The sequence below is a fragment of the Xenopus tropicalis genome, chromosome 3 (genome assembly GCF_000004195.4).
Source record: "Xenopus tropicalis strain Nigerian chromosome 3, UCB_Xtro_10.0, whole genome shotgun sequence".
In the NCBI taxonomy this organism is placed as follows: domain Eukaryota; kingdom Metazoa; phylum Chordata; class Amphibia; order Anura; family Pipidae; genus Xenopus; species Xenopus tropicalis.
The window spans coordinates 132934281-133078459 of record NC_030679.2 but is presented as its reverse complement, the minus strand read 5'-3'; the positions used below and the strand labels follow the sequence as shown (position 1 = coordinate 133078459).

Here is a 144179-nt window from a genome sequence, read left to right as displayed (position 1 = left end):
TTGTTGCTTTGCAGACATCGATGGGACAGGAGTGCAGCAATATGGAAGTTCCCACTATTAAATGAAAGAGGGAATTAAAATGGTTGTTCTACATTAGCCCAGTAACATGAAGGCGTTGTCAGTGACCCTCTATTATTCCCGTAATGTTATAGGGCTGTGAACCTCTGGGCAGGCAGTACATTCAGCATACTGTATATAATGCAGCATTTAGTTCTCCTGTACATAGACTTTACACTGATAGTCAGTCAGTCATTCTGCATTCTCCTGCTGTACTTCCGCTTTCTGCCATCTGCTGAGAGTAGTTTCCTATTACCTTGTGCAATTCACTGCAGGGTTTCACATAATATTATGGATAACATAGGAGGCCTCATTTACAAATTGACTTTATTAAAAAAGACCCAGGCATAAGTTCTAGAGCACTAGGGTTTGGCTGCATTCTCAACTCCCCCGGATAAAGAATCTGTTGTGCGGTGCAGAGCGCAGCATCTGTAGTTGAAATCAAGCCCACTCCTTTCTACCTGGCAGTAAGTAGAGGCAGGGGCGGGCCAAGCCGACCGGGCGCCCTAGGCAACCCGGTTGGCCAACATGCGCGCCAAAGCACAGGAGGCGGTGCAGGGGGGGGGCGGGGCAATTCGATCGGTAATTGCCTCCGCCGCTAATGACAAGCGGCGGAGGCAATGACAAAGTAGCACTAGGGGTAGGCAGGAGAGGTACCTGCCTGGCGCCCCTCAATCTTTGCTTTCTAGGCAGCTGCCTCTTCTGCCTACCCCTAGTTCCGGCCTTGAGTACAGGGCCTGCATTCATTTCTACTCCCCTACTTGTGTATCTGAACATGGATAAAGGGCAAAAAGGTGGACACTTCCATGTCTCCCCCTTCCAGCCATTCATGAATACAGCACTGCTGCTATGGGGGCAGATTGTAGATTTTTACACTTTCCACTGGGATGCCCCAAATCCATTTTTTTTTTTTTTGGATTCTTCCAAACCTCCGAATCCTTCGTAATGAATTCGGCCAAATACCAAACCGAATCTGAAACTGATTTGAAAGGGTTAAATGCTGTGAAAAAAATGTTCAACTTCCATGTTTACGTGACAAAAGGTCACGTGATTTTTTTGGATTCGGATTCAATTCGACCAGGAATCTTGGCTGAATTCCAAACCGAATCCTAGATGAATTCCTCCTTTCCAAAATAGCACCCAAGCTAAGTAGTTCCTACAGGGACAAGATGCAGTGTGGGCCTGCGATGTCTCAGGTATCGGATCAGCATATGAAGGTGCTTAAGGACTCATCATTACCAAATATTAATATATTTCTAATACACATTTTATGAATATTTCCTGTTACTAAATAGATCTGGTTTCTGAAAGTTATGTTGCGAACTACCATAGAATTCTAAGCTCTCTGATACGTTGTGCCGCAGGCTGTTAGGAGGCTCCCATATACAGACCGGCTTGGCCTGGAGGGGCTGAATCAGCAGCTTACATCTTATTTATGCCACCTTGTACCATTCAGTTGATATCTCCCCTCTCTTGTCTCTAACCTAGCAGTCTGTGGGAAATGGAGCAGTTGGCGGTGGCTTATCCCGACCCTCGCTCTTTCCCTTGCCCTCCTGTTCCTGCTGTGGATAATCCTGATGGCCATAAGTGCCTCTTTCTGTAAGTAAGTTTGTTACAAGGGATGTTGAGAATGCGCAGAGCAGTGATGGGGAAGAGATGTTCAGTGAGACTGAGCTGTGATGCAAGACTGGCTGCGGTTACATTATTTTGGGTTTATTTTCTGTTATTTCTGCAAGAATAGTACATCTCAAGCACACTGAACTGGAGGCTGTGTTGTTGGGTGGACAAAAGAGTAAGGTAAATTTGTTCCATGTTTTTCCAGTTTACATCTGTTATTTTCATTTTTAATCAGGCACTTCATAACTTTATGAGTCCCTGATGCAGAAATACATATACAGGTATAGGACCCGTTATCCAGAATGCTTGGGACCTGGGGTATTCCAGCTAAGGGGTCTTTCTGTAATTTGGATCTCTATACCTTATGTCTATTAAAAAATCAATAAAACACTACTTAAACCCAATAGGATTGTTTTGCATCCAATAAGGATTAATTATACCTTAGTTGGGATCAAGTACAGGTACTGTTTTATTATTACAGAGAAAAGGGAATCATTTAACCATGAAATAAACCCAATAGGGCTGTTCTGCCCCCAATAAGGGGTAATTATATCTTAGTTGGGATCAAGTACAGGTACTGTTTTATTATTACAGAGAAAAGGGAATCATTTAACCATTAAATAAACCCAATAGGGCTGTTCTGCCCCAATAAGGGGTAATTATATCTTAGTTGGGATCAAGTACAGGTACTGTTTTATTATTACAGAGAAAAGGGAATCATTTAACCATTAAATAAACCCAATAGGGCTGTTCTGCCCCCAATAAGGGGTAATTATATCTTAGTTGGGATCAAGTACAGGTACTGTTTTATTATTACAGAGAAAAGGGAATCATTTAACCATTAAATAAACCCAATAGGGCTGTTCTGCCCCCAATAAGGGGTAATTATATCTTAGTTGGGATCAAGTACAGGTACTGTTTTATTATTACAGAGAAAAGGGAATCATTTAACCATGAAATAAACCCAATAGGGCTGTTCTGCCCCAATAAGGGGTAATTATATCTTAGTTGGGATCAAGTACAGGTACTGTTTTATTATTACAGAGAAAAGGGAATCATTTAACCATGAAATAAACCCAATAGGGCTGTTCTGCCCCCAATAAGGGGTAATTATATCTTAGTTGGGATCAAGTACAGGTACTGTGTTATTATTACAGAGAAAAGGGAATCATTTAACCATGAAATAAACCCAATAGGGCTGTTCTACCCCCAATAAGGGGTAATTATATCTTAGTTGGGATCAAGTACAGGTACTGTTTTATTATTACAGAGAAAAGGGAAATCGGTTTTAAAATTCTGTATTTTCCGATTAAAATGGAGTCTATGGGAGACGGGCTTTACGTAATTCAGAGCTTTCTGGATAATGGGTTTCCAGATAAGGGATCCGATACCGGTACCAGTCTGTACAAACAGTTGGGGTCCCACACCTACTCCCTGCCTTATGTTCTAGGCACCCTTCTGCCTCTGCTCTCTGATTCTCTTTTGATTTCTCTTTTCATGTTTTCTAAATTGTCTTCTAATTCTCTTAGGTCTTTCTTTACTATTTCATTCCTTTCCTATTTACCATTATTTTTTGTCTTCTTCCACCCTTTTTTCTCTTCACTATTTTTATTCTTCTTTTTGCCTTGTCTTTCACTCCTTTATTTCTGTTCTCTCTCAACTTTTATATTCTTTTTCCTCTCCTCACTGCCTGTCTGCTCCCTGTAAAAGTCATTCCCACGGATGTGATGCACGGGTCACAGTCCGGACACCCCTTCTTTATATTCCATTTATCTATAGTATGGCGTCTGGCACTCTAGAGAAAATACATTGGGACTTGTTGTGTAGCCTCAAAAGCAAAACATCTGGAACTGTCGCCTAACAAATTTTATGGCAAATTCATTGTATTAGTCACAATCACCCCAAAATGCAGATGGTTTAGGAAGATAGCCCTCATTATCATATGCTCATATGTCTTAAATTCAGATTTACTTTAGCCTTTGATTGTCTCCAAGTATGCCACAAAGACAAATTTATCAATAGATAATAAAGTCAGTTGGATCAATGCCCCTAGCAACAGCATAGACGTTTATTTACAGAGAAGAGTATTTAAACAAAAAATCTAACTAGTTCAAGAACCATAAAGGTTTATAACCCACTACTACCAAAGATAACCCACTACTATAGATATAATTACAGTGTCTAGGATACTACTTCTTTGCATGTCCAATAGCAGCTCTTATATTGTATATAGTCACTGACTGGCCATAAAGGATGCCATTGGGATCCTGTGCAAGGCAGTTTTGTGGGATTATGGATAATATTAATGAAGCAACTATTTTGGATCTTTTATACACAGCAGACTACTGGTCAATAGGCTTTGTTATGTTTTAATATTATAATCTGTGTGGTTACAAAAAGCGTTGGGCTTCTTTATAGATTCTGCTATTTATGCTGAGATGCTGGAGCTGAAGCAAAACAAGATGGAGACAAAGAAGGAATGTGAGTACCAGAGTTCACACATTTAATACCAACAATCAAACCTCCCTTGAGATCACTCATTGGGTCTGTTTGCCCTTTGTATTGTTGTTACAGACGTTCATGCCTATGTAAATACTGATTTGATTAGCCTGCCTATATTAACCATGCTGGGGCTCCAAACCTGAAAATAGCTGGAAAGAAAACATTTTATACGAATCATTTCCATGTAACAGATCATTAGCTAATGACGTCTGATAGGTTGTAATGAAATGACCATGTGGTCACACAAAACTTTGGGTTTCATTATAGACTCTGCTCTTTATTCCCAAATGTTGGAGCTTAAACAAAATATCACCGAGGCAAAGAGAGAAGGTGAGTGACAGACACCACAAACATATCGAAGAAGTAGTAGGTAGTCTCCTTGTAATAGTCATACAATATGGTCATTTTCAGCCAACTCTGACAAAATTGCTATTTCTTCCCAATTAATGGAGTTCCATGGATGCATTATGGGTAGAAAGTATGACTTTGGGAAATGAATGTGAATATACTCAAAAATATTCCTAAGAACAATGAATAGCTGACATTTATTAAAGAACAAATCAGTGAAACGTCGCCAGAAAAAAAACTTACTTTTACTTTAAAAGTAAAAGCTAGAGTTTTTCAGCCTCATTGAAAATGAAAGGAACAATGTGATTCCCTTAGCGTATAGCAGGGGTCCCCAACCAGTAGCTCGGGGGCAACATGTTACCAACCCCTTGGATGTTGCTCTCAGTGCCCCCAAACCAGGTAGTTATTTTTGAATTCCTGACTTGGGGGCAAGTTTTGGTTGAATAAAAACAAGATTTCCTACCAAATAAAGCCCCCTGTAAGCTGATAGGGTGCATAGAGGCCCCTAATAGCCAATCACAGCCCTTATTTGGCACCTCCATGAACTTTTATGGTGCTTGTGTTGCTCCCCAAGTCTTTTTACATTTGACTGTGGCTCACGAGTCAGAAAGGTTGGGGATCCCTGGTGTATAGGGATCTTTAACTTTGTACATTACATAATAAGCTTTTTAGAACAGAAACACATTGGGTCTAGTAGTTTTCAAGGCAACTCTCAATAGCCAATCAATTATTAGCAGTACTGATACAATAAAGGTATACGTTTATATTCTGAAAAAACTTCAAAGGGTAATCCCATTTACCTCTTAATAGCTATTCCTACATATCCTTGGCTATAGTAGAAACTTCTTTCTGTCTCAGATTCACTCCTTATGTCCTTATTTGTTTGTATTTGAACACTGCTTCCACTTATCGTACACAGAACCTCAACTGAAGTCAGAAAGATCATAAATATTGGAACTAGCCCAATAAATACCCTATAGGGATACAAAAAAGAGAATGAATCATAACAAAACAGTTTATAATCTAGATAGGTATAGATGTAGAGCAAAAGGATCTACACCCCAGGGTTGGCAAAGTCATATGGATCCCATAGACATAATAACCTTGTTTTAGTTGTACAAATATAGTCAAAACAATAACATTTCATTACTGTATTCTCCAGTAGTATCTCAACTTCTGAATGTCCCAGTAAAGATGGAAGAGCGGCTAATGGCAGAAATGACAAAGCTTAAGGAAGACATGGGTAAGTGCCACAAGTTATTGGCTCATACTCAGCCACTGATACTGTATTTCTCATCCATAGTGAGTGTTTTCTCTTCGTTTTAGGAAAATATTTAAGGAAATGCCCAGAAAACTGGCAGTTCGTAGGGTCCAAGTGTTATTATATTTCAACAACAACTCTGACCTGGGAAGAGTCTAAAAATGACTGCTCCATGCGAAACTCCAACCTCCTCATTCTGAAGGACAAAAAGGAAATGGTAGGATCTGTACATTCGAGATAGTTATAGTTTTAGATTTTATTTATTTAGGAAGTTACATTTTCAATGGCTAATCCATTTATTTATTTATTTTGGTTGTTGAATATTTTTTTTGTCACCGTGTTTTTAAAGTGTTATCAGTAAGAAATGTGGTTTTAAAGTGTAAAACTACATTACATAAAACAGCCCTTATGTAAAATAATGTTTCGTATAAATAAAGCTGTTTCATAAATAATACACTTTCCTAGTAAAATTGGATAATTTCATGTAGAAAAACTGCCATTTTTAAAGGCCGACTTCTGGTTTGCACTGTGCTCACACTAAAATGGCACCCATACATGTAATCTCCATTGAATTTCATTTTCAATGCAGATTTAGGTACCTATCCATGCATATTAATATAATTATCAGCAGAAGAATTATATGACATAAATGTTGGTCTTGTAGCTTTGATTGTTTACCATTTCCTTATATGCTAGAAGGTCCATTTCTCGCTGGCGATAACAATGTTGGCAGCAGCATTGCAAAGTAGCCTGCAAGGATCTTTATTTTGAGGTCTACAGGGCTTCACTGCATTTTTAAGTCTTCTGCTGATTAGCCTTGGTATATAAGAAACCTCACGTTGCATCTCTCTCAATGCAGCAAAAAGTCACACGCATTGTCTATAACACACTATCATTCTTCCCCAGGATGATTTACAACCATCACTGAAGGGTAAGGCTTTCTGGATTGGGATGACTAGAAATTTCAATGCGTGGCTATGGATAGACTCCAGCATTCCAAGCTTCACGTAAGTATGATGTTCATGGAACTTATGCTACCTGGGCAGACTTTTTTTCTGTGCTTGGGTCTAATTTTTTTAAACAAAACAAACCATCTTTGGTATCATCTGAGTGGGTATGTGATACAGAGCAATAAACTAACATCTCTATCATCTTTTGCCTTCCTTCCTTTCTTTCTGGCCCTTCAACGCAACCTCTTTATCCTGCATTCTTGATCTGCTTTAAAAACAATATATGTATCCTGAACTCTATACTTTATTCTTATGTCTGCCATGGTTTTGCCGCATTTTGGTTCCTCGGCCCTTGGCATTATATTTGTTTCCTCAAGGGCTTTTTGTGGTTCTCGCGCCTCATCACCACTGAATTGTTTCTCTAGCAGCAGAGCTACTATTGTATTGTGTGTGTATTTATTTAAATAGCATTGTAAGGGTACACATCACAAACATAAACATGTAAGGGTTCCATTAATACATATTAAGAAAAATGTGTAAGTGCTGGAAATTAGGATAATAATGAAAGTGAATAGAAAACATGGGGGAAATAGGGTAAAAGTAACATATTTTTGGGTGTTGCTCATTGGTCTTTGGGGTCCTTTTGGGACATTTAGGGGCACATTTACTAACCCACGAACGGGCCGAATGTGTCCGATTGCGTTTTTTTCGTAATGATCGGTAATTTTGCGATTTTTTTCGGCGTCTTTACGACTTTTCCGTATTTTTTGCGATTTTTTCGGCGTCTTTACGATTTTTGCGTAAAAACACGAGTTTTTCGGCGTCTTTACGATTTTTGCGTAAAAACGCGAGTTTTTTCGGCGTCTTTACGAAAGTTGCGCAAAGTCGCGATTTTTTCGTAGCGTTAAAACTTGCGCGAAACGTCGCGCCTTTTAAGTTTTAACGCTACGAAAAAGGCGCGACTTTGCGCGCAAGTGTTAACGCTACGAAAAAATCGCGACTTTGCGCAACTTTCGGAAAGACGCAGAAAAACTCGCAAAAAATACGAAAAAGTCACAAAATGTTCGTTTCCAATCGGAATTTTTCCAATTCGGATTCGAAATCGTGTCTTAGTAAATCAGCCCCTTAGACTCCAATACAATGATGTACTGGTCAACCTATAAAACAATGATTGCAATATACACAGAGTGGGAAACTATTAACAGATAGGTCATTCTGGAGGTTCTTCAGATTATAGTGTGATTATATGCAACAGTTTAGGAAGATGTTTTAGGATTAAAGCGATTCTGACATGGTGTAAAAAAAAATTTTTTTTCTGGCCATGTTATATACTTACATGATAGCTTCTGAAACGCTGTAAAAAAAATTCCCACGGTCCAGCTGCTCCTCCGTCGGCACCTTCTGAATGTGAGTCCCACGACGCCGCCATCTTCTTTCTTCCCTTCCTGCTTGCTGGAACGCCGCCCCTGCAATCAAAAAACCGCTCACCTTTTAACCAATCGGCGATGAGTCCAGCGTTGCCCTCTCTAGCTTCAGTGCGCGATGACGTCATCAGTGACGTCATCGCGCACGCCGGCGCTTAGCAACAAGCGCGCCGATGCTTCTAGGCTATTCCTAAGCCTGTTTGACTGCGGGAGGGAGGGAGGGAGAGAGACAGAGCAGCACAGCAGCACACAATCAGGACGCTAGAATAAGATAAGTCAGAGGCAGTATACTCACAGGCAGTCAGCACTCGGCAGTCTCCAGTCTCGAGAGAAGACACCAAAATCACGGAAGGGTCACATGATTGATGACGCTTCTCAAAGTAAGGGGAAAGGAAAGGAGGAGGATCTTTGTGAGACTGACGTCAGCCTTGCTCCTGCTTTGACTGACAGGCTTAACAGAGACAGTCGTGCTTGGCTGACAGTCGGGTCCTGGATCTTAAGAAGCGTTTATTAAGAAAACAAGCGCTTCCCATAGAAAATGGTCAACATGTGTAATAGGTCATTTTGGAGGTAGAATGATATAATCAAATGTTTTATTTTACTGTCAGTATCCCTTTAAGGGTACAGCCTATATCAGGAATCCATAAGTCATGGAAATGCATATACCAGCACCCTTCTACATGCTTCTAGTTCTAGTTAGTCTAGTACCTTAAATATTCCCATGTGTTCTTTTAACAGGTCGTGGGCTCCCAATGAACCCAATAATGCTTATTTCCAAGAAAACTGTGTAGAGATCAAAGAAGGAACATGGAATGACCTCAACTGCATCACGAAGAATTATTATATTTGCAAGGAAACCTCTAACTGACAAGGCAGCTGGTTAATAAAAATGTAAACCAGTCACAGCTGGGACTTGGGAAGTCTATGGAGCCCATTTGTATCGCTTCTCAACAGGGAGAAAACTACAAAAAACTGAATAAGCTACAGTATGTGCAACTTTAACCGTCCTGTGCTCTACTACAACTTGGTTATAGGCAATAACCAATGCAGAAAGCATTAGCAGCCTATGTGTTAATACATATTTTAATTGTACATAGCTTAAAATTGGGGGGAGGGGGGGGGGTGGCTCTGTCCAATGTTTTTCTTTACTAATGATTATAATGCTATGATATGGTGCTCATTAATTGAACAAGATTTAAATTTTAATCAAGAACAAATATATTAGGCCTAAAACAATAGTACAGGTATCGGACTCCTTATCCGGAAACCCATTATCCAGAAAGCTCCGAATTACGGAAAGGCCATCTCCCATAGACTCCATTGTAATCAAATAACTCACATTTTTAAAAATGGTTTCCTTTTTCTCTGTAATAATAAAACAGTACCTGTACTTGATCCCAACTAAGATATAATTACCCCTTATTGGGGGCAGAACAGCCCTATTGGGTTTATTTAATGGTTAAATGATTCCCTTTTCTCTGTAATAATAAAACAGTACCTGTACTTGATCCCAACTAAGATATAATTACCCCTTATTGGGGCAGAACAGCCCTATTGGGTTTATTTAATGGTTAAATGATTCACTTTTCTCTGTAATAATAAAACAGTACCTGTACTTGATCCCAACTAAGATATAATTACCCCTTATTGGGGGCAGAACAGCCCTATTGGGTTTATTTAATGGTTAAATGATTCCCTTTTCTCTGTAATAATAAAACAGTACCTGTACTTGATCCCAACTAAGATATAATTACCCCTTATTGGGGGCAGAACAGCCCTATTGGGTTTATTTAATGGTTAAATGATTCCCTTTTCTCTGTAATAATAAAACAGTACCTGTACTTGATCCCAACTAAGATATAATTACCCCTTATTGGGGGCAGAACAGTCCTATTGGGTTTATTTCATGGTTAAATGATTCCCTTTTCTCTGTAATAATAAAACAGTACCTGCACTTGATCCCGACTAAGATATAATTACCCCTTATTGGGGGCAAAACAAGCCTATTGGGTTTATTCAATATTTAAATGATTTTTAGCAGACTTAAGTTATGGAGATCCAAATTACGGAATGATCCCTTATCCGGAAAACCCCAGGTCCCGAGCATTCTGGATAACAGGTCCCATACCTGTACAAGCTTCCATTTGACACTTTGCACCCTGCCCCACATTTAGCACCCACAGGCACAGATCGTAGCACAAGGACTTATATTCATATTGAGTACAGGGCTACTTCCATTGGGCAGCGCTGTATTCATAAGCTTCTCACCTGCCTCCCAACTTGCACTTCATTCAGACACTTACTGGTCACATGTTGGCTAAATCTGGGCAGACTCTCCATTCTTTATTAGATTGCTCCCACATGATCTGGCATCAGTAATTGGCTATTACCTACAGGGCAAAACTATCTGAGCATATCCAAATCTCCTCCTAATATCAATGTAATGCAGCTTGTGACTGTGCAGATAACTCTCCAAATGTGGCCAATGGTTACTGGTAAAGAGCAGAGAGCACAGGATGTGGCCACCTGCCTGAGAAAATAACTTGCCACACATATATATATATATATATATATAGATTCTGAACTGTCACTGACCAGTGGCATCCACATTGTTACTTCTATATTCCCGACAAGGAGAACTGTTTGCAGTCTGCTGACCCCGGGCAGGTAAGAAGAGAGTAAGATCATGAATTATCTTCCCTTTGTTCTATTGCCTGTGTCCATCAGCTACAGGTTTAGGCAATAGAAATGTATGGGATGGCTTCTCCTATAAGAAAACTACAAATAACCGAATAAGCTACAGTATGTGCAGTATGTGCAGTCTTGTGCTCTACTACAACTTGGTTATAGGTAATAGCTGATGCAGATAACATTGTACATATTTTTATTGTATATAGCTGGAAATTGGGGAGGGGGGGGTCTGTCTAATGTTTTTCTTTACTTATGATTATAATACATGATTATGATATGGTGCGCATTAATTGAACAAGATTTGAAATTTAATCAAGAACAAAAATATTAGGCCTAAAACAGTAGTATATTGAGTAAGTACAACAAATAATGTGGGTCAGGACAAACGATCAAATTAAATGGCAGGTATAGGCGCTGTCGGGGACCTTCAGGGACCCCTGACCCGACGGAGAAATCAAACCTGCCCAATTGAGATCTGCCCGATTTCAGGCCAGAAGTCGAAGGTGAATAATTTGAAAACTATAAAAAAAAAATAATAATAATAGAAAAAGACCAATGAAGACCCTTGAAAAGGGCAATGAAGCCTACATAGGAAGCACACTCTACTGAATAAAGCAAAATAAACTATAAAAACAACTATTTCCTATTATGGTTTTGTTATTATTGCAATGTTCCGCTGGTATGGATATTAATAAGCACTTACCTTTTATAAATAACCTGTATGCGCTGATAGACCAGGCAATGAAAGATGAACAGTCTCCATAATCCATGGCACACAGTAATAGTGCTATATAAAATGTTACTATTCCATTAATGAATCCAGATGGATGAGGCCTGGACCTGGCATGTTGGCCACTAATGGGAATGGTAACCTCAACACTAATATATATGGCAATTATCTATATATCATGGGCACTTGCTGTGCCGCCCGTGCCACTTTTTATTAAAGGTACTTGCAACCAAATGCACTTCTGTATAGTTGCGCTCAGTGCTGATTAGTCCTTCCTGCCTTCCATTCTGAACTGAGCACTAACTCATCTAATGATAGTCCTTGGTAGAATAAAAAATAGTCCCAAAATTACCTGTTGAAAACCAATATAGTCATATTACCAAGGATTGTTATATACACACAGATACTAGAACTTTGTCTTGCATATCGGACTGGACTTATTTGATCAAGCACATTAGGGTAATTAAGGGGGCAGACTGTTGACTGTGTGTTGTAATACTGGTTGTTGTCACTTGAAAAAGGGACCAGCTACCAAAACATGCCGTGATAAGTACCATTAACCTTTTTTCTGCCAATGACGGATGGCATACGTTGTTGCAGAAAAAGGCTCTATCCGCCAACGATGTGTCTCATACGTCTTTGGCAGATAAAGGATACTCTCTTCAGAGGCGGCATGTGCCACCGCTGCAGAGAGTTTCTAGCGATGACAGTCCCCTGGGTAACGAGCCAGGGGGGCTGTCATGTCGGCCCTGCGTTGCGATTGTCGCAGGACCAACCTACAAGCAGCAGACACAATCACATCACTTGTACACACACTTACAGCACACAATTTAGCAGTTTTTATTTATTTTTTTTTTTTCATTTTGCACACTTATATACACTTATATACACTTATATACACTCATATACACACTTACACACTGTCACACAACTTTTACATATGTACACACATGTATACACAAACACTTTTTTTTCTTCTAGTTTTTAGTTTCTTTTCCATAAAAACTGTTTATTTTGACAGTGTGACTATTGGATCAGATATTCTGACCACTAATGTCACTGTGTCGTGTGACTTATTTTGTTGTTTCACTGATTTGCACAATTTTTGTGGTTTTATTGCATTTTATAAGTATTCCTAATCTGTTTTTAGCATAGCTTTGCCATGTGTAACTTTGGTGTACAAAAATAACTTTACCTATTTTGAATTCATCAGAATGTGGACTTTCTAAAACTATATGGTTTTCTGGGTTTTTCTGTATAGTTGGGGGGGGTTATGGCACATAATACGCTGTCAGGGGGCTCTGTGTGCAAAAGTTGAGTTGGCAGGCGAGAAATCCATATGCGCTAGGTAGGTAAGAAGAGAGTAAGCCCATGAATGATCTTCCCTTTGTTCTATTGCCTGTGTCCATCAGATACAGGTTTAGGCAACAGAAATGTATGGGATGGCTTTTCCTATAAGATAAATTTGCCTCATATTAATTGCCTTTTATGAAGAGGTGAGCAGGAACCTCGACACGGGAATGACTTAGACTTTGCTAAAGCGTTTGATACAGTACCTACCAGAAAGTTAATGATAAAATTAAGGAATATTGGCCTAAAACATAATATTTGTAATTGGAAAGAGAACTGGCTGAAGGATAGATTACAGAGAGCGGTGGTAAATGGAACATTTTCTAATTGGGCCAGTGTTGTTAGTGGAGTACAACCCAATTTTGCCTCTTTATTGGTCTCTGGTAAGGCCTCACCTTAAGTATGGGGGGCAGTTTTGGGCTCCAGATTTGCAGTTTAAAGGTGGCCATACACGGGCAGATTTCAGCTACCAAAACGGATCCTTCAGACTGATGTATGGCCACTCATGGGCAGATCTTGATTGGGCAGGTTGGATTTTCCCATCAGATCAGGGACTGGTTGGTTCGGTCCTCAGCCCAACAGCCCATATACCTGCTGGTTTAATTTGATCTTTTGGAACTCGGCTCAAACAATCAAATAAGCCTGATCAGCCACCCTAGGAAGTAGATCCACTCGTTGGCAACCTTGTGGATCTTAACATGCATGGCATCTTAACGTAATGTGACTTAGAAAATGCGTCAATGAAAAAGAGTTGGTTTTTTTTTGTTTTTTTTGAATACTCAGAATTTCAACATCAGAACATATTTCCATTAGCACAGGTTTAACTGTGGATAACTCTGAAAGTGTTGGCATGTCATTTACCCTTTAGTGGTAAAGCAAGAAATAACACTTCTAACCACAGCAGCCTTAAGAGGAAATAGAATGCCTGCCTTGGGCAGCCCCTGTGTGGCCCAGTACTGCTCATCCGTATTATGTCTCAGTTATTATTGTCTTTTTATGTATATCTCTAATTTGTAGTGGAAAAAACACAAAAGATGTGAAATGGAAAGTTCAGCTTTGAATTAAGTTTTAGTTTTTAGCTGTTTAATTGGTCAAAATTAGTTATTGCATATGTTTTTAATCATTAGCCTTTTTATTCTGCCTCTTTCTAGTCTGTACCTAAAAACTGCTAGCAAGGGTACCCTATAGTTTACTATTTTATTGATTATCTTTTGTAGGTACCCATAGGGTTAACAATGGGGTCAATGTAATGATGTAAAACCCCTGCACGTGCTATTTCCCTAGTTGCTAGGCAGAAGCCACTGTATCTAAGTTATCATATTACATATCTTTGGTGTTGGCCCATAGGTAAGTGACCACTAGTAATGAGCAACTCTGCTAATTTGCAAAATGGCAAAAAATTCCCAAAAAGCAGCTACCATGTATCTTTTTACACGCATGATTTGACATGACCACAACTTTTTCCTCACTCTGCAAAAAAATTTGCCAATCGCAGTGAATCATTGGCTGGCAAAAAACTTCGCTTATGACTAATGACCACTTTAATATAGGGATTGGAAAGGTATGGTTCTTACTCTTTGGCTTTCATCCTCTGATCCAGTTGGATGTGTCTGGGGAGCCTGGTGTCAACAAGACCCAGTAAAGAGTTCTGCCAGAGGGACAAAATTGGGGAACTGGCACCTCGTGGATGAGGTTTTGTCAGATACAGGACTTGTTTTGTCAGGACTGTAAGGTAGAGAGACATATTGTAGTTAGAAAGAGCAGCTTTGAGTGCCCCCAAAGGATTGTAGCTGTAGGTATTAGTGATGAGCGAATCTGTTCCGTTTCGCTTCGCCGAAAAATTCGCGAATCTTTGAAAAGATCCGCGAAACGGCGAAAAATTCGCGAAGCGGCGAAAATGTCGTGCGACAAAAAAAATTGTCGCCCGCGGCTATTATTTTGTCGCGCGGCTATTATTTTGTCGCGCACGGCTCTTGTTTTGTCGCACGGCTCTTGTTTCGTCGTGCAGCTCTTGTTTCGTCGCCCGCGGCTCTTGTTTCGTCGCGCGGCTCTTGTTTCGTCGCCCGCGGCTCTTGTTTCGTCGCGCGGCTCTTGTTTCGTCGCCCGCGGCTCTTGTTTCGTCGCGCGGCTCTTGTTTCGTCATGCGCGGCTCTTGTTTCGTCGCGCGGCTCTTGTTTCGTCGTGCGGCTCTTGTTTCGTCGCCCGCGACTATTCTTTTTTTGACACCGCGACAATTTTTGGACGTGCGGCGAATTTTTCCGCGGCGAAATTTTTCATCCGTTTCACGAAACAATCCACCAATGGCGAAACGCGGAAATTCGCCGCGAATCCATGCCTGGCGAAACTTTTCGCCCATCACTAGTAGGTAGCTCTCCCTTAGCCATTACTGACCTAAAGTAACAGAACCACAGTGCTGAATAGGTATTCAACAGGGATTCAGGCTCCCAGAACAGTTTCCACTGGAGGGAATTCAGACCACTAGCCACTAACCTAAAGGTGTATCTTAAAACCATGCAAGCATCTCCATAGTGGTGATCTGTGAGTGTAAACCTGTGGTGTAGTTCAATAACCTTTTGGTTTGCTTGCAAGAACCTTTAATTTCTACCCAACAGCAGAGAGATCCTGCACATAAATATAGATGGAAATGAGAATAAAAAATGTTCTATACCCTTAATAAACCATGCCATAGCTTCCCAACCTATAAAGTTGGTGAAGCATTTAGTACAAGTAGAAGGGTGCACAGTATGGGTACAGTATAATTGTCTGCAGTACAGTAAGTAAGGAACTATAATTGTCAATTACAAAACAAAAGTACTTTATTATTATATTCTCTCTGTTTCAGAGACAGAGCGGGTAAGAGAGTAAAAGCTCCATCACAAGGTTAGAAGATCCTTCCACCAAGAGACACAGAATGGATAAAGATAGAGGCCAAATGCATGTAATGGAGACGGTTTATGGAAATGTGCTGGGGAAAGGTAAGAGTTTAAGCCCAAACGTATACATCTGGATATCATGAATAATGCACTGGTGCCAAAAGTAAAGAAGAGAAGGGGCAGCTTGACTCCTCTTCAACTGACTGTGGGCTCATACCAACAGGGAATGCACATTTACAGAGCACTGCAGACACCGCTTCTGTAGTCTAAAACTTCACTTTTATTGCACAAGGTAAACAGCAGGACACTGTTAGTAAGCCACACACCTTTTGAGGTCTAGAATTGAGGACTGTCTCACCTAAATGGGGACTTTTGGGAGGTGGCGTTCTGCAGCAGGTCAGGTACCCGCAGGTTACCTGCAATAAAAGCGAATATCTTGTGGGTTGTGGGTAGGATTTTCAGATGGGGGTATAGATGCAGGTTGTATCTATATTTCTTATCTTATATATCTATATTTTACTCCTTTAATGGAGAAGGAAAGTTGGCTTAACAGTATGAAATTTGCTGCATTAAAGGAGAAGGAAGGGCATTTTTACATTTTACTGCACATTAGTGCCACCTAGAACACTATATTTATTCAGCAGAAAGCTTTACCATACCTAAGTAAACAGCCCTAGAAGCTCCCTCTGTTTGTTTAAGACAACAACTGCCATTTTAGCTTGGTCTTCGTAGCTTCCTGCTGCAGCTCTTGCTATTGGTAGCTCAGATCACACATTCTTAAGGGAGAGGGGAGTGAATTCTTCTGAATTCTTATGGGAGGGGGGAGCAGGAGAAGGGAGAGAGCTGCGCAGACTCTGGCCCCGAGAATAAAATATTTTTCTGAGAGAGGAAGTCTGATACTGAAGATGTTTACAAAAAAGAAGACAAGAAATCCTGTGTTTCTTTTGATAGAGGACTCAGTGCAGCGTTTCTGTAAGTGCTTATTGCTGTATTTAAATAGACCTTTCTGATAAAGATTACTTAGTTTTACCATTCCTTCTCCTTTAAATATTTTTTAAAGTTTTTTTTCTACCTTGCCCACTTCTGATGATGTCACTTCTGGTTTGCAGCAACATCACTTCCTTTTTAATGGTGGTCAGCGGGTTGCAGATTGGGTTGGGTATAAGGCAGCTGCAGGTTGCGGGCCATGGGTCGTGGGTCCCGGTTGAGTCTGGGTTTCTGTTGGGAAGTATGAACAGTGCTCATATGTGGGATATAAACAGGACATAGTAGGCTTTACATTTAGAGTTGTTTCCTTACTGCCTCTATGTACAGTACATAAAAGGACAAGTATAACATTTAAGGGTTTTTATGGAGACACTTCATCTAGCTTGAGGCTAAATTGCTTGTGCTCTACTGTACCTTCTTTACCAAGATTGTGTCTGAAACCGACATTGTAAACTTCAAATAGCAACATACAAAGTAATTAGGATAAGTAGTGGTTCCCCCCCCAAAAAAACCATCCGTTTGGGTCAACCCCAAGTTGCCAACTTGAAAAGGATTCCATAGCCCTGAAAAGGATTACACATAAGAATGCCAGGCTGCATCATTTGGGGGAAATTCTGTATCAATAATATATACTTGGAGTTGCCTCTGTAAGCCATGCTGTGCTCTGCAGTAAAGGGTAACTCTACCTACCTGTCTCTTAGCTCCTGCACCTTGTAAGAAGAAATGGGCGTCAAGGAGGATGGTATTCATCTTAATGGGTCATATCATTGCTCTGTCCCTGCTCGTAATCATCCTGGCCGCCTTCATGTTCAGCTTGTGTGAGTATAACCCTGTGTCATACAACTGAAACAACAGGTTAAAAGTGCCCTATTTACAGTGAGTTATTATTTTTCAGTTGTCCTAATTCGGTGCTGTCCAACAGAAAGGGAGAGAGAGGGGACTATATTTTGCAAGGCGAATAGTGATGAGCGAATCTGTTCCATTTCGCCTCGGCAAAAACAATTTTTTTTTGATGTGCGTCATTTTCCCCATTTCGCAAATCTTTTGAAAGATTCACAAATCGGATAAAAATTTGCGAAATGGGGAAAATGTTGCTCATCAAAAATTCTTTTGATGAGAGAGACAATTCTTTTGATGAGAGAGACAATTCTTTTGATGAGAGACAATTCTTTTGATGAGAGACAATTCTTTTTGACACAAGAGAAAATTATTTTGATGAGAGAGACAATTCTTTTGATGAGAGAGACAATTCTTTTGATGAGAGACAATTCTTTTGATGAGAGACAATTCTTTTGATGAGAGAGACAATTCTTTTGATGAGAGAGACAATTCTTTTGATGAGAGACAATTCTTTTTGACACAAGAGAAAATTCTTCTGATGAGAGAGACAATTCTTTTTGGTGTAAGGCAATTCTTTTGTCTTTTTTGACAATTCTGTTGTCGTGGGTGACAATTTTTGGACGAACAGCAAATTTTTCCGCTGCAAATTTTGTAAGCCGTTTTGCGGGAAAATCTGCCAATGGCAAAACGCAGAAATTTGCCGCAAATCCATGCGTGCCGAATTTTTCCACCCATCACTATAGGGGAAGTTGCTGCCCTTTAGTCCCCCTCGCTTCCCATGTATTTATGCTGGCAGAGAGTAATATTACAGTTTTAATGTTAATATACTTGATATCCTATTACAGGTATGGGACCTGTTATCCAGAATGCTCAGGACCTGAGGTCCGGATAAGGGATATTTCCATAACTTTAGTATAGAAATAAAACATTCAAACATTAAATAAACCCAACCGTATTGTTTTGCCTCCAATTAAGGATTAATTATATCTCAGTTGGGATCAAGCTTCTAGGATACTGCTCATTTTTTGTCCAGGGACAGCTATTATATTGTAGCTTCTCCAAGTGAATGGCCATAATGGATGTCACTAGGACCCTATTTGAAACCGTATTGCTGAATTCTGGAAACATAACAATATTTGTTCAGTGACTATTTTCATTCTGTTATGTTTTAGTATAATGATCTGTATGCTTACGAAACGTTTGGTGGTGTTTTTATAGACTCTGCTCTTTCTGCTCAAATGCTGGAGCTTCAGCAAAACAACACGGAGACAAAGAATGAATGTGAGTAACTGGTTTCATAAACCTAAACCAAGTCAAGTGATACCCTTTTTTTCAATAATAATAATAAAGGGGAAATAATACAATAAATGCACAAAAGGAATAAGGAACAGTTTATAATCTAGATGGGCGAGAAGAAGACATAACTAGACAACTGGCTGTTTGCTTTTGCTAGTGCAGTTCTAGGCTACAGGTTAAAGTTGAGCTTTTGCTATCAGATACTATTTCAAACAGGCATAACAACTAGGAGAAAGAGCAAGGCACACTTATAAGAGTTCAAGTGTTCCTCAGTTGCATCTTCTGGGGCTTTGTTGCATGTCTTGCCATCAGACATTGATGGGTTAGTATGCGGAATACTATATTCATAGATATAATAAGTCTTTTATTGTGTTCTTCAGTATTATCTGTGCAGCTGAATGCCCCAGTAAAGATGGAAGAGCGACTAATGGCAGAGATCACAAAGCTTAAGAACCCCATTACACGTAGTGAGTGGCACAAGGTTTATTTCTCATGCTCGGTCCTCGATATTTCTCATCACTGATTAGTGTTCTCTCTTTGTTTTAGGACAATTATTAAGTAATTGCCCAGAAAACTGGCAAGGGATAGAGTCTAAGTGTTATTATATTTCAACCACAACTCTGACCTGGGAAGAGTCTAAAAATGTCTGCATTGCACAGGGTTCAAGCCTCCTCATTCTAAAGGACAAAAAGGAAATGGTAGGACCATACACAGCTGAATGTTGCTCACAGGGTAACAACAGTTGGGGATCCCTGATCTATAATATATTATCACTTTTTCACAGGATGATTTAGAACCATTAGTGGAAAATAAACCTTTCTGGATTGGCATGACTAAGAAAGGAAAATCATGGCAATGGCTAGACTCAACCATTCCAACCTTTCTGTAAGTATAACATTCATGGATCTTACATTACATGGGTAGAACTGTTTTTGTTATTCACACTTGGGTAAATTAGCTTGGCACCCTTCTAAGCATATCCAAATAGTGCGTATGTGCTGTACAGTAATAGCTAATGGGGCAAATTCACCCACTTTGTTGCCTGAGCATTTTCTTGCTTGGTTGGCAGATGGCAAAATGCTTGAAATCACTTCCAGTTATTCCCATTAGCCTATGCTGGTTTAGACATTATAAATGTAAAACTCATCAACTCTGACCCGGGGGGACTCCTGTGGGTTCAGGCAGTTCGCAAATGGAATGAATTGGGGTCAGTTCTGTGAATTTGCCCTTGTAGGACTGCTCCAAAGAGCCTACTGAAATCAAAGGTTATGTTAGGATTGTGTTGCACAAGAGGAAGCTATTAACAGATCATTCTTGAGGCCCTTCAGTCATATGCCAGTGTGATCATAAGCAACAGGACAGGTCGTTTCAGGATTACGGGTAGAACCTGTATCAGGAAACCATAGGATACTTTGTAGAAACATAGATGGAAAATCACCCTTCTACTTCCTTCTAGTTCTTAATGTCTTGTTCCCTCATATATTGCAATGTCTTCTTTTTATAGGCCATGGGCTCCCAATGAACCTAATGACATGAACGGCAAAGAGAACTGCGCAGAAAGCAATGGAAGACAATGGAATGATATTGACTGCCTTGTCAAGGGATATTATATTTGCAAGAAAAACCTCTAACTGAGCAGAGCAACATCAGAATGCTTCTCTGTTTTCCTTCTGAAGCTTTATCTCTCTGACTGTACAGTTACAGGAACTGACCAGCAGGTGGTGTTGTTGTTACAAAATTTCTTATATTGGCAGTTAATAAAAGCTTATGGCTCTGAAACAGAAAAAAAATAATTAATGTCAAATGCAAAAATACTGAAAAAAAGCCGCTTAAGCAATTTAGCATAACATTTGTATTTAAGGTTTATTTATCCCTTTTTTCCTATGCAATTACAGAGGCAGTTAACATACGTAATTAATGTGTTAATAAATCCTTTTTTCTGCATTTTTAGCCTGCAACTGATCATTTTTTTTGAGCACATGTAATGTTTTCCGTTATTTGTCATACAGCAGTTCATTGTTAGGGAATTTTATATCATTCAGGATGAGCCCAAAAATAACATTAGTGGGGCATCAGGTCACATGTCCGTCTGCAAGTGCCATTTTGAGTTTAATGTCCATACTTTTGTCCTACAATGCACCATTTTCCCTAGAATTTTGGCATTGCTGTGGTCACAAATGCTTTTGGCACAATTCTGTGTGAACTGCATCCAGTTCCTCAAAACTGACCCACCCACACATGTGATTTGCCGCATTTTATGTGCAGTTGTGCCAAAAACTTTTGCCATCTTCCTGGCACCATTTCCAGTGTTCAGTTGCATAATGTTTGGTGTGTGAGTGACACGTGTGCCCCATTCTTTAGGTGCAACTGAATTGCAGCAATCGACACAGGGTATTGAGAGAACCCTAGCGCTACATTCCTGGTCTGGAGGCGGCGTAACTCCAGGGTCTCTCTACTTCAATAGGCGCAGTGGCACTCAGTTTGGAACGTAAAGCTGGCCACACACGTGGCAATTTTCGATCTTTCGTGAGACCATCGGTCACACAAAAGATCGTTCAACCCTCCACTGACATTCAGGGCTGAACCGTCAAATATGGAGGTAGAAACAATAGGATTTCTACCTCCTTCTGCCGATTCAGCCCTGAAGGCAGATTTTGCTCAGGCGCCTTCTATGGCACCCGATCAAAATCTTTTAAGCCGAGTTGCCATACACGAAGCAGCTCATATACTGTATGCGCACTTGCAGGGGTGGGGGTGTGTACATCGGGGGGGGGCCGGAAGACTGAGCAGGGGCTCTTTAGGTCGTAGCCCCAGTGGGCCACAACTGCCCCAGTCTGACGCTGGCCCTAAGGTGTTATAATTTTATGGCCCTAATAATAGTATATGTGCTGTTACAACATGCAAAGAGAAGTTTAATGTACAGGGATGTCTTGGCACTCTGTGGGCCTTATACCTCATTCCCATAATTATCACCGAAGTCCAGATGTGAGAAAAAACTGATGCGCTACGCAAAAAGTACAGTACATTACGCCCAAAGTTCCCTTCATTGTTGAGCCTGCTGACAGCGGCTTAACTAGGGGACCATGGGCCTGGATGCAAAAACTCAAATAAGCCCCCCCCCCCCACCAATAAACATACATGCGTCACCCTCACCTTTAGATTCCCGCAGTATCTCCGGCGGGCCCTACTGGGGGGCGGGTCATAGTAACCTACTACCTGCTGACAGAAAACAAGAATTTCATATTTTTCTCATGTAATTGTAACCCTCTTGGACCAAAATGTACTTTACCAGCTTGTGATGGTAGAGCATGGGTCACAATGGACTCCTTTTCCCAGAAGGGGAGAGGGTGTTGAGCAACTAAGCCTCTCAGCTGTTATAAAGAACTTGATAGGATACCAAAGGTTCAAAAAGGTTTATTTTAAAAAACACAACAGGGTTTACTCACATATCATTGAGTTACAATTTGTTATTATAAACAATCAAGACAGAAATTAGCGTGTATGTGTGGAGGTGATTGGTAAATTAAAGATTAACCTTTAGGTTTCCAGCTAATGGTCTGGATACCCTACAGTGGAACAGTTCAAAAAGTAGAATAATAAACATGAATCCCTTCAGCACTTTGGTTTATTCACTTGAAGCTATTTATACTTCATGGAGAGATACCTCCTTCTAACAATCCTTAGGTGGAGCACAAGACTGCTCTTTCTAACGATGCCTCACTGTTCAGAGGGTTCCTGTTCACTGACTTTCTCTAAAAGTAGTGTCCCTCAAAGGCAGGAACCTTTACTGGGCCTTACTGAAACCAGGCTTCCCAGGCACCACCACCTGGTCAGAAGATGATGACCAAAGATGAAGAACCACCCTTTTCCAATCACTATATTAAAGTGTGACAAGAAGTGATAACCATCTCTATGGGCCATAACAAAGATATCCCACTTGGCTAACCTAGATACAGATACTTTGACTCAGGAACTAGGGCACTAGCAATTTGTAGGGGAATTCCATCCATAAGTACTGTAAACCCTATGTGTCTCTACATAATTATATGTACGCACCAATGACAAAGCACCAAATATTTGCTTTTTAACAGGCAGCCAATGCATGCTATCTTCTCAGTGGTTGCTGTAGTTACTAGACCAGTACCAAACTTTTATTACATAGACCCTTAAATAATAGCAGTTGCAACCCTTATGCTGTGCTTCCTAAACCCAACCTGGTCTCATTTGTATTCTGCTAATGTAGACTTTAAGCTCTAAGGGATTGTGTTAAACCATAACTAGAAGACATAAACACTCTTAGAAGATCAGTGGGGAAGTTTTTGGATGAAATTATTGTATTCTGAAATGTGTAATAATGATAATACAAAAGCCTTGTACACAGATTGTAGCAAAGAGAATAGGAAGTACAAGTATCAGATACCTTAACCACTGCCTATTTACTAGCACACACTTCATGGTATCAGCAATAAGCCATTGGCTGTAGGGCAGAACTATCTAAGTACATCTAATCGCCTCCTAATGTTGGTATAACACAGCGTGGGAAGGCCCAGATAACTCTTGTTACAGGGGAAGTAGGTTAGTAAATCTCCCCAAATGTCTCAGGCGTAAAGTACTGGGTATAGGGAGGGACCACTTGCCTAGAGATAGAAAGATAGTCGTAATAAATACTTTGCCTTCTGTGCTGAGCTGCAGGGCAGAAGAACTGATGGCAAATATCTAGTTGGCACTGATAATTTAGAGCCAACAAAGAGTCTACATCGAGTGTCTGCTGATGCTGGGCAGGTAAGAAGCCCTGTTTTAACCTAAATGATTATCTTCTCTGTGTTCTATTGCCTGTGTATTATATGTTTCAGATATAACAATCCAGGATGATTCCATGGAACTTCAGTTTTCATTAAAGTGCCCTGGAATCATCATGGGTTGTTTGGATGAGAACAGAGAATGTGCAGAGAGCTCAGAAAATGTGTGGACTATGTGGGGTATGGGTACAGTATTTATACAAATTATATTTAAATACATAAGGTAAAGAAGACCCTTCTCAAAAGAGTTTAGAAGACCCTGTGGGATAGGGTACAAAATGCACAAGAGAGGCACAAGCCGCCATGTTTTTTACACTTTGCTCCCAGCCCTATCGTTAATGTCTTGTGCTGAAGGACTTGTGCTTCCCCCATGAATCATTGCTTGCATTTGGCAGCACTGTATCAATAAGGGTTGGGGGGGGGGAAGACGTAGTCGTACGCCCCCCTTTCCCTAAATGGAGCACCAGATTCACAGGACTTGTTTTTAAAAAAATGAGTCAGTTTATAGCCCTCCTCCAATAGAATCCTGCATTGAAATCCATTATTCAAACCAAGAGCAAACAGTTTTCTTTATATTTAATTTTGAAATTTGAGGGGCCAACTATAGTCTTAGTTTTCCAGGTGCCCTCAGCCATGTGATTTGCGCTCTGATAAACTTCAGTCTCACTTTACTGTTGCACTTCTGGTTCCCCCAAGTAGCCTCTCAACAGAACAATGGAAAGTTTTTGCTAAAAATGCTTCTGGATAATAAAAGGATTGTCGCACCACCCACACCAAACCCCTAACATACCTATCACTGCAATCTGTTCCTTCAAAAAGTATGAATAAATTTCATTTTTATATGCTGAAAACAGTTCTCTTTCTGCATCATTTGAAATCCTGGCAGAGGAGGAGGGACTAAAACACTGAAATTGGAACAATTTCTCTGCAGCTTACAGACAGCATGTATTGAGTTAGCCAGATAAGCAGGGGAACAGGGGGCAGGGCTTAGGGAACCAAACTATATAATTACATTAAAAATCACGAAAAGGCTGCATATTTGTTATATTGCAAATTGTTAATGGACTATTGTTCACTTTCATATTCCTTAATTCAAAATTGAAGTTATGTGCTATTGGCTTTGGGACCTACACTTTCTAAGGCTCTGAGATGGACCCAAGCCTGATGAGGGTGCAAGAGACTAATCTAGAGCAGTGGCTCTCAAACATTCTTTTCTTTCTTTTTCATATGCATGTTATAGGCAAGTACAGGTAAATCATGTGTTTTATGTGGCATTATCTCTATTTCTAGACAGAGTGGATAAAGGGACTTCAATGTGTGACTAAAAGACAAAGCAGACAGAAAGCCCTATCACAGTAAATGTTAGAACAGAGAGAAGAGAATTATTAGTACAAATGCAAGTAATGGAGTCTGCTTATACAAATGCGTTGGGAAAAGGTAAGAGATTTAACACAATCTGATATATCTGGATATCAAGTATAATACAAGGATTTCCATTGTAAAAAGCACAATGTGATACATCAAAAGACCCTTTTTTTTCTCTGTAATAATAAAACAGTACCTGTACTTGATCCCAACTAAGATATAATTACCCCTTATTGGGGCAGAACAGCCCTATTGGGTTTATTTAATGGTTAAATGATTCCCTTTTCTCTGTAATAATAAAACAGTACCTGTACTTGATCCCAACTAAGATATAATTACCCCTTATTGGGGCAGAACAGCCCTATTGGGTTTATTTAATGGTTAAATGATTCCCTTTTCTCTTTAATAATAAAACAGTACCTGTACTTGATCCCAACTAAGATATAATTACCCCTTATTGGGGCAGAACAGCCCTATTGGGTTTATTTCATGGTTAAATGATTCCCTTTTCTCTGTAATAATAAAACAGTACCTGTACTTGATCCCAACTAAGATATAATTACCCCTTATTGGGGGCAGAACAGCCCTATTGGGTTTATTTAATGGTTAAATGATTCCCTTTTCTCTGTAATAATAAAACAGTACCTGTACTTGATCCCAACTAAGATATAATTACCCCTTATTGGGGGCAGAACAGCCCTATTGGGTTTATTTAATGGTTAAATGATTCCCTTTTCTCTGTAATAATAAAACAATACCTTGTAATTAATCCCAACTAAGATATAATTAATACTTATTGGATGCAAAACAATCCTATTGGGTTTAATTACTGTTTTATTGATTTTTTAGTAGACTTAAGGTATGGTGATGCAAATTACGGAAAGACCCCTGGACATCTGGAATACCCTTGGTCCTGAGCATTCTGGATAATGGGTCCTATATCTGTATATTTGCAGCCCATTAACAGAGAGATATTTCCAGCCCAGGACCCCCCTCCAAAAAGCATCCATTTGGCTCAGTCCAAATTTGCCAACTTTTTTTTATTCCTTCTGCCAAGTATTAAATATATGAATATTAGGCTCCATCATTTGGAAACTATGTTGTAAATAACCTTGTACTTATGTAAGATACTGAGGCCGCAGTAAAAGAAAACTCTTTCACTCTTTTAGTTCGTGCACCTTCTCAGAGGAAATGCTCACCAACACGGCTGGTATTCATTGTAATGGGTCAAAACATTGTTCTGTTCCTGCTCTTAACCATCATGGCTGCCTTTCATTTTGTTATATGTGAGTATAATCCTGTTTCATGGTGGAATTAAACCTAAATATACACATTCTTATGAAAATCCGTAGGAACGTGTCATAATTGCTAGGAAAGAATCCTCTTTTGGTACAAAAAGTGCTCCCGACATGAGCTAACCCAGTGGTACCAGCAGATCTTTCAGCCCATAGAAGTTCTTTCAGCCCAGCATATACCGGAAGCAATACCGGCTCCTGTAGCGCCCTCTCCTGGACATGTCAGCTCTACGGGGCAGGGACCTCCATCCTCTTGTCTCTTTGACTCTTAACTTATTGCAACTGTATCTTGTATTTATTTGTATTTATTGTTATACTTTGTATTTATCTATTATTATCTTAATAACCCCCTGTTTGTATTATTCTATTCTACTGTACAGCGCTGCGTACATAAGTAGCGCTTTATAAATAAAGATATACATACATACATACATGTCGGCAGGTACCCCCTGGGCTAGGGGCAGCTTGGGATCAATTTTGGACCAAAAGAAGGTTGTGTCCCGTTTTAGCATTAATGGATCTTCAAAAGGGCTGTGGTACTAAATACTGCCATAACTAGGTTTGCCCTTTGCCCGGTATTTGACTAGCCCAGCCGGTAAATCTTCAGCTAGGACCGGGGACGGAACTACAAATTTACTGGCAATGTAGTTAGTGATATTAAACTTGAGCAGAAAAAGGTCATAAACCTTAGATTAAAGGAGAAGGTAAGGCTAATAAAGAGTTAATCTCAAGCTGCAGGCATACCTTCAGTTGTCTCAATAGTGCCCTTAAGTCTCCCCATATTTCTCCTGTTCAGATGTTCAGAAGCCTCATAGGAAAAAAAACGCTGAGCTCTGTAAAGAAAGTTCCCATAATGCCTCGCTCCCGCACCAAGACCAAGACCCCTGTACATGCTCAGTTAGTAAGACTATGAGGAAGCTTCCTGCTGATTGGCTCAGATCCACATTCCTAAGGGGGGGGGAGGGAGTTCTTAGCATTCTTGAGGGAGGGGGGAGCAGGAGAGGGGAGAGAGGAGAAAGCTGTGTGTCTCTGGCACAGGAAAACAGAGACAACAAATCTTTTGACAGAGAAGTCAGTGCAGCGTTTCTGTAAGTGCTTATGGCTGTATTTACATAGACCTTTCTGATAAAGCTTAGTTTTTACCTTTCCTTCTCTTTTAAAGTGACAAAATTACAGAAATTAATTCTTAGACAAAAGTTGATACAGGGGCAGGTATAACTGGCATACTGGAGTCAGGAAGGAATTTTTGCCCCCTCCAGGGCAAATTACAGAGGTTTCCAATGGGGGGGACCTCACCCGCCGGTTTCAGTTAGACAAAAAGGTGGAAGTTGATAGAAATGTGTCTTTTTCAACCTTATCTACTATGTTTACTTATAGGTTATTCATGACATTTGTATATAATGTAATCATTTTAGGCATTGCTAATTCAGTATTGTTCACCTCTGTAAATAACGGAACAAATCATCTCTGCTTTCAGATTCTCAAATTCGAGTGGAGGGGATGAAAAATACTTCGCTAACTAATAACGGTAACTGATTTTGAGATTGTGCCTATTCTATTGTATGCCAGTAGATAGATGTTGAACAAATAGGTATTCAGCACTCAGCCCTGCCAGACACTATGCATCAACCCCAGAGACAGTGTTGATAAGTGTTGATAAGAGGAGCAGAAAAAAGACAAACTTGCAAATAAGGGCTTTTATTACACCATGTGCTATTTGTTTCAGGCCCTTAAGTGTCTTTTTTTCAAGACTGCATAGCACTCTCTTGTATGATATTACTAATGGCGCAGCTCTACCAACCTTGTATATATGGGTTTGGGGTTCATATCCCCTTTACATATCCCTTTTTGCCATGTCAGTGCACTATGTGCATTCTCCAGGTATATAGGAGGTTTGGGGGCAAAAGAATGGCACCCATATGTCACTCTTGTGGGATGCCAACTGCTCCCATCCAGTCTCCTCTGTGCCAGTAAAGGCTGCCAGTTTGTAGGTGGTCTTGTCTGACAAGTGACATCACTTTTGGCTCATCTGCATGAAGTCTCTTTTCGGGACCCTTTAATTACCTTTCTCAGTGAAGAGTTTTAGTTTTATAAACTAGTTAATAAATTATTGTTGTCCACACATTTACTATATAAATAACTGGATGGTGCACCACCCCAGGGTCGGACTGGGGGGTGCAGGGTCCACTGGGGATTCTGTCTCAGGGGCCTGTTGTCCCCCGCCACCTTCACACACACCACCCCCCAACACCAGTCCGACCCCCTTCCCCAAGTGCGCCTAAATGAAACGTACCTGCAGTATATTGGGATGTGGGAGACCGGCAGATCAGTGGAGTGTCTTGGCCTCTGGGGCCTCGGGGTTTTTTCCCGGTGCCCCAGTGGCCCAGTCTGATGCTGCACCTCCCTCTAGATTAGTCCTTACTACCAATAAATTAAGGGATTTTGTGGACAATCCATGTGTGAATTATTAATCTTATTAAACATATGAGTCTCTGGTAACATTCCATCTAGCATCAATCCTGCCCAACACAACAACATATCATCCAGAAATTAAAAGTAGCAATATATTTATTGGCAATATATAAGTACAGGATAGGTTTTCCAGAAAACTCCAAATTACAGGAAGGCCATCTCCTATAGACTCCATTTCAATCAAACAATCGAAATTTGAAAAAAGTATTTCCTTTTTCTCTGTAATATTAAAATGATTGTTTGTACTTGATCCCAAGATATAATTAATCCTTATAGGAGGCAACATAATCCTATTGGGTTTATTTAATGTTTAAATTATTTTTAGTAGGCTTAAGGTATGGCGATCCAAATTACAGAAAACCCCAGGTCCTGAGCATTCTGAATAACAGGTCCCATACCTGTAGTTTTCTCAAAAAATAATTCTCATTCAATCTTATGTACAAATATACTTGCAAATATGGGGGTGACCATTGCCACCACTGATTCTGACGCAGAGAGGTATAAACACTATGGCCATGATTTTATATAAGTGCTATTATGTTAGAAGCTAAGGGGGAATACTGACCAGATTTTGGACCTAAAAGGTTGACCTGAGCAGAAAAAGTCATAAAACCTCAGATTATATCATTTCATTTAAGGTTCAGTTATGATGTGGTGGGGAGGTCAAGTGATTTCCCTCAGCTGCTGACTAATAGAACACCGTTACAATGCAAACCATTTTTTCAGCTGGACCCTTGCAGGGTAGTGGGGGAAAGGTTTAGGCTAATGTCCCATAGAGAGATAAGTCGCCCTCGATACTTCTCTACTACGGGCGACTAATCTCTCCAAAATGCCTTTTCGCCAGGGAAACGCCGGTGGAAAGGCCTACACATCGCTTTGGCTTTCCAAAGTCACATGAAGTTCCCCCTAAAGGAAGGGGGAGGTGGGACATTAGCCTTAGGTACCAAAAAGAAAGAGCCATGGCTCCCTACAATTATGAAACTTATGGACAAACATTAGTCACAAGATTCTTGGGCCAATTTGGAAATCTCCCTCCCACATGGCATAGGCAATATTATTGGGTTCCTATACAGCAGGGGTGGGCAAACTATGGCCCACAGGCCACGTCCAGCCCGTTGGTCTTTTTAATCCGGCCCGCGCTGCGTTGAAAAACAGGAGCTTTTACTCCACCCTCCCTTTCACCCACAGACATTGAAGCTCCGGGGCTCATTTCTCCCCGCTGAGTTATTTTAAAAACAAACAAACCTGTGCACAGACTTCTACTTACATTTATCGCTTATCTTATCTACTCCAAAGGAGATCTCCTTTACAGGGGGCTGTGCGTGCAATGCGATTGGACACGGTTGCAGGGCATTATCTTTGAACCTCTGCACTTACGGTCCTAAGGCAGACCACGCACGCACAGCCCCCTGGGAAGGAGATCTCCTTTTGAGTAGATAAGATAAGCGATAAATGTAAGTAGAAGTCTGTGCACAGGTTTGTTTGTTTGGTTTTTTTTTTAAATAACTCAGCAGAGAGAAATGAGTCTTAAAGGAACAGTAAGAAATGAAATTGTTTTAAAGTAATTATATCATAATGTATAGATGCCCTGCACTTTTAAAAGTTGTGTATTTGGTTCAGGAACACTATAGTTTATATAAATAAGTTGCTCTATAGCCATGGGGGCAGCCATTCAAGATGGAAAAAGGAGAAAAGGCACAGGTTCCATAGCAGATAACAGATAAAACGCCATTGTATTCTACAGAGTTTATCTATTATCTGCTAAGTAATCTGTGCCTTTTCTCCCTTGAATGGCTGCCCCCATGGCTACACAACAGCTTTGTTTATATAAACCACAGTAGTCTTTCAGGCAAACACACAATTTTTACCAGTATAGGGCAACAGTACATTATATTGTAATAACTTTTATACATTTTCATTTTTTTGTGTTACTGTCCCTTAAAAGCCTGTTCTAAATTGTTCCCTTTTTGCACCTAAGTGGTCCACACGAAGGCCATAGTAGTTCAGCCTAGCTGCTGGGGGCACTGTTTGAAGGCACCTTGTAGTGCCATGGACACTAAGCCCTCTAATGAAAACCAGTGAATTCCTGAGCATGCTTTTTGTAACCAATCACCTTTAGAAGTAGCATCAACAGAATATCAGTAAAAATTGACATTTTACATTCTACATTTTAGTCACAAGGCTGTGCACCCTGAGGTCTTGTCTCTTATTTCTTAGTTGATATTTTTTACTGATATTCCTAATGGGTTTATTATTAGTTCCATGCCTGAGTTTCCTAGATTATAATCTTGCATCATAATATAAGATGGGAAAAAAATATGGAAGACATGGCAGCTTTGCTTGGTGTTTTGACAAAGCCTATAAGACTTAAAACTATGGCAGCATAGGGATTCCCCTGTACTAAGCATAATTGACAATGTACTAAGGGGGCCCCGCAAAAATGGTTCCAATCCCACAGTTGGTAAGAGCGGACCCTGTGTGTCTTGCTTTTCCTAACAGAGACTGCAGTCCCAGATCGCTACTCATGCCTTCAGAAAAGTTAACAGCAAACCTCACGCTTCTGTCTTTCAGAAAATCCAAACTCCGCAAGTCTCATCATGTGAGACTTGGCAGCAAGATTGCATGTAAGCGCAGCGATGCAAAACGCTTTGTTACGCATCTGGTGCTGGCCCGGCCCGTCTGTCAAATTTTAAGTCAATGTGGCCCCTGAGCCAATAAGTTTGCCCACCCCTGCTGTACAGTCAATTATGGCTGGAGAAAGTGCAAAGACGTGCAACTAAACTGGTTAAGGGGATGGAAGATTTAAACTATGAGGTGAGACTGTCGAGGTTGGGGTTGTTTTCTCTGGAAAAGAGGCGCTTGCGAGGGGACATGATTACTCTGTACAAGTACATTAGAGGGGATTATAGGCAGATGGGGGATGTTCTTTTTTCCCATAAAAACAATCAGCGCCCCCCCTTTAGATTAGAGGAACGGAGCTTCCATTTGAAGCAGCGTAGGGGGTTCCTCACGGTGAGGGCAGTGAGGTTGGGGAATGCCCTTCCTAGTGATGGGGTAATGGCAGATTCTGTTAATGCCTTTAAGAGGGGCCTGGATGAGTTCTTGATCAATCAGAATATCCAAGGCTATTGTGATACTAATATCTACAGTTAGTATTAGTGGTTGTATTTATAGTTTATGTATGTGAGTGTATAGATTGGTAGGTGTGGGTTGGGTGTGCTGGGTTTACTTGGATGGGTTGAACTTGATGGACACTGGTCTTTTTTCAACCCTATGTAACTATGTAACTATGTAACTATGTAACTATCTGTATATTATGTAATTGTCTATACCAGTAATCCCCAGCCCTCTTTAGGGAAGGAATAACACTCAGAGCATTTTGCAGGCAATACTAAATGGTAATTGAAGGAGAAGGAAAGTCACAATTATTGGCACAAGCGGCACAAAGACAAAAGATGGAAAATGAACACTCGGTCATAGATACCCCAGGCTAGTGTAGTTTTCTGCTAACAGGAGCAAAGGCCTGGGGTATCAGCTAAGTGATTACAATCACTGTGGGGTGCCTAACATTTTGGAACCCCTCTGGGATTGTAAATATCCTTCTCTTTTAATCTTGTGCCAAGAAGGATCGACACTATCTATTCCATGTTCCCTAGAAGCTAAACCTCTCAGCTGTTACTGGTGGTAGGGAGTTGGCTACACATGTAGATGGGGATATGGCCCTACAGGGATGCTCACATTGAGCTCCCACAAACACCAGTGACAGGTGAATGGCTGAATTGCCTGAGAGTATCACTCTGTGTTTGTCAAGTTAAAACGTATGCCAGTGTGGTGGTAATTTATAGATGACCTTCAGTGAAGTATCTAGCATACAAAGCCAACCAGATGCACCAATAAAGTCAACTTTGACCCTGTCTTCACTTTTAGAGAAACTCCAATGTGGTTCTTGTTGGAAGAAATTTGATGGAAGCCTTTATTTTTTTGAAGTAAATCGAATGACATGGATAGAGGCCCGTCTCTATTGTGCAAGGATGGATAGTGAGCTGGTCCTCATTAACAGTGACAAGGAGCAGGTAAGGCTTTTATTGCCTGACTGACATCTAGTTTCATTTGCTATGGGAACTATAGCTCACATCATCTGTGGGTTGATATTTTTGCAATATATAGATAGCTAGCACCCTCCTTTGCTTTTTCTGACCAAAATTCAATCCTTCAATCCAAAACTATCCTTACATGTTTTGTGGGTTTCTACCAGATGCACCAATTTCTTTTTACCCTACAAATATTCAAGCATGCAATTGGTTCTTGACAAAACTGCCCCCATTGTATGTTTACTCTATGAATGGAATGGAACGGAAGCTATCTGTGCAAAGAGTTGTATACAGGTATGACATCTGTTATCCAGAAACCCCTTAGCCGGAAGGCTCCAAATTAACTGGAAGGCCATCTCCCATAGACTCCATTATAATCAAATAATTCAAGTTTTCAAAAGGATTCCTTTTTCTCTGTAATAATATAAAAGTACCTGTACTTGATCCCAACTAAGATATAATTACCCCTTATTGGGGGCAGAACAGCCCTATTGGGTTTATTTAATGGTTAAATGATTCCCTTTTCTCTGTAATAATAAAACAGTACCTGTACTTGATCCCAACTAAGATATAATTACCCCTTATTGGGGGCAGAACAGCCCTATTGGGTTTATTTAATGGTTAAACGATTCCCTTTTCTCTGTAATAATAAAACAGTACCTGTACTTGATCCCAACTAAGATATAATTACCCCTTATTGGGGGCAGAACAGCCCTATTGGGTTTATTTAATGGTTAAATGATTCCCTTTTCTCTGTAATAATAAAACAGTACCTGTACTTGATCCCAACTAAGATATAATTACCCCTTATTGGGGGCAGAACAGCCCTATTGGGTTTATTTAATGGTTAAATGATTCCCTTTTCTCTGTAATAATAAAACAGTACCTGTACTTGATCCCAACTAAGATATAATTACCCTTATTGGGGCAGAACAGCCCTATTGGGTTTATTTAATGGTTAAATGATTCCCTTTTCTCTGTAATAATAAAACAGTACCTGTACTTGATCCCAACTAAGATATAATTACCCCTTATTGGGGGCAGAACAGCCCTATTGGGTTTATTTAATGGTTAAATGATTCCCTTTTCTCTGTAATAATAAAACAGTACCTGTACTTGATCCCAACTAAGATATAATTACCCCTTATTGGGGGCAGAACAGCCCTATTGGGTTTATTTAATGGTTAAATGATTCCCTTTTCTCTGTAATAATAAAACAGTACCTGTACTTGATCCCAACTAAGATATAATTACCCTTATTGGGGCAGAACAGCCCTATTGGGTTTATTTAATGGTTAAATGATTCCCTTTTCTCTGTAATAATAAAACAGTACCTGTACTTGATCCCAACTAAGATATAATTACCCCTTATTGGGGGCAGAACAGCCCTATTGGGTTTATTTAATGGTTAAATGATTCCCTTTTCTCTGTAATAATAAAACAATACGAATGGAGATCCAAATTATGGAATGGCCCCTTACCTGGAAAAACCCCAGGTCATAAGCATTCTGGATAACGGATCTTATGACCTGTTATATATTGTTGCTATATAAAGTAAGGATAGTAAGAAGCTACCTAACAATGGAACTGTGGAGTTGCCTCCAGGCAATCCTTGTGTAAAACAGAAACCCATGTAAAACAAATGTGCATAAAACATAAGGCAGCTGATAAAGTGAGGGTTTTATTGTTAATAATTTAATGTTACATAAACATTTGTATGGTTCAAGAATATTTACACACAGTCAATACATGACTAATCTGCTCCAGTAAGATACAAACAGAAGTGCAAACAGAGCATTAGAAGACTCAACTTTAAAGTTTGTGATGCCAATAGCCAATAGCAACAGCCAATGGCAATAGCCAATAGAAGCCACTATACAAAATAATTGGCTCCAAGGCTAGTGGAATAAGCATTTTTTGTCTATAGAGACCACTCTGTCTGGACCTGTCTGCAAATCTGATATATCTTGCAAGATATCTGTTGTTCTAAATCAGAGTGCCCCCCTAAGTTATTGTAAAGCGCTATGGAAACTTTATGGACACTTTATAAACAAATGTTAATAATAAAAACCTTTCCTGTTCTCTAAATGCCTGTTTTCCTGTTCAGCCTACTGTAATGACATATTGTGTTTATTGGGGGACATGTTGTGTTTATTGGGGGACATATTGTGTTTATTGGGGGACATGTTGTGTTTATTGGGGGACATGTTGTGTTTATTCTTTGCAAAAAGATACATTTTTTTTAATCTAATGGTACATTTGTCTCATGTTTCACTTATTTATTCATTATTCGCTATTATATTTCCACTATTTCTAGAAAATCCCAGATATTATTATTGAGACACAGCAACATTTTTGTTTTCAGAGAAACAGGACAAAGTCAGCCATTACTAAATAGCCCCAATATGGTTTTTTTTTTTTGCTTCTCTAGAAATATCTTGCCAGTAAAACTGGTATAGATCAGTACTGGATTGGTCTCCAGAAGATTAATCAAATATGGACATGGGTTGATGGAACAATCCTCAAAGCATCATCTGAGTAAGTCGAGGAATGTGCCCCTAATTAGTGATAGAGGAAATGGGCCCTGGAACCCAGTAAAGAAGGACAAAGGGCAAATAAAATGGCTGTTAATTTGAATAGGCCAATTCTACAAAAAGACACTAAGGGGGAGTGTAATACATGTTATGTAGTTAAGTTGGGTTGAAAAAAGCCCAAAGTCCATCAGGTTCAACCCCTACAAATGAACCTCAGTGCACATACAGTATATACACACACTCTTACCGACCTAACCATATATACCAACATCTAACTGTAGATATTAGTATCACAATAGCCTTGGATACTATGCTTGTTCAAAAACTCATCCAGGCCCCCCTTATAGGCATTAACAGAATCTGCCATTACCCCATCACTAGGAAGGGCATTCCCCAACCTCACTGCCCTCACCGTGAGGAACCCCCTACGCTGCTTCAAATGGAAGCTCTGTTCCTCTAATCTAAAGGTGTGGCCTCTGGTCATATATTCTATAATGTCAAACTATACTGTATATATAGAATATAAATGTCACACTATACTGTATATATAGAATATAAATGGCACACTATACTGTATATATAGAATATAAATGGCACACTATACTGTATATATAGAATATAAATGTCACACTATACTGTATATATAGAATATAAATGTAACAATATACTGTATATATAGAATATAAATGGCACACTATACTGTATATATAGAATATAAATGGCACACTATACTGTATATACAGAATATAAATGGCACACTATACTGTATATATAGAATATAAATGGCACACTATACTGTATATATAGAATATAAATGGCACACTATACTGTATATATAGAATATAAATGGCACACTATACTGTATATATAGAATATAAATGGCACACTATACTGTATATATAGAATATAAATGTAACAATATACTGTATATATAGAATATAAATGGCACACTATACTGTATATATAGAATATAAATGGCACACTATACTGTATATATAGAATATAAATGGCACACTATACTGTATATATAGAATATAAATGTAACAATATACTGTATATATAGAATATAAATGGCACACTATACTGTATATATAGAATATAAATGGCACACTATACTGTATATATAGAATATAAATGGCACACTATACTGTATATATAGAATATAAATGGCACACTATACTGTATATATAGAATATAAATGTCACACTATACTGTATATATAGAATATAAATGGCACACTATACTGTATATATAGAATATAAATGGCACACTATCCTGTATATAGAAAATATAAATGGCACACTATACTGTATATATAGAATATAAATGGCACACTATACTGTATATACAGAATATAAATGGCACACTATACTGTATATATAGAATATAAATGTCACACTATACTGTATATATAGAATATAAATGTCTCACTATACTGTATATATAGAATATAAATGGCACACTATACTGTATATATAGAATATAAATGGCACACTATACTGTATATATAGAATATAAATGGCACACTGTACTGTATATATAGAATATAAATGGCACACTATACTGTATATATAGAATACAAATGTCACACTATCCTGTATATATATATACATATATATTAAATTCGGATTTTTGTGCAACAATTCAAAAAATTGGGGTTTTTGGGTCAACAATTTGGAAAAAGTCCTCTGCTGACTTTTTTTACTTTGTCAGACATTCATGGAAATGAGTTTAGTCAATTAAAAATATGAGAAATGTTTGAGTATGTTTTAGTAAATCTGCCCCTTAACATTGCTTTCCATTGTCAGGCAAAATTTCAATGATGATATACAATACGGTGGCTTTTAAAGGTAGAAAACTGTTTTTTTTTTCTATTTCTAAAGATTTTGGCTGGAAGGGGAACCAAATGATCGCGACGGAACAGAAAACTGCTGTCACCTAACCTTCAAAGGGAAGATAAATGACGCCCCATGTGCCAGCGAGACGTACAAGTGTCACGCTATCTGTGAGAAAAGAGACCTCTCGTGAAGAGTTTTGCATTGATCCGATCAATGAAACTGCTCTTGTTTATTATTATGAACACATACAGCAATAGGGATAATCAAGGGCCCCATGTTTTATACTTTTATTTTCATTTGATTTCCTGGCCCAGGGTTTTTCATAAGTGTAGCACTTACCTTTATAGGACTTAATTGGAGAGCTCCTAATATCTCCCTATATTCTTGTTTACTAATATGTATGCAATATCCAGAGATTAAAATAACTATAATAACCTGCTACTAGCATGAGTAGAGAAAGTATATGATGGTGTTATATACAAATATAATGACTGGGAATAATGTAATGAGTTGCTATTATGGTGTCAGATTATAAATGCTTATTCACTCTGTACATATGTGTGTATGTTTGTCTCACAGCACAGATCAGTTGTATTGATTTCAAAAGGCCTAGTGCTCCATGTTTTCACCTGCTTACCTTCTGGGTGTGATATCCATTCAAGTAATAGTGCACAATTGTTGGACTGAGGTTGGGTATTGAATAGTTGGGGATCAAAGAGAAGTAGGTGTTGAAAGACAGATGACTAGATCTTATGGGTTTCTCCTCAAAACCTGACCAATGAGCTACCATATTTGAGATCCTCCTTATTAGCTCTTTACGCCAACAGTTAATAGTCCAGCACATCTCCCAGGTCCAGCCACAAAGTTCTGGATCAAAATTCCCTCTATACAAGTGAACATGGATACATATCACAGATGAAATGGAGCCTCCTCATACGGATCTGGTCAAGAAACATGAATTTCATACTTCCAAACAGTGCTACACATATTTTTTTAAAGCCATAGCATTCTCTTGGCATAAACTATGGGGCACATTTACAAAAACACAAACGCTTGAGCATTCATGCGAACGCTCCGAGCGTATTTTCGCCGATTTTTTCGGGCGTCCACATGACTTTTTTTGTACGGCGCACAACTTTTTCGTATGCCGCACAACTTTTTTGGACGAAAAAAATCGGAAAAATTTTACCGCTGTTTACAATAGTTCGGTATGAAAATTTCGTGACTTTCGGATCGCCAATACGATATTATCGTGACTAATACGATTTTTTTGTAAGCATTTTTGTGATATTTGCGATCTTACAAAATTTTTGTTTCCAATACGATTTTTTCCCATTCGTGATTCGGATTCGTGGATTAGTAAATGTATTAGTAAAATATGTGTTTTTATTTCCAAACTGAGCCCACTCAAGCCCATCATGAATATTGCTGCCAGGGGGTGCGGGGGACGCGGCCGGCGGGGGCTCCTGGGTCGGCAGCCCCGTTGAGCCCTGCACCCTCCAGCCCGACCCTGCACATAATTCATTTTGGAAGTCCCTCAGTCTGTGTGATCATAACAACAGGGCAGATAAATAGCTCAAGGAATAAGGGCTTAACCTGTATCAGGAATTCAAAGGACATTTCCTAAAAATGCATAAACAGTCACCCTTCTACATACTTCCAGTTCTTAATGTATTTTCAAATTCAGCTAATTTAAACATTCTAAAACCTAATAAATATTCAGTGTATGGTTTATTCCTTTTGTAATTGCTAGAATTTAACACTGGTATGGAAATAAAAGGAGAAGGAAAGGTAAAAACTAAGTAAGCTTTATGAGAAAGGTCTGTGTAATTACAGCCATAAGCACTTACAGTCCTTTGTGAAAAGAAACACCAAATTTCTTTCCCTTTATTCTGTACACATGATCTTCTGTGTCAGACTTCCTTCTCTCAGAAGGAAGAAGAATTCAGAATTCAGAAGAATCGAGTCAATTTATTTGGGGACTTTGGGAAAGGGTAAGGGACTAGTTTAAGCAGAGAATTTTGATGCTATATATATATATATATATATATATATATAGTATACAGGGAGGAGCACACCCTATACAAGTCCAAATGCCCTTGGTGCAGGTCAAAAACAAAAATATAAAAAATATAAAAATATAATAGAAAGAGTGCCACACATAGGGACTTGATACAAAAGAAAAAGTGGTTTTATTGAAAAAATTCCAATGTTTCGAGCACAATCTGTGCTCTTCCTCAGGGACAAACCAACAGACCATATCCCAACACCCACAGTAAATACCCCCACCACACAAAATAGCGCCATGTGTATGTATATATATATATATACACACACAGGAAGCACAAGTGTTAGATATCTTACTCTCTGTTTACTAGCACACATTTCATGTGTAAACCATCAAGATCTGGTATCAGCAATGAACCATTGGCTGCCGGGCAGAACTATCTAAGTACATCTAATCTCGTTTAAATGCAGCGTGTTAAGGCCCAGATAACTCACGTTGCAGGGGAAGTACGCTAGTTTAGTAAATCTCTTCCAACGATCGCACTTGGCACAGCTGCCTAGAGATGGAAAGATAGGGGCTACTAATACTTTGCCTTCTGTGCTGATGACAGATAGAGTATCTAGTTGGCACTGAACAGTCAGATCCACTTTATTACTTCAACATTACCGACAAGGAGAACCGTTACCATCTATATCCAGAGACTGCTGATGCCGGGCAGGTGAGAAGCCTTGAGCTAACCTCACTTTTACTATGTTATAGAATGCCCCTTTCCTAGCAACTTTGCAATTATTTTTTTTTTTATAGTTTTTTTTAATTACTTGCCCCAGCAGCCAAAAACTATTGCTCTATAAGGCTACAATTTTATTATTATTGTTACATTTTATTACTTATCTTACTATGCAGGCCCTCTACTATTCATATCCCCATCTCTTGTTAAAACCACTGCCTGGTTGCTAGGGTAAATAATATTCTAGCAACTAGATAGCTGCCAAAATACCAAATGGAGAGCTGCTAAACAGAAAGCTACATAACTGAAAAATCAAAAATAAAGATCATTTGCAAATTGTCCAAGAATATCAATGTCTACATCATATTAAAAGTTCATTTATTACCCCTGTCCTTATGGATCAATTAGATTTGATTTTTTGTAATCTAATTTAGTATGTTAAATTACAGCACTGGCTAGAGGATGTTCAAGCTTAACTGCCCCACTGTCCCCTAATTAAAGCCACAGTCATCTAAAAACCTTTCAGTGTATGCAATGTAACATGATATCAATGCAAAAAATGCAATTTGAGAGTTGCAGATCAAAGAAGAGATTGTTGGGGGAATGTTATAGTCAAGCTGTGATTTACAACATTTTCTGACTGTATTTGTGACTGCACAACTGACCAGTCATGAGTTGTTTTTCTGTATGTAGTATATACAGTTTCATATGAATAAATGGAGGCAACTTTCCAATATATTATTAATATACTACCATATGCAGTTGTCCAGAGAGAGAGGAAAATATAAAGTCTGGGCAAGACAGTAACCTAGGGATCCCCAACCTTTCTATCTCGTGAACTACCCAAATGTAAAAATACTTGGAGAGCAACACAAGCACCATAAAAGTTCATGGAGGAGCCAAATAAGGGCTATGATTGGCTATTAGGGGCCTCTATGCACACTGTCAGCTTACAGGGGCTTTATTTGGTAGTAAGTCTTGTTTTTATTCAACCAAAACTTGCCCCCAAGTCAGGAATTCAAAAATAACTCCCTGGTTTGGGGGCACTGAAAGCAACATCCAAGGGGTTGGGAAGCAACATGTTGCCCCCGAGCCACTGGTTGGGGATCACTGCAGTAACCTATTCCAAGGGAAAGAAATACTATTATCATTTACATGTACCTGTATTTGGCAGCATGTAAGGAGGTAAATAGTTGGGCAATATTCAGTTCAGCCAGCAGGTTGCACTAACCTTAAGGTTGATCTGTAGGGGTATCCCCCAGCAGGAGCCTATATAAAGGAAGTGCAGGAGCCTTTGGCCTAACATCAAAAAAGCAAGAGACACTGCAGAGTCAGACCAGGTGGGAGCGGCACCCTTCTAGGACTTGGCAGGTAGTAGTACCAGGCAGGGTTGCCACCTCTGGCAGCTTTTTTCGCAGGGGGGCAGGGGGTGGATGGTGATACGTCATGGTGGCCGTGATTTCACAGGGGCAGCCCTTCCGAACACTGGGCTGTCCGGGTCAAAACCAGACAGGTGGCACTCTCAAGATCCCCTAAGACTGGGTATGGCATGGTCATTATGGGTTATTCCCAACACCTTACACTCAGTGGGAGCCCTCACATAATGTAAAGAAGGAGCGTGGGGCACACACTTAACAACTCTGATTTATTGGTGGTTACAAAACAATAAATAATCAGTATAATGTAATATCAATAACACAATGCAAACAAGGTAACTCAGTATAATAGTACTCACAGCCAATGTAGTGCCTTACTCTCTGGGGCAGTACAGGGGTCCCTTTACAGAGATACACCTGTAATCATATATATTTTGGGTCATGTTATGGCGGCTCAGCCACTGGGGGGATAACAACATTAACAACAATCTATGGAGCTGCTAAATGACTTCTTGGCCTCCTAACCCTTGCTCCCTGATTTTCCCAGATTAACTCACATTGGGTTTTAGCTCTGCTCTACTTAATACACATGGGATTCCCTACAAAGACCAGACTTGGGCACTTACCCAATCCCAGGCTCTGAGATAGAACCCAAGCCTGATGAGGGTGCAAAAGACTAATCTAGAACAGTAGCTTTCAAACATTCTTCTCTTTGGCCTCAAATGCATGTCTTTGTCAAGTGCAATACATAGTACATGTACATTATTTGTATTTGTTTTATTTTTATTCAAATAATTTGGTATTTTCTCTATTTCAGAAAAGACAGAGTGGATGAGAGGATTTCAATGTGTGACTAAAAGACCTTTAGACAGAGAACTCCATTACAGTATAGATTAGAACTTTCTTGGAGAGGCACACAATGGCTAAACAACGAGAAATGCAAGTAATGGAGTCTGGTTATTCAAATGTGTTGGGGAAAGGTAAGAGTTTAAGCACAATCTGATATATCTGGATATCAAGTATAATACAGTTATCGGACCCATTATCCAGAATGCTAAGGACCGAGGGCATTCCGGATAAGGGGTATTTCTTCATACCTAAAGTCTATTAAAAATCAATAAAACATTAATTAAACTCAATAGGGTAATTTTGCATCCAATAAGGGGTAATTATATATTAGTTGGGATCAATTACAGGTACTGTTTTATTATTACAGAGAAAAGGGAATCATTTAACCATTAAATAAACCCAATAGGGCTGTTCTGCCCCCAATAAGGGGTAATTATATCTTAGTTGGGATCAAGTACAGGTACTGTTTTATTATTACAGAGAAAAGGGAATCATTTAACCATTAAATAAACCCAATAGGGCTGTTCTGCCCCCAATAAGGGGTAATTATATCTTAGTTGGGATCAAGTACAGGTACTGTTTTATTATTACAGAGAAAAGGGAATCATTTAACCATTAAATAAACCCAATAGGGCTGTTCTGCCCCCAATAAGGGGTAACTATATCTTAGTTGGGATCAAGTACAGGTACTGTTTTATTATTACAGAGAAAAGGGAATCATTTAACCATGAAATAAACCCAATAGGGCTGTTCTGCCCCCATTAAGGGGTAATTATATCTTAGTTGGGATCAAGTACAGGTACTGTTTTATTATTACAGAGAAAAGGGAATCATTTAACCATGAAATAAACCCAATAGGGCTGTTCTGCCCCCAATAAGGGGTAATTATATCTTAGTTGGGATCAAGTACAGGTACTGTTTTATTATTACAGAGAAAAGGGAATCATTCAACCATTAAATAAACCCAATAGGGCTGTTCTGCCCCCAATAAGGGGTAATTATATCTTAGTTGGGATCAAGTACAGGTACTGTTTTATTATTACAGAGAAAAGGGAATCATTTAACCATGAAATAAACCCAATAGGGCTGTTCTGCCCCCAATAAGGGGTAATTATATCTTAGTTGGGATCAAGTACAGGTACTGTTTTATTATTACAGAGAAAAGGGAATCATTTAACCATTAAATAAACCCAATAGGACTGTTCTGCCCCCAATAAGGATTAATTATATCTTAGTTGGGATCAAGTACAGGTACTGTTTTATTATTACAGAGAAAAGGGAATCATTTAACCATTAAATAAACCCAATAGGGCTGTTCTGCCCCCAATAAGGGGTAATTATATCTTAGTTGGGATCAAGTACAGGTACTGTTTTATTATTACAGAGAAAAGGGAATCATTTAACCATTAAATAAACCCAATAGGGCTGTTCTGCCCCCAATAAGGGGTAATTATATCTTAGTTGGGATCAATTACAAGGTACAGTTTTATTATTACAGAGAAAAAGGAATCATTTAACCATTAAATAAACCCAATAGGACTGTTCTGCCCCCAATAAGGGGTAATTATATCTTAGTTGGGATCAAGTACAGGTACTGTTTTATTATTACAGAGAAAAAGGAAGTCAATTTTAAAAATCTGAATTATTTGATTAAAATAAGAGTCTATTGGAGACAGGCTTTCCATAATTCGGAGCTTTCTGGATATCGGGTTTCCGGATATCGGATCCCATACCTGTACAAGGATTTCCATAGTAAAGAGGAGAAGGAGCACAATGTGGCACACCTTTAACTGACCTTGGGGTCTTACTTCCCACCATTTGATTATTTAGGCCAGACCCTGATTTTCCCCGCCCATGCCCAGTTATGACCAGACACATACTTAGTCCACCCAAAAGCCACATTCCTTATGAGGGTGACAATTCTGAAATTGGGAGGTATGAACAACAAAACTTGCCTGGGAAACAAGACATAGTACTTTACTTTACTGAGTTGCAATGTCTTGAACAAAAGACTTGTCCACTTCAAAAAGCGACATAATGTCTACTAAAAAAAAAAGGCATCCATTTAGGTCATCCCTTATTTGCCATTTCTTTCATTCCTTCTAACAAGAATGTAATATATCAATGCCAGGCTGCACTATTTGGGAAAAATATTGTAAATAACCTTGTACCCATTATTTTCATGTGAGCTTTAAAGGGTTAAGATGACAAGGCCATTTTACTGCAGTAAAATAAAACTCTGGCTCTTTCTTAGTCCCTTCATCAGGTAGGCATCAATGCTCACCAAGAATGCTGGTATTCATCCTAATGGGGCAAAACATCGCTCTGTTCCTGCTTTTAACCATCATGGCTGCCTTTCTTTTCATCATGTGTGAGTATAATCCTGTGTCGTGTAATTAAGGTTGTTAAAGTATCCACTTATAATTGGGTTTGTCTTCGATTTGTCTTTTATTAAACTTATATGTACACATTCCTATGAAAATCCTTTGAAGTATGTCATTCTTGCTAGGAAACCAGCAGTAACTATCACTCCTAAATCTTGAGCCTGAGCAGAATATTCCATAAATTTGAGATTAAAGTGACAGTTACAGAAAGTCATTTCTATAATCCTGGGACTGGTTCAATTGACATCTTGGAATCAGGACAGAGACTTCAGATGAGAGTTTTCACCTTCCTATCAGGTTCCATTTAGATAAAAACCTCATTATGTTACTATGTACCTTTTTGGTTATTGGTGACGTTTGTGTATAATGTAACGGTTTATAGCACTGCTCATACAGTCACTTCTGTAACTGACGGAACAAATCATTTCTGCTTTCAGATTTTCGTACGGTGGAGGGGGAGAAAAATACTTCACTGAATCATTATGGTACGTCATTCTGTTTGTGATTGTATCTACTCCATTGTATGCCAGTAGCTAGATGTTGAACAAATAGGTATTCAGCACTCAGCCCTGCCAGACACTAAGCATCAACCCCTTCTCCATGCAAGGAATGATAGGAGAAGCCCAGAAAAAGCAATTAAACTTGCAAATAAGGGCTTTTATTACACCATTCGCTACATGTTTGGGTCCATATGTGTCTTTTCTTAAACCCCATAGCACTCTCTGGTATGATATTGCAAATGGCACAGTTCAACCAACCTTGTATATATGGGTTTGGGGTTCATATTCCTTTTGCATTGACACTTTTACATGCCATGGCATTATGTGCATTCCCCATGTATGTAGGAGGTTTGGGGGCAGAGGAATGGCACCCATTTGCTATTCTTGTGGGATGCCAACTGCTCCCAGCAAGTCTCCCCTGTCCCATTAAAGACTGGCAGTTTCGTAGGTGGTCTTGTCTGACCAGTGACATTGTTACTGTGCATTTAATGTTCTTCATGAAGCCCAATAATTACCTTTCTACAGTGGAAACTTTTAGCCTGTAAAAAAATGATTGAGGCCCACACATTTTATATATAGATTAGTGGATATTACACCTCCCTCTATTTCAATTCTCACTTCCCATTAGTAACCGGGTTTTGTGGACCATTCATGTGTGAATTTAAGATTCTTATTGCGTGTGTTAGCTTCAGCTAACATTTCTTCTAGCATCTCTACACAAACACAAAAGAATATTGTAACACCTATTTGGCTATAAAATGGCCAACCCAGGCTAGTAGCGTGCTGTAGAGCATGTGTTACATGCGACCTTAATGCACAGGAGTGGGCCTCCGCTACGTGGGAGGTATATAATGGAGCTGAGGGGTTGTTGAACTACAACTAGCTGAAGTAGTGTGGTGCAATAGAGATAAATGGACGCCAGAGGATTCTTATGAATGAACTGGATAGTACTTTATTTGTCCAAGACAAAGGTATTCAGGGTATTCCAATACTCACTTAATAGATGGTATACAGTATGCAGTTATACAGTTGATGTAAAGGTGGATTAATAGCAGAAATATGATGCTCCCCTGGGTATCCCTTCTCATCAAGAGGATTGGGCAGGTAGAACAACAACAGAGTGATAGGTAGGAAAGCTCACCGGCATAGTCCCATGCTCTTTTGGAGGTTAGGGCAAGGCATATTTGCTAACCTATTTCCCTAGCACTTCTGTGTCCCTAATCTAAGGCCAGTAATGCCTGTTAGGAAGACTACTCCTTTGCTATTATCCTGGATGGAGCAAATGGCTGCTCTTTCTGTATAATTCTGTCTGAACTCACCACTTCTAGAGGGTGCTATGAAATATGCTGCTATACTGTCTTCTCCTCATTCACGGGGCCCTGTCCCCGACTTAATTTGGATGGATATGTGGCTTACTGGGCCGGATCTGTACCCAGGCTCGATGGAGCTCTGCTTCAGGTAGCAGATCAGCAGCCAAAGAGGAAAACACTTCCTTGTGCAAGACACTATATAGTCTGCCAAGGGGAGTGGTTAAATGAGCTAAACCTGTAAGGGATAGCTTAAGAAACTGTAACCTGAGTATAGAGGGGTCTGCCCTATAACAGTACAGATAAGGAAAAGTAGGGAAGTAAAGCCATAGGGAGCTTAACCCTATGGGTCCCTACAATATCATACACAAATATGAACATATATTGGTTCTTTCTCAAGAAACAATCCTAATTCAGTCTTAGGTAGAAATATGGTTGCAAAATCAACTTCTGCTTGGTGGATCCAAATACTGCTCTCGCTAAGTTGGCCTGTTTAACTTACAGCTCTTGTGAGTTTGCTAAAACAATAGCTGCTGTCCACTGCCTTTACGTTGCTCATGGAATCCTGTTCCCTGACTGAGGTACTACAGTGGAAGGTAAATGGATAAATTGACAGAATCACTCTGTTTTTGTTAGGTTAAAATTAGCTACCAGATGGCGCCGGGTCTTTGGCATTTTCCATGGCATGACCTAACACCCAAAAAATGGTGTCTGGACATATTGAGAACACATGTGAAAACTTGCTGGCTGCATCTGTACATAGCCAACTGCATTCCCCTGAACCTCATGCCTGTACCAGCTGCACAAATAAAGTATACAGTATTCTGACCCTGTGTTCAATTTCAGAAAAGTCCCACTGTGGTTCTTCCTGGAAGAAATTTAATGGAAGCTGTTATTGCTTTGAAATAAATAGAGTGACCTGGACAGAGGCCCATCTCTCTTGTGCAAGGTCCAATAGTGACTTGGTCATCATCAAAAGTGATGAGGAGCAGGTAAGGCTCTTACTGCCTGACAAGCAATGCTACCTTCATCTGCTTTGGTGAATTATACAGGGAATCAGCTCTGTAGCCTAAAACACCCAGGTGTACCAGAGATAACAAAGCAGGATGAAGCAAGGTGAAAATGAACAAAACCAGACGTTACTAAACAGCCCCATTATGTTTCTTTTGCTCTAGAAATTTCTTAAAAGTAAAACTGGTGATGACTGTTACTGGATTGGTCTCCAAAGGATTAAAGAAATATGGACATGGGTTGATGGAACAATCCTCAAAGCATCATCAGGGTAAGTCGAAGAATGTGTCCCTATTAAACAAAATGGCTGTTACCTTAAATGAGTCTGTTCTACAAAAAGACACTAAGGGGGAATTTAATACAAGTAGGGTTGCCACCTCTGCCGGCTTTCTTAGCAATGGCAAGGGGGTGGGGCTATGACGCGGCGATTGTCATTTCGCCGCATCAATGTTCCTAATTTGGGAAACCAGGCAGGAGGTTTCGACCCAGGCAGCCCTTCCAAAAACCGGGCAAAACTGGACAGGTGGCAACCCTAAATCATAAACCAAGTCATTTGTAGAAAATCTGCAATGCCAAAATAAATTCCTTTTTGAGAACATTTTTTTTGTTGGAATCTGGAATCTGTTTAGCGACCACGTCTGCCAGTAGAAGAACAAAATGCGAATTTTGGGGCAGATACAATTTGATGAGAAAGACTTCTCTCCTTATTCAATTCATGATTTTCCCACAGAACCAAATGCAATTGAGTGAGAAAAAACTCAACACACATGAAAACTCAATTGAATTGTATAGGAAAAATTGGAATTCAATTAGGAGGTTTTTTTCCTCCTCAAATTGCATCACACCCATAAGTATTCATGTGACAGACCATAATTCTCATGGGATTGAATGTGGCCCCTTTATCTTTTCCACCAGTGTATGTACCGTACATACTCGAGTATAAGCCAAGTTTTTCAGCACCAAAAATGTGCTGAAAAAGGCACCCTCGGCTAATACTCGAGTATATGGATATGAAAGTAAGAGTCTGGTCCCTCGCACCTACCAACCCCCCCCCCCCCGTTGACGGAGGACGGAGAATGGATGGCACGGACAGATGACGCGATGCGTGCCCCATCCCCCGGGGACGGTTTTCCAGTTTTCTTAGGTAAAATTAGGTACCTCGGCTTATATCCAGATCGGCTTATACTCGAGTATGACATTTATTATTATTTATTATTCCCCCAACTCAATAAAAAGAATAGCAGAAAAGACTCCAAACAAGACCTTCCTATGTACATCCTAGAGAACAGATCAGAGAGTGCAGAACATTGCTAGACCTGGGAGACACAGCATGAAACCAGGGGGAGGGAAACAGAAAGGGAATATCAGCAACCACTGAATTCAAACACATGGGAAAGATACAAATACATTTTAAATAATAAACACATTTTATGGTACTATGTTTGTCCGATTTTTCCAAGTGGTGGGCCAAATCAGGCAAATCTCACCACGTGACCCACTTGCCCAAGATAAGCAAGCTTAGACCCTCTTAGAAGCTGAGAGGTTCAAGCGCCTAGAACGTAACATCCAAGCCAACAGAAACTGTCTGAAATATTGCAAAAAAAAGTCCTGCATTGGGTTTTGCAGCTGTTAGCTCTGGCTATTCACACCATACATTCGTACCATACATTACAGTGAGCTTGCACTGTCTGAAGTCATGGAGCAGTGGCTATTAATGTGGATTTGGGTAAGAGAACTGTGTGCTTTCCACATCCTATTCTCTGGTGGAACCCAGTGCACTGCTATGTATGTCCCTGCCACTCCTGTAGTTGTGCCCAATAAACCCGCCACACTGTGAGACTCCATCTCCAGAGAAGGCCAGTTTCTGGGCCTCCAACACCAGGTAGAAGGTACCTATGTTGCCTAATGGATAAACCAGCTCTAGACTGTAAAGCCCCAATCACCAAACAATGCTTCTTTTCCTTAAACATTACTTACCATTGCCAGCCAAAATGCAATGCTTATATTTTATTTACAGTGGATTTTTGGCTTGTTTTTTTTTCTAAAGTTTTTGGCGGATCGGGGAACCAAATAATGGTAGAGGGGATGAAAACTGCGCTCACCTATTCAAAGATGGAAAGATGAATGATGCACCATGTGATCAAGAGAAGATCAAGTGTAATGCCATCTGTGAGAAGAAAGACCTCTCATAAAGAGAAAGAATGGATGATCGATAGCCCCACACTTTATATATTTATAATATACAGTTTGGTTGTTTCCCTATGGGACCAAACTGTAAATGATATCCTTATAAACAATGCTTAGTGATCAGTTATAATCGGAGCTTAGTGACGTAATTTCTTTCACATGACTTACTAATACTTGTATACTATAATAAAGTACCCCCTGTTGTAAAATATGAGGATATTCGAAGTCACCTCGGAGTTCCATGACTTGTATAAGTGCTCATGGAACTCCATGGTGACTTATAATATCCCTACGTTTTACAATAGGGGGTACTTTATTCACTATATATACCCTATACCTTTATTTTAAGATAAAGATTATAAATGCTTTGTATATATAACACACAGGAGAGCCAATAAATATCCTGTAATTGATATCCCTATCAACAGTGCTTAGTGATGTCATCATTTATAATCAGTGCTTTGTTATGTAATTTCTAATTTCTGTCATATGACTCACTGAAATTTCTGTATTATAATAAAATACCACCTCTGAGTTCCACCACCAGTAGAAAAGCCTTCGGCCTTTGGCCTTGTGCCTTTATATGGTCATGGAACTCTCCTCTATGACTTATAATATCCTTATATTTTACAATAGGGGGTACTTTTTATTCTTTTTATTCTTTTATACTTTTATTCAATACATATACGTGTATGTTTGAGTCACATTCTAGCAAACAGTAGTTCTGTAACTGAACAGTTCTAATTCTCTGTTTCTCCATGTCTTCATGTGCTTACCTTCTAGGAGTAATGTCCATTCAAGTAATAATGTACTAGTGCTGAGCTGAGCCTAAACTAGATAGGAGTTGGATAGACGAGCATTAAACAGAAAATGTTTGAGATTCTCCTGATTTGCTCCTCAAACCAACACTCAGTGGTCCAGATTCTCAGGTCCTGCCACAAAGTGTTGTGTCTTCAAAATGCTCACCCTCCATACACGTGCAGATAAAACGTGAATAGGGCCCCCTAATAAGGGTCTGGGCAAAGAAATATGTGCAATAGTCATTCTCTTCTTAACTGTATTGCACTTCCAGAGTGGACATAACATTCCGAGTGACTTCTTGGCTGCCATAAACTACCCATTTCTATTTCCAACCCCATTCAAACATTTCATGAATACAGCCATCAAGTACACACCCTTACCTAACCCTAGCTCTTCTCCCAACCTGTTCTCTCCTCTGCCCCATGCTTCTTCCCACTCACACCTCCAGGATTTTTCTGTATCTCAAAACTGCCTTCTCCCCAGGATGGAACATTCAGTGAGCCAATATGGCTTCAAGATTAAAACTCATCATTCATCCAAGTTTGGTCCACCCACACCTTGTTTCTCATCCCCCATTTCTTTTACATTCTAAGCCCTTGTGAGCAGGGTCCTCATCCTGTTGCCTCTCATTACTCGGTAATGGAATGTGCTCCAGTACACGGCTGTTTGTATTTATCCTGTAAAGAGCTCCAGAAGATCATAATGTATAAATGTTAATAAAGACATTTTACAAAGAGCTTTTAAAGCTGTATATAACACATGAGGGTAAAACAACATCACTTGAAGATGTGAAAGCATTTTTCAGGATTCCTTGTCTCCCACCGAAGAAACTTTGAAAAATAAGGAGCCAATAATGCAAAAAAATTAAATTGATTATTTACAAAATGTTCCTCCTTGCAAAAATATTCTTCAAAACTTTAAACCAGTTATGGGTCTATCAGTCAAGGTACATACCTACAATAACACAAGATAAAACTATGGCTGATAGTGACCAATCAAAGCAACTACGAAACTGTGATCTAAGCAAGCTGTTCTAGCATATAGGCAAGATGGGACGGTATTCCCCTACATAGCAGCACTATATTTATACTCCGTATACACTACCTGGGCACGGGCCGCATTGCTGGCAAATAAAAGGGGAATGCTATTTACCTACTGGGGCCCAACTGTATTCCATTGACTATTTTCCGTTTTGCAGTAATCGAGGCCTTTTTCCAACGCCAGTATAATCCCAAAGAATTCATACCTTTCTTTATAAATGTCTCTAACTTTCCATATGTAGCCCTCTTTTTCTACTGCATGAGATCTAGCACACATTCACTTGCGTGTGGCGCTACAGGAGCCCTGTGCCTCCACTATATGGAAGAGCAGGTTCACTGATAATGGCGTGCCTCCACCCAGGGTCAGGACAGGTTGGACTGCGGTACCCCTCTCTGGGAAACTTCTCTGATCCACAACACACACAGGAAAGGTTGATGGATATTTTGGCAGGACGCTATACCTTTAAATTAGCAGAAATAGATACAGCCAGCCAGGGGCAACTTCACTCACATAACATAGCTGGTACTTTCTGAACTGCTGAGGGGAATCCCCCACTTATGTGGCAAGTACTTCATAGTCTTGAGAAGAACTCCCTTTGGCTTTCCGTGCCCTAAGAAGAGCACGCTTTGCCCTTCAGAGCCCAGACTAGGACCCCCTTTTCTTCTGCACCCTAAAAGAGCACGCTTCCTGCCACTGGGGGGGTTCCCAATTACTTTCTTATACAGAACCCTGTGTGAGCTACCAGCACCTTGCTTGTCTCTCTGCTTCCTTGTTCCAGCAGCCCCTCCTCCCTCACTTCCTTCCTGTCAGCTCACACAGCTCCTCCTTGCACAGTAACAACACAGAGGAGATACAAGTGTACACAGCTCTCCTACACATATAACCATTTTTTTTCTTCTCTCCTCTGCCCCTTCCAGGCCAGACCATTCATCTTTACCAGCTGCTCATAAGCTCTCAAACCGATGCAGTCAGAATAGAACCTACAACTGCTAATGGTAGAGATTCCTTGGGACTCTGAGCCTTACATTTTATTCAGATTAGTAGGCACAACAGGCACATTTGCACTTTGGTCCATAACTAAACTGTAAGTGCTACAAGACCAGGTAAATAATTGAAAGTGAAAGAATCTCCATAAGGTGATAAAGTGCTGGATATAAAGAAGATAACAATGGTCTGGCTTTGGTTTCCTAAAATTACTATTCCATTCCGTGAGAATTGTCTGTTTGCCTTCCTTGGTAGGGAGATTAGGAAGTACAGGTATAGGATCCATTATCCAGAATGCTTGGGACCAAGGGTATTCCGGATAAGGAACTCCATACCTTAAGTCTATTAAAAAGTCAATAAAACATTAATTAAACCCAATAGGATTGTTTTTCATCCAATAAGGATTAATTATATCTTAGTTGGGATCAAGTACAGGTACTGTTTTATTATTACAGAGAAAAGGGAATCATTTAACCATTAAATAAACCCAATAGGGCTGTTCTGCCCTCAATAAGGGGTAATTATATCTTAGTTGAGATCAATTACAAGGTTCTGTTTTATTTCTACAGAGAAAAAGGAAATCAGTTTTAAAATTCTGAATTATTTGATTAAAATGGAGTCTATGGGAGACAGGCTTTCCGTAATTCGGAGCTTTCTGGATAATGGGTTTCCGGATAAGGGATCCTATACCTGTATAAGTATGTGTTCTCAGATATCTTCCCGTCCACCAATTTCCTGGCACGTATTTGATGTCTGAACCTTGGCCATCAGCGATGGGGCTTCGGTGGTAGAATTATCTAAGCCTATCAAAATCTGCGCCTAATTTTATAATGCAGTTAGTGAAGGCCCAGATCATTCATGTTGCAGAGGAAGTAAATTAGTTTATCTCCCCGAATGTGGAAAATGATCTCTGGCACATGATGTGGGCATGACTGTCTAGAGATGGAAAGATAGGGTGCTACAAATACTTTGCCTCCTATGCTGAGCTGCAGGGGGGGAACTGATGGCAGATATCTAGTTGGCATTGAACAGATTCACATTGCTACTTCTACATTACCTACACAGAGAACTCTTTGAAGTTGAGAGTCTGCTGACGCCGAGCGGGTGAGAAACAGCTTTAAACAAATACATTAACCTCATTAATTATCTTCCCTCTGTTCTTTTGTCCGTGTCCAGCAAAAGTACGGGGGCCATTTACTAACTGTCAGATTTTTTTTTTCTGATTAGGATTTTTAGCACTAAAAGTCATCGGAAAAAAAGCTGCAACTTTTCCAAGATTTACTATGTGTCCAAATAGCTAGAAATCTGAATCTGTAAATTGGCCTGCTAAAACTTGCTGAGATCATGTAGAAGTCAATGGCAGATGTCCCCTCCCTTCTCTGGAGGATCCTTCTTTTGCTCTTAACTTTAGCGGTTTGGGGGGTTTTTCGTGCAACAATTCAAAAATTTGGAAATTTTGCAACTTTTCTGCAACTTTTCCCCCATGGACTTTTTCATCTCAGATTTTTTAGTCAATGCCAGACATTCGTGGAAATTACTTTATTCAAATTTTAAAATAAAAAAAAGAGAAATGTTTTAGTAGAGTTGGAGTAGAGTATTAGTTAATCTGCCCCAAAGTTTAACATGGGGCAGATTTATCAAAACGTGAGTTTAGAGCTTAATGCATAAAACCTCTCCCCTACGCTCTATTCATTCCTATTGGAATGTATTTATCTATGGGTGACAGAACTTTTTGGAAAAAAAAATTTCTAAAAATCCCATAGGAATGAATAGAACATGTAATAGTTTGTGATATATTTTGATAAATCTGCCCCAAGTGTACTTGTTCTCCTAGAAGCTTCTTTTGCCGCTAACCTTACAACAATTATTAACAGAATGGGGTCTTCTCCTTAGAAGAGAGGCACTTTCATTCAGTACAGGTATGGGATCCATTATCCGGAAACCCATTATCCAGAAAGTTCTTAAATACGGAAAGGCCGTCTCCCATAGACTCCATTATAAGCAAATAATTCTAATTTTTAAAAATGATTCCCTTTTTCTCTGTAATAATAATAAAACAATACCTGTACTTGATCCCAACTAAGATATAATTACCCCTTATTGGGGGCAGAACAGCCCTATTGGGTTTATTTAATGGTTAAATGATTCCCTTTTCTCTGTAATAATAAAACAGTACCTGTACTTGATCCCAACTAAGATATAATTACCCCTTATTGGGGGCAGAACGGCCCCATTGGGTTTATTTAATGGTTAAATGATTCCCTTTTCTCTGTAATAATAAAACAGTACCTGTACTTGATCCCAACTAAGATATAATTACCCCTTATTGGGGGCAGAACAGCCCTATTGGGTTTATTTAATGGTTAAATGATTCCCTTTTCTCTGTAATAATAAAACAGTACCTGTACTTGATCCCAACTAAGATATAATTACCCCTTATTGGGGCAGAACAGCCCTATTGGGTTTATTTAATGGTTAAATGATTCCCTTTTCTCTGTAATAATAAAACAGTACCTTGTACCTCATCCCAACTAAGATATAATTACCCCTTATTGGGGCAGAACAGCCCTATGGGGTTTATTTAATGGTTAAATGATTCCCTTTTCTCTGTAATAATAAAACAGTACCTGTACTTGATCCCAACTAAGATATAATTACCCCTTATTGGGGGCAGAACAGCCCTATTGGGTTTATTTAATGGTTAAATGATTCCCTTTTCTCTGTAATAATAAAACAGTACCTGTACTTGATCCCAACTAAGATATAATTACCCCTTATTGGGGGCAGAACAGCCCTATTGGGTTTATTTAATGGTTAAATGATTCCCTTTTCTCTGTAATAATAAAACAGTACCTGTACTTGATCCCAACTAAGATATAGTTACCCCTTATTGGGGGCAGAACAGTCCTATTATTAAAATGGAGTCTATGGGAGACAGGCTTTCTGTAATTCGGATCTTTCTGGATAATGGATTTCCGGATAACATATCCCGTACCTGTACTAACACTCTTTTAATTGTAAGGTCCCTTCAGGAAACTTGTGGCAGTCTCACAATGGGATCCAAAAAAAGTATCATCAAGAAGGGAACCAATTCAATTATTATTTCCTGGCCGCAAAATCAGAGGGAGAATTTATTCTGCTGACCCTAAAATGTCTTCCATTTCCCTAAATCACATCCAATGATAACTACATACGCCTTTTACTAATAAAAAGAAAGAGTTCTGTTACCATCTCTATGAGTCAGGACAGCAGTAACCAGAATGCCCTTTTATCCTTTAGGAGCAAGGTCCTACCCTTTAGTCTCAGTCCATGTTCCATTATAAATGATGGTTATACAATATTTTTATGGCCCTTTTTTGTACAGATGGATTTGTCAATGGGTGGGGGTGAGATGCTCTAATAACCTCACCTCCAAAAATCTTATACAATAGAGAACTGGTCGTAAAGTGATATTTTATAACCAATCAAAAAATGTTTGAGAAGATCTGTTTCATAAACAAGAGTTTAAACGAAGATAACCCTAAAATCATTGTGAGCGTGTAATTCTATTTTCCTGTAAGGTGCTTGCGTGCTTTAGTGGCACAGATTACTGACGTTTTCTAACCACAGCAGCCTGAAGAGGAAATATAATGACTAAAGCAAAAAGATAATAACCCTGACATGATAACGATCAGTCATTTTTAAATTGTTTTCACCATTGTCTTTCCAGTCATCATTAAATAAATGGTTCATCTGAAGAAGTTACTCTGCACTGGAAACAGATGAGATAGGGTCACGAACAAGCCATTGCATTATACACTCCTAATATACAAGTAATAATAAAACAGTACCTTTACTTGATCCCAACTAAGATATAATTACCCCTTATTGGGGGCAGAACAGTCCTATTGGGTTTATTTAATGGTTAAATGATTCCCTTTTCTCTGTAATAATAAAACAGTACCTGTACTTGATCCCAACTAAGATATAATTACCCCTTATTGGGGGCAGAACAGCCCTATTGGGTTTATTTAATGGTTAAATGATTCCCTTTTCTCTGTAATAATAAAACAGTACCTGTACTTGATCCCAACTAAGATATAATTACCCCTTATTGGGGGCAGAACAGTCCTATTGGGTTTATTTAATGGTTAAATGATTCCCTTTTCTCTGTAATAATAAAACAGTACCTGTACTTGATCCCAACTAAGATATAATTACCCCTTATTGGGGGCAGAACAGTCCTATTGGGTTTATTTAATGGTTAAATGATTCCCTTTTCTCTGTAATAATAAAACAGTACCTGTACTTGATCCCAACTAAGATATAATTACCCCTTATTGGGGGCAGAACAGCCCTATTGGGTTTATTTAATGGTTAAATGATTCCCTTTTCTCTGTAATAATAAAACAGTACCTGTACTTGATCCCAACTAAGATATAATTACCCCTTATTGGGGGCAGAACAGCCCTATTGGGTTTATTTAATGGTTAAATGATTCCCTTTTCTCTGTAATAATAAAACAGTGCCTTGTACTTGATGGTAACTAAGCTGCAGGAATCCATATTGGTGCCAAAACAATCCTATTGGGTTTATTTAATGTTGTATTTTATTTTTTTATTAGCCTTAAGGAATGCTGATCCAAATGATAGGAAAACCCCCCTTATCCCGAAAGCCCCAAGCATTCCAGGTAACAGATCCCATACCTGCACCTGCTAAATTATGGCAAAAAAAGCAGCTTCCAGATTGGCGTCACCAACTTTATCCCAAGTCACAGAAGAGAAGTTTCCCTCACTGATTATGATCAAAGCCAGTCCCATTTTTTGTTTGTGCCCCATAGGATTTAGACATTCATCCCCAGGGAAACACAAACTTCCTAGAAATAGGTTCCTGCTCACCTTAAAGCTGTATTATAAAGATGTGGCTAGTACAAACTCCCTTTCTAATTAATTCAGTATTCTCTATATTTCAGAGAAAGCAACTACACTGAAGGGCACACAGAGACTATCACGGCACAGAAGGGCACACAGAGACTATCACGGCACTGAAGGGCACACAGACTATCACAGCACTGAAGGGCACACAGAGACTATCACGGCACTGAAGGGCACACAGAGACTATCACGGCACTGAAGGGCACACAGACTATCACAGCACTGAAGGGCACACAGAAACTATCACGGCACTGAAGGGCACACAGAGACTATCACAGCACTGAAGGGCACACAGAGACTATCACAGCACTGAAGGGCACACAGACTATCACAGCACTGAAGGGCACACAGAGACTATCACGGCACTGAAGGGCACACAGAGACTATCACGGAACTGAAGGGCACACAGAGACTATCACGGCACTGAAGGACACACAGAGACTATCACGGAACTGAAGGGCACACAGAGACTATCACGGCACTGAAGGACACACAGAGACTATCACGGCACTGAAGGGCACACAGACTATCACGGCACTGAAGGGCACACAGAGACTATCACGGCACTAAAGGGCACACAGAGACTATCACGGCACTGAAGGGCACACAGACTATCACAGCACTGAAGGGCACACAGAGACTATCACGGCACTGAAGGGCACACAGAGACTATCACGGAACTGAAGGGCACACAGAGACTATCACGGCACTGAAGGACACACAGAGACTATCACGGCACTGAAGGGCACACAGACTATCATGGCACTGAAGGGCACACAGAGACTATCACGGCACTGAAGGGCACACAGACTATCACGGCACTGAAGGGCACACAGACTATCACGGCACTGAAGGGCACGCAGAGACTATCACGGAACTGAAGGGCACACAGAAGCACAAGAAATGGAGACTGTTTATTCCACTGTGTTCGAAAAAGGTAAGCAATAAACACAACCTGATATGATCCAGACATCATCATTAATATGGTGGCTTAAGGAGTAAGGAGAAGTACATTGTGATTTACCTCTGTTCATTTCACACCCTTTCAAAGGGGAACTCCACCCAAACACAAATTTCAAGCAACTTTGCAATATACATCAATAATAAAAAATATGCAGCCTTTTCATGATTTTGAATGTAATAATATGGTTTGGAACAGTTCCATAAGCCCGGCCTCCTTTTCCCCTGCTGATCTGGCTGACTCCCTCCTCCCCTGCCAGGATTCCCAATGATGTAGAAAGAGAAGAACTGTTTTGCATTTGTAAAAAATGGTATTTATTTTTACTTTTTGAAGGAAATGATTACAGTAATACATATATTAGGGGCTGTTGCCTTGTGTGGGGCTCTTTAACAAATTTTGGTTCAGAAGCCAGAGTCCCCCTATAAGATCAAGTACACCCTCAATTCACCCACTTCCAGCAAGCTCTGCAACTTTTAGGGTCAACAAACACCTTGGGAATATGAACCATTGAAAAGACCTTTACATAAGGCCTCTCAGCATGGCACAGGGTGTAACGTGCAAATAAAATGGCAGGTTGCCTTCTTTTTGTGCGCTGTGCCCCCTGCCCATACTAAGCAAATGACCGCTATTGGACTTTATATTTCTAGTCATTTGTTTACTGAAATTAAAACCAGGCTGCTTCATGTTGAAAACAGCTTTATATGCTGCATTTAAAGGGTAAATTGACCAGCCAACAAGCTTGGAGCTGCGGCCGGCAATGGCAGTGCTCTGGCTGTGATACTGCAGTAACGGATAAATACCCCTCTCACTTTCTCTCCCTCAGCTCCGGCATCTGGTAAGAAGAAATGCTCGACAAGGAAGCTGATATTTATCCTTATGGGTCAAATGTTCCTTGTCTTAATCATCATGGCTGCCCTTTTATTCATCACGTGTGAGTATAAATCAACTTTAAAACCTTTATAAATGGTGCTTAGTGATATCACTTGTGTTACAATTTATTGAACTTGTCTATTATATATATATTATATATATAAAGGTATTAGAAGACAGTTAAGCGTTCCATGATGACCTCAATGACTTTATTATAGTCCACCTTCTTACAGAGAGAGAGTCCCATATTGTTCCGGACATAGATGTTGGAGAGTTGACCCAAACAGGGCACCATAGGATCCAGAGATGGTGGCTAAGCTAATAAAGAGCACAGAAGATCCCAGTTGTGACAAAAACAGATACTAATTAAATGAATTACTAAATGGGCTTTCTCCAGATTTTCAGACAGAGGAAAAACTCCATAAATATACACCCAAAAGAGTCACGTGACTTACAATTTGCTTAAATGCTATAATTATTGAAGTAACTATAAAAGAGTCCCTATACTAACTATGTAATTTAAAACACATTATAATATAAAATAACCTTTACTAACTGTGATGAGACAGGATACAATCTCTGCTACATATAGGTATCCCCTTTATATTAATATACTTATTGTGGTTCATTTACTAACGCAAGGTGTAGTTCAAATTGCAAAATTACATGCAATCTGGTGTCCATCTCATTGTTCTGCATAGAGGTTCTTGTACGCAGTTATGGAATTTTGGGGGGAAGATAGCTCTCAGTACAAGTTGCCCCAGGGACTGGTCCGATTGCCATCTTGGGGTCAGGAAGGAATTTTTTCCCCTCTGCGGAAAATTAGAGAGGCTTCAGATGGGGTTTTTGCCTTCCTCTGGATCAACTAGTAGTTAGGCAGGTTATATATAGGCATTATGGCTGAACTTGATGGACGTATGTCTTTTTACAACCCAACTTACTATGTTACTATGTTACTATGTAACATCATGCAGAGCATCTTACAGGCAAAACAAAACGGTAACTAACAAATCTTGTGCCTAAAGGGATGGGACGGTATCTATTCCATGTCCCTGAACCTCACAGGTGTTACTGGTGGCAGGGATTTGGCTACACATGTAGATGGTCATACGGCCGTGCACGGTTGTTAAAATGCAATATTACACTGAAAATTGCTATATTTGAAATATAATGAAAGTACAATGAAGTCTACTCCAGCCCTCTCTTCAGTTTCAGAGAAATCCCCCTGTGGTTCGTGCTGGAAGCAATTTAATGGAAGCTTCTATTACTTTGAAGCAACACGAATGAAATGGATAGAGGCCCGATCCTCTTGTTCAAAGATGAATAGTGACCTAGTCATCATCAACAGTGAGATGGAGCAGGTAAGGCTCTTACTTTCCATCAAACTAACAAGTACCACTGGCTTCACCCTCTATGGGTAGACATTTCTGATTATCTCCATCATTGTGATGCCAGGAATTATATAACATATCATTAGGGGGTTGACATTCCTGTTTTATTTAGTAGATTTATGTAGATAGCTGTCAGAACTTAATAAGGCACCAAATGCTCAAATTGCTAAAGTTTGTAATCTTTCTTCTCACCACCTTTTCTACTATTCTCTTTTTCTATAGTCTTTTTCAAACTCAATGCACAGCAAGTGGCTGGTAACTCACTCCGGATCTGGTCTCTCTCTCTCTGGCTGGCAAAAACAACAGGGGCTCCATTTATAACCTGCTGGACCCGCCTCGGATTTTTGGCTCCAAAGTCAGGCACTCCCTTTCTCCCAGAAGTGCACTGGGGCTCCCAGCCAATCAGGTTTCTCTCCAGTCTGTAACCGGCTGGATTATGTCACAGACAGAAAAACAGGGGAAAGGGTTCTCTGATTCCCTACACACAATATTGGCACTTTACTTCTCAACCATTTATTGTTGTAGCCCCTAGCATTCCTGGCCATAGCAGCAACAACAACAGGATTCCAAAACCTAATACCTGCCTCTGACCAGCTACTAAATCAAGGGTTTCCGTTGCATTATGTGCCCACATACCTATTCCTTAGTATCAACCAAACAGATTTCAAGGGAAAACACTCTTGCCATGCCCTTGTAACCCCTTGATTTACAGAAATAGCATATTTTCCTTGAGCACTGACACCTTCTACCTAGAATGGGGGCACCATTTTGGGGTGCACACAGTGATGTTAGGATTCTAGACAACAACCATGTTTTGTGGCTAAATGGGACATTTTTCCACTTTATCCACTGTTAGCAAACAATCCCCTTATCCTTTTACTTCTGCCGCTTCTGTCTTCTCTTCTTCTTTTTGTTCTTATTTACTTTTTATCTCTGCAGAGATAAAATTGACCCCACAGTGAGTGTGTGTTGTGTGAATATGACACAAATCTTAGATTATAATCTCTGTAAAGTGCTGCATTCTATATTGGCACTACATACAGAATAGTAATAACACAAGAGGATGCAACGATTACTACATCCCATTTGGTACTGAAAACTGTTCAGGTGGCTCCAGGCAAATCTGGCTTTGTGCAGTTAGCCCAGTCATCCATATGTAATAAATATGCTTTTGATGCCTTCCTGCATCAGTTTCAATAAGGGGAACTATGTAATATAAGCTTCACCTCGTGGAAATCACTATATCTCTCTCAGCAATCTGTCTCTCTACATGCTGGCTTTGTGTAGGAGCTTTTTTAGAAAGACATTTAGCTTTCTTTGTTACTTAACTGCAGGCCTCCAGCACTATTTTTTTCATATTTACTTAACACCTGACGTTATCCTATTGTGGTCATTGGAGAAATAAAATATGTTATCATGTAGTATAAGATAATATGACATTAATATTGTAAAATAATAATTTATTATTTTATTACCCTATATCAAATGTAAGCAAACTTTCTATTTTTCCCCTTTCACTTACGTTTCTAACAGTTTTGTTTTCATTTATTTTATTTATATTTATTTATATATTTATTTGAACACAACTGCTTTACCCACAAGAGAAACAGGATGAACCAAGTTGAAATCAAGTTCAGGGAAACAAAATCAGTCACTGCTAAATAGCCCTAAACAGGGCCGGAACTAGGGGTAGGCAGAAGAGGCAGCTGCCTAGGGAGCAACAATTGAGGGGCGCCAGGCAGGTACCTCTCCTACCTACCCCTAGTGCTACTTTGTCATTGCCTCCGCCGCTTGTCATTAGCGGCGGAGGCAATGACCGATCTAATCGCCCCCCCCCTGCACCGCCTCCTGTGCTTTGGCGCGCATGCGCCGTTCGGGGGGGTGGGGAGGTGGGCGGAGTTGGCCGACCGGGTTGCCTAGGGCGCCCGGTCGGCTTGCCCCGCCCCTGGCCCTAATATGTTTTTATTTGCATTTCTAGGAATATCTTAAAAGTTTAACTGCTGATGATAATTACTGGATTGGTCTCCAAAAGATTAATGATGTTTGGACATGGGTTGATAAAACAATCATGGAAGAATCATCGGGGTAAGTTGAGGAATGGGATCTACAATAGAAAGTTGCCAAAACTGAATACTAAATGGGAATCCAGTCAGTGGTAGGAAGAAGGGGCCCTGAAATGAACATTTTAGATGACTAGAAACAAGCAAGTAACCCAGTAAAGTTATACTGAAGAAATGTAAATATATGTAATAAAAAAGGAAGGTCACTGGCTGAATTCAATTTTGAAGGCAAATTCTACAAAAAGAATGTCCCACTTAGAGCTGAGAGAAGCCCCCATCCTAGGCAGCCAATAGGAACAGGCATACTACCAACAACTGAGCAGGAATATTTTTGTTGCAGCCTAATGGAGCAGGCATTCTGCCGACAAGTGAGCAAGAATATTATAGAATTAATGCATCTTAATTAATCTTAATTAGTGTAAAACTCACACTACCTTCATTTCCTAGTTTTAATGGCCACCAGTAAATTATTGACTTTTGTCTTACAAGGTTTTCAGATAATGTGTAAGGATTACCCAGTGCCCCCCTCCCCATTGATTAACATCCTGGTTGGCAAATTGACCAAAGTTTTTTCCTTCTCGCCCTAAATCTGGAGACATGAGTATTAAGCTCCATGACCAAGGATATTACTTACACCTATTTTGAGACAACTATGTCTTATGGAGTAATTACTGGAGCTGTGTTTCCTGGAAATTTGCAGTTAGTTGTTGAACCATTCCCAAAAGACTGACTGGTGTATAAATGCCTAGAGGTACAAGCCCAGGCCCTATGGGGACTCATTCATCCCACCCTCTTTATATGCCCAATTTAATTTTTTAACTGTTTTGCCACAAACTTGGGCTCCTTTTTGTCCAACTGTCCAACTTACTGGTTTCCCTCATTGCTGCCACTATCCATGAGCTCATGGAGGAACCTCAACAGACAGTGCAGACATTACAGCAGCACACATATGACGCTACAGCTACAAAATCCCAAGGTCACCCCACCAACAAGAAAGTATGTCATTGTGTGGGAACACTGGCAGGACCAGTGCAAAAAGATTGATTGGTGGGTAAATTCCTAAAGGTACAAACCTGGGCCCTATGGGGATGCATTTATCCCACCCTCTCTGTACCCCAATGTAATATCTAGGAGGCACATCTTTAGCTTTTGCAGACAAAAAAAATGTTGGCAACATCTACATGCAACTAAGCCAAATAAGGCTATGGTAGAGGTGGCTACTTAGGCAACTAGAGGTGGTGCAATTTAAAGGGGACCTGTCACCCTAAGAAATAATTCAAAATTATTTTCTATTGTGTTTGTTAAGCAAAATAATCTTCACTTACACTATATAAGTATTATAAATCTTGTTTCCTTTAGTCTGGGAAATACACAATAACATCAAACAGGCAGGTGCCATTTTGTGGGCACTCTTATTAAGACAAGCTTTGTATCACCCCAAAATCTTGTGTATGTACCAGAATGGGGGACCAGATGCCCAGCCCATGCACTGGCTACACAATTAGATGGTTAGGAAGGAGGGGGAAAGTAAAATTTATAATGGGTTTGGATGTGTTAATATAGAAATGAATTTGGGTTTCTTGTTTAATTTGAAAAGTACTTTTATTATCCACTTTAAAACTAACCTGGCAGAGGAAATCCTCCCCCCAGATGCTCTCCCTTTGCCAATAGCTGTGCTGCAACTGTGGTTCTAGTGCCTAAGAATGATGGAATCATAGACAAGTACCTATTGGCACACACAGTAATGACCTCCGAGACCAAACAGGAGGAGCCCTCATTTAACCACTTTGAATCTCACCAGTGGGAATACTAACAGATTCCCCATTCTCCAGATGCACAGATTAAGTCTGCTTTCCTTACATTCTTCAGGCTTTATAAATACATGGTCATGCCAGCTTCTCATGATAGAGCTGGATTTTACTATACTGAGTGGAAGGGGGACAATTTAAAATTGACCTGACAAGAGAATCTGCCCTCCATTTAATCTTATGTTACTGATATGTGCATCCTGACAACAAGGAGGACCCAGGGGAATCAATACTGGTGATTGGCGGCCTCACCAAATGAACTTAAGTTCCATCTGTTCAAACTTTGCAGTTTTTTAGTTGCCTAAGAATTTTAGTTAGTTTAAAACTACTCTGTCCTGGTTTTCTCTGACCTTCGTTAGCACATCTTTATATCACACACTTCATAGACGCCAATTCTGTTACTTCCAGCCACTGTAAAATTTAAGCTTGGTCCCATTAATTGATTAAATCACCCAGCATGGCTTTGTCTATTGTAACATGCTCCGATGAGGAGCTAGCTGGTGTATATTTTGCATTTCATCATCACTGATGACATTCTAGAAATAATACTGATTACACACCACAAACACAATGATCATATTTTGATTACAGTTACTCTTTAAGATGTCAAAACTCAATTTGTTTTCCTTTCTACAGATTTTGGCATGAAGGAGAACCAAATAATATGGGGGGTAAAGAAAACTGCGTGGCCCTAACCGGCAGCGGAGATTGGAATGACGCATCATGTTTCAATCGGAAGTTTCATGCCATCTGTAAGAAATAAACTGCCAGCTCAAGAAACGTGTTTCATTGGACGGATTGATCTCCAGTAGATAGTAGCCAGTAGATTTAGCTGCCCGTGCCTTTATGTGCTTCTGCGTGTGATGTCCATTTAAGTACACAGGCGCTAGCGTTAAGCTGAGCCTAAAATGGAGGGGGCGGGGGGGTTGGCAGTGACTTTATATGAATAAAGCACCTTGGGGCCAATTCACTAAAGGTCGATAAAACAAGTGCTATTTATAGCATGCGTTAAAAATTTTATCGCATTGAAGTGATGTTCTTTGTGTTATTTAACTCACGATGACTGGTTTTACTCAATATTGTAACGCATGAGTGATAATTTCTACTGCGTGCAAAAAATCGCACGCCATATTAGCCATACACGCCATATTAGTGCTCACTATTACGCACGTAGCAGTTACTTTTGGAAAATGCCCATTTCCCTGCAAACTGGCGGCTGCATCACTCTGGGGCCAACACAGACTTGAATAAATTACACTGTAAAGTCCATATTGTGTTGCCAAAAGCTCACCAACTGCAATTTTCTATAATTACCGCCTGCCCCAAGTAGGGGTTAATATTCGCACAGACTAATGCGATTTAGCGCATTTAATGCTTCATATGTGTTTGTGAATCATGTGTTAGTATTATATCTATGCGAGAATTAACGCAATGTGAGGTAAATAACGCATGCGATACGCTTTATCGACCTTTAGTGAATCAGCCCCCTTGTATGTAATCTCCAAATGTGTTTTTTCTTATCAGCATCTTTTTTCTTTCTAGTGGATTTTTAATCTTTCCGCTTTATGTCTCTCCGCCACTTCCCTTTACACCGCTATTTAACATCTTTTCAGAAGTCATTTTTCCTTTCTTCCCCATTCCTATTTTGCTATTTCTATTTTTTTCTGTTTTCCACTTTCTGTTGGATGTGCGTCTCTTTCTTTCGATGCCTCCATTACCTGCCCCCCAACAAGGGTTGCTTTCTCTTCTATTTCAGACTCCCACTGACCAGGTAGTAATTTTCCCCAATGCCCTTCTTATTTCCTCTGGAAACAAACAGTATTTAGCGACAGAGCAGGAGAGCTTGAATGCCATTTTGGATGTACAGTTGGGCAATAATTATTTAACAAATCCAGTATAAGAATCAATTATTTCTGCTAAGTCACTGAACAGTGTCTGCATAGAAGTTTAAAGTTGTTATTCCTTAATTATTAGTAAATGTTGTGAGACAGATGACTAGATTTGAACAGTTCTTTTTCCTAAGCTGACCAATGAGCTGCCATGTGTCAGATCCTCCTTATTAGCTCCTCAAGCCAATCTTCCCAAGCCAACATCACAATAATGAAGCACTCCCAGGTCCATGAAGTGCTTGATCTTCCTCCTAACTTGGGCACTATTCCTTCTATGGCTAGAATGCACATTGATACAGGGGCTCCTGTGAATCTGCTAGTTATCTTTAGTTTTATAGGACAAGAGCCATTATTTTATCTCCTAATCCACTGAGTGACCTCTTGGCTGCCATAAACTAACCATTTCTATTTCCAAACTGACCCCACTGAAACCCATCATGAATACTTCTACTGGACTTGAACTTTTCTCCTCCCTCTCTGCCGGTACTTGCACATTCTGGCTGTCATACAAGGAATCAACTGAAATTTTGTATAGACTTACAAAGCACTCAGCTACCCTGATGTAACCATAGATTTTCTCACAACTCTCTTCTCTCCTCTGTCCCCATTATTCTTTACACTCGCACAGTTCAAATTATTCTCTTACTGCATTTTTTCTCTAAAATAAACAAGTGGTATATAAAAATACCCATACTCAGCGCTCTCGGTGGAAAATCTTGAATCAAATCTTCAGTGCTGTTGAGGAGCATTTTGCTCCTGAGGAAGCGTGCCGCTCAGCACGTGAAACGCGTCAAGCTAGATTGCTTTTATATTTGCTCTGTATACTTCTCAAAATTGATCCTGGCATTTCCTTCAATCAAAGCTTTACCCCATTTCTAGTCGGCTTTTATCCATTGCTATCTGGTGAGCATATAAGAGGATTTGTTACTCACCGATAAAGCCTTTTCTCGGTCGTCCCTAGGCAGCACAGGTACCAGTGGGTTCGTCCCAAAGCAGAGAGTAAAAGGGGGGGAATACTTGTACAATAGGAATAGCAATAAAAAATAGAACGAAATGGAAGTAATAACTTAACTGAAGGATGTAAATGCTCTAACATGGCAAACTGAGAGCGGGCGTTACTGCTGGACCGCTGACTGAAGAACTTTCCGGCCGAAGGCTGCTTCCGCCGAAGAGAACACATTAAACTTGTAAAATTTCGTAAAGGTGTGAATGGAGGACCACGTGGCCGCTTTGCAGATCTGTTCGGTTGATGCGGCGTTGGCCAGCGCCCATGAAGTGCTGAGGGCTCTAGTAGTGTGTGCAGACGTTTTGAATGGTATCGGTAAGCCCTTGTCCCGGTAGATTGAGGTAATTAGGGCTTTGATCCAGCGGGCGATGGATGCTTTGGAAGCCTTGGCACCCTTGTGTTGGGGGCCGTACAAGACGAAGAGTGAGTCGGACTTGCGGGTATTCGCTGTCCTATGGATGTAGAACTTTAGTGCTCTCACCACGTCTAGGTTGTGTAGCAGTCGTTCCTGTGGTGATGCCGGTTTAGGGCATAGTGAGGGGAGAACTATCTCCTGATTAAGGTGGAATGCTGAGTTGACTTTTGGAATGAATGTAGGTAAAGTTCGCAGGACGGCTTTGTCCTCGTGAAAGATGCAGTATGGAGGCTTATGGGATAAGGCTCCTAGTTCCGAAATCCTTCTGGCTGAGGATATTGCCACCAAGAAAGCCACCTTCCAAGTGAGGAGTTTCAGATCGCTGGTGGCTAATGGTTCGAAAGGTGCGTACTGAAGCGTGCGGAGGACTAGGTTCAAGTCCCATGGTGGTAGGGGGCTTTTGTACGGTGGTTTGATGTGTGTTGCCGCTTGCAAGAATGTCCTGACGTCTGGATGTGTCGCTAGTTGGTGCTGAAAAAGCAGTGAGAGTGCGGACACTTGTACCTTTAACGAGTTAACCCCCAGGCCTTTGTCTAGGCCGTTCTGGAGAAACTCTAGTAGTGTGGGGATATGACACTTGGATGTACTGCGCTGGGTGCCGGTGCACCGGGTGAGGAATGTGTTCCAGATGCGATGGTAAGCTTTCATGGTGACCGATTTGCGGGCTTTCATGAGTGTGGAAGTCACTCTGGTGGAGAATCCCTTACGTGACCAGATGGCGGTTTCAATAGCCACGCCGTGAGTGCCAAGTTTTCCAGTCCAGGGTGGAGAAGTTTGCCCTGGAGTAGGAGGTCCGGCCTTAGCGGGAGCCTCCATGGCGGTGCTATTGCGAGTGTTTGGAGTTCGGAGAACCACGGTCTTCTCGGCCAGAACGGGGTGATGACTATGGCTGTGGTTCGGAACTGAAGGAGTCTGCGGAGGACTGGGTGGATCATGGGTATGGGAGGGAATATGTACACCAAGTCGAAGGTCCACGGGGTGGACATTGCATCGACCGCGAGTGCCTGTGGGTCCCGATATCTGGTGCAATAGTGGGGAAGTTGATGATTGAACCGGGAAACCATCAGGTCTACCTGTGGCGTTCCCCATTGTCGTGTGATTTGCTGGAACACTGTTGTGTTGAGGGACCATTCCCCTGGGTCTGCAAAGTTTCGGCTGAGGAAATCTGCCTCCCAGTTGAGGTGACCCGGGATGTATACTGCTGTAAGGCGGCAGTGATAGTCCTCTGCCCACTGGAGTATCCGGGAGACCTCTTTCCAGGCGGCGCGGCTCTTGGTGCCCCCCTGGTGATTTATGTATGCCACGGTGGTGGCATTGTCTGATTGGACTTTGACTGGGCGTCCCCCCAGTAGGTGTGTCCAGTGGGTGATGGATAGGTACACTGCTCGGAGCTCCAGTAGGTTGATGTGGAGGTCCTTCTCCTGTGAGGACCATTTCCCTTGGACCGTCCTGTGATTGAAGACGCCGCCCCAGCCGAGTAAGCTGGCGTCTGTTGTGATGACGGCCCAGTTGGTGAAGGAGCAGGTCCTGCCTTTTAGGAGATTGTTGGGTTGAAGCCACCATTGTAAGGAGGCTCTTGTGGGGCGGGACAGGCGTATTAGGCTGCTGAGGTTGTGGCGAAGCCTTGCCCATTGTCTGAGGAACTCCAGTTGTAGCTGCCGCATGTGAAATTGAGCAAAAGGCACTACCTCTATGGTTGAGGTCATCAGGCCCAGAAGGCGCATGCATGTCCTTGCGGTGATTGCCGTGGAGGATACGGCTTGTCGTGCCGCGGCTGATATGCATCTCTGTTTTACCTTTGTCAGGGAGACTTTGTGTTGCCTGGAGTCGAATTGGACGCCCAGAAAGATGATGGACTGTGTTGGTTGCAGCATACTTTTTTTGAGGTGTATCTGCCACCCGTGTGCCTCTAAGATGCGTACGCATGTTGTGGTTCCGCTTAGTGCTTGGGCATGGGTCGGGGCTCGCAGTAGGAGGTCGTCTAGGTATGGGAGTACGTAAAGTCCCTGTTGTCGCATGTAGGCCACCAAGGCTGCCATTACCTTTGTGAAGACACGTGGAGCCGTGGCCAGGCCGAAGGGTAAGGCCTGAAACTGGAAGTGACTTCCTGCGAATGCGAAGCGTAGGTATTTCTGGTGGTCTTGGTGTATAGGTATGTGTAGGTAGGCGTCTCTTAAGTCGATGGACGTGAAGAAGTCCCCTTGCTGGACGTTGGCTATAACGGAGCGAAGTGATTCCATTTTGAACGACGGTACCACTAGGAACTTGTTTAAGGCCTTCAGGTCTAATACCGGCCGGAATGACCCGTCCTTCTTTGGGACGAGGAAGAGGTTTGAGTAGAAACCCGCCTTCCTTTCTGGTGCTGGTACTGGTATGACCGCTCTGGCGGTTAGCATGGTGTTTATGGCTTGTTTGAGAGCGAGTCTCTTTTGTGCCGTGGGAGGGATATTTGACTCTATAAACTTGCAGGGGGGGTCGTGGTGGAATTGGATCCTGTAACCCGAAGCAACGAGTTGGTGAACCCACTTGTCTGTTGTTGAGGATAGCCATGCTTCCCTGAAGAGTAGGAGGCGCCCCCCTACCGCCTCCTGCATACCAGGGGGGGCTTGTCTTTCATGCGTCATTAGGTTTATCGGAGGTTCCCTTGAATGGGCGCCTCTGCGTGTTCCAAGATGGTTTCCTGTTGGGGCGGTAACTTTTCGCGGGACCTGAGTAGGTGTTTTGTGGCCTTGGTTGTTGGGGGGAGCGCCTGAAATAGTTGGAGGACCGAAAGGACCGTTTGGGTTGTGAACCGCTCGGGCGTGTCTTCTTGTCTTGTGGAAGGAAGTTACTTTTTCCCCCGGTTATCTTGTTGATGATTGAGTCCAATTCTGGACCAAAGAGGGAAGCGCCTGTGAAAGGTAGGGCTACTAGGTTTTTCTTTGAAGCCGGATCAGCGCTCCAGGTTTTCATCCAGAGGGCCCGTCTGGCTCCGATGGACATGGCTGATGTTTTGGCCAGAAGTTGTAGTGTGTCCATGGAGGAATCACATAGAAAATGAACCGCGTTTAGGATCTTGGATAACTGCCCGTGCATGTCAAAGGATTCGTCAGTGACAGCGGTTAGGGCCTCCTCGAGCCACAGGACTGCCGTGCGTGATACACAAGCTGAAGCTACTGTGGGTTTAAAGGCTGAATTAGAGGAGGAGAATATGTTCTTGAGTAGACTTTCTGCCTTTCTGTCCATGGGATCTCTAAAGGACGTTCCGTCCTCTAATGGGATTGTGGTTCTTTTGGCTAATCTAGCTACCGGTGCATCCACCTTGGGGGTGCTGTCCCATAAGTCCTTATGTGCCTGGTCAAATGGATACAAAGTATCGATTCTCTTATCTTTAGTTAGTCGGTGATCTGGGGTTTTCCATTCTTTTTTAATGAGCTCCTGTACGGTTTCATGTACCGGAAACTGTTTCTGGTTTCGGTGAGCTGAACCAAAAAGTTTGTCTAGTGTCTTTTGTTCTTTCACTTCTTCCTGTATGCCTAGGGTTTGGAACATGTCTGTAAGCAAGACGTTGACTGCCTCTGTCTGAGGTCTGTGGGTTGGATCGGCTGAGTGAGTGGCCTGATCTAGCTCCTCAGAGCTACTGAAAGCTAGGTTGTCTTCCCCAGAGGAATAACCCTCTATGTCAGGCTGTGTGGGTCCCATTCCCATACTAGGTGCTGGACCCGCTATAGGGGCATTGTCAGGTGTGGTACCCTTGTGAGCTTGTTGTAAAGAGGAAAGTTTTTCAAGTGAGGTGGAGATACCCAACAGTGTACTTTGAAAGGGTTTAAACCAATCTGGTATTTCGGTTGTAACCTCTGTGTGTTGTGTGGAGGGCTTGCTCCTTTTAGACTCTTGGTTAGGTTCCCTGGGCTTTGAGCGCTTGTATTGGCGCTTGCCTGTGCCCTGAACCGGTTCTGCGGTTCTTAGATCCCCTGTGTCTGGGCTGGGGGAGTTGCCTGACTCAGAAGCCATGTTAGGCTAAGTGGGGATATATATATATATATATATAGAGAGGGAAAATACCCCGTTTGGGATAGAGCAAAGGTAGTGAAGAGGAGGCTGTGCCAACCGTACCTGTGCTGTTATGGGGCTAATATTGCCCTTGGTGGAGTCTCCCGCAGGGTGTGTATCCCTCCCGCCGTTTGTGCCTGTAGTCGGAGCGTTCCGCGCTGGCTGGGCTCTACTGGAAGTGCGCAGCGTGTCGGATCCGGAACTTCCGGTGACGCGTTCAGGCGCGAAGAAAGTGGCGCCACATTTGAAATTTCGGCGCTGAAAATGACTGGCGGGGGGAATGTGCGGGTGACCGCTGTGCCGCCAAGGTGATGGGGCATCTCAGGCGGTCCCTGTGACAGCGCTGACAGCTGCCTTGGGTTTGGGGAAATTGAGCAGCGCTGCAGCTGCAAACCCCTGCAGGGATGCTTACCCTGTGATGGAAGGGGACAGGGGCAGCGCTGAAGCATGCCCTTCCAGTCCTCCTTCTGCAGTTAGGCAGCGCAGAAGCATGCCGTTGAAGACCCCTTTGTGTATGATAGCCCCTGGTAGCGCAAAAGCATACCGTGTGGGCAGGGGTTGTTGTCCAAGAAAAGGGCCATAGAATATCCATGGCGTCCTGGGTATCACCTGTACCAAAAATAAATAAGCCTAAAAGATAAAACATAAAAAATAAAAAGTAAAAAGTAAAAATAAAAGGTTGAGGGAGCAGAGCTCCCACACTACCTGCCTCCAGGAAGCAGGATAGCAAAAAACTGTCGGAGGAGGGGTTAATGCAGGGAAGAGGGAGGGGAAAGGCTGGGGAGGGACCCTAGCCTTTTTTACTTTTGCTATCCTGCCTCCTAAAGGGAAGAGTGCATTAACCCACTGGTACCTGTGCTGCCTAGGGACGACCGAGAAATATAGGTAGTACAAGTGGGAGTGGACTCACTGTTTTCACATTGCACCGTTGTGGCTTTGCCCATTTGATTTACATTTTGCACTATATGTGTTTTATTTTTATGTTTTTCATGCGCTTCCATTGTCACATCTGTACACATTTCTCTAAAATCAATCCCTTCCCATCAGGTTCACCAAGCCTCAAGGCATCCAAACACTTGGTTAAAATTCATCTCTTTATCAAAGCCTGAAACCGAACACAAGTCTCCAACGCAGTATGTCTTACTCTGCCCACATTGTAAACTCTAGTCAGTTGGCTCCTAATCCCATTGCTCCTTATTATTATATAACTGCAATGTTTGTATCTGCTTCAATACACAGTTATTTTTATTGTTGGTATTTACTCTTTAAAACAGCACAGATCACAATGTATAAATATGAATAAAATACTAACAGTAACAACCAAAACTGAAAGACATTTGTAAAGAACATATGAAGCTATATATAACACTATACAAAATAAGCAAAAATGTGTCGGTGTTCAGGATTCTCTGGATAAAAACTTTGAAATTTGTTTATTTACAATATGTTCCTACATCTAGAAAAAGTATTGAAGTTCTAGTGGGAAAGGGAAGATAAGAGAGAAAAGTACAGCTGGTTGTGGAGAGAAAGCTATAAATGAGCTAATAATGCACTACAAACATTACAAAGATATATATTAATAAGTGTAGGGGTTTAATAAAATAGGCCTCACAGGATGGATACCCCTAGGACAGGCCCCAGGGTGGTAATGGTAAAGGGACACTTGGTATGGTCTGGGACATCAATAGTTAATGGGGAGTATCCCTGCAGTTCGGGTTACAGCCACAGGGTGGTGCATAAGCCTATATAAAGGGGTGCTGCCATGTGCTGAGAGAGATTGAGTGTGGGGATTGCCTCTGGACAGGTTAAATAGGAAGTTTTCATGTTATAGAACACTCTAGGAGTGCCATGTAGGAAGTTATAGTAAGAATAGGCCGCCATTGCCCCTCCAGGACTGTAGAGGGGTTAAGACCCTCCAGCATTACATCAGCTGGAAGATCAGGGCATACAGTGGTTATGCAAGAGGGAGAAAGTCCCTGCTAGATAGGAGAGTCCTAATAAAGGGTGCCTGGGCGTGAGTACCGGGGTGAGTCTTTGTGGAGGGTCTGCCTAGCGTGAGTACCGGGGAGAGCCCTATGAGAGGGTCTCTTGGTGAGAGTACCGGGGGGAACTCCTAGATAAGATCATCTGGCGAGAGTACCGTGGGTAACCCTTTGAGAGAGGTTCTCTACGAGTGGAGAAATGGTGGATGTGCCCTGACTGCATGTATTACACTCCTGGAGAGGTCAGCCCAAATAAAGATCCATCTGTTTCATTATATACCTCGGTGTTCAGCTTATTCATACCCAGGACCACTAACCAAGCCGGTAAGAAGTTACCCCAGGGAGGGGCAAAACTGCCGGGAGTAGAGTGGATCCCCTGAGGGGTTGAACTACAGCATTAAGTTCCCAGGGTGGGAGTTGTAGTCCCACAGAATCATCCCTGGGTGGAGGCACGCCATTGCTGTCCCCCATAGTAAGCGGGGCTCAGGGCTCCTGTTGCGCCAAACAATAGAAGTAGCAGCACTGAATCCGCAAAAGTGGGCTACATAAGTGTAACATATGCAAAGTGATAGATGCAAATAGTGCTATCATTTATATCTTAATAATCCATATATAATCATCATCCAATATGTCCATATACGGAACAAAGCGACAGTCTATAAGACTGCTCCAGTCAGTTAATTTATTAAACGGAACTGCACTGTATTAAAAGGGATGTAAAGGCAAAAAACGATAAACAAGCATATTTGCAATGTAATTCAGTTAGAAATGTTGTACTGTTTCTTTAAAATAACCGATTCTGTGCAGCTGAAGTCACTGTTCATTTCCTGAAGCTGCACAGGAATCCTTTAGTGGCTGGCCAGAAACAAACAGCGATGCTCTTCATTCCGAAGGACAGGGCAGCAGAGCAGAGTTGGTCAACCAACCTATCATGGATTAATGCCATAGGTCAGGGCTGGAGAAGACCAAATGAAAGATCCCGAGAGCAAAGGATAAATGCAGCAGTATTTTGCAGGCCTCTGTCATGGAGGGGAGAACTATGCAGCCATGTTCTACTGGGTTCCAGAGGAGCGAGGTCTTGAAGGTCTCTAGCTAAAGCACCTGTTGCTTAGTCAGATAATCCCGTTCGGTATATTTGGCCAAGAACCTGGTATTTTGCAACCGCAAGGTCTTTTCTTCATCCTGGAAAAGAAATGTTGATGTTGACTTTAGCCAACTTTGTTGTAATGTTTCCCTACATTTTGAGCTACTTTGTCTACATATTTACATAAATATTTATAAATGTATCAATTATAGGGTGGTGGATGTATTATATTCTGTGAGGAACAGTAATTCTATCCAGTAAAATCACTGCTGTTTATTATGAGGTAAGCTACTGAGAAACTGAAGAGTTTGAGTTTTGTTACCCCCCAACTACTCTGTATCTATGTATTAAAGGACATGGAATGGCTAATACAGTGGGGGGTGCCAATATGGTAGGTGGTTCTCAGTGTTGTAATGGATTTATGGACATTTGTTATTGTTCTGGAGGCTTTGGCTAAATAGGCAAACTTCTGGTTGACAGCAACTTCTACTGATAGGAAGGACAGATTTTGTTAAAATTGTCCCCCAAGACAGGTAAAGAGAGAAGTTGCCACAGTGGATTATACTTTTAACTGTACCACCTTTCAAAGAGAGAAATATAAATAAAGCATTATCCGATGGACTTCTATTGAGCTGTCAGCTCTCTCCAACAGTCTTGCATTGAGAATGGGAACCTTCCCTCCAACTGAAACCCTTTATACAACAAGCAGAATACACTTGTGACATAGAGACATGGGACAATTCACTGAATCGGCCCCAATGAATTGTATATGTTGCAATGGTACAGAGCATGACATGCAGCAAGGGGCCACACTTACTGTTTCACAGGCATGCCCATCTATTGACCCATCCATGTCTTGTCCTAATGTGATTTCATCTAAAAAAGAAAAAAATAATGATACCAGATACCAGACAGTAATATATCGTCCGAGATTAATATCCTTTCATACCATATTCCACAAAGGGGGGGGGGTTGCCATTCCTGCACTATAATTGTCTAAAAAAAACAGAAGCTATTGGTTAATGCACTTTTTTTTATTCTTCCTTACAGTGGCTTGGGCTGGGCACTTGTGCAGTATAGTTATTTCTGGAAGCCATACACAATTTGCCTCTGCAAGTCCCACCTTGGAGAAGACTAAAATGGTGCTGCTGGGCAAAGTACCCTGGGACTGTTCATTTTTTTAAAAGTAAAGTTGCCTGACAACCCCAGCCCCTTCCAAAAGCTTCCCCCCGTCATGAACGGCACCATCAGATCCACATCAGCTTTAACTGTGTTTGCTTGAAGTGGTGCAAAATTGGCTGCACAACGCTTCATTTTTCAGCCAGGTACAGTGGTAGGTGCAGTTGTGAGGCTCTCTGGTGGTGCATTTTGGGAAGGCGTTGGCCATCAGTAGGCTTTTATTCTCCACACGCATGTAATAAATACAATTTTGCCACCCCCTGGTCTAATTTGCCATTTTTTTCACCTTTACCCTCTTGCTCCTCTGGGAACAGATGTCTGCTGGTCACAGGTTCGATGCAAGACACAATTTCTGCAAGGTCAGTAAATCCAGGGACCCCACTGGTCTAGAATATAAGAGACAGTAGAGTGACTGTGGGCCTTCAGCTTCCATTGCCTGGGGTATCAGTGTAACACGATATTTACTTACAACCCCTTCCTGTTGTTGGTAAAATTCAAGAGCACTTCGGTCCTGCAGCATCTTTTCAACAACATCCCCACGGTACCATTCAGTGAAAATAAGTTTCCCATAGTCATAGCCCACATCCTGTAGGAAGCAAGAAGGGTTCTATCACAATCTGGGCCAAACTAAAACATGGCGGCAGGTTTGACTTTAGTAACTTACATATATTTCTTGAAATCGATGGAAGTCGGTTGTGCTGAAACGCTGGACAGGGGGGCTCAGGTATTCACAGTATCCGCTAAGCTTGACCAGTTCTAGCTGATTGACCCCCGACACGTAAGACAACCTGCACTGTAGCTCTGCCATGTCTGGGACCTGTGCAAAGACCAACAGCAACTTAATAATGCCCTGAGGAAACTCTAGAGTGGAGAACTGCTACAAATAGGAACATTTTTTATGTTCTAAAGAATAATGATGAGCAAATCTGTCTGTCTCGCTTCGCCATAAAATTTGCAAAACGCCAAGAAAATTCACGAAACGCATTCCCCGCCCGCATCTATTTTTTTGTCGGCCATGTCTATTTTTTGTCGCCCATGGCTATTTTGCCACGACCGTGCCCAATTTTGACCACACCCAATTTGATGCGACCGCGCCCAATTTGACGCACGACAAAAAAAATTCGGCACAACAAATTTTACCACAACAAATTGAATTTTCACGGAAGTTTTGCGAAACAATTCGCCTAAGGCGAAATGCGGAAATTCGCTGCAAATCCATGCCTGCCGAAAAAAATCGCTCATCACTACTAAAGAAGGTAACAATGAGAAGATGCAGAAAAAAGTAAAGATTATAAATGTTACCTTGACTTTTTCTGCCCATGGGTTGATACGTTTCCACAGTAACCACCATCCAGACAGAGAGTCCCCATAGTTCCATGTGTCCCATTTGTCCTGCTGGCCAACATCCACTGCAAGAACAGTACGGGCTCCAAGAGAGTGAGCCACATCGGCTGGGATTGAAGCAAAATAGGGAGTAAAAACAAGGAATCAGAAATAGCGGATAATAGAACAACTACAGAGGTGAAGACTGGTGGATAAGAAAGCAAGATATAGAGGTTTATATCACTCATGATGGAATGTCAAAGTCATGGCTTCCAATAATACAGATTCAAAAACTGAAACATTTAAAAAGCACCTCAGTCTACTATGGTTAAACCATGTTACACACAACCCAGCCCACTGCTGACCTAGCCTAAACTCTGCCCACTATCTAGTAGGCCCAATGCTGTGTTTATGATCTGGCAGTAATCCATATATAATAGACCACTGCGATCAGGAAGAGAGAAAGACAGAGGGTTTAGAGGCAAGGGAGAAATTATGAACCCAGAAGATTGTTCTGTAAACGGTAAACATATTTAAGCAAATAATTAGGCCCTCTATAACTAAGCCTGCTGTATCATCTGATTTGGAGACCAGCGGTATAAGAGCAATAAAGAATCACTTGCCAGAAACAGGTAGTTTGATTAAACACAGGTAATAACAATGCAAGAATATGCACTGACCCATTCCAACTAACCTGGGAGGTTATTGACATAGCAGCCATCCAATAGTAGATGAGAGTCCCGAGGATCACAAAGTGGGGGAAGGTAAGGCGTATAAGAAGCACTGGCACGGACGTAACGCCATAAACACCCTGTAGAAGGAAAAGGGTCACAGCAAGGCACATGATTGTCTCTATAGGGATAGGGGAATACTCTCACCTTCTCTGTGAACTCGCATTGCAGAAGCGCTGATGTCAGTACTGATGCAGAAATATGGCAGCCACAAGTCCTAGCATTGATGAGAAGAATGACAAACATGGAGAGAAACCAGCCTTTAATGGTGCATCCAAACCCATGAAAGCATAATCCATAAGACACCACATAAAGATGGTGCATTCATCCCTATGGCATCTATTTGTAGTGTGTATAAATATCATTTATTTGGTGACTGTGATTATTCAGGTTACCTAAGACACAGCAGCTAAAGGTGGCCATACACTGACCCAAAAAAAGCTGCAACTTGGTCCCTCCAGACCCTGGCCCATGTGAAAAGAAGCCTGATATCAACCAGGCAGGTTTGAAAACCCCATTGGACAAAAGAGTGCATTGCCTTTGATTTGTTCTTCGATTAGGTCTACCACTGTATGGTGTAACCATTGTGTTCATTCGATAGGTCTCCCATTTTATGATCGGACCATTGGCCCTAGGACCTTTGAGCCTTCGTGAGGTCACCAAACAAGCACATTCTTTGGGTCACTTTCAGAAATCTCCATCTAAATGTACCTGAATCTGTCTTTCACCAAACAGGCTTTGCAGTGTAGCATTGAAAGTCGAGCCTGATAAAAGTGAAGTGATAGGATAGGTAAGGTCCAAGGCAATTTTGGGTAAGGATGACAGCATCTACAAGAAATGAATGAAGTTAGGAGAGAAATATCCAAGGTGAACAGGCCTGTTTGTACAACATGGCTTTCCCTCACATAAACATATACTTAGATTCCTTTTGCTACTGTAAAGTTTATTGTACATATACTTGCCATCTGGATTGGCTTCCATTAGGCATGCACAGTGTCAGTGTTCTCTTGCAAGAAAAGCTTAATCCTACTACCCCTCTGCTTTTTCTCAGTGTAACAAAAAACAGGGCAGTATTGGGGTGAAGCAATGGTAGTCCATGCACAAGTGAGCCTATTCACATCAGAGAGCCCTGGAGGTACCACCAGCCTGGCCATGGAGGTCATTTCAGGGTTCCCACGGCAGTTTGCAACAATAAGTGCCTCATACCTGTGGCCAAGAATTCAGATACTAATGCTGGCACAGTGGGCAATTTCCACTATAAAAATAGCAGTCAAAACTTGCACCTGATTCAGAAATATATGTACCTGCAATAGTGTCCAGTTGGATGTATCATGAGCAACTATGACAAAACTCTGAGCGAGGGTGCTATCATGCAGGCATTGTGGGTAAACATGGCAAAGTGTCTCTGAAGCTGCATTCTGCACACTCCTCCTGGTAAGTAAATGTGCTCTTACCATTGCCCATTTACTTGTCCTATGCTTGGTCTGGGCTGCTTTCAGTTCTTCTGCATAAACACCTCCAACCACAGCCCCCATGGACGTCCCTCCAACCATATCCACAGGGATTCCGGCCTCCTCCAATGCCTTTATCACTCCTACATGAGCAAAGCCTCTACATAGAAATAACAGTAGAAACCTCAGCAAAACCAGGTCCGAGTTATATATAGGCATTATGGTTGAACGTGATGGACGTATGTCTTTTTTCAACCCAACTTACTATGTTACTATGAGTACAGAGAAACAGATAGAAAAGATACAGATAGAAACAATAACGGGACTTTATTACACAAGTACTAAAGTTTTTTACCCCAGTATTAGTAATCCCAATTTGAATGTGAATTCCAGATTAACTCTTGGTATTATGTGGACAGTGGCATTCTAAGGTAGGTATTTTCCCCTCAATACAAAAACGTATTCCAAAGATAAATCTCCACTTATTGTACAGCGCTGCGGAATATGTTGGCGCTTTATAAATTAATGTTAATGATAATAACTTAAAGAAACAATGGGTGTGCATCGTACCTTGCTCCACCTCCTCCCAGTACCAAAGCAATGGTATTTCCGGTTAATGCGCGCGCAAGGCGAGAAAAGTCACTGTGACGGTCAGCTTCTGTCTGAAAGACTTTACTATACAGCTCGTGCTGCGAGATGAACCAGGAGGGAAAATTAAAGAGGTAAAATAAATTAAGAGAGGAATATGCAACGAATCATATTTCAGTTGTCAGAAACATTTCCTTCTTTTCATATTTAATACACTAACACAGCTACCCGAAGCATATTTGCACCCTAGCTACACTATTCTGTAAAAAAAAACAAAGAACATAACCATTTAATTCAAATTATCCAAAGATTCTATATGACTTAATCCTTTGAACAAATATGGATATGGATACAGACCATCTTGGTCAGATTTGGATTAAGCCTATGCCTAGAACCATGCCTAATGTGCTACTCACATGACTCGGTATAGCCTCGGTGTCTTACCCTGGTTCCGTTACATGGACTGTATAGTATTTGAGGTTTGTGTATTGCATGATATAGTTACCACTTTGTGTAGAGGCCTCTTTGTAAAGACCCGTCTGGGCGTCTGAATATGAAAGTGTCCCGAGACCCAGCTCCTCAAGTTTATCCATTCCACCGTTCCAGAGGGTGCTGGGCCCTCAGTGTGGTGCAGAAGGACCAGCTGTTTTAGAGCCCGAACCGGAGAGCTCTCAAGAAAAATTTCTAGCTGGGAGTAGAAAGAAACAGATCAAAATGTTAGGTAGAACAAATAAAAAGCCCATTTCAATCTATTACAGATTCGGCATAGTATGCTTCTAGCCATTCTCCCTAACCTATAAATGCTGATACCGCTGTAGGCTACAGAATAAAAGACCAACGAAGATTGCAATACTTTTCTGGGTTACCAAAATGCAAATCAAAAAATTGCATCTTAATCCCAGTTCTGCCCTAAGTTAAATCTGTATCAATACCAACATAATAAATTACTCTGGTTCCTTTATGGTCCATATTGTCACATCTCTCTGTACAGTATCTACACATTTGCCAATGTCAAATTTGGTTCCAAATTACTGACTGAATATTATTAAAGAAGAAGGAAAGTCATTTTGGCATTTTACTGCCAATAGATTAGCCACATTAGTGCAAGCTAGAACGCTATCATAATTCTGCAGAAAGCTTTACCGTACCTGGGTAAGCAGCCCTAGAATCTCCCTCCATTTGTTTAAGATAGCAGCTGCCATTTTAGCTTGGTCTCAGTAGCTTGCGTACTGCAGCTCTAGCCACTGGTAGCTGAGATTGCACATTCTGATGGGAGGGTGAGTGAATTCTTACGAATTCTTAAGGGAGGGGGTATCAGGAGAAGGGAAAGAGGAGATAACTGTGCAGACTTTGGCCCCGGGAATGAAGGATTTTTCTGAGAGAGGAAGTAAGACACCAAAGTACATTTATACACAAAAGAAGACAAGAAATCCTGTTTCTTTTGATAGAGGACTCAGTGCAGCATTACTATGAGTGCTTATGGCTGTAGATACATAGACCTTTCTGATAAAGCTTTACTTTTTACCTTTCCTTCTTCTTTAATACACTAAAATCTGTACTTATGTTACTACACGAGAAAGTGTTTTCTTTGGACTCACCTCCCCAAGTGCTGGATCTTCTCCCCCTAATCCAACCACCAAAATGCAGTCTGCCTGGCGGATACAGCGCACAGTCCAGGATGTGATCAATGGCTCTGTTTGGTATAAGACAATACGATGGAGATCTTCTTGCTGAGCCAGCCAAGTAGATAGCTGGCATTCATGTGTGCTGGAAAGAATCAAAAGTAGAATCCATTATCTTTCAGGGCCAAGGCTTCAGTTGAAGAGCAGGAGACAAAAGGACAATAGCTCCAGTACTGGAAAGCTTGCATTCCCCACAAACTCAGGGCCACCCTCAGTGCACAGGAAAATCAATGCCACTCTCTCCCTTACACACCTTTCTAATGCATGGGCCCCAAGTCGCGCTCTGATGATGTCACTAGTAAGAACCAGAGTCGGGCCTGAAAAAAGGTTTGTTATAACTGACTGATACTGACCTCCCATGACTGATATCAGCAATCCTGACTCTATCAGAAAGCTTACCTATAGCATTCAGGGCATGTTTCAGCTCCAGGGTAAATGCAGTCAGAGGAACCTTACTGTTGCAGGGTAACACACACACTGTGCACAGGTTGCTGGCAAGATTACCTGGGTCTGTGACAGAGAGAAAGAGGGGAAGGGGTGGTCATAGATGGTACCAACTGAGCTTTGTCCATATGCTTGCTTAGTGGAGCTCACCTATGTATTCTCCCTGTGGTTCCTGTAGGTTTCCCAAGACTTTCTGGCTTAAAAAATGAATCAGTCTGGTTACAACCTGCAATCATAGATAAGATAAGATAAGAAGTCTTTATTTCCCTTTCCTTATCTCCACTTTGTTTCTCCTTTGCTGTTATTTAGATCCAATAAACAAGGGAATCTAAAGGTTTCTAATAGTAATCACTGAGGCCATCACAATATATAATGATCATAAGGAAATTATCATGGGCATTGTTTGGTGGACCCAACTTGCAAATTATAACCTTATAAATGGTGTGTTATGATGTCTGAATGAAACACAAGGGTTCCCTGTTCTAGTACAGTTTGACCTGACTCCCAGCTTGCACTGTACAAACCCCAGAGCCTACTATTAATCTTTAATCCTTGGCCTTTGGCCCTGTGTTTATATATTATCATGGAACTCCTCAGTAGCATGTAACATACATACAATGTACAACAGGGTGTATTTCCTATTAAGTCCGATAGATAGGTAGATAGGTGGATAGATAGATAGATAATAGATGATAGATAGATAGATAGATGATAGATAGATAGATAATAGATAGATAAAAGATAGATAATGGATAGATAGATAGATAGATAGATGATAGATAGATAGATAGATAGATAGTTAGATAGATAGATAGATAGATAGATAGATAAAAATGTGTCTCTATGCCTCCAAAACTTGCCTCCAAGCCAGAAATGTAAAAATGGCACCTACTTTGAGGCCACTGGGAGCAACATCAAAGGGGGAGGTGACCTATGTTTGGCATCGTTTGACTCCACCAAACTCAAGCTCATCTCCATAATTCCAAATTATAATGGACAACCAACCAGATGACCAGTAGTGCATATAGAGAGAACGGGCCCTAGTTCTAAACATTCGTGCAGTCTCTGGTCCATAGAGTTATCCATGCACAGTAGCATTTAGCCTTCTCAACAAAAGCCCAAAGTGTCACAATATGATCTCTCGCTCGTATCCAATTCAGAATCATTGGGCGTGGTGTGCGGGTTACCTGAGGGTATCTCTTTTTGATGTAGGACAGTGCTCCATCTGGTACTTTAGCCAACTCCGAGTCTCGCACTGCATGGACCGATGTGGCTCTTGGCCTGTGGGTTAAAGCCTCCACCTGTGAAAACCAAAAGAACTTGAATGGAAAGGAAGAAGCTAAATAGAACTTGCAAATGAAGATGAATAAAACTACGGAGAGGTGAAATGGACAAATAATGAAAGATTTGGAATTGTGACTTCAGCCTGGAGTCTCCCAAACCATGTACCCACCATTCCAATCAGTTCTCCCCGACCATGTTCTCCGACCACACATTTCTTCCCATCTGGGTGCTGGATAACAGAACGTAAACGCCCGTTCAGGGCAATGTAGGTACAGTCAGATGGATCCCCCATTCTACAAAGGGGTAATTGAAAGAGAAGAGAAATCAAGATTAAATGGACAAGCAGATAGCGCTGGGCTAGAGGGCGGATGGGTTGGACTTTTGTCTAAAAAGATGTTTTGACCCATGTGACTACATCCAACTTGTAGGACGTGTTCTGTTAATCTGACACCATCCAGCAACAGCTTTCATGGAGTTTAGCAATACACATTTATAAAGAATCACTAATAGCGCCCTCCAGTGTACAGAATGTGGTGTACATAACACACACACATATATATATAATCTGTGCAAGCCAATGGTACAGTACACATGAGGGGACTTTCACTTAGAGCAAAATGTCTGTATGTAGAGAACTGAGTTAAAATAAAAAAATAATATCTTATCTAGTATTCAAACCTAAAAGAACACTAGTATTTAAAGCCATCTTGTTTTTGATTGAATAAAGTTTGGCTTTTGAACACTAAATATTTAATAATAGTCGTGAACATTTTTGCCTTCTGTAATATTGTGTTCCATTATTGAGTTTGGGGGTTATATAATAAAAGCACTAAGTTTGCCCAGGAGCAGTAACCCATAGCAACCAATTAGCAGGGAGAATTTATTAGTTACCTGTTTAAAAGCAGGCATCTTATTGGTAGCTATGGGTTAGTGTTCCTGTGCAAAGTAAGTGCCTTTAATTACATTTGGGGGTTAGAATTTCATTCTTATTATCTTTACCTATAGAGTTCCTTTCCTGCTTCAACTCCCATCCAGTCAATAGCAAAATCCACCTGCCGCACAAAGGGAGAAACCCGACGAGCAACAGAGTGGGCAACTGTGAGGAGGACATGTGGGTGGGAGCGCAGAATCCTATAAAATGAAAGGTTGCAGAAATAAACAAAGAAGAATGGGGGAGTCGATGAAAGAATAACAACTAGAATGTTAAGAGAAGAACAGTAGCACATCATGGTCAATAGACAGAAGGAGAAGAGAGAAATAACTGAGAAAGGAAATAAAAAGAGAAGCTGGCCATAGGGATGCCACCCAGTTGGTAACCTGGTAAAATAGTGGTCAAGGCTGGGGCCAGTATTACTTATTTACCAGCAATGTATATGTAATGTACTTTCTAATGATCTCTTGTTCTGCCCCTGGTCCTCCCCATTTTCGACCTTTTTGGCCTGATCCCCCAAAAACCTGCCCTTCAATACCATCACACCAGCAGTCAACTCCATGGGTCCTCCTTTTGCGTCATTGGCCCCCAGCCCTATGTCATTGACAAGCCCACCTTCGTTATTGGCCCAGCTTTCCCCCCTCCTTCCATGAGCAGGCCCGTATTTATTTTTACAAAAGTGGGCAACCCTATCTGGCCAAGATCATCATTGTGGTAAACCAGCATTTTAATCAGACTGAAAGTTATCCCATGGCGGTAAGTTCAGGTGAATTTATCTATGCAACCCTATTAGTTAAAAAACTACACGACTACATGCTTCTGTACAGAGTTTCTACAACAAAGATTGGCATAATTAAATATTAGGCCTTGAGTCTCTGAACAGCCACACAGAACCCACAACTATACAAAGTACTATTTGTTGGATTGGGGGTTGGTTTTTGAGAGCCCTAACAAAATACAACCTTTATATGAGATATGAACATTATACTATAACTAAGCATAAATAAAACAAACAATAAAGTGACAATAACGCAAAGGCTGCTGTGAGACTGACTGGTAGAAGTGAGCTCGGCTCAGGCATAGGAACGTGCTGTCTTGTATGGCTCTGATTGTAAAGATCAGGGGCTCCCCAGTAAGAACCGTCAGTTGTCCTATCATCTCTCCTGGGCCTGTCTCAAAAACATAGCAGTCTTCTCGACCAGTGACGCCCTGATATACATGGAGACATCCAGAAAGCAGTAAGTGCATTCCGACTCCCTGAGAAAGAGAGTATGGGAAAAATTGGGAAAAAGGTAAGTAAGAAGAAATGGAAGGAAAGACAACTTCAAGGAGTGAGTATAGAATAACTCAGTGCCATAACGTCACCCATAGGTTACAGAACCCAGAGCAAAAAATGAGGCATGGGTAACTATTGTGGAAGTGAGTAGAACAAAGAGCATATATAAAGTAGCCACAACAAGCATTGACTCCTCTGTATCACCTGCTCCCCCTTCCGGGCAATAACCGTATCAGCTTTGGCATGATGAAGAGTCACCCTGTCATCCAGCAAGCCAACATTCTGGGAATAGAAGGACATGTGTCAGCGACAGGGCAACATGGAGGGGGAGTGGGAGTAGGAAAGCAGAAGAAAAAGAGAAATGGAAATAGGAATGCAGCATGTGGAAAAAGGTATAAATAATAGGAATAGCGGAAAAAGGGAGAGGTTAAGGAAAGTGCATACATGGGGGCTACAAGAGAGAGCAAGAGGGAGAGGAAAAGTAAAGAGGAAGGTTTCAAACCAGGTACAGCTAGACTTCAGGCAGTTCATGGCCACAGGGTCACAGGCTATACCTAACATAGATTTTCTTACCTTCAAATTCAACAATTGTGCCATCTGCTTCTTGCCCGATTCTATAAGTTTCATCCTCTCCTCTCTGGCCTTTTCGCTTTCGGTCACCAAAGGCCTTGTATTCTGTAAAACACCAGATATAAAATGAAAGCCGTGCCTTTGTGGGTTTCATCTGGGCTCTCCAGTTTCCTCCTCCGTATCCGTATGCTTTGAATGTGGAAGGGTCCTTAAGCTGGCCATACACGCACCGATAATAACATACGAAACCTCGTTGCGTACGATATTCGGTGCGCGTATGGCAAGTCGGCGAGTCGACCGATATCGCAGGAGGCTGCTGATATCGGTCGACTCACCGATCGGGCGGGTTAAAAGATTTTTATTGGGCGCCATAGAAGGCGCCTGAGCAAAATCTGCCGTCAGGGCTGAATCGGCAGAAGGAGGTAGAAATCCTATTGTTTCTACCTCCTTATCTGCTGTTTTAGCCCTGAAAGGTTAGTGGCTGATTGAACTTTTGTGCGACCAAGCTCCACTTGGGTAGACAAAGATATGAATGATTAGCCATCGCTCTAAAGCAGTGAGTTTTAGATTATTTATTTTATTATTATTTTATAATTTACCTGGAAGAACACTACCAATTATTTAGCTGGAAGAACACTACTTGAATAACAGATCAGATTATTAATTACAATAACTTAAACCTTCCATTCAGCACTTTCTAGATGTTGCCTAGATGGCAAATACACAAGATTTTGGGGTAAACCAAAACTTTCCTCAATAACAGTGTCCACAAAATGGCACCTTAAAGAGTGAAACCTTGACAAATGTACATAAGGTTCCTCTGTGGGTGTGTGCATTCTGTTTATCAATCATAGCTCACCCATGGACACCGTCAGACAGGCAATACATTCATAGATATTATCGTTATCTGACAGAAATTTTCTAACCTGTCCGACGGAGTAAAATGATACAAAAATACAAAAATTATTCGGAGCCAACACATGGTTCGAAAACCATACAAAACTTTGTTTTATACGATTGTCTTGGTACGTGTATGGCCAGCTTAATCCTGCCTGCAGAGGGTAGAGCACATAAAGGTAAAATAAACAGCATACAACATACAGTGATTGGGAGGAGCCTACCGTAGATGAATTTGGCTTGGAAGTCTCATTGTCATGCAATGAATCAAAGGCCTGAGATTGTTCCAACTCACAATCCAGAGAGCGCCAGAAGCCTACAGGACAAATAGATATAATGCAATGAATTCCTCTCTAACTACAGAACTAAAGTCAGTTCCAGTTCCTAAAATGTTTTCAATAAAACGCACAGTAAAATGTCACTTAATTGATTAGCACTTCATTAACAGGCATATACAGATTATTGTTACAGTATTTCTAAAAGAATAACCATATGACTGGAACCAGTTTAATGGCAGATAAAGAGAAAACTCTGGCCATAAGCACTCACAGAACTGCTGCTCTGAGTCCTCTGTGAAAAGAAACGCCACATTTCTTTCCTTCTATTCTGTACACATGAGTTATGGCATTAGACTTCCTTCTCTCAGAAAAATCCTTCAGGGCACGGCACAAGCCTGCTCAGTTTGCACCTCTCTCCCTCTCCCCCTACCTTTTCCCTCCTCCGTCTCCCATCCCTGCTGTAATCTGAGATAAGAGCCATTCCATGGAACAGCGTGCAGGCAGGGAAGTGACATCAGACCAATCTAAAATAGCAGCTGCTATCTTAAACAAACAGAGGGAGCTTCTAGGGCTGTTTACTCAGGTATGGTTAAGCATTTTTCGTTCTAGCTTGCACTATTGTGACTAATCTATTGGCGATAACATGCCTTAGTAGCTTTCCTTCTCCTTTAATCTGGAGAATTAAATGTAGGGTTTCAATAGGAAAGTAATACTGGACCAGACATGCTTCTGCTAGGAGACATGGCATTGATGTTCAATAAAGTTCCACTGAGGTGGAAAGTGAATTTACCATTTAATATATACAATCTTTTCCATGACACTGACCTGAGGAACGAGCCGACTTACTGCTCCCCAGCTGTGGCGCTCTTCTGCGTGGGGGGTTCTTTTCTTCAAGATTACACATATCTTCTAGGGGACCAGAAATGGTAGAGAAGTAAATAGGACACAATGCAAATGCCATTATCATGTTCCTATATTGTAAATATTGCAGTGGTACCTAAAATAGCGCTTAGGCAACCTTTATCATTTCCATAGCCCCTGTACTAGTATTCCCTAGCAGCTAATGAGCTACAGATAAAGCCAACATACTGTAGCTATTCCCTTGTACTAAGCATAGTATAGCAAAGTAATGAGCAGTGATCCTGAGAAATTTTGATTGACTGACCACTTTAAATGATCCCTGCCTGCAAGATTAGGGTTTGAGACAGCAACTACCCACTAATGGGCAATTACTTGTAAGTAGTGAGGAACTTCTTCAGGAATTATAGTCTCACCTTCGTTATGCGTCACACTTCTTAGCAACCGTGGGCGCTTTGGCTGTTGAGTCTGAGCAGGATCAGGCTTTTCCTGTGGGAAACATAATGATTATGGTACCTGGCCAATATCATACAGTAAGTAAATACAGGTTTGTGAGCAGAGCTGGGTAAGGAGGTACTGGGGTCAAGGTAAAGTTGGGCTTCTCTGCCCAACCCGCTTACCCCCACCAATAGTAAACCTGTTCCCTCACTCTTCACCAACACCCCTTCCTCAACCCCAACCCATGCATGCACAACTGGGTTTTTATAAAGATAATGATAAGTTCTTCAAATAAGTTAAAACCGTGTTCCTTGTTGGCAAGTTACATCAGCCCACTAACTTCACAGAGCCAGTACCAAAAGCCTCCAGATTATTGTCAATTCCGCAAGACTAAAGTTCTCACTCACAGGTTGGAAGAGCTCAATGGTCAGGCCCAGGTAGTGGTGCAGAGCAAGGAAGGTGACTCTCTGCAGGCGCAGTGCAATGATCTACAGTATAAAGACAGCAAGAGACAGCTGAAGGGGCTCATTCCCACATTTCCTCCTGTAGTAACATTTCACTATATATCAACCCAAATCTAACACTCAGGAGATGACAAAGAAATGAAAAAATGGTAAATGAAAGAAGGGTAAATGTTAAAAGACTACAGCACAATGCTTTGACCCATATGCTTGTGAGAGCAATGTTGGATTAAGAACACCAACCTTGTTACTGGCATTTTAATACCAAATCCAAGGACATTTTAGGGCAAACCCTGATTCACCCCAACTGTGTTGCATTATGCTTCAGTCCCCCCCAGACCCCAAACATCAAGGGCCACCCATATTGCTGACTGGTTGCCAAGACTGCCTAGGCATATTCAGAGCAGTTGGTATGAATATTATATTCAAGGAGGGTCATCCCACCACCATCATGCTCTTAGTAGTAATTCATGCTATGACAGAGCAATGGGCATAGAAAAGCTTTTCTACAGCAAGACATGCTCTTAAGTTAATAACATAAGAAATCCTAATGCAAACATTTGCAGCTTAAATTAAATTGTAGTTGTGTGGCATTGAGGTGGTGGGTATAGAAGGGGCGCTACAGAATTGGAGCATAATATATAAAATCCCCAGGATGGTCTTTATCCCCTTGGCATCTATCCAGCAGGAGGCAACTGGATTTGCAGTTGAGTAGGCCAATCTCAGCTCCAGGCCCTGCTAGATATCTGGACTCTCGGCTGCTTTCTCAACCGCCCTTTTAAAAACCCACCAATGGCTGAGATCAAGCATTACCTACATCAGCTAAACTGCTGCTAAACTGCATTTATTCTAGACCAGGAGGACAGAGTATGTCAGTATAATGCTTAGCATTAGATTCCACCTGTCCTTTATCACTATGCCACTTTGATTCCACCTCCAATTCTTCCCACAAATAAATGCAGTTTGCCAGGATATCCAGATAAAATGGAGGCACTTTGGAAATGCCTCCACAGAGTAGCAGAGCCTGGCACAGACAGAGCCCATATTCCCTTACCTGCACCGTGCGAACCAAGCTCTGTGGGTAGCTCTTAAAGATGGTGCAAAATGCCTCTACGGGAAGCCGCAATAAGGTGCTCTTCTCAACAGCTCTCGCAGTGACTGTACGGTATGGCCGCTGGTGTCCCTGTATAGTGATAGGCCATTTTATTATATATCATCTGTCTATAAAGTATCAACTGCACACTTCTAAAGAGAACTAATTTGATCTAAATATCATTGGTTTATGCTGGCCCACCTTGAGCATTCATGTAAATAGTGCACCTCTATATTAGCCAGTCCTCACATTAACACTTTTGCTAGAAGCTATTATATAGTATCGTGGACATGGCATTTCGTGACCAGTCAGGAATTCGTAAAAGCAGAAGGCGTAAGATAAAATACTGGCTTTTTCAAACGAAATAATACTTTCCATTATTAAACTGACATTTAAAAAAAAAGATACTCCAGGGAAATGTTCAAGCTTCAATGTATTTTCCCTTAAATGGGGAACTCTGCCTTCTGAAACAAAATTTGTTAAACACAGAAACCCCTAATATACCTATCACTGTAATCTGCTACTTCAAAAATATGTATAAATACCACTTTTATATGCTGAAATCCAGCTGAAAACAGTTCTTGTCTTTCTGCATCATTTGAAATCCTGGCAGGGGATGAGGGACTAAAACACTGATGTTACAATTTGTAACAACTTCTGTACAGCTTACAGACAGCATGCAGGAACTACATAACCCACAATGCATTGCACTGTGATGTTCCTTTCCTTATTGACAGCACGTGTGCAGGGAATTGTGGGATTTGGAGGATGCAGCCTGAAGGCAGGCAGAGGACAGTCAACACAAAATGTGTGCTGCGTATCTGGGCCTTAAAAATAGTTATATACCAAGCAAGATCAATACAAATATTCACAAATGAATCTCTCATACAATCACACTCACCGTTAGCACGTCCAGGATACTGAGAAGACTGTGCACATTATCCCCTTGGCAAATGGATTTCATATTCCATGATGTTCCATCCTAAAGGAGATACAGCAACACTATATTTTTTTATTTCCTTATATAAGGCTGACACATTTCTGCTTACAATGTAAGGATCACATTCACACTCACTATGGTCCAGGGCCAGAACTAGGGGTAGGCAGAAGAGGCACTGCCTAGGGCACACTGATGATGGGGCAGGTACCTCTCCTGCCTACCCCTAGTCCTTGTGTGGTGGGGCAATGACCTCCGCCCCCTGTAACCCCATTGCACATGCGTAATGTGGTCACCAGGGTGGGGGCGGGGAAGGTGCAGGGGCAAGGTGGTTGAGTGGGTAGCCTAGGGCACCTGGGCAGCTTGGCCCACCCCTACTATGGTCCATTTAGTCAAAATCCCATTAATTTGCCCATATGGTTCTGGAGTGTAGGAGGAAACCCACACAGACACAAGGGGGGAACTCATTGCAGAAGGGTTGAATGAACCGGTTTAAGGGCACATTTCAACCTGTTTTGGTGCAACACTGTGTGGATTTCTCCATCTCTTATTATAGTGAGTTTCTGCTACTGTCTGTACTAGTAAGTCTACATGGCTCTGGGTATCAGCAAACTGCAAGGAGGAAAACTCAATCCTAGTCCTAAAATATCTTTTCTTTGTTCTTCTAAGGCAGTACTAGTACCAAACCAAGTACCGTGTAATCAACCTTGTCTTGTGTTGTCTACAATATAAGCTATAATTTATATGTATTGCATTAACATGAGAAAAAATAAAAGATCCCGCTGCCTTTTCTTTCTGCTATGATAAAGGTTACAGAACCCTGACCTAGAGGGGGACAGAAAACGATATCAGAAAGGCATTTGATCTTGGCTGACATGAGGAAGTCCTTGGAGGACACAAATGGGGTTATGTATTAAAAGGCACCAAGTTTGCCCAGGAGCAGTAACCCATAGCAACCAATCAGCAGGTAGCATTTACTGATCACCTGTTTAAAAGCAAATGTTTTATTGGTTGCTATGGGTTACTGCTTCTGGGCAAATTTAGTGTCTTTTATTACATATGTCGGATAGCCTCTATATTAAGCATACTAGATAGGTGCTACGAATAAAATCTACAAAAAAGAAACCTAAAAATAAAAAAATGAGATTAGCAAAATGTCTCACAGGATCAGTCAGTGACAGCTCCAGCTTTCCCTCCAACACAATGTAAATACTGGAGTCCGGTTGCCCAGGGCAAAACACGATTTGGTCAGGATCGTAGTGTTCATATACTACATGCTGGCAGAGTGCAAGGAAGAGAGGCCTCTCAAAGTGACCAAGGACTCTGGGATTGAAAGAAAGGGGAGACAGGAAGGAAAATGAATATGCTGAGAAAAAAACAATATATTTACCCACTGAACTGTATTTTATGATTGATTATCCATATTGGGGTTTAACATTTATAAATTTGGAAAGAATTGATACAGGGTTCCAATAAAGCTGGCAGCCTTCAACCATTGGATTATGCTGCTCCCAGTGTTCCCTCACATTCAAAGTGAGGTCTTTTTGCTTCAAATTGTCCAGGCAGCCGTATTTGGATATTACCTTTAATGTGAAAATGCTGTGGCCCAGAAAAGATCTTGCCCCAAGGGAACAATTGTTTCTGACACACCGTTCTGTTAATGGTTAGCAACATCCAATTTCAGTATTGTCCTAAAATATGGCAGCCATGTTTGCTGTTTGTTTGTTTTTGAGATAAGTCTAAGCAGTCTTCATGTGCTAAAGAAGGTTATTCATAATACAAATAACATAGGTTCTCAAACATTGGGGCTATCCCATTGGAGGCCTAGGACAGTGCGAAGTGGTAAAGGACATTTGGAGATTTGGTTGAAGGTTGGAGGTTTATCTGCCAAGGTTGAAGCCTACTAAAGGCAGTTAATGGGAACAGAGACTACTAATGTGAATATCTGTAGTAATAAGTCAAATCAACTGGACTTGCTGTGTTTTTCTTCCAGGAAGGTCTTTGTACAAGTCATTCTGAATTGAGAAAGCCATTTGGATGACTGGCGAAACATCTTCAACACCACAGCAAGTCCAGTTGATTTGGCTTATTACTACAGATATACATTTACATTACATTACATTAACATTTATTTATAAAGCGCCAACATATTCCGCAGCGCTGTACAATAAGTGGGTTACATACATTGGACATACAGAGTAACATATAAAGCAATCAATAACCGATACAAGAGGTGAAGAGGGCCCTGCCCAAAAGAGCTTACAATCTACAAGGAGAAAGGGTTGAGACACAAGGTGTGGGAATGGGCATGACCAGAGTTGTGAGAGGTGGGGCACAGGGTATTGCTAAACTAGATTAGGGTAAGCCTCTCTAAATAAATGTGTTTTTAGAGATCTCTTGAAGGCAGAGAGATTGGGAGAAAGTCTGACAGTTTGTGGGAGTGAATTCCAGAGAAGGGGGGCAGCCCTTGCAAAGTCTTGAATGCGAGTGTGTGAGGAGGGAATGAGAGAGGAGTTGAGGAGCAGGTCAGTAGAGGAGCGTAACAAGCGGGTTGGATGGTACCTAGAGATGAGTTCAGAGATGTAGGGTGGGGCAGAGTTATGGACTGCTTTAAATGTGAGGGTCATCAGTTTGAATTTTATCCTGGATGGTAGGGGAAGCCAGTGCAGGGATTGGCAAAGTGGCATGGCAGAGGAGGAGCGGTTGGAGAGGTGTATGAGCCTGGCAGCAGTATTCATTATGGACTGGAGAGGGGACAGTCTTTGGAGGGGAAGGCCAATTAATAGGGAGTTACAGTAGTCCAGGCGAGATATTATAAGAGAGTGAATAAGAATTTTGGCAGCATCTTGGGTGATAAATGATCGGATTTGGAGATATTTCTTAGGTGAAAGTGACATGATTTGATAAGTGATTGGATATGAGGGGTGAAGGACAGGGCAGAATCAAGGATAACCCCAAGGCACCGGGCCTGGGAAGATGGGGTGATGGTAGAATTGTTAACCGTTATAGATACCTCGGGAACAATGTGGGCGTTGGATGGGGGAAAGAGAACCAGTTCAGTTTTAGAGAGGTTTAATTTCAGGTAACGTTGGGACATCCAAGTGGAGATAGCGGACAGGCAGGAAGAGACGCGAGTTAGAAGCTCTGGGTTGAGATCAGGAGAGGAAAGATAGATCTGAGTATCGTCAGCATAGAGGTGGTACTGAAAGCCAAAAGAACTGATTAGTTTGCCAAGTGAGGAGGTATAGAGAGAAAATAGTAAGGGGCCCAGGACAGAGCCTTGAGGAACCCCGACAGAAAGAGGCAAGGGAGAAGATGATTCCCCATTGTAAGAGACACTGAAGGATCGATCTGAGAGATAAGATGAAAACCAGGATAAGGCAGTGTCACGAAGGCCAAGAGAGCGGAGAGTCTGGAGGAGAAGAGGGTGATCCACAGTGTCAAAAGCAGCAGAGAGATCGAGAAGTATTAGTAGCGAGTAGTGTTTTTTGGCTTTAGCCGAAAGGAGGTTATTTGTTAGTCGGGTTAGAGCAGTTTCGGTGGAATGTTGTTGTCTAAAACAAGATTGTAGGGGATCCAGGAGGTTATTGTCAGAGAGGAATAGCGCCAGTCGGTTGTATACTAGGCACTCAAGCAGTTTGGAAATGAATGGGAGAAGAGAGATAGGTCGGAGGTTAGTAGGATGCATGACCAGGATGAATGAGAATCTTCACAAACATATGCTACTGTGAATAAGCAAGCTGCTTAACTGTTACATTGGGTTTGAGGTTCTACTGGTGCAGGTATAGCCCCCCAACATGTAGCTAGGAAACTGCTCTGCTTAGATACTGTAGTAGACTGGCAAAAGGTCATTCAAGAAAAACACAGCAAGCCCAGTTGATTTGACTTTTTACTACAGATATACCATGACCCGGATGAATGAGAATCTTCACAAACATATGCTACTGTGAATAAGCAAGCTGCTTAACTGGTACATTGGGTTTGAGGTTCTACTGATGCAGGTTCTAGCCCCCCAACATGTAGCTAGGAAACTGTTTTGCATAGATGCTGTAGTAGACTGGCAAAAGGTCAAGTCAAATTTAAGTGATAGGTAGAAGGTAGAGGTTACCGCAGAACTTACCTGACACTCTGCAGCATGTACAGTACATCAGGGGGCAGTGTGGGGGCCAGTGGCTCAGCTGCCGGCTTTAGGAGAGGAACAGGGGGAGGTTCTGTGTGATGGACTGAAGGTGATTCCCATTTCCTCCTCCGAATCCTATAGGAGGAACCTCATCAGTTAATACTGGCCCTGTCACATTTATCTTTGGCATCACTGCTCTCAAAAGCCATTATAACACATTGGAGATCACAAGCTATACATCTCATGTTTATAAGTGTGTCTGGTCTAAACAGGCCAACTTCATCTGCTCATGTCTCCCCAGCTTTACAGCCTGTGAATTAGATATGCAAACAAACCCTAAGCCCAACCCTTTGGTGCTCCACTGCTCACCTTTGCCTGATACTGAGCACTTTTGGCTTCTTCTGTAGCTGAGACAGAAAAAGAGACTGCGTGATGACAAAGGCTAACAATGAATAGGTTATTCCTAGACTCGCACTCTAAGCATGCAAAAGTCAGACAAACCCAAAACTCAGAATTTAGATTTACCACTACAACATGCAGTTGTATTTAGCAAAATAGGTTTAGCCAAGTGTGCCAGATACTTCATGCAATAAAGGTGGAGCTCTGCTGGCACAGTACCCAACAACAGGGGTAGTTCACCTTTAAATTAGCTTTTACTACGACGTAGACATTGATATTCTGAGACAATTTGCAATTGGTCTTCATTTTTTATTTGTTATGGATTTCAGTCCAGCAGCTCTCCATTTGTTATTTTAGCAGCTATATGATGCTAGGGCCTTATTTACCCTAGCAACCATGCAGTCATTTAAACAAGAGATGGGAATATGAATAGTTGATAAGTAATAAAAAGTAATGACAATAATAATATGTTTGTAGATTTACAGGGCAATAGTTTTGGCTGCCGGGGTCAGTGACCCCCATTTGAAAGCTGGAAGGAGGCAGAAGAGAAAGGTAAATAAATTATAACAAAATAAATAATGAAAACCAATTGCAAAGTTGCTAGGAATCATTATGTTACATACTAAAAGTTAACCTAATGGTGAACCACCCCTTTAATTAGCACAAACCCACCAACTCCAAATCCAACAGCTTTATCCGCACACAACCCCACAGCTCCATCTGCACCAACTATCTCCATCTGCACCAACACTATCAGCCCATAAACTAGCAGATACCATAGTACCAGAGGTTGGTCACCTTTTGTGGCATCTTCGGAGCTTGTAGCTTTGGAATATCAGTAACATGGGGATCTAAGTTCAATAGAGAGATCAATGGCAGTAAGTTTACAAAACCAAGTCAGGAACTATGGGATAAAAAGGGGGTGTCGTGCAATAAGGAATACACATTCTGTAGAATCAAGCAGCACAACAGTTTCTATTCAAAAGTTAATAAATGGAACTGGCAAAGGGGCCTGGCGTGCTGTCTGGGCTGCATCACGGACATTACTAAGACGACAGTTGTGTAGAACGAATGTTTGCCATCAGTATCATGTTATGTACTAATTATAGACAGATATTAAATTACAACAATGTTGTTGTGATACGTTGGGCATTAACATCCTGGAGCTCCCCCAAAAGTAAATACCATTTATTTGCTTCTTACAGAATATTTTGAATTGCCGAGTGAATAATAAAGGTGCCAATACTCACCCGCCGTCCTTCTTTGTAACAACCACAGGATAAAACACAGAAAGCAGACTCCTCCCATAGCAAGAAGCCCCACCTCCAGAATATGAAGCATGAATGTGTCATTCTAAAACAAAAAGAATATGCAGGATAAATCACTTTATTGATTATGACTAGAGATTACTTTGTTTCTATCTCCACTCGATTTTACTAGGATACTATGCTTGTTCAAGAACTCATCCAGGCCCCTCTTATAGGCATTAACAGAATCTGCCATTACCCCATCTCTAGGAAGGGCATTCCCCAACCTCACTGCCCTCACCGTGAGGAACCCCCTACGCTGCTTCAACTGACAGTTCAGTTCCTCAAGCCTAAATGGAGGGGTGTTGACTCTGGTGGCCGGGTAAGCTGATCTTTTCAATGGGATATAGAATGACACTGCCTAGAGTTACACAGCTTTTTATCCACAACCCTCCCCCCCCCCCCCCAGATCCTCCTCCACTAAGGATCCCCTAACACACTACCATTTACTGTATAGTTTGCATTTATATTATTTCTACCAAAGTGCAATCAACATTAAACCTCATTTTCTAGTTTGCTACCCAGTTTTCCAATCTCTGCAAATGGCAGCATCCTGAATGGAACTTAATATCAGCAAAAAAGGAAACTGTACTTTCAATGCCCACCTCCAGGTCCTTAATAAACAAATATAAAAGCTACTGGCAGACCCCTGTGGTACTCCACTAACAACACTAGTCTAACCAGAAATATTATGTCCCAGAAATTCATATTCCAGTCTCTCATTCCCACCACTGCCTAGTTGCCAAGATAAACAAGACCCTAGCAACCAGATAGCTACTGAAATTCCAAACTGGGGAGCTGCTAAACTAAAAGCTAAATAACTGGGAAAAAACTACAAAAAAATAAAAAATGAAAACCATTTGCAAATTGTCTCAGCATATCAATGTCTATATCAGTGATCCCCAACCAGTGGCTCGTGGGCAACATGTTGCTCCCCAACCCCTTGGATGTTGCTCCTAGTGGCCTCAAAGCAGGTGCTTATTTTTTAATTTCTGGCTTGGGGGCAAGTTTTGGTTGAATAAAACCCAGTGTAAAGCCAAACAGAGCCTTCTATAGGCTATCAGTCCACATAGGGACTATTAAGTAGCCAATTATAGCTCTTATTTGCACCCCCAGGAACATTTTTCATGCTTGTGTTGCTCCCCAACACTTTTTCCATTTGAATGTGGCTCACGAGTATAAAAGGTTGGGGATCCCTGGTCTACATCATCCTAAAAGTAAATTTCAACCCCTCTAACCCCCCCAGTAGCTTCACCCCTAACAATGGAGCCCACCCCCCAGCATTGGCAGCTATTCATACAGCTTCATATAAATATATTAATGATAAAGCACTCACATTTATACTGAGCACTGGCTCTGGCACTACATACTCCCCATCCCTATCAGAATGAGTCTAGAGATCAGTATTATGGGCAGGCTGAGTCGGCTCCCCCTCCCCACACACACTATGCGACACAGTGTAACTAGTAGCCTGTGACTATGTTGCAACATTCAGAGCGACCTTCCCCGACCCATACACAGCAGCAGATCGGTTTACCCCCACCCCCCCCAGCCGGTATTGGGGCGCTCACTGTGGGGCTGAAGGAGCCCAAATCCTTCCCCTGCTTCCCGCTGTCTCTCACCGGGGCCCCGCCGCCTGGGCTGCAGGGTGAATCGGCTGCCATTGCCCGTCCTGCCCGGGTCACCCTCAGCCTACTTGGCTCAGCTTTCCCTTCTGGTGCCCGACGTGTGCGCGCATTGTACTCCGCTAGCTGTGGGGCGCGCCCCCGCCTGCACCGACTGCCAGAAACTTTCTCCATTTAAAGGGCAAGTAACCGGCAGCAGAAGTTATTTTACAATAGGGATATAAAGGGCCACAGATAGGGCAGAAACTGGATGTAACAACTGATATATTTATTCACAGCAACAGGTCCTCCATGAGTAAGCAGGGGGGCCCCTATAAAAAGTTACCTATAGGTCATGTTAATGGGGATGAGTGATTTTTTTTCGCCAGGCATGGATTTGCGGCGAATTTCCGCATTGGTGAATTGTTTTGCGAAACTTCTGTGAAAATTCGTTGCACGTCAAAAAATTTCGCCGAGCGTCAAATTAGCCGAAGTTGCATCAGAACTGGGTGCGGTTGCGTCAAAAATGGGTGCGGTCGCGTAAAAACCCGTAAAAAAAAAACCCACGGGTGACAAAAAAAAAAGACGCGTGCGACCAAAAAAGAGGCGGGCTGCAAAATAGACACAGGCAACAAAAAATTGTGCAACAAATGCTTTTTTGCGAATTTTTCGCCGTTTTGCGAATTTGATGGCGAAGCAAAACGGGAAAGATTCGCTAATTTTTCATGGATTGGTTTGCTTTTGTAAGTAATTGTTGTTACATAAAGTCCCTAAACCTGACTGTTTTGCCAACCTGACTGTCCCTTCTCAGCCTGTCAGTTACAGCTTCTAACCAACAAATATGGCCGCCCCCTCATACAGGAACATGGGGGATCTGATAGGGAATGGAAATGCGTCTTTTATGTACTTTTATGGCACATTATAAAGTTCATACAAAGACAATGTTATGATATATATATATATATAAGAAACAAATGGAGCACACCCTATAAAGGCTCAAACGCCCAGGGTGCTGGCAAAAATAATAATAGTATACAGACAGTGAGCCGCACACACCAGGACTTTGCAAAAAATGAAAAGTTTATTTGAAAAAAAGGTCCAACGTTTCGAGCACTGACTGTGCTCTTCCTCAAGGGTTTTTCCCTGAGGAAGAGCACAGTCAGTGCTCGAAACGTTGGACCTTTTTTTCAAATAAACTTTTCATTTTTTGCAAAGTCCTGGTGTGTGTGGCTCACTGTCTGTATACTATATATATATATATATATATATATATATATATATATATATATATAAACTGTTGTAAACTGTTGTAATTGTAGGTGTCAGTATCCCTTTAAGTAGGAGGGCTACCTTGATCTCTTAGGGAAAGGCAGTGTTTGATTGGCCCAAAAAGATACCAGAAAACTCCCGGCAGGCCCAGGTGTCGGTGGGCCCTCCTGCTCACCCAGCCATTTGCCTTGTATGCCTACACCATGGCCAGTACTCAATTCTGTATGAGAAGAAACAGAAGAAATGGAGGAAAGGATAGATAATAGTATGTAAAAAGAAGTAATTAAAGAAAAGTGAGTGGACAGAGAAGGGGAGAGTGGGCCTAAGGTCTAAGGTTTTCTGGTGGGACCTTGGCACAGTCCGACACTCAAGCTACTTAGTAGCAGCTGTTTGTCATGGCCAGAGAAGGGTCCAAACATATAGTGATAGGAGATAAAGTGGAGATGAACAAAGAAATGGCCGTCCAGGAAGGTCCAGCAAGTGACTGGTCAGTAAAGGATAAAATTAGAGGCAGTATCAGAGTCAGGTGACAGGAATAGGTCAAATAAAAAATGAGGCAGAGAGGCCATCACTGAGCCATCATACCTGAGCAGCAAGATAGAGCACCGTGGGTTGTGAACAACAAGACTAACAAGGCTTATCCCGAGTATCTATAGAACCTGCTCCTGGAGTGAATGATGAGAAGGAATCAGAGTGTCACAGACCCCATAAGTGAGTATTTTTGGGAGAGTTGGTAGCCTGTGGCTCCCATCCCTAGAGAAGAGGTAAGAGAGCAATAAACCGCAACTCTAATGCCCAAATGCCAACAATGACTGTGACTACACAACACTGATTTGTAATTCAGACATGGGCCAGGAAGGGCCGATAAATGTGATATGTTTAAAGGAGAAGGAAAGGCTAATAAAGAGTTAATCTCAAGCTGCAGGCATACCTTCAGTTCTCTCAGGGCTCTGGCACATGGGGCGGCGCGATTTCGCGCAAATCGCCGAAAAAGACTCGCAAGTCTTTTTCGGCGATTTCCTGAAATCGCCCCGCTGCGTCTGCCATCCCGCCAGCGACTTACATGTTCGCCGGTCGGATGGCAGGGGAAGGCAACTCGGGGAGATTAGTCACCCGCGAACAGGGAGTTTTGCCGCGGGCGACTAATCTCCCCGTGTGCCAGAGCCCTCAATAGTGCCCTTAAGTCTCCCCATATTTCATCTGTTCAGAAGATCTGAAGCCAAACAGGAAGAATAAACGCTGAGCTGTGTAAAGAAAGGAATTACAGACGCAACAAATCTTTTGACAGAGAAGTCAGTGCAGCGTTTCTGTGAGTGCTTATGGCTGTATTTACTTAGACCTTTCTGATAAAGCTTACTTAGTTTTTATCTTTCCTTCTCCCTTAATGGTAAGGAACCTTTTTTAGCCTAAATTAAAATCAGGCACCAGATACTATTCATGATTGCCTACATGATGAGGCTGGGTATTAGACGGTGGGTCTGCTAAGTTTTATTTGAACAACACGGCCAACCATTGGTGGAGTCAGTCAAAGAGATCAGCCTCCAGTCAGAAAGGAATCAGATCTTCAGAACTTCAAGTTCTGTTGGCTAAAGGCTACTACTTTCCCTTGCAGGAGGTCACTGGCCCAACACAAAGTGACAGGGCTACCCCTCTATCACTATATAGCTATTGTACCCTACTGCTTACAGCCCAGACCCCATGTTGACTTCCTGTTGTACATTATTTGGCCACTAGGGGCAATTATCATTATTTTTCTAGGTGCCCAGTCCACTTTTCCAAATGGGTAGTTCACATTTACATTATATGTTATAGAATGGCCAATTCATAGAAACCTTTTAACTGTTCCTCATATTTTTATTTTGGAAATGCCCCCGGAACAAATGGCAGGATAAATGTAGTGCCAATTTCATCCATAATAACCAGAGAACATGCTGTAGCACAAATACATTGCCATGTGTATGTACAGTATAATACCACACACAGCAGAGCAAACTCAGTGCCAACTCCATGTATAAATACCTCAAAGAACACATGGCAAGATAAATAAAAGAACACTTCCATTATTCAGCCCCATCTGGGAACCAAGCACCCATCTATTCTTATTTATAAACAACTTTATTTATTTCTCTTTCGCTAACTCTCCATGTTTTTATCTGATTAGTGTTATATCATGGATTAGTCTTGCCATTGATTATTATTCCCACAGTGGATTCCTTGCCTTTTATTTCTAATCTGGCCACACAGTGGTAGTAGTGCGCCACTCTAATGCTGACATTTACACGTTTGCAGTTGCACTAACCAATATTATGTTTTTCACGGGACCAGAAAAAAAAATGCTGTGAAATCTGGGAAAAATCGGGGAAATGTGTTAAAGCAAGTTATTCTTCAAGTACTCAATGCATATTAGCAAAGGAGTTGATTTCACTTTGAAATACAATATTTACCGTGTTAATGACAGGGTTAAGCAGTGCAGCATTAATGTTACACCATAGGGGGCATTAATGTTATACTATGGGGGGCATTAATGTTACACCACGGGGGACATTAATGTTTCACCATGGGGGGCATTAATGTTACACCATAGGGGGCATTAATGTTATACTATGGGGGACATTAATGTTTCACCATGGGGGGCATTAATGTTACACCATAGGGGGCATTAATGTTATACTATGGGGGGCATTAATGTTACACCATGGGGGGCATTAATGTTACACCATGGGGGGCATTAATGTTATACTATGGGGGGCATTAATGTTACACCATGGGGGGCATTAATGTTACACCATAGGGGGCATTAATGTTATACTATGGGGGGCATTAATGTTACACCATGGGGGGCATTAATGTTATACTATGGGGGACATTAATGTTTCACCATGGGGGGCATTAATGTTACACCATAGGGGGCATTAATGTTATACTATGGGGGGCATTAATGTTACACCATGGGGGGCATTAATGTTACACCATGGGGGGCATTAATGTTATACTATGGGGGACATTAATGTTTCACCATGGGGGGCATTAATGTTACACCATAGGGGGCATTAATGTTATACTATGGGGGGCATTAATGTTACACCATGGGGGGCATTAATGTTACACCATGGGGGGCATTAATGTTATACTATGGGGGGCATTAATGTTACACCATGGGGGGCATTAATGTTACACCATGGGGGCCATTAATGTTACATCATGGGGGGCATTAATGTTACACCATGGGGGGCATTAATGTTACACCATGGGGGGCATTAATGTTACACCATGGGGGCCATTAATGTTACATCATGGGGGGCATTAATGTTACACCATGGGGGGCATTAATGTTACACCATGGGGGGCATTAATGTTACACCATGGGGGGCATTAATGTTACACCATGGGGGCCATTAATGTTACATCATGGGGGGCATTAATGTTACACCATGGGGGGCATTAATGTTACACCATGGGGGGCATTAATGTTACACCATGGGGGGGCATGGCCCTAGTGCACTCCCCCGGCCTACAGTTCCTCCCCTGACATGTTAAACTTATGAGCGCTCAGGGGAGGACTTTGAGTGGGGGACCCTGCGGGGGTGTAGGGAGGCTCAGCGGGGGCCCCTGCAGGCTGTAAGGGAGGTTCGCTGGGGCCCCTGCAGGGGGTTAGGGGGTGTGGGGGACACGGCTGGTGGGGCACCCCCCAGTCCGACCCTGCCTAAAGCAATAACCTTAAAGCAAAAAACTTGAAAACTTAAAATCCAGGGATGTACAATTGAGGTTTCACTGTATTATAAAACAGAATTAATTATCAATTCTATATATTTTATCCACAACACTATCAATGTGCATATGTCCGATTATATCATAGATTATACATATACTGTATATATATATATACAGTTTGGTCATTTCCCTATGGGAACAAACTGTAAATCCTTATAAACAGTTCTTAGTGATGTCATCAGTTATAATCGGAGCTTAGTGATGATATTTCTGTTACATGACTCCCTAAAACTTGTTTATTATAATAAATAATAATATAAGCTCTGCAGGGCAGGACCTCCTTCCTACTGTGTCTAATACCACATGGCACTTGATCTCTCTGTATTTATACTAATTTATTTTATTTACTATGACATTTGTCCTCCCTGTGTGTAATTGTATATATTGTAAGATTGTAAAGGTTTACTTAACCTTTAAGCCATAGGAGACGCGCCCAATCCATGCACTTCCCGTTCACCCCCAACTGCACCAGCCCTGGCACATTTCAGTGCAAATGCCTGGCTCCTATCCATACTAAATTTCCCAAAAATGTTCCTTATTTTGTTTCACTGTCCAACATGCTACAATAGCAGAACTATACTACTCAATGTACCTTATAAAGAGCTGAGATCCATAACTACAGCTACCATTTCTACTTTAATGTGACCGTTTGGGAACATAGTTGAAGGCCACTTTTCATATCAGTAGGTACTTTATGATTAATAATAGGGATGCACTGAATCCAGGATCTGGTTCGGGATTTGGCCAAGATTAGGCCGTTTTCAGCAGCATTCGGATTTGGCCAAATCCACGCTCCTGGCTGAACCAAATCCTTACAATCAATTGACTTTTGGTCACGTAAACATAAAAGTTGAAAATTTTTATTTTTTATAAATATAATATAGTACTCTTGAATTTTTTGAATGCTTTGCTCTACAAATAGTATAATTTCTGTTAATTTGGACACTAATGAGTAAATTGCCTTTTTTAGGAATAAAAATAGCTTTTCTCAGCAAAAATGTCCTTTGGACTTTGAAAACATTGCCTTTCTCTCCAGTTCTGTTTGGATTGGCTCGTGTTTTTTTGTTCGTGTTTGTGTTGGTTCAGTCCCAAAATGCTGAACAAGTTGAGACAAAGCAAATAGTAAGAACGATGTCCATGATGTAACTCAGAGACCAGCAAGTTAAACCAGTAGCAGGCTCCGTGGAACCAGGAAGGGAAGACGGACAGGTACGTTGATCAGATGTTTCGTGAAGTGGGTCTCCCCTGGCAGAGGCTGATATAATGAAAATGAAAGAAGGCCCTAGGGGTCTAGACAGTCTGGGAACTTTTATAAAACATAGTACAATTAATATTTATTTTTTATTTGCAGTGTTTCTTTTGTTGCAGGGTAACCAACCAGGAAATGGCTAAAGTGCTTCTCATATTGCTCTGCACCCTTTGTGCCATGGCAGTTGCTCATAAATGTAAGTAGTAAAGAGAGAGAGACTGGTACAAGGCATGGAAGCCCCTTACACCCCCAGGACAATATAATAACCCTATAATAACTGTTACATGTTCTTAGGTTTGAATGATAACACATAGACTTTGTAACACAGTAACCAATTATGGTAAGTAGAAAAGACCATAACATTTTATTAGATAACCTGTGACCCTCCAGCATATGGCTTTTAGTAGGATGTTGTAGGGTTAAAGAGCAATAACTTTCATTTATAATCTTTCTTACATTTTTCCCAGCTCCAGTCAGGATGGAGATGGACACATTTCTTAGCCTTGTGAAGGACCTGGAGTCCAGCTTCCCAGAATCCTCAGCTCTGAGCCTTTCCAAGCTCATGCTTTTGGCAGGAACTGCTCCAGTCCACTGCACGTCCCTTTCTGAGGATAAAACCAACATTACTCGCTCACTGCTAACATACAAGGTTGTAGAGCTGGAAGAAAATTTCAGCAAATTCTATGAACAGGGGGTTGTGTTGGCCCCAGATGGTAGCACGGTGGCACTAAGACCTCTCCTAGAAGCCTTCGCCTGGGGATGGAAAGCAGGAACAGACTGTGAGCAGGTGGAGTCTAATGATAAAAGTCCTTCTTCTAACAACAAGCGTGCAGATTCTGAGGTTTCCGGGTATATGTCTGAGGCAAAAAAAACAAATAATTCATGTGCTCAGTGGTTACATTCTAATGATAAGAAAGATTCAATTCATTCCAGCTCCCTTACTATTTCATTGGGCTTGGCTTTTCTGGATCCTGATGTGGCCCTTCATAAACATCTAGCAGCCGTTGATGGATGCTGGGACTCTGTCTCTGACCCAAGAACCTTCCAATTACAAAATGCCCCTTGCCATCCTGGTTTGACATTGGCTTTTCTCAACGGAGCCCTCGACGGAACACTTCTTGGGGAGATGATTAGACAAGTTCCCAAGGGAGGGAATCTAAGTTCTCTTCTTCAAGGATATTACTGGGGGAACACAAGCAGAAGTCTTTACAGGAGGCAAGACTTCCAGGCAATATTAGCTGGGCACAGTTTGGAGAGGCTTATACAGAAAGCTATTTATTGCTACAGAAATATGGAAGCGGGACGTAGCCTACGCAATATCACTGAAGAGCAAATAAAGATTGCCGCCGGTGCTGCAGCCAGAGAGTTTGAGCAATATTTTCTTGGTAAAAAATTCTAAATTTCCTAATGCTTTGTTTTTGTATTGTTTTATTAGAGTCTAGTAAGAAACCTCTCTCTCTCTCTCTCTCTCTCTCTCTCTCTCTATATATATATAGATATATATTATATTATACATCTAAACAACTAAAACATTATTTTGCCCAGTCCTGCACTTAAAAGCAAATGCCCATACCTGGTGCACTCTTATCTTCCATTTTGTGCCTGTATGTTATCCAAGCACTTAGATTGTAAGCTCTACGGGGCAGGGACCTCCTTCCTACTGTGTCTCATACTAAATGTCACTTATTCCCTGTGCATTTATATATATTTATTGTATTAATTTATTATAACACTTGTCCTCCCTGTGTATAATTTTGTATATTGTAAGATTGTACAGCGCAGCGTACCCTTGTGGCGCTTTATAAATAAAGTTATGCATACATACATACATATATATATATATATATACCTGTATATACAGTATATAGTTATATACAAGCTATTCCAGAACTTTTGTCTCTATTAATTCATGGAAATAGGGTTGTGACCCACAAAATTGATTTAGCCAGTTATGCATCCCATATTATTAATATTTTCTATTGAAGGGCACATTTTAAAATTAAAAAAAAAGGATCTATTTGGTTTACCCAAACTGTATGGTGCCCACATTTGGTATTGTGAAACAATATTGTTATTTTTGATGAATTAATAAAACAAAGGAGGGAAACAATAGCAATAAGTACAAGGAATCAACTGCAATACCTCTCACTATTCTGCCACAAAAGGTGTCAGAATAGTGGGAGAGGATAGGTTACAAAATTAGTTCCCAAAGAATAACATGTAGAGCTTTTTGTTTGTTTTACAGATTGTCCTGCAGTCATCCCTCGCTGTATGTGGGGAGCCAAGCGATACAAAGGCAAACCCATCTTCCTGGGTCTCCCACTCTCTCGTGTCTTCATTCATCACACCTATGAACCATCTCAGCCTTGTACGTCCTTCAGTCAGTGTGCCGCAAACATGAGGAGCATGCAGAGATTCCACCAACAGGACCGTGGCTGGGATGATATTGGATACAGGTATAAAATGTGACAGAAGAGTTACAGATTGTTGTCAGGCTCATTTATTTGTTACTAAGGTACAACTCCCAGCACCCTCTGACAACTTTAAGCTAGCTAGTGATGGGCAATCATATTTTATATAAATTTCTGATATGATACTATAATATTATTATTATTATTATTATTACTACAGCTGTGGAACCACTTCCATGCTTCATGTCATTGGGTAAGCTTTTTCCTCAAGGGTATAGTCCATCATAAATGGAAGACCTCTAGAACAGCAAATAAGTGTCCACCACACATCTCAATCTATCTGACCTTAAGCCCAGCACTATCTAAGAGAGCAAATAAGCATTCTCCTCAAATATCACCCAACATTTTAGGCCCCGTAAGGGAAGGCAGCCTCACATCAGCAGGGGGGTTCTCTGTCTGGTGGTATTTAATGGTTTTATATTTGTTTGTTTGATTGTGCCCAATAAATATACCAGTGCTATATATATTCATACCTTGTGAGTCCCTGGTCAGTTCCCAGCGCACTAACTCATTGGACATGAAAAAATGGTTTAAGGTGTTCCTACTTTTGTCAATAATATAATGCCAATTATGCATATGTGAAGATGAGCATTTTTTTCAAGCATCTGATATGTGTCTTAGATGTTTCACATTCCACCTAGAACTTGTAATCGTTCTTCTCCACTTTCCTATAGCTTTGTGGTAGGATCTAATGGATATCTGTATGAGGGACGTGGTTGGAACAGGGCAGGTGCCCATACCAGGGGCTACAACTCAGTGGGATATGGAGTCAGCTTCATTGGTGATTATACCTCTATAGTCCCCAAGGATTCCATTCTGGCTTTGGTGAAGGATCGGTTTCTACGCTGTGCAGTCAGGTTGGGGTACATTACTCCTAATTACATCATACAGGGACACAGACAAGTCGTTAGCACCAGCTGTCCAGGAGATGCTTTGTACAAAGAGATCCAGAGTTGGGACCATTTCAAGGTAACTTCTCCTAACTCTGTGTAAATGTAAGGTCACTCTAAACTACATGTATAAAAACTGCTTTGGCTTATTGGCTAAATTATATATATTGAAAAACTGCCTTCAGAACACAATTGTCTTGCAGAATCTAAGCAATATAATATAATACATGGTTCCCATATATCTAGTAGTCCTTAGGAACCAATCAGGTGTTTGCTATCACACAGGTGACCAGTGGAGGCTACCAATGATTTGTCTTCTATAGATGACTAGAACTTTGTCAAACCTTGCATTGTCCATGTTAATAAGCTCTGCTAAACAGTCATGGCTTATGAGAACTTATAGGCCACAGTCATATGTGGCCTGCCATCTGCTTCTCTCTGCCTGTGTTTTGTAGGCAGGCAAAGAGAAGCTGATCTGCTATAATCCACAAAATTGGCCAAAAATCTATGCTTTCATGTTTTTTTTGGCCTGATCTCCGTTCCATGTAGCTGCACTCAGGCTGATGCTGTACAGAGCTGCAGTTGACAATGGATCAGTTTCTCTCCGTCTTCCTTCAGACCTCACTTCTCCTTTAATAAAGAGTCTTAAACCCATGTCCTACTTTTGTTCCAGGAATCCTAAGAGGAGCACAAGGAGTAAAGGCATTGTCACCTCCTCTGCAGCCGCTAGGACCCTAAGCACTATTCCTGCTGTTCAAATAAAGCTCAGTTGTTTCATGTCGCTTCAGATGGCCTACCGCAAATTTGCATGCCTCTTTTCATTAATCTAATGTTTGCCGAGAGCCACGTATTAAAATTGTCATTCTCTGTAACCAGAGGTTAACGGTTGATATACTTTTTTTTCTGAGTAAACCTCACATTTCCTGTTGTAAGATAGCTATCGAGTGTGAGAGGCTGAGGGGAAAGAGAAAAGTTTAGAAAAAACAGTAAAGTGCAGTGGCAGACGAATAGTAGAAGAAGACTGCTGCAGACTGGCAGGAAGACAAAGAGACAGATAGACTGCAAAAGTCAGAGGAAACGAGAGAAGAAAGAAGAGAGAGGGAGTGTGCAGAAGACAGAGGTTGTGAGAGAAAGAGAGAACCCATAGAGGAGGCAGGCTGGTGGATAGGCAAAGGATAAAGGCCAAGGGGACAGACAGCATTCTGTGAGAACAACCCTACAGAGATTGTAGATCAGAGAGAGTGTAGATCAGAGATAACTCTGTCACAGTATGGTGGAGCCATGCGAGGATGCTGGGGACAGTGTAGTCCAAGATTCCAACCTTCCTGAGACTTCTGACCTGGGCTCTTACCAATGGAATACAGCCCATGGGCAAAAGGGAGGTGTGTGGGGGCGACTCCAGGGATGGAGGCACACTTTGATGCTACAGGCCAAGGAAACTCAGGGGTCGAAAAAGAAACACCGGTCTTTGTTCAGGAAGAAGTCTCCCAGTGAGCCACCATCCAGGGGATTGACAAAATACCTGCACTCTGTGTCCCAGCGTCTGGGAAGAAAAAAAGACATCAGGCCATCACTGGATGGGATAGAGGGTAAGTAACGGGTGGCACTAGGGTAGGTTGTCGATGCAAAAGTTACAAGGTAACAGACTGTATCAGCAAGAAGGGGCAAAGAAGGACTGTAGGGTATATACCCTGTTACTGGTGCCCCATCATGGGATGTAGTCATGTAATAATGCTTCTGGCACTGCCACCTATTCCTATCTAAAGTTTGTATGGCATTCCTCTCAGTTACCTCATACACATTAACTGAAGTCATTCTGCATCAGCAGCCAAGACTTCTGCCGAGCTGAATAAAAAATAATTTAGCTCTATATACGTTCATGGGCACAAAATTGCACCCATCAGGGCACTCTGGCGCAGGGAAACCATGATCTATGCCCTTGTGGCACTTGGTGCATCTCAGCAGAACATGATTCCAGAACAAAAGGACGAGGTGTGCGGCATTGTCAGGGAAAAATCATGGGACTCTGTGCCTTTTTTATGCATTTTGCCCTAAGAAAACCCTTTTTCAAGTAACTTGCCATGTTGCTAAGTATGACTTGTCATGATAAAAGGCAAATGGTTTGGGATCAGTGATTGGAGGAGATTTGGTGCTAACCATCATTTCCTTTGCTAGATATTTTTTAAATCATAATGGTTTTTTTATGCAGCTCTTTTGTGACCTTGTTATCATCTGAATGGAACCCTAAAAAAATGCTGGACCTCAGCAAAGGCTTAAAGAGGTCTGAAAACCACTACTTGCAAAAAGGATTGACCGTAAGATCAGCATTTAAAGAAAGAGTTCACCTTTAAATGTTCAAATGTGGAATAGGGCGATCTATAACCTACTAAAAATGAATACAAAGATGGCCTTTCCCTTAGAAATCATTATATGATCATAATGATATAGGATTGTGTGCCTTAGGTTAGGAAGGGTTTAGAGTTAGGCAAGATTAAGGGTACAGCCTAAGGGAGCAGATCTCTGGGGTGCAGACTGCCCCCACTGGTGTAAGGCAAAATTGAAATGAACTACAGGTATTGGACCCCTTATCCGGAAACCCATTATCCAAAAAAGTTCAGAATTACGGAAGGGCCATCTCCCATAGACTCCATTTTAATCAAATAATTCACATTTTTAAAAATGGTTTCCACTTTCTCTGTAATAATAAAACAGTACCTGTACTTGATCCCAACTAAGATATAATTACCCCTTATTGGGGGCAGAACAGTCCTATTGGGTTTATTTAATGGTTAAATGATTCCCTTTTCTCTGTAATAATAAAACAGTACCTGTACTTGATCCCAACTAAGATATAATTACCCCTTATTGGGGGCAGAACAGCCCTATTGGGTTTATTTAATGGTTAAATGATTCCCTTTTCTCTGTAATAATAAAACAGTACCTGTACTTGATCCCAACTAAGATATAATTACCCCTTATTGGGGGCAGAACAGCCCTATTGGGTTTATTTAATGGTTAAATGATTCCCTTTTCTCTGTAATAATAAAACAGTACCTGTACTTGATCCCAACTAAGATATAATTAATCCTTATTGGAGCCAAAACAATCCTAATGGGTTTATTTCATGTTTAAATAAGTTTATTAGCAGACTTAAGGTCGTAGATCCGAATTATGGAAAGATCCCTTTTCCGGAAAACCCCAGGTCCCGAGCATTCTGGATAATGGGTCCCATACCTGTATTTGGTGGGGCAATGGTCAGTGCACAAGCATTCAGTGGGGGCTGCATCACAGCAAAAAGAGTTCTTTACAAATGCTAAAAAAATAATCCTTGGCTTGATCTAATATCCTTTTTAGGTTTCACATTTCAGAGGTAAATAACTCAAAAGGATGATCCTTTTTCCACTGGTGGCCCTCCCTACCCCTAATTTACAGTTATTAAAGGAGTTCAGTCTCCGAATCATAATGCTGGAGATGGCGGAAGGGGTTTAAATCCTCTCAAGTATGTGATTTAAAATGGGGGCACTTCAGACTTCACAACTGTATATTTTAGAGGCCTGGACCCTTCCAGAACTCAACATCCCAGCATCCCTCATCAGGCTAGGTATCACTATGCTACCCAGACACTGCAGCCTTCTGTCTTTGTCACAGCGTCACGCTATTGCTGTGGTTTGAGTAAAAGGAAGTTTAAGCAGTTCCTGTTGCAAGGTTTCAGGGCTTGGCACATACTAATTGTCATTTGTCACATACATGGAATATCCAAATGCAGCAAATCATTTATACCAGGGGGTATTAACAGCGATAAAGGTAAGACAGACCCTCCACCCAAATGACACAATAGTAGCGAAAAACATTAAAAATATATATCATTTATTCATTTCAATTCAAAACAGAAGAGCCTAGGGAAGAGTTACTTGTATCCATGGGTTTTGCCTTCTATTATTTACTTATAGCAGATGGAACATTCTAATAGTGAGTGGATAAAGCTTGATCTTTCTGAAGAAATGGACAATAGAAAAAAATACACACTGTCACAATAGTTTTGCGGGCCTCATTTATTAACCTGCTGTATGGCCCAAACATTTTGCATTCATTGAAACACAATTCAGAAAAGATCTGTGCCATACTGAATAGTGCTTATTATTAGTCTTTTTGCACCTAAATCTGTGGCTATAGCACAAGACGAGACTTGTAGCAAATGTTGGGGGTCATTTACTACATGCAGGGCAAGGTGCAAGTGCAAAATACTGGTACAGTCAGGGTGGGACTGGGCGAAATCCCGGTGGGCCCCAGCTCTAGTGGGCCCCGGCGGCCCAGACCCGACCCTTGGCGGCGCACCCCCTGCCTGACCGCTCCTCCCCTGATGCGTTGAATTGCGCTCGGTGGAGGACGTCGGGTGGGGGGCCCTGCAAGGGGGGTTAGGGGACGTGGCCGGCAGGGGCACCTGCAGGGCCCCTGGGGCGGAAGCCCCAGTGGGCCCTTCACCCCCCAGTCCGACCCTAGGTACAGTACACTAAGTTTTTTTTAACTTGGCACCCTTTTCTGCACGTAGAAAAGCCAAAAAGTCTATGTGCCCCAAAAAGAAGTTGAAAGCCCTATGGTGCATGTGTCAGCCCTGTATTTATGAGGGGTGGGTGGGTGGGGAGCAGTAAGGACAAGGCTCTCAGTGCTGTTCCTTGCACATAGTGTTGGGTTTCTAATCCGGTGCTATCTACAGAGCACAAGCAGACCCCAGGTTTTTAAATGCAAGCGCAATAAGGGGTACAATAGCAGACCCCTTGGGGCTGGAGTCAAAGCAAATGAGGTTCCATTAGTCCTTGCATCTTCTCACAAAGTAGACAGTGTGTACATGTAAGTCTTAAAAACTTGGCCACGTGATGCCCATGCGCGATTACCAGCAAAATGGAAAGGCAGATAGTTTAAGGATTACTTTCAAGACAAGCACCTGTCACTCAAAAGGGCACCAGTAAATGTATCCAGGTGATAATTACCTGTGAAGAAGTGATCAGAGCTTTCAGGGAATTGAAAATGAATGGGGGTGATTTTGAGTGTTTTAGTCCCACATCCACACACCCAACACCACTATAAAAACTGGGGCACGTTCCAAATATAATTACCCATGCTGGGAGATTTAAGTGAGCACTTCCTTCTAAAAGAAAGTGTTCTTCATCTTATTAAAATAAGGGATGACACTAAAGCTGGACATAAACTGGCCAAGTAGTAGACTCAGCGTCTCCAAAAGGAGTTTGCAGGTTATCGATCCATGCATGTACCTACTCAACTGATATCTGGCCTAAATGTTACTTGGCTGGTTTTGAAAATCCAGGCACCTGCCACTCTCTTATAATCCACGGGTCTTTGCTTTGTGCCCCCTAGAGCCCTTGCACTTGCATCTGGGGGTCATAGAAAATGTCCCTTTTGGTCTTCTTGAGATGTAAGGACAAAGTTCTGGGATCGGCAGCAGATGGATTAATCAAAACAGAAACTGCAACTGCACCATGTAAAATCTATATGGAACCAACATGGGGTGGTTCCATCAGTAAACTAGTAAACAGCTGACTTTAGAGTCAATGAGACACAAATGCCATCAGAGGCTATGAGGGTTACACACAAACACAGACTAATATGCTCTATGAGTATTGAAAGCAAAAAAAAAATTCTCCCTGGTTAAAAATTTAGGGCAAAATCAGGCAATGTTTATTTCTAACCCTCTTGGAGAAGAAATAAATCAATTAGGTAAAAAGGATAATGTTTCTTTAGGATATGACCTATTATAACCTATTATCCAAGCATCTAGACAATGACAACAACACTCATAAGGGAACATATCTTGAACATGAGAATGCAGTCATTGGTCACGCAGAATTTTCACTAAATTGTGGTGTCTGTAAGAGCAAATGTGTAAGGTGGATGTGGGTAGGAGAGAGATATTATTGTGGGTGTGAGGGTGTTAATATCATGGGGTGTGCCTAAGTGTGGCTGGCTGCTAAGTGTTATTTAAATAAAAATGATATATAAAATGTAGGTTGCACCTATGCATATGGACTGTGAGGCAACAAAAAGAAAAAAATATATATATATATATTATATCCTTATATAATGTTCTACTGGCTACAGTGAAAGAACCCTCCCATCCTAGGATATTCCTGGTCACTTTCTAGAAGCTTAATGTATAAGCTCTTTTGTATGGAAGCCATGTCTGTCATATACCATACAAGAGAATAGAGGTCCATGATCCTATAATGTTGGGCACCTGTGACCAATAAGTAAGCATTTGGGCACTCACAATGAAAAAAATAAGGGATGTACTTTCTCAGGATGTTCCTTATAGCCCACCCTTTTCCATGCAACCCAATAGTCACAGTGGCAACACACAAGAAAACCAGTGAATTTATGGCTACAGAGCCCGAGCACTAAAGGGTCTGGTATTAAATATCAACATTTGCTTCATTGGGGTAATATACTGTATGTCTGCCCTATTATGGTCAAAATTCCCAAATTATCTGCCTTTGGGCCTGCCTTATATGGAAGATTTTGGTTCCAAGACACATTAAATGGACATTTAGATGAGTTTTTGCCTTCCGTGGAATCCAAAGAAAGATATTTTAGATATATTTAGCATTTGGCAGCTACTTTATATGGCCTGTAGGTATCAGAGAGTAGGAGGGCAATCAAGAGACCAATCATCCTGTCCTGTAACATCAGTAGTGCTGTCTTGGCAGTTTCCAGCTACTGATCTAAAGTTGCTTTTCAGAAACACACAACACTTGAAACCACAATAATGTACAAGATTTATTGATCTGTTGTTTGATGTTGGATACCTATCCTGTATTCCAAATTAACACTCTGTATCCAATCGTTTTAGGGCCTGTACCACTGCCGGTTCCTGTCTCAGCACCTGAAATTCCTGTGTGGGATATATCAAACTTTTCTCTCATAGATGGGTGCCTTCTACTCACCAAAGGAGATGAACAGGTGCTTTATGTCAGGGGATTACCCCACATGCTATATTCACACTTATTAAACTGAAAGTGAGGGGAGAAATTCTGGGCCAAAACATGACAAGCAGTTTAATCTATAGAGGTCACTTGGTATAGTTGCAACTGCCCATTGGGCATGGGATCAAAGAAACCCCAATGGTATATAATCATTCAGCAAAGAAAATACAATAACGGGGTAATCTATGGAGTTATTACAACTCCACAACTCGGCAAAAATCTACCTATGTCAGGCTTATCCAAAGATGTGTGACTGGCAGGTAGAAACCTATGTGCAGGTTAATCCGGTGTTCACCCATAAATGTCTAGATTAAGATTAGAAGAACGAGAAGGAAAATAACAGAAACAGCATGGAGGTGAAAACTGAGAAATGGGTCCAAACACCGCTCAGTGGTTGAGGCTAGCGGCAGGCTGAGGCAGAGTCTAGTAACATGCTGGGGGTCAGGACTGGCAGAACACAGGCATAATCCAAAAGACAGGCAGAAGTCTGGACAGGCAGTAGGCAAGGGGAGTTCATGAAACAGGTTGGACGTCAAAACAGATCCACAGGAATCAAGCAAAGAGCAGAGACTGGATCACAAGAACAAGGCAAGGAACCAGGTAGGGATTTAGGACAAGGCAAGGAACCAGGAAGAGACTCAGGACAAGGCAAGGAACCAAGCAGGGACTCAGGACAAAGCAAGGAACCAATCAGGGACTCAGGACAAGGCAAGGAAACAAATAGGGACTCAGGACAAGTCAAGGAAACAAGCAGGGACTCAGGACAAGGCAAGGAACCAGGCAGCGACTCAGGACAAGGCAAGGAACCAGTCAGAGACTCAGGACAATGCAAGGAACCAGGCAGAGACTCAGAACAAGGCAAGGAACCAGGCAGTGACTCAGGACAAGGCACGGAACCAGGCAGAGACTCATGATAAGGCAAGGAACCAGGCAGCGACACAGGACAAGGAAGGAACCAGGCAGAGACTCAGGACAAGGAAGGAACCAGGCAGAGACTTAGGAGAAGGAAGGAACCAGGCAGGGACTCTGGAAAAGGCAAGGAACCAGTCAGAGACTCTGGAACAAGGTGGGAACCAAGTAGGGTAGGTTGCAGGCGTTATTAAGTTGAATAATAAGATGGGGAGCTTTAATGATCAAACAATTAGAAGTTGCAAGTTACTTAATCAGGCCACTACTGGCAGCCAGTATAAATGGGCAAGTGAAGACAAGAAAGTCATTATAGAGAAACTTATCACAGCTGCTCACAACAGCATAGTTGAAAAGTCTCCAGTCCAGAGGAACACTAGTTCAACATGCTGGCCAGGGTTCAAATCAGAACAGATCCTGACAGCCTAGTAACAAACATCTGACAAGCATTTAAACACAACCTGAAAGATATTCCCCTTGATCCCATGCAATTCCAAAAAGAAAAAAAAAAACAATTCTTAGATCTGTCTTAAGTGCACAATAGCCAAGAGGGTATCTAATGGCAGCCAAGCTTGGATATGGTGCTGTGGCTAATTAGTGTAAATTGTCTCTGTTCTATGTCTTTTTATACTTAGGGAGCATGCCACATCCGAAGCCGTACAGGAAGCTGTGTATCCAAATCCCTAACGGAGCAAACAGACCAAACAGATGGAGGTCAGTGGGCAGATGCACTGTCAACAAAGTCTGCACAGAATGGGGTAAAATATAATACTATTGGGGTTATGTAATAAAAGGCACTAAGTTTGCCCAGAAGCAGTAACCCATAGCTACCAATAAAATGTTTGCTTTTAAACAGGTAACCAGTAAATGCTACCTGTTGATTGGTTGTTATGGGTTACTGCTCCAGAGCAAGTTTAGTGTCTTTTATTACACAGCCCCCATAGAAGCAGTTTACATCTTATACAGGATGTACATATGCTCTTTTATATGGCTTATACTTTATTTATTTATTGAATACACATTTATATCACCCCTTTGAAAATTAAACTCAAACTGGGGCAAAACCAGCACAAAGGCTTAAAGGGGTTGCTCATCTTATAATGAGCTTTTAGTATGCTTAATTACCCTACCAACCAGCAGTATGGGAGAACAATACAAAAGTGGGCCTGAAATGAAAAATAAGCAATTAAATATAAATATGACACCTTCACAGGCATTCTGTAGTTTTGCTGCTAGGGTCAGAGACCCCCAACAACCAGGTAACATTTTTCGTTGCAGGCTGGAAGCAGGCAGAATAGGTAGGCTAATAATTTACCAAATAAATGAACTGAAAAGCTGCTTATAATGGACCCATATATTACAGACTAATAGTTAATGTTACTGTAAACATACCCTTTAATCTGTTACTCTTACTATTCCACTAGTTATTTAGTATATATAAGGTTGCCACCTTTCGGGCTTCTTCTTACTGGCAAGGGCATGGGGCAGGTCAGTGGGAGGCGGGTCCTTGAAATCAGGGGCGGGGCAATGATGTCAATGCAGGTGGGGCATAAATTCAGTGGGCGACATTCAAGGGGAAATAGTTTGATGGTGGCTAGTAAGGGAGCTAGGAAAGGGGGCTGATCAGAGGTGGACCACTGGCAGATCAGAGTTGGGCACGGGGTGCGGAGGTAAATTTTGTATGTAAATTAGTTGTTTTTTTCAGTTAATTTGTAATTTTGCCCAGGCCCTGGCTGTTATTTTACCAGCTAGGCCAGTGAAATATAGGCCCGGTGGCAACCCTAGTAAATCCCCTTGATCCTCACTGATTTTGGCTACAGTAACATCATAACAAATCAGAATTTTTAAAGCACCAAGAGATTTGCCGTTAAACCTCATTTTTGCTATTTAGTAAGGAAAAGAACGCGATTACTGACACCGCAGATTTTGTTGGTTGATGAGCTGTTTTTGGGTTTAGTTTCCCTTTACGTGTTGCTGTGCATGTGTGCTTGTCACTATGTGGGGGATCTGTCGGGCTTGGAGTTAATAGAATAAGGCCGTGTGGGCTAACCACATCCTTCCTGCCAGAAATGGCTGATTTTAAAACTAATTATCTGTAGTTTATTATCTTGTCAGCTGCTGTCACCCTGGCACCCTGGCACCTAGGCACCGGTGTAAGTAGAGAGGAAGTAGCCTCTGGGTGCCTTTTTGCTTCACTAAAAGAGTGCACATATTCTTAGTGACTTGAGGCCCCTGTTTTTCTTCTTGGTTGTTATTCTTCAGGTTGCTAAACTCAGTTTGTGTTTAATGGGGACATATACCCATCCCCTAACCTACATAATGTAAAACTGCTCAGATTGCCCTTCTGAGCACTTTTGCAGTTTATGCTAAATGTGTTTTTCTTTGTATTGTCATGATATCAGCAGTTATTCAGTGCTAATATCATGAATGTGTAACAGGAGGACTCCATAAGCTAAAGGACAAGGAAAGGGTGTCAGGCATCTCCCATTGATTACTATTTTATTACTTTAAAAACCTGGGCCAGTGCTCATTTTAGATGAAGAATCCATGGTGCCAGGGTGCTACCCTAGTGAGCATCTTCTTTCGTTGCTCTTGTGCAGTAGAGTAAAATCAGAAAGTACAATCACTGGGGTGCATAACAAAACACACTGATTACCGCTACAAAAGCTATAGGATCATAGACTGTCAATACAAACAGGGTCCCACAAAATCCTATGCCCTAGCCCTTAATTACTAAAGACATCTCTGACTACTGCTTAAGCCAACAGCCCATAAGGGGATTCTGGGAGTTGTATTGCAGTCAGCAGATGGTGTTTGCCCTGCTGTCAAATTTTATTGAGGAGACACCAGATCCTCATTGTACATTCATCAACAGAGTTATATATTTGCTTTAGTGAATCATCTCCCCCAAAACCATTTTAATTGAGCCAAGTTCCTTTGTCCCTAGGGGCAGTTATGAGCACCCACTCCCTACCTGCCCTACTCACCCGTTCTATTATATTGTGCCTGTTGCATTTCCACACTCAACCTCCTGCTCTGTCCAGTTGTAGATCCCCCTGTCCCTGAAGGAAACGTGGATCCTGATACCAAGAACCAATTTAATAATGTTAAGGTAACATTGCTTTCTTGTCTGCAGCGCTAACACCTGCACCTGCTCTATTACACCTCCTGTCTCTTACACCTTCTGTCTCTTACACCTCCTGTCTCTTACACCTTCTGTCTCTTACACCTCCTGTCTCTTACACCTTCTGTCTCTTACACCTTCTGTCTCTTACACCTTCTGTATCTTACACCTCCTGTCTCTTACACCTTCTGTCTCTTACACCTTCTGTCTCTTACACCTTCTGTCTCTTACACCTCCTGTCTCTTACACCTTCTGTATCTTACACCTCCTGTCTCTTACACCTTCTGTCTCTTACACCTTCTGTCTCTTACACCTTCTGTCTCTTACACCTTCTGTCTCTTACACCTTCTGTCTCTTACACCTTCTGTCTCTTACACCTTTTGTCTCTTACACCTTCTGTCTTTTACACCTCCTGTCTCTTACACCTTCTGTATCTTACACCTTTTGTCTCTTACACCTTCTGTCTTTTACACCTCCTGTCTCTTACACCTTCTGTCTCTTACACCTTTTGTCTCTTACACCTTCTGTCTTTTACACCTCCTGTCTCTTACACCTTCTGTATCTTACACCTTTTGTCTCTTACACCTCCTGTCTCTTGCACCTTCTGTCTCTTACACCTCCTGTCTCTTACACCTTCTGTATCTTACACCTCCTGTCTCTTACACCTTCTGTCTCTTACACCTCCTGTCTCTTACACCTTCTGTATCTTACACCTCCTGTCTCTTGCACCTTCTGTCTCTTACACCTCCTGTCTCTTACACCTTCTGTATCTTACACCTCCTGTCTCTTACACCTTCTGTATCTTACACCTTCTGTCTCTTACACCTCCTGTCTCTTACACCTTCTGTATCTTACACCTTCTGTCTCTTACACCTCCTGTCTCTTACACCTTCTGTATCTTACACCTTCTGTCTCTTACACCTCCTGTCTCTTACATCTTCTGTCTCTTACACCTCCTGTCTCTTACACCTTCTGTATCTTACACCTCCTGTCTCTTACACATTCTGTATCTTACACCTTCTGTCTCTTACACCTCCTGTCTCTTACACCTTCTGTATCTTACACCTTCTGTCTCTTACACCTTCTGTATCTTACACCTTCTGTCTCTTACACCTTCTGTATCTTACACCTCCTGTCTCTTACACCTTCTGTCTCTTACACCTCCTGTCTCTTACACCTCCTGTCTCTTACACCTTCTGTATCTTACACCTTCTGTCTCTTACACCTTCTGTATCTTACACCTCCTGTCTCTTACACATTCTGTATCTTACACCTTCTGTCTCTTACACCTTCTGTCTCTTACACGTCCTGTCTCTTGCTCCTCTTTTGTCTTGCACATTCTATCCCTTACACACAGCTATTAATGGTGCCACACACTTCTACTCTTCTTCCCATACTTACTGTTATGGTATTCACTCTCATTCAGGCACAGAGACATGAGAGTCAACGTTGCACTAATATAATTATTCCTGTCCACACACATTTGCTAAACCAATTTTTACATCTTCTATTGCTTTATTCATTCATAGTCAGCACTTACTCTGAAACCTCTATATGTGTGTTTCACTTCTGGCCATTTACTGCTCTCAGATCTCCTTGTACCTTCTATTTCTATATCCTCTCTCTGTTTATTTCACCGAGGCACATCCACAGCCAGATCTGGACTAAGATCCAAAATAGGCCCTGGCATCTTAAGTACACAGAGGCCTAAAAAGCCCCCCACCAGCCCAATAAATAGTGGCTGTCTATGGCATCTTACAGCAGCCCCTATGGCATTTGCCAGAATCAACAGATTGCCAGTCTGGGCCTGTAACAGCTCCATCACAGCAGCACCCACTGCCACTGTTTCTATCCCCGTATTCACCCACAGGCTATGCCAGGGCAGCACTCGTTCTGTATCCCAGTGAATACTCATGTGTATTTTATATTGTTAGGGACTAATCCAGAAGAGGAAAAAAAAGAAGACTAGAAAGAAGGGCAGTGCATCATCGCTGCAGCAGGAGGAGAGGTAAGCAGGGCTGGATTTTAAAACTGTGTGCCCCTAGGCCCCCCTGGCAGCTCACACCCCCACCTGTCCGCAGCCCACACGTACCCGGCTGCTCGCACCACCCTCCAACCACTGCAGCACCTCACCCGTCCCCTGGCACTGCTGGCGCCACCCACTCCTATGTGATCTTTTTCACTTGGGACTGGGTGGGAGACTTAAATGTCTATCAGAAACCTTTCTTTCAGTGCAGCTGCAGCCAGTAAGCAGCTTTCTACCCACAGATTTCTGCGACCCGAGGCCCGGGCCTTTGTGGCCTGCCCAAATCCAGGCCTGGAATTAAGTGCTGTAAAAGAGTAGAATAGAGTAGAACTGCAGCCTAGACCTTTACACACAGTTCCCTAGTTCTGATATCTTTTTGTATTGTAGTAGTATTTGACCGTCCAAGGTTCTAGGCAGTTACGGAGAAGGAATGAGGGGGGTCTTGTGAATAAAGTGTATGAGGGGGAATCAGGTGCAGGCTGGGCGATGGCAATGAAAAGGTTTGGACGGGGGTCCTTGCCAAGGGTGCAAGTGCCTGTTGGCCTGGTATTCTCACTTCAACACTTCTACTGAAACCAGTATCTGTCTGGCTGTTTATATTCAATGTACCTGTGGTTCTGACTCCTGAAACTTGGAGGTGAACTGACTTCTGCTACATCTTGTTTTAAAAGTTAAAACCAGAGAACAGAAAGGGATAAACAAATGCTGCTTTCAATAGCAATGACACTGTCACATAACTTTAAAACCACAGAATATGTGTAATGAATGTACACTGAGAAGTTGCTCAGGATGATATGTTCTTCGTTAGGCACAAAATAGTAGTTGAACCACAACTGAAAAGGCAGTTACACTGCCGAGTCATATTACTTTGGTCTCCAGTAGAAATGTTTTTCACAATATGGGTTGGTGTGTGAATTTTTAGACCAATAGCGTATGGGGAATTCTGGACAGTGCTGTGTTTAGGTGGAAAACAGCAGCAGCCAAAAATCCCTAGATCACCTCTCCCCACCTCCCATTCAGATCTATGTAAACTGTACTGCATGTCTCCTTATGCCTACACCTACATTAGTCTTTGGGGCTGATTTACTTACCCACGAACGGGTCGAATGGAGTCCGATTGCGTTTTTTTCGTAATGATCGGTACTTTGCGATTTTTTCGTATGTTTTGCGATTTTTTCGGATTCTTTACGAATTTTTCGGATCCAATACGATTTTTGCGTAAAAACGCGAGTTTTCCTATCCATTACGAAAGTTGCGTAAAAAGTTGCGCATTTTGCGTAGCGTTAAAACTTACGCGAAAAGTTGCGCATTTTTCGCGTAAGTTTTAACGCTACGCAAAATGCGCAACTTTTTACGCAACTTTAATAATGGATACGAAAAACTCGCGTTTTTACGCAAAAATCGTATTGGTAACGAAAAATTCGTACAGAATCCGAAAAAATTGCAAAACATACGAAAAAGTCGCAAAATGTTCGTTTTCAAGTCGGAACTTTTCCAATTCGGGTCGGATTCGTGGGTTAGTAAATCAGCCCCTTTGTCTAGAGAAAACCAAAGCATAACCCACTGGTCGTTAAGCCAAAGTAGAAACCCTTTACAACAAATCAGAACAGGTATAGGTTAGTCTTCTTCAAGTTCTACTGAACTGGTTCAGTATGGCATCAAATCAGCCCTAATGCCTTTGGCTAACTGACACCAGTGGGTACCTAATGGCATGGGCAGCCATCTCACAGGAGTCATTAGATCTTATGGTTATATAGTAACCAAGGTAAACAATGGTGAGAGTAAACAGGTAAACAATGGTGAGAGTGGTTTTATAATGAACACATAACTAACAGTTCATATCATATTAAGTGATCTATTAGAGAATATTGCCAAATATATATATATATATATCAGTAAAAGGCAGAACTCTGACCATTGTTTGGCTAATGCAACCTAACATGTATGTGTGCCCTTGGTATGTTTCTGTGCACCATGAATCGTATGATCCCAGGAGGCGGCCCTTAGTACTTAAAATGGCAGTTTTATATTAGGATTACCATATGGAACTTTTTTCTAAAAATGGTTTCCTTAGATGAAGCAGGGTTTTACATGTGAGCTGTTGTATGGGATATATATTTCATAAGGGTTAAGACACACGGAGTTACTAGTAGCAGCTACTTTTTCAAGGCTACTAAATGCCCAAAAATCCCCTGCCATAGACAATACTGAGAACTGCCTCTGCTAAAACACACATAGACAGTTATGACAGTTATCAGTAAATAATCAGCATTGTCTGTTTTAGTAGCCATGACAAGTAGCTGCTACTAGTAGCTCTGTGTGTCTTCACCATAAAGGCCTAGATTGTTCGGGGGTATAGGTTTCCTTTAACACCAAAATAAACATAATTGAGCTTTCATGGGAGGCTTCTAATTTTAGTAGAATTTCCAGCATTCTATTGGGCACAGTTTACATTTAGTGATGAGCAAATCCGTCCCATTTTGCTTTGCCAAAAAATCAGCAAAACTCCTGAAAAATTTACGATATGCGACTTTTTTGACGTGTGTGACTTTTTTTGACACGACCACAACATCTGTAGATCCAAATTGCAAAAATACTGGCACAACAGGGCTGTTTTGGCAGGATTAACCTGCATGGTTTGCACTAAATAAACATGCAGGTTTATCCTGCTGAGACAGCCCTGTTGTACCAGTATTTTTTCAATTTGGAGTTACTTTAGAGGGAGCCGATCCCTTACCAAATACTGAGCACCAGGTGAAATATGAGTGGAAGGGCCAGGGTGTGCTGGGGAGAGTTATAGTCCCCACTCTGCAGTGTCTTCTTCGACTACTAGCTAGAGCTGGCCATACACGGCTGATAAAAGATGCTGCCTCCAGACCAAGTGAGCAGCTTATTGCCCAGTGTATGGGTAGAGGGTCTGTCCAATCACTATCTGGGCAGGCAGGTTTGAAAATCCCATCCAGAGAGTTTATAATAGGTTCCTATATATATTTGGATCTCTCATTATTTTGATCATTCCATTTTATTTACGGTAGAACTCTGTTCTGTCACGCACACAGGAGCCTTCATGGATCCCGGGAGTCACTGGGTGGTGTGGAAATTCTTGATCTTGTTAATGAAAAGGATGTGACAATCAAAGCGCTGCACAGCAGTATCCTGGGCGAGAGATATTGCTTTGAGGTAACCTTCTCCCCATAAGTTGACCTTCTCCCCGTAAGTTAATCTTCTTCCCATAAGGTAACCTTCTCCCCATAAGTTAATCTTCTCCCCTTAAGTTAATCTTCTCCCCATAAGGTAACCTTCTTTCCAAGAGTTAACCTGCTCCCCATAAGGTAACCTTTTTTCCATGAGCTAATCTTCTCCTCATAAGGTAACCTTCCCTCCATGAGGTAACCTTCTCCCCATAAGGTAACCTTCTCTCCATGATGTAACTTTATCCCCATGAAGTAACCTTCTCCCCATAGGGGTAGCCTTACTGCTCGCACAACAGTAAAGGTGTAGTAAAGCTCAGTTAGATGTTTAACAACCCACTTTTGCATCAAATTGTCCCTGTAATATTGTTTTTATTAATGGCAGGGTACCAGTTGTAGCATTAGATTACTAATTAGGTAATGTTCTGTCTCTTCTGCTGAATTGTGTGCAAGTGCGCCTATTGATGCTGGGGCACCCTGGAGCTACTGCAACCCTAAATATGGCAGTCATTCCAGTGTTCCTGCAGGGGGTTGTATCTAAAGTTGCCACCTGGCTGGCTTTTAACCATTCTAGCTGTTAAATCACCAGCTAGGGCCAGCACTGGTATTACAAATTTACCGTCAATGTACTTGCTGGTAAATTTGTAATACCCTATAAATCCCCCCCTTACCTCACCTTCTCCACATTGATTAGCCTTTATAATCCTGCCCTGGCTATTTTCCCACCCATTTACAAATTCAAACTTTTCCCTCCTGGTCTGCCCATTTTCCCACCCCCAAATAATATCAAGGCCCGCCCCCAAACCGAAGGCCTGTATTACATGAAAGAAAGGTGGCAACCCTAGTTGCATCACTGCCCTTAAGCTTCAAGCTTCAAGCTGAGTGACTAATTCTTTAATAAAAGCTTAAAGTAATATAAGAGACTGCAACCCATTACACTTGCACCTAATAACCAGCACCCCAGTGCTTCCTGCTTGTTTCTAACCTGCCATTTCATCCCCCAGATAATTACTGCAGAAAGCAGCCGTTGCTTTGCATGCTCCTCCCTTCAGGAACGAGATCGATGGATTGAAAATCTGCGAAGAATCGTTCAGCCGGACAAGGTGTGTCTGACACTCAATGGTGTCGCTTAGAAATACCGTTTTCATCCAGAGTAAACCAGCCTGCTAAAAATGAAAATGTATTTATACATGAAAAGCAAGATTCATCCTATTTAATTTAGCCCCTGTGAGCGATTGATTTAATTTCCTATTTGAGAAAAAGAATATCAAGAATCCCCTCCTTAATATACAGCTATGGGGGAAGCAGGCATCACATTTCTGTTGTGTAGTATTTGTGGGTGGGACATCCCCTGCTGCACACACTGAGTGGCAGGAGCCTCCTCCTATTGGTTAAAGCTCATAGACAGTGCAGCATAGGGAAGTTCCACCCCCTCAACACACTACAGAATAGAAAACACACTCTGCATGGAGAAGTATCCAATCTGTATAATATTATTCCCATTCGAATTAATCTAGTAATAAAATGCAGACTCTGTTGATTGATATTAATATTTATAGCTCATGGGTTGGCTACATTACCAAATGTAATCCATGAATAAGTAAAAAATCAAGAAGTTGATAAAACTGTTTTGATCTAATCCTCTGTCATTTTTCAGGATAATTTTGAACGTCAGGAGTCCTCCCTCAGCTTGTGGATTCATGAAGCCAAGGGACTCCCAGTTTCAGGACCTGGATCTCGTTCTTGCTATTTCTGTGAGGTCCAGTTGGATGGTTGCTTGTATGGGAGGACTTCAAGCAAGGCCCCGGAAGCTGGGGTGGTCTTCTGGGGAGAAAGCTTTAATCTGCGAGACCTATCTTCTGTCCAGGGACACATGGCGCTACACTTGCTTCAGGAGGGGAAAGAGACCACTGGTGTTGGGACAGTTACTTTAGCTTTGGAAGGGATGAAAGATGGTGCAGAGAAGTGGGTGCCTCTTGGTGGAGAGATGGCATTAAGAGTACGGGGCCGATACAGAAAACTTTCTGTCCTTCCAGTGATGCAGTACAAAGAGTTTGCAGAGTACCTCACTTGGAGATATATGGAGCTGAGCAGGGCAATGGAACCGATTCTGAGTGCCCGAGAGAAAGAGGAACTGGGAAGGTCACTGGTCTATGTCCTACAGAGCACTGGAAAGGCCAAGGTAAGATGTGACAAAGAAATTTATTTTTTGCTAATGGATTTTCTTAATGGAACTAAGGAGCCATAAATCGTGCCCAGGCCCAGATTTGGGGTGAGGCCACAATGGCCCAGGCCTAGAACAGCATAAATTTAAGGGCAGCATGCCGCCCAGCCGCACTGGAATTTTGCTTGCATATAGAACAATGGGGACTGGACATTCAGAAACTTTAGTGCATCCTCTCCCCACTGCTCTGTATGAGTTAAGTGGGGCACATGCACGCACACGTGGGGGGGGGTTGTCGGTCGAGGTGGGCGGGCGGCGAATGGGGGTGGCCTCAGGCAATTGCCCAGACAATAACAAACCCTATTTTCAAGGCTTTAAGGTTTTTACTTGTAGACTACAGCTACTTGGCCAGGTCAAAGCCACTATCATGGGTAGGGGCTCCCTTTTAAATGCCAAATCAGAAAAACCTATAAAAACTCAGTTTCAACACCAAAATGAACTACAACTCCAATATTAGAGACTCAGGGCTATATTTACTGATATATATATTTAAGTTTGGTAAGATTCTTTTATAGGCCAATTAATATGATATTAACTGTTGGTTAAGCATTCGTTCTGGGGGTATAGTTTTTCTTTAAGGAATAGTCCCAGAAGTACTGCCAGAGTGTATGAGTGATCATTGCTTTACTCTTTTACTTCAGAACTGATAATGAAAGTAAAACTGAAGTGATTAGGCATAGGCAAGAAGTATTTTATGTATAAGTCTCCCTGCAGCATCACTGGGGTATGGCACTCCTACGTCAGTGAAGATCTATGCTTTCAGAAATGCTCCTTCCTTAGTTCCATAGCTTTCTGGGCTGCCTTCTCCAGCAGAATCCTGCATTGTAAAAAACACAGATTTTTTTCTATTTCATTTTGAAATTTCACATGGAGTTGGAGTGATATCCCCTCCCTCCCAGAAGCCGATCAGCAGAACAATGGGAAGGGAGCAAGATAGCACCTCCCAGTAGGTATCAAAATAGCACTCAATAGTAAGGAATCCAAGTCCGGCTTGGGACTCCTCCAGTTACATGGGAGTAGGAGAAACAGTAGGTTAGCTGAAAGCAGTTCTAATGTGTAGCGCTGGCTCCTTCTGAAAGCTCAGACTCAGGCACAATGCACTGAGATGGCGCCTACACACCAATATTACAGCTAAAAATACATTTGTTGGTTCAAGAATAACATTTTAAATGGCAGAGTGAATTATTTGCTATGTAAACACTGTCATTTAGAAATAAAAAGTACCCCATAAAAATCATGGCAGTATCTCTTTAAGCAGGCGCTGCAAATTCTTTGTAAGTTAAACCCACTATTTTTTAAAGTCAAAGACCTGGGAAGTAGTCTAGACTAGATAACTGTCATGGCAGCCCACAGGGGAGGGTTACAGAGTTTATGATTCTGTGGTTTTTGGTTCTTTGCTTGGTACCAAAATATAAAGTACAATACACCTCCACACTCTTACATGCAGTAAAGAATTATTTCTTACCACTCCATCTGTAGGAATTCCTGGTGGACCTTGGAGTAGCAGAGATATCTCGGCACGATGGACAGGATTCATTAATATTTCGGGAGAACACTATAGTCACCAAGGCCATCGAGGAGTATATGAAGATGGTTGGACAGACATATCTACAGGAAACACTTGGTACGGAGTGAGAGAAAACCCTAGCGTAACACTAACTGAGACTTACATATACCTCAAGGGGGTAATAGCAAACATTCACCTTGAAGTAAGCATAAGCCCATCTACCTAGTTGTTTTCTTTAGTTGGTAACCAGGTCTACTCCTTGACATCATTGTCAGGGTGTTCACACTGTTGTTATACTGTTTGTTTCTTGGGAACACATTTTGGTACACGGAAAACTGTCTTAGCAAGCTTACAATTGGCCAATTATCTGTTGCCTCAGGTCCATTTGTCAATCGTATCTATACCTCGGAGGACAGTCATGAAGTTGACCCCTTGCGCTGTTCCCCAGAAGACCTAGGAGAGAACAGAGGGCAGTTGTGGAGAAGCTGTGAAGATGCTGTACAGAGCATACTGCAGTCACAAGAGTGAGCTATCACAATGCTGTTGTGAATTGAGATCAATACACAGATAAAACCATTTAACCATTGTCATTTCTCTCCTTTCAGATCCTTCCCTCCTGATCTCTTAGAAATCTTCTCATCCTGGCAAGTGGAAGTGGCCCTGAGGGGACGACCAGCTCTAGGTTCCCGACTTGTCAGTGCCTCCTTATTCTTGCGCTTTCTATGCCCAGCCATTCTCTCTCCGGGATTATTTAATCTTTCAGCCGAACACCCTCAGCCGCTTGCAGCCCGCGCCTTGACTCTGGTTGCCAAGGTTTTACAGAACCTCGCCAACTTTACCAGGTTATACCCCTTATAATTTTATGTCTTGTTTCAAATGTTAACCTTGCACAAAAAAATCCTATCATTTTATCTTTAATGTATATGAATGGATACAACCTTTCATGATAAATGAGGAATACATGCCTTTTTTAAAAAAAAAAAACTACATTTTTATTAAAGGGGAACTCCGGCTTCCAAACCAAAATTTGTTAAAAAGCCCAACACAAGCCAGAAACCCCTAATAAACCTATAACCGTAATCTGTTCTTTCAAAAAGTGTCAATAAATACCATTTTTATATGCTGAAATCCAGCTGCAAAACTGTTCTTTTCTTTCTGCATCATTTGAAATCCTGGCAGGGGAGGAGGGACTAAAACATTGATGTTACAAATTGTAACAACTTCTCCACAGTTTACAGACAGCATGCAGGAACTACATAACCCACAATGCATTGCACTGTGATGTTCCTTTCCTTATTGACATCACGTGTGCAGGGAATTGTGGGATTGGGAGGATGCAGGCTGAAAGCAGGCTGAGGACAGTCGACTACTGTTACATTTTATTTGAGTCTCAAAGCAGACAGCCAGATCAGCAGGTGAACAGGGGGCGGGGCTTAGGGAACTGTTCCAAACCATATTATTACATTAAAAAATATGAAAAGTCTGCATATATTTTTATAAGATTTTATATCTTAAGTTTTGTTTGGGTGGAGTTCCCCTTTAATTTTATCCTGTCTCAACTACAAGAGACAGACCCTTTTGTTTATGAATACATGTATTTACTTGCTGCTTAATGCAAGGCTAAAACTGTACTGTTATAATTCTAATGGCTTTTAATGGAACATGCAGGTTTGGGGAGAAGGAGGAATACATGGGATTTATGAATGGATTCCTAGAACAGTATGGGGATGGCATGTCCGTGTTCCTGCAAGCTGTGGCTGATCCAGAAAGTGAGGTTTCCCCAACACGATACGAGAGCAGCGCTGACTTGGCTTATGAACTTGCTGTGCTTCACTCCATGCTGAGTGGGATCTTCACTGGTGTCCATCAGGTGCTTGAGAAGCTTCCAGCCATCTGTTTTGTTGTTTTTTATGTCACCAACCAGTACCTTCAACTGAAGCCAAAAGTCTCTTGGGATAGAACCAAAGGACTTATTTACAAATACAAGTGCAAAGTGCTGAAAAGAATACAAATTTGATGCTATTCAGAAAGGTACTTGTGTCCATACATGTACTAATGCAAGGGAACCTTGGAATTACATTAGTTTGCAACTGGCATTCACTCCATGGTTCCCTTGCTGGGATGAGTCCATAACAGCATCTTACTGAGGCCCAGACTAGTAAATGGGCCTAATTAAAATGGGCTCTGGCAAATGCCAGAGGGGCTGTTAAAGATGCCATAGAAAGTCTCTATTTAGTGGGCTGTATGGGCTCTGGGCCTATTCTGATTTCTGAAGTCAAGACCTGATCTAAAGGTCCCCATACACGGGCCAATCGATATCCCCACCTACGGGTGGCCAAACGATCGAATGATAACAACGGATATAGGAAAAGTCAGTCCGGGGACCACATCAAGGAGCCGATGCGGTCCCTGATCCGACTAGATTTTTTAACTTGCCCGATTGAGATCTGGCGGATTCAGGCCAGACATCGGTCGGGCAGGTCCGTCGGTAGTACCCATACACGGACTGCCAAATCGGTCTAAGGGACCAATATCGGCAGCAAGAATTGGCCCGTGTATGGGGACCTTTACTTGTGCCAAGTGAATGAGACACTAATTTCATTATCAGCGACATTTGTATACAAACGCCAGGGAAAAACCACACACTGCACAAGCAAGCTGAGATGAACACAACTTAGCCGACAACTTAGCAATTGCGGCTACAAAGTATGGCAATTTGTGTATGAATTTTGCACTTTGCACATTGAACTGCTTTTACAAATAAAGCCCTCTAGACCACAGAGGTCATTTACCTGCAAGTACAGCAGCAGTCCTGCAAATTTCCCTGCAGTCAGTTGAACATAAAAGCCCATTCATTAATGGTAGTTATGTCCGTATAATTGCGCTCAGCGCTGCTCAGTCCTTTCAGGGGACACGGGAATTACCGCCACCTCCAGACTAGAGGATAGCTCAAGAGTTCCGTCAGCACCCTGCATCAATTTGCGCAGATAACTTGTGCCTAAAGAATCGGGGGCGATTCTCGCTCGAACACTGAACACTGGCAATGACTCCGGCGCAGGCGCAGTTGCAGTAATTTTGACGCATCATTCACAATTGTGTTGGGCACAACCCCACCAGGTGGATCAATAATGCTGGTATTCTGGGGAAAACATGTTAAATATGCTCAAAATTAGACTATGCTTGCTGCAATAGTGGACAAAAATGAGACTCTGGGGTCAAAATGAAATTAATATTTCAGATTGTAATGATTTGTGAGGGAGGGGACTGGTAGGAGTCCTATCAGGGGTCCAATTCAGTAGGGGATCCTGGATGGAGGCAACAATCGGATGTGTGGACAAACGAGGTGTGAGAGGGACATCTTTAGGTGCATTTGCTTAGATGTGCATTTTCTTAACTGGTAACCCATTTAACATTGCAGGGTCACCACCAAGCAGGTCTGGGCAAGCAGAGCCCCCTGGGGGCAGGCCATGATATATAAGGAATATAGAGCCCCCTAATTGCTAATGGCAGCCCTGTGTGCCTCCAGCAGTGCATACTGAATACAACCAAGTTGGGAGTTAATAACAATAAATAGGATGATATAAGAAAAAACTATTCAAACAAGTCTCCAATTCATTTTTTTTTAAAAATATTTATAGAGTTTCACCAGATTTAAACAATTTTCCTGATTCGAGGATTTATAATCAGGCCCATACATTTCAGGCAGATGTGCCACCTTCTGAAATTAGAAATGATTGTTTGCTTGGGCATCTTGTGCAAATAAATCATTTGTGTTCATACATAACTATCTTTATCTCTCTCCCAGCAAACCAAAGACCAACTGGAACCACTACCCACAATCCTCAAGGCTCTCACTGAAGGCCAGCCTGTTCCAGCAAGCATTACTGAACATACTGATTATGATAACAGGTAGCAGTGTTGTTGCGCTGTTTTGGGTATTTGTGCCCTTATCTGGAAGTGGTATTGCACCATAAACTGTGTACATATGCATTAAAAATACTTTTTTTAAAGTACATATCCATTGGTCCTAGCTTTTTAAAGGAACAGTAACACCAAAAAATTAGAAAGTTTTAATAAATTTAGTAAATAAAATATAATGTACTGTTGCCCTACTCTGGTAAAAGGTGTGTGTTTTCTTTAGATAGACTACTATAGTTTATATAAACAAGACTTTGTGTTGCCATGGGGGCAGCCATGAGAAAAGGCGAAAAAGCACAGGTTACATAGCAGATAACAGATAAACTTTGTAAAATACAATGGTGTTTTACAGAGCGTATCTGTTATATGCTATGTAACCTATACCATAAAGCCCTATTTCAGAATGGCTACCTCCAGTGGCGTAACTTGATCGCTCCAGGGACCCCGGCAGAAAAATCTTCTGAGGGGGCCAGGTGCAACCAGTCCCTCCTAGTCCTTCCCTGCCCCCCCTCCTGGCTCCCTCGCACCGCACCTCCCGGCCCTGACCCCACCGCTGTATTTATAGGTACAGAGGGGCCTGGGAGGGGGGGGGGGACTACTGTACAGCAGACCCCACGGCCCAGGCCCCCCTGTTGTATACATGTATACATATTTAGGCCACTGGCTACCTCTTGGCTACATAGTAGCTTTGCTTACATAAACAATAGTAGTGTTTCTAAAGCAAACACACAGCTTTTACAAGTGCAGGGCACCAATACATTATATTACAATTACTTGCATTTTTTGGTGTTACTGTTCCTTTAAGAGTAGTAGTGACACAAATTGGAATGACCATATGCTAGACATATATTATATATGCTTGATATGGGAACTTTTACATTAACTATAAATATGTTTTAGATACACCTTTTTCTAAGCAACTTTGTTTTTATTACTAGCCAATTTGATTTTCCGAGTCACTGAAGATGGGTTAACGTGTTCATAAGTTATATTTAATATTGTTTACCCATGAGATGATCATCTGATATTATGTTGATAAATTGCATGAAAATTATTTATCATTATTAGAAGCAAACACTGTTTATTTTACAGGGATGAGGAAAACGATGATCCTGTGTTTGTGACCCCAAGAGACCTATCCAAGCTACGCCCATTAGTAAATAGGAGCCAGTCAATGAGCAGCCTTCTGAGGGAACGCCTGCCTCCACCCACGAGGAGTGAATTCCTAGAGAAGAAGAGCAGGCGTCATGTCACCCGCACACAAAGTGTCCCAGCTCAGGGCAGAGCAGGTCGAGAGCGCAGACGAGTAACTGAAGAGAAAGGGACAGAAGATAATACCTTATTAAAGGTAAGAGAAGTTAAAGGAGAAGGAAAGGTAAAAACTAAGTAAGCTTTATCATAAAGGTCTATATAAATACAGCCACAGCAGAAACACTGCACTTAGTCCTCTATCAAAAGAAACACAGGATTTCTTGTCTCCATTTTTGTAAACATGTTGTTCAGGTGTCCGACTTCCTCTCTCAGAAACATCCTTAATTCCGGTGGCCAGAGTCTGCGCAGTTCTCTCCTCTCTCCTGCTCCCCCTTCCCATAAGAATGCTTAGAACTCCCTCCCTCCTCCCTTAGGAATGTGTGATCTCAGCTCTAATGGCTAGAGCTGGAGCAGGAAGCTATTTAAAATGGCAGCTGCTGTCCTAAGCAAACGGAGAAAGCTTCTGGGGCACTTTATTCAGGTATGGCAATGCTTTCTGCAGAATAAATATAGTGTTCTAGGTGGCACTAATGTGGCAAATCTATTGGCAGTAAAATGGCAAAATGACTTTCCTTCTCCTTTAAAAAGATATCCAGTTATACCAAGTAGGAACTGAACAATTTGTAGGCATGAGTATTAATTGGCTTGGTGCTTCTTGCTATATGTATGATGTGTATAATGTGCGAGAGATTGGGAGAAAGCCTGGTTGAACAAGGAGAGGGAACTTCAGGCAAGGGATGCAGCCGTAGCAAAGTTTTGAATGCATGTATGGGCAGAGGTAATGAGAAAGGTGTTGAGGAGTAGGCCTCGGAACAGCCATTCCAGGGAGCATTCTTTTGTGTGAGATGCAGGGTTTTTATTTCCCTGGAATCTAAGTTATAAAATCTGAAGGGGTGGATTGCAGTATTGTTGGGACTGAAGTCCTTGGGGAGGGGATGAGGCTGTTAGTGAGTCAAAAGAAATCATTTCCATTGGATCCTTCCATACTGTGCCTTGTGTGATTTTCTAGGGCCACCAATGAATTAACTCAACATGACCATAAAGAGGTTGTAATGGCGGATACTTTTTTTTTTTAACAATTCTTTTATTGAAAATGAAATGCACATATTTTACAACAAATTGTTGCAGTTGGCATTTGTTCATTATACAATTGTACAGAAAGTAAATAAAGTAGGTTAATAACATAACAAAACAATAACAGTGCAGTGTCTTCCTTTTATTAATACGTGTACTATTCACCTTTCAACCTTTATTTGGCTATTGGCTTATCTTTCTGGGTCTTAGTGAAGTATTGTTGTTGCGTTTTTTACCTTGTATCTATGTATAGGGGTTATCCGAGAGGAGGATTTGGGCATGGGGTCTTCCCTTGTCTCCAGTGTTTAGGAGGGGTCTGTGTCTATCCATGATGACCATATTTTATCAAATTTTTGAGGGCACCCCCTCCTTATGTAAGTTAGTTTGTATAGGGGTATAGCCTTATTTATCATAGATTCCCATGCTGCCACTCTAGGGCCATCTGGCGACTTCCAGTATAGGGCAATCGTTTTTTTGGCATACATACATAATATTTGAAGTAGTGTTCTTTCAGCCCTTTTGGGTGATAGATCCCCAACTTGGTTTAACAGGGTTACTGTTGGGTCTAGTTGAAGTACAAGATTTGTTCTGTCCTTTATAACTTTTGCTACTTTCCCCCAGAAGCATTGTGACCGTGGACAGCTCCACACCATATGTAGGAAATCTGCCGGGGAGTGACCGCACCTGGGACATTCTTGTGCATTTTATACAGTCTTTGGGGTGTCATATAGGTGCGGTGAAGATATTTCAGTTGTGTTAGTCTGTCTCTGCTACTGATGAATGGCGGATACTTTAGTAAGTTTAATAAAAAGGTTGGTTGAAAAAAGTGAGATAATATAAGGATATTGAAATAAAGACTCTCAGTACAATTGTTGATCCAGGGGATTTCATTTCTTTTCTTTTCTGAGGCAAATCGGAAAAGGTTTTTTGTTCGACTTTTTCACCTTCCTCTGCATCAAAAGACTGACCTTGATAGGAATGTGTCTTATCAATATACTGTGTAACTATAAGCAACTATGTGCCCGGCAGTGGCTTTATCCCTCTTTATTCTTTTCTCTAACAAAGTCTGGCAGAAAATTGTAGCATCGGCTTTATCTTTAAGGTGAGAAAACGTTTTTTCTCACTATTCAGTTATAGGAAATATTTATTTTTAATGAGAACCCTATAAAATAAATAGGAAGTAAAGGGCTGTGGTTGCCTTGGGCTCATACAGAAACACAAAACATAATGTACAATATTTCTGCCCTACTTCTTTAGTTACGCTCTAGTCCTTTAACTCAGCTCATCTTCACTTCATAGGAGGCACCGATTTCAGATAAGGCAGTGAGGTCATTTATTCAGTGCGTCATCATGTTTTATTTTAGTTGTAAAAACATCTCAAGGTTTCTGTTCCCTCTGCACAAAGCGCCTGTTTTCTATCCAGATGAGCCTGGGATTCAACTCCCTCCCCAATAACAGGAAATCAGACGCCTCACATAACTGAGTTTTTCTTTGGATTTTTCTTGTTTACTTGTTAATTTACATCAAGACAAAATGCTTTGAAAATATGAAGATTAACGAAATGCTCCAAATCCTCCCGTTTCTAAGGGCTGACGGTTGAATGAATAAAAAAAAGGCACTGCAGGGTAATGCATGATGAATCCTGTAATGGATTTTAGTTATAATTATAATAATTATCATTATTATTATTAATAATAATAATAATAAAGGTCGCTATATAAACGCTACAGTTACTATCTTTTCCACGTTCGTTCACTCTACTAACGTTAAAGAGGAAGGAAAGTCATTTTGGCATTTTACTGCCAATAGATTCGCCACATTAGTGCCACTTAGAACACTATATTTAATCTGCAGAAAGCTTTACCATACCTGAGTAAAGAGCCCTAAAAGCTCTCTCCATTTGTTTAATATAGCAGCTGCCATTTTAGCTTGGTCTTCCTAGCTTCCTAGCTCTCCTAGAAGGGAGAGAGGAGTGAGCTGCGCAGACTCTGGCCCCGGGAATGAAGGATTTTTCTGAGAGAGGAAGCCAGATACCAAAGTACATGTGTAAACAAAAAAAGACAGGAAAACCTGTGTTTCTTTTGATAGAGGAATAGGGTTTGCACATCACGTTTTGCCTATTCTTTTCATTCAGAAATATCTTGCAGTTATTTCTTGTTTTAAACAGGGCAAAATTTAACAGGCTGTAGCTGGGGGGAAGGAAGGCTTCTCAGTGGAGGCTGGTTTCTTTGACTTTTGGGAACACGAAGTAGAATGTAACTTTAGTTTCATTTTCAAATTGTGCCCTGTCTAGAGCAGAAAATAACAAAAAACATAAATATTTCCTGCTTAAAAGCATGTTCAGCAAAAGCCCTATTCACTGAACCAATGCTAAAAAGGAAGGGGGGGTAATCTCCCTTCAGCTTTAGATAATCTGATCTGGAGTTTCATGATATGAGTTAAAATACTTATTTTAAATCTTACAAATGAAGCATTAATTTGATTTTTGTAGTAATTACACTTGCTGGTGTACAATATGCCAGTGATATTAAAGCGTAAGGAAACTCTGATTCACTAGGGTTTGAACCCATAGATGAGTTGTTACTACAGGCAGTACAGGGTCTGATCTGTGATGCTCCCTAACTTGCATGTCTGAATCACTCTAATAGCTTTCTCCATTATAACTTTCACCCCGGCAAATGGACAGAGAATGGAAAGAGATCAGCTGCCATACATTTACATATATGTTCCCCACTGTGAAGTCTAATATTGATAGCTTCCACACACAAAAATATGACCCTCTTCCCCTGCTTTAGTGAACCTCTATCTCATTTATCCCATTTCTCTCAGATTCAGAAGCTGCCGCGGGTGAGACCCCCATCCACACTTCCACGACGAAAGTCCACTGTGCCGTGGTGCAGGAACGAGAACATCCCTCACCTTGGGCAAGGGGCAGAAGAAGCCGTGAACCAGGTACAAGAGGCAGGCTTATGCCAGCACTGGTAAAGCTGTTTAGGCCCCACTGGCACTAAGGACTAAAGTATGTTCTATGAATCCAGAACCATAAGTGGATAATGGCCTATATTTTTACATTTCTGTCATAAAGGCACCCATATATAATTTATATGTATAAAATAAATGTACACATCTGCCGAATGAGAATTTATTAAAATGGACTTAATTTGGTAAAAGAAAATATATATAGTCCTAAAAAGACCTTGAAAAAGGTTACATAAAAAAGGTTATACATGCAATACACTTGAGATTGTTTTGGTGCTGGCTGTGTTTTATTATATATATGTAGGTATCGGACCCCTTATCCAGAAACCCATTATCCAGAAAGCTCCGAATTACAGAATGCCTGTCTCCCATAGACTCCATTTTAATCAAATAATTCAGAATTTTAAAACTGATTTCCTTTTTCTATGTAGAAATAAAACAGAACCTTGTAATTGATTCCAACTAAGATATAATTAATCCTTATTGGATGCAAAACAATCCTATTGGGTTTAATTAACGTTTTATTGATTTTTTAGTAGACTTAAGGTATTGAGATCCAAATTACGGAAAGACCCCTTATCCGGAATACCCTTGGTCCCGAGCATTCTGGATAATGGGTCCTATACCTGTATATATACATGGTCAACACATGATACTTGCCTTTTAGGCCAAACTACTAATGGCCTGTTAATCAAGTCATAACAATCTAGCCATAGGCAAAATTATATTTGTAGACCATCTAACTAAAGTAACTGTATTAAAGTGGGTTGTAATGGCCGTCTGTACACTCAACAGGAAAAGCAACTGCAAGAAATGAGAGGGCAAATATTAGAGAACCAGGGGAAGCAGAAAGACCTGGAAGGGCAAATAGGCATCCTTTCGGGCCAGATACAGGAGATGTTGGGGCAGCTGGCAAAGGTGGAAGAGACCCAGAGGACTTTCCAAGAGGAGATGGCTGGACAGGTTTCCCTAATTTTAAACAGGTATGTCATCAGGATATTCCCGCACGTAATGAATAAACAGCCACAAAATGTGACAAAGAATAACTACCCTTTAAACACGTCTATCCATGGTCTGGAAACGAGCTGCCATAGTGGAGCCACCTGAAATCAAATTACTGGAGGGTTCTTAATATTGATATGTAAATGCAAATTGGACGTTTCCACCACTTTGAAGATAGTAATTTATTATCAAGCACCATGCCCCAGCTTAAGTAGCAATTAGGCATTACCCTGGAACATTCTAGAACTGGAGCAAGAGACCCTTGTGCAGCCTCAAGCTAATGCTAAGCATTGACAGTGGCTTTACAGATATTGTGGTGCTTATACTTATACTAGCTTTATACTTGCAAGAACATGCAAAATTGTAGCTGTCCCATCCCTATGCTTAATAGTGAAGGCCTATCTTCCTTGTGTGTTTCCACTGCACAAAAAGAAGAAGGTTGCCATCTCTTAGTTTGTCTTTAAAAATCATTTTAACAAAAAAATGAGATGTTGCTATGACACATTAGCCAATATATGTCAGTTTACATGCCACCTCAAGGCCCCTTATTGTACTACACTGCCTATTAGCATTCTAATTCTATAGTGCAATTAATATCAAGCCCCCCCATCAAAAAGTGTGACTGATAAGTAAAGGTCCCCATACACCTTAAGATCTGCTCGCTTGGCGTTATCGCCAAGCGAGCGGATCTTCTCCTGATATCCCCACCTACAGGGGCATAGGCAAAGTCGGTCTGGGTGACCGCACCCTGATCTGACTAGGTTTTCTAACCTGTCCGATCGAGATCTGGCCGATTTCAGCCCGGATATCAGTCGGGCAGGCCCGTCGGTAGTCCCCATACACGGGCCGATTAGCTTCCGAATCGGTCTAAGGAACCGATATTGGTAGCTAGAATCGGCCCGTGTATGGGGACCTTTTGTACTTACCATAAACTCTAGTGAGAAAAAAAGGGGCTCATGAAAACAACTGCAACCAATCAAAAGTTTGCAAGTAGACCAGCAATGTTCCGCGGATTGTTAGAATGGGAAAAAAATATTTTTTCACTACCCATTATACATAATATAGGGCCTTTAGGGGCCACACACCAGGGTGATTCCTTCTACTCCCTAACTAAAGACAGGTTGCTTTCTCCATCCTAGGATTAAGGCATTAGAAGAGAAGAAACTACCGAAGGAAAATTCAGTGGCAGAGAACCCAGCAGAAAACATTGAGGTAAAGGTTTACAAAGAGGTAGGATAGAAATGACACATGTTTGGGCTTATGTAACAGCCCTTTAGAAGGGAAGATCTGTCCCTCTGAAGATACCACCCAATAGCTCCCTTTCTTATTTTTTGCTGATATACCTGAGCTTAAGGACAGTCTCACAAAATGCTGCATATAAAGAATATAAAAGGAGTCACAATACAAGGCAGATTAGTCACTAAAAGAATATAAAAGGAGTCACAATACAAGGCAGATTAGTCACTAATTCAGATTCTCTTTACATTGCAGATCAGAAACCAGTTCAATTAGCATCAGAATTTAATAATCAGTATGAATAAATTTTATATTTATAAGCTAAAATCCAGCTACAGTTCTTATCTGTCTGCATCATTTGAAATCCTGGCAGGGGAGGAGGAACTAAAACGGAGTTGTTTAAAATTATGTTTACTTTTCAAATAACTTAAGTTGGGTTTGGGTGGGACATTAACACACATAGTGGTGACAGATTGGGACACGAGACAGGTGCCTAAATAGGATCAGAGACCGTTTCACTGAATATGGCATTTTTATACATCAGCCCACAGCCCTGAAATATATCTAACCCTGTCTTTTCTGGCAGGACAACCACCTACTGGCTCAGATAAATGAAGAACAGAAAGATTCAGAAGACCCCAGCAATATCTGCAATGGAGAAAATGATCCGGAAATCACATCAACCTCATCAGAAAGTTCTCTCCCAACAAACAACCCTGAAGACATGGAGGACATGGAGACATCTTAAAGAGCCCCCTGCCAACAAAGCAACTCCCTAATTGTTGTCTTAGGTTAACCTGGGTCAGCGAATGCTTTTTAAAGGAAATTTTGTCTATTATTAAAAAAAAAAAAAAATACAATTAACTCTAGTGAATGCTTAATAAAAGGAGTGTCCTTCCTCAACCTTTCCTACTGCAAACAACCTAGTCCTGCTGTTTGCAATTGGATGACTCATCCTAGAATCAACCAATTAGACCTTGTGCAATCTGTTGGTGACTTACAGCATGAGCGTGTTGGCCACAGCAGCAGCCACAATACAATACATTTATATAAACAGCTGTAGTAAACAAACAGACTCAGCATATCACAAATTTAACTTACTGATTTGCAGGGCCGGAACTAGGGGTAGGCAGAAGAGGCAGCTGCCTAGGGCGCAACGATGGGGGGGCGCCAGGCAGGAGCCTCTCCTGCCTACCTCTCTAGTCTGTGCTCAGTTGCGATCGGTATCGCACCCCCTAACCTCCCTCTCCCACCTGCCCCCCAGTGCGAAAACTGCGCATGAGGCGGTGATGCAATACAAAGTGATGCGCAGGTGCAGGGGCGAGGTGGCTGACCGGGTTGCCTAGGGAGCCCGGTCGGCTCGGCCCGCCCCTGCTGATTTTCAGCACTCTGTCACAGGCACAGGAAGCAGTGTCAGACTGACAGGTGACACAGCCAATAAGAGTTAAGTCTGCTGTTGGTACTATGTGTGACATCATATAAAGGAAGTTAAAAATCAATTGTAGTGTTTATAGGGGTCACTGATGCCCCCAGCACAGGGTCTGTGCAGAAGTGAGGGATCAGTAGAGGGATGATTCGGAGGTGAATATCGCTTAAGCTGCACATTTTTAGTTAAGAAAAGGTAAAAACTAAGTAAGCTTTATCAGAAAGGTCTATGTAAAAACAGCCATAAGCACTCACAGTAATACAGTAATGCTTCTATCAAAAGAAACACAGGATTTCTTGTCTCCTTTTTTGTAAACATGTTGTTTGGGTGTCTGACTTACTCTCTCAGAAAAATCCTTAATTCCCTGGCCCAGAGTCTGCGCAGCTCTCTCCCCCCTCCCACAAGAATGCTTAAAACTCCCTCCCCCTCCCTTAGGAATGTGTGATCTGAGCTATCTAGAGCCGTAGCAGGAAGCTACTTAAAATGGCAGCTGCAATCTTAGGCAAACAGAGAAAACATCTAGGGCATTTTACTCAGGTATGATAAAGCTTTCTGCAGAATAAATATAGTGTTCTAGTTGGCACCAACGTGGCTATCTATTGGCAGTAAAATGCCAAAATAACTTTCCTTCCCCTTTAACTATGTGTATGGCAAAGATTGTTCTGTTAATGTGAACTGTTAGATATGTGAATGTTGTACAAAGGTGAACAACCCCCTTTGAGATTAGCCCCTGGCCTGCCCTTGATCTGTCCACAATCGAACCCAAACTTTTTCCTTCCCAGATTGCACTATAACCTGCCCTTTTGCCTTGTAGCCTTGCCCCTCCTTTTTATGTCAATGTCCACCCCCTTTTTGTTCCCCTACCCACTGGTTGGTAAACGTTTTTCAGAAACGGTGGCAACCCTAACAGTAACCTATTTCAGTATGAAATAGTTAAGAGTCTATAAATCCTAACCTGAAAAAACAAATAAACTGCATTGTACAAAATGAAGTATTATACTAATTTCTGACCCCTTATCCGGAATCCCATTATCCAGAAAGTGCCGAATTACAGAAAGGCCATTCCCCATAGACTCCATTTTAATTAAATCTTAAAAATATGTCCTTATATACATCCCCTATTTACATTAACTTGAAGCATTTTCCCAAAAGGTACTGTACAACCTTTAGCACATATTATTTACTTAATATTAACCACACAAGTAACCTTGTATAACATTGTACACAACAACCAATCCCCAGGGTCTAAAGGTAACAAATGTTACCAAATTAACTAACCCTAGACAATGAAAAGAAGGGTTACCTGTCCCTGAAGTACTGCACAATTCCTCATTCAAAATTTTTTATCTCTGCAGAAAAGGATATATATATATATATATATATATAAACAAGCATAATCCCATCATGAAGTCATAAAAAGCATGACATAATGCATTCTTCATTTAGACCTCTAGGGTGTTTAGTTTTTAAGGCCCAGATCTTTATAGTTTCATCCCCAGTATAGAAGATTGTCCCCACCGGGCCACTGTATATATTTTTTTCTACATTACATATGTTTCTGCATGCAGACTACAAAGTGGGCCTTGAAGAAGGGAAGTTAAAACTACTACAATCCTTTCACATTAAACATGAAGTTGGCACTTGAATAATGTTATGTGGGCATTAAATGTGAATTTGGCACTGCAGTTATATATTGCTATGCATATTTGTTAAACATCGATTGATACTTTTTCTTGCTGATTGCGCCAAATGATAGACATCGCACTATTTTAATTGTGGTAGATCTCATGACAGAGGCCAGGTGGCAAGAGAAGATCACAAGGTGACAAAGTCTGGGCTACACCAACTGGCCAATAACTTTTGGCTAAGATCAAGTGTAGTATCTGTTCTTAGGAGGGGAAATAAATCGCTTCAAAGCTTCCAGTCTATAGTATCTTCTCCTACAGGTCATAAAGTAACCAAATAAAACACCCTAAATATGAATGCCTGGGGTCCACTGAACAGTTTGATGCCCAATATGTATAGGTTTACCTAAGTATGTGGCATGTAGGGGCCCGAATGTGAACATACCTCCATATATACTGTCATTTCTGTCATTTCAGCTCCTGCAAAATCAACACATTTACATCATTATATTTGGGATAAAGCTACAAAAGAGTACGCTTACCCCAGAAAGTCATATATTTTTGAAAAGTACACATTCCCCCGAATCTAAAATGGGTACCCATGTCTTTCTACTCCAAAGTACCAAGCCGCACAGCTTTTCTAAAGTTAGCAATTTTGATGACATTTCCAAAAATCCCCTCAAAGCTTCCACTTTGCAGCATCTTATCTCCCACATAGCATTAGGTACCAAGATAAAACACCCTAAATTTGAATGCCAGGGGTCCACTGAACAGTTTGATGCCCAATATGTATAGGTTTACCTAAGTATGTGGCATGTAGGGGCCCCAATGGGAACATACCCCCATATGATCTATCATTTCAGCTCCTGCAAAATCAACACATTTACATCCTTTATGTGGGATAATGCTACAAAAAAAGTACATTCACCCCAGAAAGCCATATATTTTTGGAAAGTACACATCCCCCCAAATCTATAATGGGTAAACATTTCTTCTTGCTTCAAAGTACCAAGCTGTAAAGCTTTCCTAAGTTTGCAGATTTATATGACATTTCGAAAATCGCATAAAAATGTTGCAATTTGCCGCATTTATCTCTCACAATTTCTTGATAAAGATCAGATAAAGACAAATCACCCCAAAAAGGAACACCAGAGGCCTACTGAACAGTTTGATGCCCAATATGCATAGATATACCAAAGTCTGCGGTATGTACTGACCCCAAAATGAAAATAGCGCATAAGGATTTCTCGCCTGCCAGCTCAGCTTTTGCACACAGAGCCCCCTGTCA

The 144179-nt window shown here is 41.4% G+C and overlaps 7 protein-coding genes across 10 annotated transcripts; 6 read left to right on the top strand and 1 right to left on the bottom strand.

The window, feature by feature from the left end:
* Positions 1 to 1193: 1193 nt before the first annotated feature.
* Positions 1194 to 9448, top strand: LOC116409796 (CD209 antigen-like protein C). Its single transcript, XM_031899339.1, has 6 exons — positions 1194 to 1656; positions 4093 to 4155; positions 5687 to 5767; positions 5851 to 6002; positions 6692 to 6792; positions 8898 to 9448. The coding sequence occupies exons 1-6, from the start codon at positions 1635 to 1637 to the stop codon at positions 9025 to 9027; spliced, it is 549 nt and encodes a 182-aa protein (XP_031755199.1). The 5' UTR covers positions 1194 to 1634; the 3' UTR covers positions 9028 to 9448.
* A 9750-nt stretch (positions 9449 to 19198) lies between these two features.
* On the top strand, positions 19199 to 20635 carry LOC101731294 (CD209 antigen-like protein A). Its single transcript, XM_031898161.1, has 4 exons — positions 19199 to 19393; positions 19473 to 19624; positions 19711 to 19811; positions 20431 to 20635. Exons 1-4 carry the CDS (start codon positions 19255 to 19257, stop codon positions 20555 to 20557), a joined length of 519 nt encoding a protein of 172 aa, XP_031754021.1. The 5' UTR covers positions 19199 to 19254; the 3' UTR covers positions 20558 to 20635.
* Positions 20636 to 23628: 2993 nt separating this feature from the next.
* On the top strand, positions 23629 to 37860 carry LOC100486529 (hepatic lectin-like). The gene is made up of 6 exons (XM_031898160.1): positions 23629 to 23708; positions 25016 to 25162; positions 26260 to 26376; positions 27863 to 27913; positions 32785 to 32930; positions 37366 to 37860. Exons 2-6 carry the CDS (start codon positions 25120 to 25122, stop codon positions 37390 to 37392), a joined length of 384 nt encoding a protein of 127 aa, XP_031754020.1. The 5' UTR covers positions 23629 to 23708; positions 25016 to 25119; the 3' UTR covers positions 37393 to 37860.
* A 2093-nt stretch (positions 37861 to 39953) lies between these two features.
* Positions 39954 to 50195, top strand: LOC105945510 (hepatic lectin-like). Its single transcript, XM_031898159.1, has 7 exons — positions 39954 to 40046; positions 42249 to 42411; positions 44535 to 44651; positions 45102 to 45149; positions 47318 to 47463; positions 47647 to 47753; positions 49530 to 50195. Exons 2-7 carry the CDS (start codon positions 42351 to 42353, stop codon positions 49672 to 49674), a joined length of 624 nt encoding a protein of 207 aa, XP_031754019.1. The 5' UTR covers positions 39954 to 40046; positions 42249 to 42350; the 3' UTR covers positions 49675 to 50195.
* Positions 50196 to 73067: 22872 nt separating this feature from the next.
* On the bottom strand, positions 73068 to 98882 carry pnpla7 (patatin like phospholipase domain containing 7). 3 transcript variants are annotated; one of them, XM_031899336.1, is made up of 33 exons: positions 98776 to 98882; positions 97097 to 97199; positions 96645 to 96697; positions 95817 to 95854; positions 95448 to 95582; positions 92491 to 92650; positions 91292 to 91372; positions 90352 to 90480; positions 89244 to 89324; positions 88815 to 88887; positions 88366 to 88449; positions 87487 to 87578; positions 86369 to 86470; positions 86000 to 86077; positions 85574 to 85776; positions 84588 to 84719; positions 83758 to 83881; positions 83492 to 83605; positions 82455 to 82530; positions 82260 to 82370; positions 82114 to 82177; positions 81777 to 81945; positions 80684 to 80866; positions 80161 to 80279; positions 79594 to 79750; positions 78851 to 78903; positions 78103 to 78356; positions 77388 to 77536; positions 76750 to 76902; positions 76555 to 76671; positions 76372 to 76471; positions 75724 to 75782; positions 73068 to 75004 (listed from the first exon to the last, which is right to left on the bottom strand). In XM_031899336.1, the coding sequence occupies exons 1-33, from the start codon at positions 98815 to 98817 to the stop codon at positions 74915 to 74917; spliced, it is 3678 nt and encodes a 1225-aa protein (XP_031755196.1). In that variant the 5' UTR covers positions 98818 to 98882; the 3' UTR covers positions 73068 to 74914. The 3 variants fall into 3 exon arrangements, with proteins under 3 accessions (XP_031755196.1, XP_031755197.1, XP_031755198.1); XM_031899337.1 differs by lacking the exons at positions 73068 to 75004; positions 75724 to 75782; positions 76372 to 76471; positions 76555 to 76671 and having other exon boundaries at positions 76756 to 76902; positions 78103 to 78219; positions 78287 to 78356; XM_031899338.1 differs by lacking the exons at positions 73068 to 75004; positions 75724 to 75782; positions 76372 to 76471; ... (1 more) ...; positions 76750 to 76902; positions 77388 to 77536 and having other exon boundaries at positions 78178 to 78356; positions 78851 to 78967.
* A 6015-nt stretch (positions 98883 to 104897) lies between these two features.
* On the top strand, positions 104898 to 109282 carry pglyrp2 (peptidoglycan recognition protein 2). Of its 2 annotated transcripts, XM_012953712.2 has the most exons (6): positions 104898 to 105006; positions 105166 to 105242; positions 105514 to 106431; positions 107292 to 107502; positions 108192 to 108486; positions 109081 to 109282. In XM_012953712.2, the coding sequence occupies exons 2-6, from the start codon at positions 105182 to 105184 to the stop codon at positions 109087 to 109089; spliced, it is 1494 nt and encodes a 497-aa protein (XP_012809166.1). In that variant the 5' UTR covers positions 104898 to 105006; positions 105166 to 105181; the 3' UTR covers positions 109090 to 109282. The 2 variants fall into 2 exon arrangements, with proteins under 2 accessions (XP_012809166.1, NP_001106487.2); NM_001113016.2 differs by lacking the exon at positions 104898 to 105006 and having other exon boundaries at positions 105182 to 105242; positions 109081 to 109089.
* A 75-nt stretch (positions 109283 to 109357) lies between these two features.
* Positions 109358 to 140915, top strand: rasal3 (RAS protein activator like 3). Its single transcript, XM_002935409.4, has 18 exons — positions 109358 to 109996; positions 115270 to 115379; positions 116944 to 117022; positions 119353 to 119420; positions 121367 to 121440; positions 124518 to 124638; positions 125654 to 125752; positions 126307 to 126831; positions 128353 to 128497; positions 128760 to 128904; positions 128986 to 129222; positions 130049 to 130250; positions 132186 to 132289; positions 133391 to 133646; positions 137453 to 137575; positions 138398 to 138585; positions 139744 to 139816; positions 140427 to 140915. The coding sequence occupies exons 1-18, from the start codon at positions 109678 to 109680 to the stop codon at positions 140586 to 140588; spliced, it is 3030 nt and encodes a 1009-aa protein (XP_002935455.2). The 5' UTR covers positions 109358 to 109677; the 3' UTR covers positions 140589 to 140915.
* The last annotated feature ends 3264 nt before the right edge of the window (positions 140916 to 144179 follow it).

Excerpts from the sequence above, each read along its gene's own strand:
- LOC116409796 (XM_031899339.1), top strand. The coding sequence starts at position 1,635 with ATGGCCATAAGTGCCTCTTTCT. Across the intron at positions 4,156-5,686 it reads GATGGAGACAAAGAAGGAAT|TAGTATCTCAACTTCTGAAT; the intron begins GTGAGTACCAGA and ends TGTATTCTCCAG. Across the intron at positions 6,003-6,691 it reads TGAAGGACAAAAAGGAAATG|GATGATTTACAACCATCACT; the intron begins GTAGGATCTGTA and ends ATTCTTCCCCAG.
- LOC101731294 (XM_031898161.1), top strand. The coding sequence starts at position 19,255 with ATGCGGAATACTATATTCATAGATATAATAAGTCTTTTATTGTGTTCT. Across the intron at positions 19,394-19,472 it reads TAAGAACCCCATTACACGTA|GACAATTATTAAGTAATTGC; the intron begins GTGAGTGGCACA and ends TCTTTGTTTTAG. Across the intron at positions 19,625-19,710 it reads TAAAGGACAAAAAGGAAATG|GATGATTTAGAACCATTAGT; the intron begins GTAGGACCATAC and ends ACTTTTTCACAG.
- LOC100486529 (XM_031898160.1), top strand. The coding sequence starts at position 25,120 with ATGCAAGTAATGGAGTCTGCTTATACAAATGCGTTGGGAAAAG. Across the intron at positions 26,377-27,862 it reads TGCCTTTCATTTTGTTATAT|ATTCTCAAATTCGAGTGGAG; the intron begins GTGAGTATAATC and ends CTCTGCTTTCAG. Across the intron at positions 32,931-37,365 it reads TTAACAGTGACAAGGAGCAG|ATTTTGGCTGGAAGGGGAAC; the intron begins GTAAGGCTTTTA and ends CTATTTCTAAAG.
- LOC105945510 (XM_031898159.1), top strand. The coding sequence starts at position 42,351 with ATGGCTAAACAACGAGAAATGCAAGTAATGGAGTCTGGTTATTCAAAT. Across the intron at positions 45,150-47,317 it reads TACTTCACTGAATCATTATG|AAAAGTCCCACTGTGGTTCT; the intron begins GTACGTCATTCT and ends GTTCAATTTCAG. Across the intron at positions 47,464-47,646 it reads TCAAAAGTGATGAGGAGCAG|AAATTTCTTAAAAGTAAAAC; the intron begins GTAAGGCTCTTA and ends CTTTTGCTCTAG.
- pnpla7 (XM_031899336.1), bottom strand. The coding sequence starts at position 98,817 with ATGGCAGCCGATTCACCCTGCAGCCCAGGCGGCGGGGCCCCG. Across the intron at positions 86,471-87,486 it reads CCAAGCCAAATTCATCTACG|AATACAAGGCCTTTGGTGAC; the intron begins GTAGGCTCCTCC and ends GGTGTTTTACAG. Across the intron at positions 75,005-75,723 it reads ATGGGCATGCCTGTGAAACA|GATGAAGAAAAGACCTTGCG; the intron begins GTAAGTGTGGCC and ends TTTCTTTTCCAG.
- pglyrp2 (XM_012953712.2), top strand. The coding sequence starts at position 105,182 with ATGGCTAAAGTGCTTCTCATATTGCTCTGCACCCTTTGTGCCATGGCA. Across the intron at positions 105,243-105,513 it reads CATGGCAGTTGCTCATAAAT|CTCCAGTCAGGATGGAGATG; the intron begins GTAAGTAGTAAA and ends CATTTTTCCCAG. Across the intron at positions 107,503-108,191 it reads TGGGATGATATTGGATACAG|CTTTGTGGTAGGATCTAATG; the intron begins GTATAAAATGTG and ends ACTTTCCTATAG.
- rasal3 (XM_002935409.4), top strand. The coding sequence starts at position 109,678 with ATGGTGGAGCCATGCGAGGATGCTGGGGACAGTGTAGTCCAAGATTCC. Across the intron at positions 125,753-126,306 it reads GAATCGTTCAGCCGGACAAG|GATAATTTTGAACGTCAGGA; the intron begins GTGTGTCTGACA and ends GTCATTTTTCAG. Across the intron at positions 133,647-137,452 it reads AAGATAATACCTTATTAAAG|ATTCAGAAGCTGCCGCGGGT; the intron begins GTAAGAGAAGTT and ends CATTTCTCTCAG.